Raw genomic sequence first — 134,217 nt, 5'->3', positions numbered from 1 at the left:
AAACTTGATTTTCAATGTTAATTCAAAATTTTATTTGAATAGAATTTTTCATTGTGTATTGCATACCTGAACTTAACATGAAAGCGATGATTGAACGCACAAGTAAGAATAACATGAAAAATACATAAATTATACTGTTTTCGTAAATTTTGGTATGAACGTTTCATTTTTCGAAAGATTATTAAACTTTCTTTTATTGCTTGATAAGTTTGCAGAAGATAGTTAACATTTATTACATCAATTATTGATGCAAATTACAATGCAAAAAATTTATCATTATCCTAGTGCGGAAGTATTTCACAATCAAAAAGAGGGTCGATGATGCTGTGTGTGGGAGTGACGAATAAAGCAAATTTGGAAAAGGATTTTGCAGTAACAGATTTTCCTTGACATTCCACAGTTTTGGGGGAGGAATTAACCTTCAATTGTTACTGAAAATCCCAGCTTCTTGATATCATTTTCATTCGGAATAAGAACAGCCAAGTGGGGAAGATATATCTTTGTTTTTTCGCCTTATCTGGAAGAAATTGCAACTTCAAGAAAAATTGCATGTGCCACAGCCTCTTTAGATTCTATTGACAAAGTGAGAGGATATGACAATGGAAACACGAGTTTAGTAATCTCTCTGTGTATGTATCTCCTTACCAACCTAGAAGAAATATATGTGAGCAATTCTGAGGCATGCAATCACTCACACTTTGGAATTGTCCAATTTCCCTGAATGATTTTGAAGAAATAACTCACAAAATACACAGGAATAAAGATAATTATTGTGAATGGAATGATTTTGATGAGCGAAGAATTGGAATTTTCTGAAAAGAAACATGAAATCCGAAGAAATGATGAGCAGAGTGGTTGGACAGTCTCCGATGCAAGTTTAACATCCAGTTCAGTGATGATCGCAACAACTGTTAAAACAATCTTTTCAAAATTTATCTTCTCTCTTCAATCTTCTTTCTCTTCACACTCTATTTTCATTTCATCATATTCTTGTTCGACATCATCTCTCCTCCTCTTCTTCTTTTTCTTCTCTGCCAAACACAAACATCTGAACACTGATTAGCGGGCGATTCTCTTGCACACACACCTCTTCCTTCGTCACCGGCCTCTTAACACACTGGCAACATCACCCAATCACGCTCTCAAACACAATCTTCTCCTCCAACCGCCACGATATCATCTGCAGGTCCTCATCTGCTCGGTGCAGGTTCTCCTTCTCCAGAAACTCCAGCGACATTTCTTTCCCGCCTCCTTCGACACATCACACCAATCTCTCCGCTCTGCCTCCATCATCCTCCATTCTGCTTCCACCATCACCCTGTGCCCTCCCTCTCGGCTGCTGCGCACAACAGCCCCGGCATCGCCACGTGCTCAGGATAATGCACAAACTCTCCACTCCTCGAGAAATAAAATGCATTTGGCAGCATCTGCGTTCCACACTCCTCCAGAACAATGCTCTATGTCTTCCTTGCACAACTAGTTTGAAGCGGGACCGAACCTTCAAGAAACTTGCATCCTCACATCCACCAACCTCTGCACTGATATCGTACTCAACAACACCACGTATTACACATGCTCCAGTACTGCATGCATCTTATCTTCCTCCGCATTCTTCCTCGCCTTCTTCCCTTCTTCATTCACTTTTCACACTTCATTTGTATCAAACACAAACTTTTGCACAATCATCTGTTTCATCTCCGCGAGTTTGTCTTGCCCATATAACTCCAACTCTTTCTTCTCTTCTTTTTTTTTTTCCTTCTTCTTCTTCTTTCTTTTCATCGACAATCTCCATCTCCCTCACAAACGGCACGGGTGCTGTGTTCTTGCTTCAAATTGCAGAACTTCCTCATCATCTGATAATCTCAAATTCCTTCTCCATAGAAGCCGGTCACACACTAACATCTTTAAACCCTGCTGAAAACTCCCCAGTCGTAAAATAATCTGCGCATTTTATTGTATTTGCTGACACAAAAGGAAGAACCCTCACACACCCACGAATATCATATGCTATCCCTTCTTCCACTCCCGCAAGCAGATTCTTCGCATAATCTAGATAGAAATGGCTCCGCTCATTAAAAACTGTAATGAAAAACACTGCGTGATGATATTATTTCTCTATCAACTCCTTCGAATGTTTCACCAACTGAAACTTCGCAACATGCGTTATCTCTTCATCATTACCACTTAAAGAAATATTAGCACATGCAGAAGATGAAGCAGTAGAAGAAGAAGAGATAAAGGCATAATGCACTTTCCCCTCCACCATCTTCAACATCATCGGAACACCCATCTGAGCAGCTGCTGAAAAAGCGCGGACAATCTGCAATGGCCCACGAAGTGTCGCAACTTCATTGATCGCCCGGTACATATCATTTGACTGCCTTCTCTGAATGAACTCCTCTTCTGCACCGAGCTTCTTGTCTAATGCGTTGAACGATTCCTGCTTCTTCGCTGTTTGCACCTCTACCTGTCTCCCCTCTTCCAACCCCGTCAGCTGAGTCTCGGTATCAAACACCACGCAAGCACTCGACAAAACACATGCTCACGCTTCATCGCTGTTCTGTTGAACAGAATCTTCTTTTCATTGTCTTCTTCTGCTTTTTGTTTACACTTTTGTGTAACCTCAAATATCTCTTCCGATGTCGTTAAAGTAGTTACAAAATCATTTGCGTTTCTTTCCAACAGATGCTGCCACTTCACGGCACAGCTTCCAAAGATGAAACGGGATATGTGTGTTCGCATAACTCATCAGCTCCTTTCTACCTATTCAGATGCTGCAATCAAAGTCGCACTTCTCTGCTTTTCATCGATCCCTTCGACAAGCGTACAAAACTCATCAGTCAAGTCTCTTTCCTTTGCCTTCTTAATATTTACACCATTCCTTATCACATGCGGAATAAAGATCTCCAAATGCCACAGAGTCAAATATCTCTTCGTTGTTGAGCCTTAGCAAGATCTCCGCCATTTCGCCCGTACAACCAGCTGGCTTCGCAAAAGCTGCATGTCCAGCTAGTCGAGCGCTTTCATCGTCTGCCCATCTACAATTTGCAGCCACTTCGACCACAGGATTTTTTTGGATTAGCGCACAGATCGTCAATCCACACCTTATTGAAATACCACAAACATACCGATTTTCTTCATTTTCTTCTTCTTCTTCATTTTAAACTCAGCTCAAAACCAACAATTTTTTCCCCCAACTTTTCAATCAGATCTTGTCTTTTTCCTCATTTTTTGTAAAATCATTGGCTGATATATGCAATATCTCCACGTCTCTAATTATTTCAATGAAACTTTCCATTGTTTTAAAAACCCAAACACTTATCTGCGTCTCCTGCTATACTATTCATATCCCTTTAAGTATTCCAGTGTGACGGAGCAGGCACGCAAAGCTTGTCAAGAATGAAGCATCTGTAATAGGAGACACTCCAAGGAAATCGCTGTCCAGGTCTCCGCCTTCACAAACCTCAGCCCACTCAACCCAAGCGCCTCCACAATCAGCAGCTCCATCGCTTCTTCCAGCTTCCCCTGGTTCTCTTTGATTCTCTCCACAAACTCTCTGTGCGCTGTCGGATGCCAGCCTTTCTCCTCATTCCCATCTCCTTCCTCTGCCTCTTCGAGCTCCTCCAGCACCGCTTGTGCAATCGCTGCTTGTGACAGAATCACATCTTCCATCCTCAGCCCAGCCACATCCAACTCTTTCTCCACAATCTCCCCCACTTCACACATTGCAACCCCTCGCCCCATCACTTCACCACCACACGCCTCGACTGTTGCGATCGCCATATTTGCAGCGACTGGTCAAACAGATCATAGATCGACGGGAAAGCATTCACGTCTGGCGCTGCAAAGATCCGCTTGCTCCCCGACTTCGTGCCCACCGACGCTGCAAGCGACGGAAGCGGACCCACCAGCGGAACCGAAAGCATCGCCGAAAGCGCCACATCGTGTGCACACACAACACCCCCATACAGCACCGCCCGCCGAGCCACAACATATCCCCACAGTGCCCGCTGCGACAGCTGCATGTGCCGAGCATGCACCCAAGCTGCCTCAGTAACCAAAATCAGCAGCTGTCTGTCGATATCGTTCATTGCAACTGCGGAAATATATGACGCAGCCACCACTGTTGACGTGTCCTAAAGATCAATTGCAGGCTACAATGATGGTGATAATAACTGTCCATTTCCTGCTCCCGTCTTCTCTTCGCTCCTCAATCACAGAAATAGCAAAGAATACAGGAGTGCTTGTCTATCTCTCCAAAAAGAAAATGTGATGATGATGAAGAAGATGGATGCAAAGAGCGAAGAGACAACTGATGCACAATCCGGTCCGCAAGAAGATTTGTGTTAAAAAGGCTTTGAAATCGAAGGTTGCTCCAAAAATTGAATAAAAGCAATTAACCCTGTGTGATATGACATGAAAAATTGGAAAAGACTTTAAAATGACAGGCGTGACTATTTTTCTTTGTCATTTTTTTTGTCACACAAATTAAAAAATATATATATATTAACAATTGAAAATTTATATATATTTGAACGTTATTGAATATTTTTATGTCATTGTGTTATATTTTTTTCAACTTTCGACAAAAATCTCAACACTTTCAAATAATTTTTTTCAAGTGACAAAATGATCAAATAAAAATATTGCGGTTTTGTCACTTGTCAGATCTGTCACTGACAAGTTAGATCTTTCATTTTGTCACTATTGAAAACACTTTATGTATTCAAATCAGAGTTTCATGTATGAATCCTTTCATGTCTTTTTTAAATAAAAAAGCATTCTGTCTTAAAAACTCACTATCTTTATCTCCTTTGTCTCATTCCTTCCATGAAGCAGCATGAACAGTGAATCCCTCAGATCCACAATCAATTTCTCATGAGGAGACGAACAGGCCATTGCATCCACCAGATTCGACATCGACGAGGTGGTGGGGCACAGTTCTTCTCCCTGAACAAATGTCGTGTCAGTATCTGAAGTGTCTGTGGTGGAAGTGGATGAAATGGATGGTGAAGGAGATCTCTTTCGGATCTCTTCCTCTTCTTCTTTCTCCAGTGCCCATTCAGGGTTCTTGTCTGAGTCTCTCCCCAAAATATATTCTGTTGAGCCACTCTCACTCAACAAATGCTCTGACGATTCTGAGTGTCCCAAGCTTTTCTCATACACCCTCTTCTTGATTCTTTCATCATTTTTCTTCTCTGCCTCCCTCTCTGTTCTTCGCCTCTGCTCTTCAAATGACATTTCCATCGCAACCGTCTCAAACGCCTTTGGATCGTTCTGCGCTGCGTCAGCCAAGATCCACTTCAAGCTCTTGTTTTCGTTCTTTGCTTTCCACCTCCGCACATCCAAAACAGCTATGAACAGCTGGCTGAAGACAACGAGGAAAAGCACGAGCCAGGACGGGAGTGCCGGTGTGGCAGCCTCGGCTGGGTGGGCAGCGCTGGCAGGCTCTGGCCTGTTTTTGAGGACGAAGTGCGATGTTGCACACAGCACGCCATCAACCGCGTCAAACATAAACGTTACAGCGAGATCATTGGAAAGGAGTGTGCTGAGGCAAATATGGCCAGTGGGGACGCGCTCCCGAGTTTTATTCTCCAACTTTCACATATCATCTGCGAACTCGTGTCTTTCAATCACATTCGCGCCATCAATGCTTGTGACGAGAAGGAATGCGAAGAAGCTGGGCAGGATGAACGAGAGGAGGATGGTGAGCACCATGTGGCTGCCATCCTCCTGGTCTGCAGCATACAGCAGCACGGAGAAGAAGAATGGAGGGTTGAGGTTGCAGATGATTCAGGCCAGGATGCACTCCTCGTTGTGGATCCACTAAAAAAAGATGTTGAAGTGTCGTCACATTTTATCAAACTCACCAGCGTTAGTGATTCCTCATCGGAGCTAATGACATTTCGGAATACAGATGGATAGTCACTGGCTAAAGTGTTGCTGCAAGAAAAGGGCCAGTTGCTTACAAACTTTGCTTCGTCGATGCGTACTGCATCACAAGAGACAGACGACGCACCTTTGACGGGTTTGTCATGGAGTGATTGATGATGGAGGTTGTTAAGTTGAACAAAGAAACAAATAAATGAAATCTCCGTTGTTTCCGTTTGCCACTGATGAACATTCGTTGGGAGCTCTCTTAAATAGCATATCTCGTTATTGATTGGCTGCTTTATTTGAACTTTCAATGCTTCCTTGTTGTGACTGTTCTTATGCTTTGTTGGTGGAAGATGGAATGCATTGCAAGTGTGAGGGAAAGTCGCAGAACATTCAGAAGATCGGAAGTTTGTTCGAGTGAATTTTTTGTCATAAAAAGACGAGCCGGAAGAGAAGCAATGTATCCAGTGGCTGTCGCACGGATTCTGAAGATACTGCACAACAAAAACACCAGATGCTCGGCTTCCACGCTTTGTGCCGAGGATCTCTTGCAGCAGCGTATCTCGGAGGCCTAGCCAAACTGATAGAGGTATTGGAGTGTCATCTTTGAGAGTGCGATGTTTTCGGTAGCGAAGAAGAGGAAAGGCAGGAGAGCAAATGAAAGATGCAGGATGGAACCATTATCGATTCTCAAGTGGCTATTCTTGACAGCGATCAATGAGGAGTTGAGGAGCACTTTGCGTGAAGCTGGAGAGGTGGCTGATGAGGAAGCTGAAGAAGCAAACTGAACAAAGAAGATTTATTGGTATTCATCCGCGTTGAGCATAACACCACTGTTTAAATGCGAAAAAGACTGGCAAATGAGAAAGAAGAAACTCTCGATCTTTATGTTTGAAGAGATTGCGAGGATGGTGTGTCTGCACTTGATGGTGGAGCAGAGGCGATCGAGAGCAAATGAAGGAGGCTCGAGCAAGTGGATACTCATACAGGATGTACCTCGCATTTTTGTAATATTTTGGAAAACTTCTTGGATTAGCTCAACTCAATAACAATAATCTGTCCAACTTCACTGATCCATATTTTTCCATCAGCTGTACTCTTCGCTATGTGCAATTTGAACTCCTTCCAGCTGAATATTCTTCATTGTCACGTTTTTCAAATTCAATATTGTTGATAACTGTGCAGAAACAATATCATTTGATAATGATAGCGATTGCATAGTCACAAATTCTAATTGAGCTGTGCCTCCATCTGCTTTAATAAGCCCAAAGTTTATAATTTCTTCTTTATCGTCCCCTTTTTAGTGAATGAGCATTCTTTAAAAGTCAACGATCCTTCGCTTGATCCAATATGCAGCAATGTACTGACTCCGCAAGTGGATGACGAAGGAACAACAATAAAGTTAAATATCTCAAATGTTGCAATAATTTGAATCATTATTGTCGCTTTCTGCTTCTTTGATTGAAGCGTGACGTTCCAAAGAAAAGAGCTCTTCGCTTTTGTCCGATTTCACAAAAATTCCATTGAGATCATTGCTTTTTTGGAGAATTCCTTTTCAAATGATGTTAACATCCCTTTCGTTTCCTTCAGGCAATCACGTAAGAAAATGAACTATGACAGGCAAGGATGACCAGAAAATCCACAGGCGCCTGTATCTTTTCCTTCACATCCAACAAATATATCCGATCCCAGTTTGAGCCAAAAATAGATCAATGGAATGCATTTTCTGTATCGCTTCTATCATATCCTTTCATGGAAATGTGTGAAACATCTGCTAGATTTCCAGTCACAAATGTGAGATCGGCGTTTGCGATATTCTTCGTCAAGTCGGATGATTTAATAAACAGTTCGTTTTCATATCTCGCAGCACTTAGTTCATCTGCTTCGAAAATAGGTGATTTGTTAACAAATGAAGAACTGCAATCAACAAGCTTCAAGGTCATCTCTTCTCAAAAGCCAATTTTCGAGTTTTCTGCTGACTGAACATCCTTTCATCTTATTAAAATAACAGCCTATTGAATATTTCTATCGCTTATGTCATGTGACTTTTTGCATTTGTTTGGCTCAAAATTGAATAGTGTCAACTTTTTAATGGGACTTTTTTACTTATTGGCACTTTTTATGTTTGAAGCTGCAAATCAATAAAAAGTCCCCAATGAATTTCAACACATACACCACACTTTTTAACTAGTTTCAGCAGATACTTTTGCAGTTTGTTTTTATATTTTTATTCATTAGTCATTGAGAAATTTCGTTTTTTTGTTAAATTTGAATGGACATTTACCAGCCAACCAGGCAACGCCCATGAAATCGGGGACATGCTTTGAGTAGCTTTTACTAGGATCAATCTATTTTTATATTCTTTTTTTTAACAAACACTATTTTCTTGATTTTTTCGCATTTCAAATTTTCATCAACATGATAACATTAAACTGTTTATTTCTTTATTAATATTATGAAATGATAAAAATAAAAATATGATATGAAAAACAAACACTTTAATAATGATATACATTCAAATATGAATATAAAAAATTTTTTATTATGAAGAAATCATCAAAACAACAATAGTTTTATTAAAGATCAAAAGCAGTTGGGACCATTTTGCTGTTCTAGACATAAATAAATAAACTATGTTCTATTTTTACAACACTTTATTAAAAGAGTATTTGTTTTTCATATCATATTTTTATTTTTATCATTTCATAATATTAATAAAGAAATAAACAGTTTAATGTTATCATGTTGATGAAAATTTGAAATGCGAAAAAATCAAGAAAATAGTGTTTGTTAAAAAAAAGAATATAAAAATAGATTGATCCTAGTAAAAGCTACTCAAAGCATGTCCCCGATTTCATGGGCGTTGCCTGGTTGGCTGGTAAATGTCCATTCAAATTTAACAAAAAAACGAAATTTCTCAATGACTAATGAATAAAAATATAAAAACAAACTGCAAAAGTATCTGCTGAAACTAGTTAAAAAGTGTGGTGTATGTGTTGAAATTCATTGGGGACTTTTTATTGATTTGCAGCTTCAAACATAAAAAGTGCCAATAAGTAAAAAAGTCCCATTAAAAAGTTGACACTATTCGAAAAGTGTGCTGAATGGAACCTCAACTTCATCTACTGCAAAACAGAAAATATTTTATTGATTTTCAGAGGCGACATTGCAGTTAAAAAGATTTATTGCTTTTTGAACTTGCATTGAATCAGCAATAAAGAGTTATTAAAAATATTTGTAGATAGTTTTTTTTAAAAATGGTTTCTTAAACAAATTCAAAAATTGAAAAAGAAATATTTTGGAATTGCCAAAGATAATTATGTTGTTTCCATTTTTTATTTATCAATAAAATTAATATATAAAATTAATAATGGGTTTTGTTGATCAGAAATGACTGACAAAATATTATCGATTTGTCATGTCAAATAGGCTTCGATCTGACTCCAGGGTTCCGATTTCTTTTTGACAAAAAAAACATTGCTTCTGAATTTGACCTGATTCACAGAACTCAATCTGATTATGCATGAATCCAGTTGCTCCTTCATCACACATCTGCAAGCTATACGCTGTTCTTCGCTCATTCGCTTTGCTCCATCTTCCCTCGATCTTTCTTCAAATCTTTATAATGCTCTTTTGTCCTTCCAGCAAGCATGCGCTCCAAAGTCTGATTAATCTTCCTCCCTTTATCTTGTCCCATTCCTGTGATTGCATTGCAGTTCGGCCTTTAATTATTTTGCGTGCTCATTAATATTTCTTTCGGCATAAGTGAAAGAAAATACCTTCTCCAATTTCATGATTTCATTCATGATAATAAGTGATAATAAATAACATAAAAAAACAACACTTTTGGGTGGAACAGTTTTTTTAGATATCAACATAAAATATCAAGAATAAATATTTGTGATCTGTCCCATTATTAAATTTTTATTTCAATATTTTTTGCACAAAACTTTAATGCCTGCAAATTGAAAGTTTATCTTTGGATTTAATAACGCAGCACTTAAATACTTCACAAATGAGGTGTGAAATTTACACTTTATTGCTATTTTTAAGTGCAATGCTAAAAACTTTTTAATAACCTTCTTTATTGTAACATCCACATATTCGTTCAATTTATTTTCGAAAATGTTAACTCTTTTTAAGCTTTAGAAGTTGTTGTAAACGTATATAATTAATCTTTAGTTTTTATAGTGAAAACTTTGTTTATCTGGAGTTTATTTTTTGTTAATAAGAAAGATTATTAGTGAAATGAAGATAATCATTTATGTTCCATTTGATTAAGTATTTATGTATATTTTATTAATATGATTAATGGCTCATTTCACTCGCATGTAATCGTCTTTGTAAGTGATAAATAATTTCGGAATTTAAATAAGAAAGAAAAGTCAAGATATTTTTTTAATGTTGCATAAAGTTTAAATGTTTTAAATGAAAAACTTTTGAAAATACGAAAATATTTCACGTTCACAAACAGAAAATAATGATGCAATTTTTGTTTTATTGATGTAATGCAAGAATGTTTGCTTTTTTTAAAACCTCAAGAAAACTACTAAAATGAGTTATTTGCAACACCTATTGACACATTTCCATTAATGAAAACAGAGAAACAAACCACAACATAAACTGTCTCATTTCTTCCATCTTTTTCAAATTTTCATCTTTTCTGATAGCATCTTTAAGATTTCCTTGCTTATGGTTCAACGTTTTTGTCTCCTTATCAATCTCTTTTTCTGATCTAACAGATGATATAATAAAAATAGACAATTTTTGTTTTATGAAATGTGGAGAATATTAACATGAAGCGAACTTGTATATGTTTGTTTGAATAAAACAGCTGCTCAGAAGAGAAAGTTGTTAAAGTGCGAATAAGGAAGGAGGTTCAGGTCGTTAACGAGCCATTACGAATGCTCTGCACATTGCAATCTCGCGAGGAAGCGACACGGCGACGAGGAGAGTGTGGATGAGTCTTGTCGAATGGTGGAAGTTACAGACGCAGAAAAGTCACCACCCATTGATGTCTCTATTCACAAAGTCGGTTCCTCACAAGGAGAATCTGAGGATGTGCTCGAAGATTGTGAAGTGTGGGAGGGGATTCTTTCTGATGTTGAAGTCAATAACTCACAGACGCATGGCTTCATTTAGCAGGAAGAACTTGTGCGAATGATGAACTTCGCTCTGAAGGAAGGGTTTTCGATGGAGAGGACAGAGTTAATACTCATGTGAGTGGACATTGGAGAAGAGAAAGATTACAGGGAAAACAGAAGATCACGAATAAGTCGAAGAAGGAGTATTTAAGATCTGAATGAGAGCGATTAAAAGGAGAAGGTAGAGAAGAATTCGATGAAGAAGAAGAAGAAGAAGAAGAAGAAGAAGAAGAAGAAGAAGATGATGATGATGATGATGATGATGAAGTTAATGCTGAATGATCAGAGTTCAACACAATGACTGCTTTCGCAAACAAAATTCTCGCATCAGCAGATATGAAAAAGAAAACGAAAGAAGAAAAAGAAGAAGGGGCATCTGAGAGAGAAATGGAATGAAATGAGCTCGATGATGCTCTTTGAACGAGCTAGGCGACAAAGGTGAGAAAGACTCATTTGAAGAAAATGTAGGCATGATGAACAGATTTGAATTTCATAACAGACAACTGCAGCAAGAGAAGGAAGATTTATTTTATGTTGCAACATTAGAATTTTATGGTTATTCAAACAACAAATTCTCAAATACGAAGAAGGCGTTCTTTCCATCAGTCAAATTAAAAAAATATCGTCAATGAAGAGATCGAAGGAGAAGGAGAAGAAAACTCACTGCCCACAAAAATGCTGCTTGAAATGGATTGTCCCCGGGAATCACACTCAATAAAAAAAATGCTGTTGGCTGGAATGGAAAAAAGATTTATAAAATAAAAATGAAATTGGTTTTGCATTGATTACAAAATTCCTCAAAAGAACACACCTGCCATCTTTTTCGCAAATGCAGAGGATTGTTTAATTACTGATGATGAAAATCTCATTTTCCATTGTTTCCATGTGCTTCTTTCTCCATCATCCTTTATTCCCACACAAATATTCTGCTTTTGATGTTATCATCAACTTTTTTATTAGAATAAAACATTTCTGATTTATTTTTTTCCAATAACCGTCCAATTGTTGTCATTCCATTTCGCTCTCATCAAAATGCTTTGAAATTGAATTTATTTTCATCCCCTCTTTTTTCTGAATATTAAAATATGCGATTCACATTAGCTGATTGTACTCAGAATCCAGTTCTCTTTTGAAATTCTCCTCAGAAAAGCAAAGGCATAACCATTTATATTATTTATCAGATTCTTGCGCTCTGAGAAGGCCACAGAGGGAAGAATCTTTAAAATGAACAAAAATAATAAAAAACGCATATATCATTATTTTCATCCATTATTTTGGAATATGAATTTCCTTCAAAGATGCTTTTCATAAAATTATCTTGCCCAATTCCATCATTGCCTGCTGCACCACACGTAACAATATCGCCTGCTCTGCATAAAATATCCGCTCATCTATCTCTCATTTCAACAAGGAATATTTTTATTCTTTCAAATCTGATGATCATAAATCCATAATAACAAACCAGAAAAATATTTATCGTTTTTTCTTTCTTTCTTTTTTTGTAACGCCTTGTCAAATAACACTAACAACGCAGAATGGTATAACGACTTATGCTTTCATGGTTGCTTTGAGTTTTTGTTTTGCGCCGATTTCTTTTATCCAATGATATCTGAATTCAATTCGAATGACGAATTTTCGTTGTTTTTTGTTCGCAATGCATTTTCAAAAATGCAGACAACGAGTGGAACTGAAAGGTTTAATGGTTTGTGTTTATTGTTGGATTTGAGTTCTCGATGAATGGATTTATTTTTGTTTTTCTTTGTTTTTTTGAAGAATTGTTTTCTGAGCTTGAAGATTGTGATGAGAACGGGCAGAAACGGATAATCGAAGAGATGAATAAAATTGTTTATGAAATGAATGAAGAGGAATTCAAGTCTGTTTTCACGAAAGAACTGTTTTACAAAATGAACAAAATGATTGAAGATAAGAAACTGTCAATGGGAAATGTGCTTTTATTGTTGAAGCGTGTTGGATATTGCAAAGTTCTAAAAAATGCATGGACACGTAGCTTTAAAGAATCTTCGTTGAACAAAAGATTTGAACAGATGATAATTGCGGAGAACAAAAAAATAGATGAAAAGGATGAAAAACTTCTTGTTGATCTTTGCGAATGCTTTTTTTCTCTGAGCTTTATTTTCAACCATGAATTATTGTCGATTTGCGTGCCTTGCCTCGTGAAAGCTGCGTTGAAGAAAGAGGAAAGCGTGGAAGCTCGTAATGAAGTGGAAATAGCTTTTCTGGCTTTGCATAACATTGGAATTTGTGTATGAACAATGTTATTTTCTTTTTAATTTAATCAATTTTTTCTTATTTTTTCATCAGCCAATCGAACAAGAACTTTATATGAATGAAATCAAAGAGATTATCAAATATCATCAGGAACATCGAAATCTTTCACATCTTGCCTATCGGTGTGCTTGGAAGTTTTTGATAGACAGATTATATTTCGATGAGAATTTAGAAGAAGTGATTGTGAATGATCTGCATTTTGCGAGAGAGGCAGCAAGAGAAATCGAAGAGCTGACAAGAAATGTGGATTGGAAGAGAGAGAAAGAAGAAGAAAGTGAAGAAGAGCTTGCTTTATTGAGATGGATCGAATCTTTGAATTTTTTCTTCGAAATGTGTAAATTGCAGAGAGAAGAATTTTCTGGGCTTATTGGAAGCATTGTTCAAGTATTTCAAGCCACAAAGGAGAAATGCAATGGAATTCATTATCATTGTGTTTATTTATTGGAAACTGCAGCAGGAAACAAAGCTATAAAAGTTGAAGCTTTTGTGAAGGGAGGAGCTGTAGATGCTGTTTTTCAAGGGATACAACTGCCAGCGTTGAATGAAAAAATGGCATATGAAAGCTTAGTACTTTTTTTGAAAGTTTCAAGAAGATTGAAAGAAGAGGAAGATGATGAAATGGAAGAAGCGAAAAGAAAAGCTTCAAAAAGGAAAGTGACTGAAAAGATGGAAGAAGAAGGATACGAAGACATCATCACAAGCTTTCATGAAAAATTTGATTTTCTTAACAGACGATATTATCATGGACTATCGTTGAATATTTCTGACTATTTTATAAGTGTTTAAGGAAACAAAATGCATCACACTTTTAAATTCGATAACTGAATTTTTTCTTTTTTTTTTCGTTTCACACAAAATATTCATATGAATATTTTAAATTGATTATTTTTCCCAATTTCAAAAAAGAAAAAGAAAAAAATAAATTACATTCATTTGTTCATTTAACTTGAAAAGTCTCTTTTCTTATCCTTTTTGGAGTTAATAATCCTTCGGATTCTTCCCTGGCTTTTCTTTGTTTCATATGATCTCATTGAAACTGAAGATGAGAAATTAAAACCCTGCAGCCAAATAAGGAGTTTCAAAGATGAATGCAAATGGAAAGATGAAGATGTTTTCTTTTGGCTATTGAAGAGTTGATTGCATTTTCTCATACAAAAATGTTCACTTTCTTTTTCCCATTTTCTCTTTCTGTTTCGTATTTCAATGTGCCTTGGCAAACAGTGATTAAGAATATACAATTCACAGTCAATTCCATATGGGTGAGAGAAAGGAAGACTTCTCAAAGAATGAAGAAGTGGAAGAAGAAGATATGCAATGGAAATGATCAAAGTGTTGAAGAAAGATGATGAAGGATTTGAAGGAAAAGAAGGAGAAGGAGAAGAAGAAGAGGAGGACGAAGAGGAAGAAGAGGAAAAAGAAAGAAAGAGAAGGAGGAGGAGGAGGAGGAGGAGGAGGAGGAGGAGGAGGAGGAAAAGTAATTTGTTGTTATTCGCTTGTTGATGCAGATGAAATATTAGATGAAAATTCAATATGTCTGGAAGACTTCTTATTGTTGTTTTGAACGATAGACAAATCGAGATCATTTGAAGAGTTCAATTTCATTCGTAGAAATTGTGATTGAACAACCTTTTCCGAATGTTTATCCGCTGCGGGGTGGAATGCACAAATGGAGGCATGCTCAGCGAAGACAAAGCAGAAGAAGAAACATTCTGTGAGTTGCATCGCAAACAAACGAAAGAAAGAGGCACTTCTTCTGAATGTCACTTCTTAAGCACAAAAAAGAGGAAATATTACAAAACATTCGATCAGATGAACTTTTGTTCTCATGTGCCATTCCATGTGATGATGGATGTCAAAATGCGAAATCGTCTCTTTATCATTCAATGAAGATCATTTTGGTGATAAATGATCATCAAAATATGGATCAAAATGATTGTATTTCTCGTCGCTCTGTTCAGGGAAAACGGATTTTAACAGGTGATTTCTTTCTATTTGAAACGCATTCAAATTTTCATGAGCAAAAAAAAAAAAAAAAAAAAAAAAAAAAAAAACAAACCTTTCCTGTATTCTTTCTGCATTCACTTCGGTGCAGAGTTGTCTCCGCATAATTCCTTGTCAAATTTCCTTTCCTCCAAAATCCAATGGCTTTGGTCATCTAAGGTTTTTGAAAAATCACATGTAAAACGAAAGGTTATGTATATCTTACGCAACAATGTAGAACATTCAATTTTGTAATAGCGTTGTTTGGACAAATCTTTGAATATTTTGTATTTTAATTCTTATTTCCAAATTATTTTTTCCTTTCTTGCGGTTGAAGCATTTGGTCTTTGCCTCATCAATTAAATGATTTTTTAACTTTCAGTGTTTTGAATATTTCTTCTTCAACAGTCAATCCTGTTCTTCATGCTTGCTCAAAAAAACACTCTTTATACATTAATTCCATAAAATGAAAGCAACTTGTTCTTTTGATGTTTATGGTCCGATTCATTCAATTAATTAAATAGAAAGAACTTTCTCTTCATGAATCATTATTTCTTGTTTTTCCACCTCTATTTCAAAATGTTGCCACCTTATTTGAAAAGGAAAATGTTTATATAAGATGGGGATTGATCGAAAAAGGATTTCAAAAGTACAAAAAAAAATCTTTCTGAATTTATTGAATTAAAGTTGGTTCGATCAAAAAAGAACAAAAGATTTTCATTCCTGGACTTAGTCAACTGAGCACAGTAATTTCATAGCACTTTCTTTGTGCATCTTGTTGTAAAGCAAATACAAAATAGTTTGTTGCGTTCTTTCATGTTTGCTTGGTTATAATCGATGTTTGTATTTATCTTTTATTTTGTCGGGCAAGTAACAATTTTAAACGAATAGGAAAATATAAGTTATAAATAAAATGAGCTCGTATAATGATGAGGATGAAGATGAAGTTCAAAACAGCTTTTATGTTGAACAGTTTTTGAGTTTGTGAGCAATGTTGTTTTTGAATTTATGATGGTTGAATTTCTGACTTTTATTTCTTTTCTTTCTTGTTTTTTGAAGCGTTGTTCGACGAACTGGGGCATTGTTCGGAAATTGAACAGAAAAAGAAAGTTGAAGAAATGAATGAAGCAATGAAGGAAATGAACGAAGAAGAATTTGGGACAATGGACAGAAAAAATCTGTTCGAAGAAGTTAATAAAATGATTGAAGAAAAGAAAATGACAATGAAAAATTCATTATTGTTGTTGAAGTACATCGGATGTTTTGTTAATATGAAAATGATTAGAAGTGGCTGTTTTATCAATTCTTTGTTGTGTCAAAGGTTAACAAAGACGGCTTTAAAGGAAGAGAAGAAAAAAAAGAATAGAGATGAAAAGCTTCAAATCGACATCATCGAATGCTATTTTCTTCTTCTTGATAATTACGATAGAATACCAAAAGAATTGCTAACAATCTATGTGAAGTGTATTCTCAAATATGCTGCAAACAAGGAAGAAAATGAGGAGGTTCAGAAAGATGTGGAAATGGCGTTGCTTGCTTTGGGCAATATTGGGGCAAATCAAGTATGTGAGTTGTAATTTTATTTTATTTTATTTCTGAATAATTATTTCTTTCTTTTTTCGAAAAAAAATAGAAAATAGAGAAAGGATTGTATCTGAATGAGATCAAAGAAATCATCAAATATCACCAGGAACATCACAATCTCACTCAACTTGCTTGTCAGTCTGCTTGGCAGTTTTTGATTTATCGATTTCAAGTTGATAGAAATTTGGAGGATGCCATTGTGAATGAGCTGCATTTTGTGAAGGAAGCAACAAGAGAATTGGAAGAGCTGGTTAGGAGTTTGGAATGGAAGAGAGAGGAAGAAGAAAAGGAAGAAAAGAAAGAAAAGAAAGAAAAGAAAGAAAGAAGTGCAGAGAGTGAAATCATGATTATTGAGAGGTGGCTCCGCTCATTGGATGTTTACTTCTTTGTGTGCAAATATCAGACGAAAGAGCACGAAGGGCTGGTTGAATGCGTTGTGCGAGTGTTTTGGGCCACAAGGGCATGCCAAGGAAGCATCGCCAGACTCTGTTTTCAGCTGTTCCATGCGATGATCAAAAGCCAAGCCTCACAAATTGACTGCTTGCTGGACAAAGGAGCGATTGGCGTTGCTTTGAGCGAGGTTGTTCGGTCAGAAGTGGCAAAAGAAGAAGCCAGTGGCTGTTTGTATGTGTTCAGGGGCCTTGCAAAAAGGCTGAGTGTGAAGAGCGAAAAAGAGAGAGAGGAAGCCAAACGGAAAGAGCTGAAAAGGAAAGTGATTGAAATGATGGAGGAAGAAGGATACGAAGATTGGCTGGTGAGCTTGTGTTTCATTGCTTTCTTCAACTCCTATGTGTTTAGAAATAACAGAAGAATAATCAAATATCTTGTTTTCGTGTAGCTCACATAAGAAGTTATGAAATTTGATGATGGTTTTTTGATTTTTTTGATTTTTTTTGAATTTTTTGAATTTTTTTGAATTTTTTTGAATTTTTTAATTTTTTTGGATTACTGTGAGAAATTAGGAGTTGAATATTTTTTCACAATCATTATTTCCTCATCTTTTCTTGCATCTCCAACGTTTATTTATTTTTTTGCAATTTTCGAAGGATTCGTTTAATTTCTCTTCATTTTTTTAATGTTTATACTCTTTATTTATATGTTACAATTTGTATTGATTTTTAAATGGAAGAATAAATTTTTTTGAAGTTTTTCGTTTCTTCATAATTTGAAAATTTTTTCTTTTAAAAATTCATTTCATTTTAAATCTTTTCTTTTTAATAATATGTATGTATTGATATTTTCATTGAATTTTCATATTTTTTAAAAGTATTTGATAAGAATAAATATGTTAATAAAGGGCATCTCACTTCAAATTACTCTTGGTTGTAATGCCGGTATGCGGAGTTTATATTTGTTAGGAGTTTCTTAACATTGTTTTCATATGCATTTGCTTTGTTTCTTTGATGGTAATTTTATTTTCAACATTTTGCATTTGATTAATTTGATGATTTATGAATAATTAAAGCAAAAAAAGAACGCAGCCTTTCCAACAAATAAAACTTCGAATCAAGAAACTTGCGCTTTTTCAGATGTGCAATGAGTCGCACAAATTCAAGATCCTGCATCTTTATTAAAGGAAAAAGAAGATGAGATTGCTAAATTGAGAAAGCTTCTTGCTGACGTTCAAAAGGAGAAAGAAGCAACTTCAAAAGAACGAACAGAAAATGAAATGGTGGAGACTTCCGTTCAAACATCTCCTTTTCCTGTTCGTCAAGAAGCTGCATCAGCGCAAACTTCAACTATTCCTCAAGCACCACCTCTTCCTCCAGTTACACAAGTTTCTTCAATACCTGTAGCTCCTCCATTACCTGTGGCGCATAATCCAAAACCGAAAGTTTGTTTGTTTTTCATCATTTATTGATAATTGTGCTTGTTTTGCGTTTTTAGCATCAGAGAGCTTTAACAATGTTAAATACACCAGTTAATCAAAACAGAACAAACCCATCGACGCTGAATACTCTTTCAATAAAAATGCAAGATCTTATTGCTGGTTCACAAAAGCTAAGATCAACAACTATTAAACGGTTTGTACATCTTTTAATCTTTGAAGTAAAATTAACGATAAAAATTATTTTTGCATTGTTCAAAATATAAATTCATGTATATATGTTAAAACTGCATCGTTCTTGTTTCGCAAACACTCCCTGTCTCGTTTCAGTTCACCTGGTGGCACTCCGCTGAAGTCGGTTGACGAGATTGAAAAGAAATCGACAGCACATTCTTCTCTGCTGCTCTCTTCACTTCAATCGACGCTGAAGCGCATGCGGCCTGGAATTGCTGGAGAGGACGAATTGGACAGCACAGCGGACTCAGACGACGAAGAGAATGAAGAGCGAGAAAAAGAGATAAACAGGCAAAGCCCGATGCGAACGATGCATACGAGTGACGACCGGTTTGAGGAAGACGACGAAGACTTGTTCCAGAAAGGCACTGAAGATGAAGGAGAAGAAGAGGAAAGGGAAAGGAAAATAGAGGGAGAAGGAGAAGGAGAAGGAGAAGGGACAAGAATGCACTCGCTGAGCGAGCGAGAGAAGATGTATGTGATGGGAGACGATCTGAACAAAGACTCAGCAATTCAGGAAGCGAATGGGGCGAGCAGTGGCACAAGCGCAAACCAGAATGGAGATGAAGGCGAAGGGCTATTGGAAGAGAGCGGGCTTTTGGAAGAGAGCGACCCGGAAATGTGAGAAACAAAGAGAGAGGGGGGAAAAAAACAAAAAGAGAGAGTTGAAAAAGCACTGGATTGGATGGGTGTTTGATTTGAGAAGGGAAGAGGGGGAAAGGTTGAAGCAAGAGTTCTAAGCGAATTACTTGGAATTTTATTGGTTACAAGCTGTAAACACACTTCATTTCTGATTGGTTATTTTTTATTTTCAAACATTTTTTTATTAATTAATTAACTTAGTCTTCTTCTACTTCTTCTATTTCCTCCCACCACCCCTTCTGGTGTATCTTCAGCCGCTTTATCTGCATCATTTTTTGAGCCACGATCTGCTCACGTTGTACCAAACCCAGGTGGTTTGGAAGGATTATGCTCAGATGAGGGAATAGGAACAATTGTATCGGAGGGAAATTTGGAAATAAAACAGGCAGGTTATGCATTTTTACGAACGACTGCTCAAAAATGCTTGCTCCAATTGGTTTGCAACTTTTGTTCAATTGAATTTCACAAAATTATCTGTATTTTATTGCAATTGAAAAATTTTTCATGCTTTTTTTACTCATATTTATCTGTTTTTATTTATTGCAATTATTTTGTTTATTATTACTTTATCTCAACGATTTTTTCCCCCAGATTGTGCAAATGGATGCCACACGCAAGTGGAGTACAACAGGGCAATCAACCAGATTGCATACGGTTACAGCGACGGTCGTGCACATGTCGTTTACAATCTCAGCGCATCGAGATTTGTTGCCCTGAGATGTGTTGATAAGGCTTATCGTGTCAAAGCAGCAGATCCGTCATTTTGCGTGGAAGCAGTGAATCCGCTGTCCAGGAAGTCGGAGAAAGACCAATTCAGGGAACAGAAGATGTGGTGTGAAAACCCGCATTTCGACGTATTCAAGAGCAGCTAAAAGAAGGAGATGGAAGCGGAGGGAAACTTGGGGCTAGGACGTTGAAGGAATCGATGCTGCAAAAGATGATTACAACGAACGAGGACGATCTCTTAGCGGATCCGAGAGAACAGCTGCTGAAGCAGGCGAAGATAGCTGAAAGTTTGCTTTTCAAATATGATTGCATTGAAATTTCAAATGTTTTTCATTTTTTCCCTTTTTTTTTATGACTTTTAAAAAATACGTTTTCATGTTTATCAAAACTTATTCTTCAATTTGTCAATTGTTTTGTTGTTAAAACAGCACACAAGCTGATGAACCCCTTGAAAGAGACAGAGAAACGCTTGAGAACAAACGACTGGCCTGAAGATACAAAATAAGAATGAGCTAATTTTTTTGGCATCCTTTGGAATGTGCCATTCACATCGAAAGAAACTTCCACTTCGCACAAACTATCTCATTTCAAACATTTTTTTAATGGAATTATTTGTTTTGTGTGTTATAATTTGTGAATTTTCAATGTTTTGTTTTGAATATGACAAATCTTATAGCTAACGAGACTTTTCTCAGGATAATGATAGTGGAAAAACATCTTCATATTGAACAGAAAATATTGACATATTTTTAAAAACAGATAATTCAAAATTCCATGCGCATGTATTTATTTATGGAAAAACGAAAAACATCGTTTATGCAATAAAAATGGTAACAATTCAATTCATGCAAAAAAACTTACGCTAAAGAACATAATTTCAAACATGATAATTGAAAACATAAAAAAGACCAAAAAGTTCGAATGAAAATGGAAAAAACTTTAAACAGATCAAATGAAATTTTCAGAGGAATTGCAGTGTCAATGCGCACCTAGTTTTTTAAACCAGCCTTTGCCATATCTCCTTTCTCTCGTGCAATTTTCACAAGTCCACTCCCAAGCCCAGCCAGCCTCCCCAGCTCCGTCCATCTTGCCGCAGCCCAATTCTCTACATTCACCAGCTTTTCCATCCTTTTCTTCTCTTCCCAGCTCAGCGCAGAAACAAACGCACAGTGCAGCATCTGCACTGCCACCGTCTCCAGCGCTCGCGCTGCTGTCCGCGCCGCAAGCTCCACCGACCGCTCGCACGCAACAAACCCCACAACCCCTGCAATGAGATGCAACTCCAGCTGGAACAGAACACCGCACTTCCCCTCAAAGTCAAACGTGATGTTGTGCTCCTGGCAGTTCGAAAAGAACTGCCCGTGCGGCACACGCGACAGCTCCGGCTGGTAGAACGGCTGCACAATCACAAAGCTGCGTGTCGCTGCTGGAGAGAGGCAGGCACACGCCCGTGCAGAGGCGCTGGCTGAGCCACACGCCGCCTGAGGAGACACTCTCTGCGCACATGCCACCTGGCGCGGCTAGTCCGACCTGTGTGCTCCGCTCGAATAGCCCTGAGGCCGAGTAGAGGTGGAATGCGCAGAATCAGAGGACGGAGCACGCACATGCAAAGCGGCTGTGCTGCCGCGACGCGGAAGGAGGGAGTTTCCAGACGCGATCTCGATGCCCCCCTGCAGCAGATACGACATCCACCGGAACGCCGACGACGCTGCCAGCGGGCCCACCGAAAGATCCACCGCACACATCCGCAGAGACTCCCACTCGTCCACAAACACACAATACGAAATACTAAACACCCCAATCATCCCTTTCCCGTGGCACACTTGCCCAATCGCATACGTCGCATCCCGCAGAGCAATCGACGGCACACTTTCCTGCGGCACAACCGCCCCTATCGCAACAAACTCGTCCATCCTCTCTCTCTGCTTGTCCAAGCTCAAATGCAACGACATTCCATCCCATACTATACGCCCACCCCCACCCACACCCATACCCCCTTCTCTTCTCTCCTTTTCTCTTCTCTTCTCTCTCCTACCAAACAGCCTCTCCCCAATAAACATGATGCTCATCGTCCTGTCCGGCTGTATCATCCCTTCCACAACCGGCTTCCCAATAATCCGCTCCCGCTCCGCACACAGCTCCACCAGCACCCCTGTCACCGTCATCGTCACCAGATAGTCCCGCCAGCTCCCATACGCACTCTCGTCAACCAGCGTCATACACTCCGGGTGCGCGGGAACACTCAGCAGCGATTACACATCCAGAATCTGTCTCTCTTCTTTTTCTTCTTCCTCTTCCTTCTCCAAATCAATTGAACCACCCTCTCTCCCTGTTTCCTCATTCGTTGCCAAACCTTTCTTCGACATTTCCACCTGTTCCTCATCTTTCCCCATATTTTCTTCTCTTCCATCTGAAGTTATGCCCGAAGACCCGTCTACTGCTTCTTCTTCTGCTCTTGATATCTCCTGTTGAATGCCATCAGATGTAGAAGATCTGCACACTTTAGTCTCAATTGAATGCTGCTTGTTTGTACCAGCCTCAGCCTCCGCCTCTGTCCCCACCTCTGCCTTCACAAACCTCAGCTCACTCAATCCAAGTGCCTCCACAACCAGCGGCACCTTCGCTTCTTCCAGCTTCACCTGGTTCTCTATTATTCTTTCACAAACTCTCTGTGCGCTGTCAGAAACCCGCCTTTCTCCTCATACCCATCACCTCCATCTCTCCTTCCATCTTCTCCCTCTTCTTCTCCCTTTTCTTCTCCCTCTTTGCCTCCCTTTTCTCCTTCCTCCGCCTCTTCTCGCTCATCAAACACTGCCAGCACAATCGCCGCATAAGATTGAACCATATCCTCCATCCTCTGTGCCGCTTCCTTCAGCTCCTTCTCCACTATCTTTCTCGCACCACCCACATCATCCGCTCGCCCTATCACTTCACCACCACACTTCTCGACTGTTGCGATCGCCATATTTGCAGCGACTGGTCAAACAGATCATAGATCGACGGGAAAGCATTCACGTCTGGCGCTGCAAAGATCCGCTTGCTCCCCGACTTCGTGCCCACCGACGCTGCAAGCGACGGAAGCTGTGCCACCGGAGGAACCGAAAGCATCTCCGAAAACGCCACATCGAACACACACACATCACCCCCATACTGCAGAACCAGCTGCGTCACGCCACAATATATCCCCGCATTTAAAGTTGCTACCTCAACAACGACTTCTTGTGATTTTCATACACTTCAGCCGCCTCTCGACGTAGTCCATCGCAGCTGCTGATACGTATGACGCTGCAACCACCGACGCATCCGAAGGGTCAATCGCAGGTGATGACAATGGCTTATCATATCCTGCTGCCTTCTTCTCTTCGCTTTTCCGCTTCCGGAATGGCAAAGTTGATCGGCGTGCTGCTCCAGTTGAAGAAGACGAAGAAGATAAAGGTGTTGAGCGAAGAGACGACTGCCGTGCTGCTCCGGCCACAAGAAGCTTTTTCAGAAACCCCACCACATCTGCCGGCAGCTCCACCGGTGACACAAACACAACATCCACATTCGGATCAGAAAGATCAACCAGCCGCGAAAGCTCTCCGTCCTCGAGCGATGAGAACAGATGGTTCCGGGATTTTATTTTTCATTATTTTTCGTGCGAGGAGATGTTAAAAAAAAATTTTTTTTTAATTTTTGTTCATGATGCAATTTCATCAACAAATTCAATGCCATAACATTTGAGAAAAAATGGCTTTTGCAAAATTCAACGAGATTACTAATAAAAATTTATCAGACTCATTTCAATTGTTATTTCGGGGGCAAAAATAATAATTCGTTTGCAAAATTCTCATTTTTAAAAATTTTTGGTGTATTATCATTGATGGAAAGGGGAAAAAATGCTTTCTCATGAAACTGGTTCAAACGTTTTTTTAACGAAATGGAAAAAGTTTTTCATGAATTCAATTTTATTGCATCAAAGAAAATCAAGTCATCTGTTTCTCAATTTTATTATCAAAGACATTGAAATGAATGATTTGTAAATTATTTTGTCAGGACTTTGACAGATGGAAACATAAAAAACAGAATAATAAATAATAATATGTTGCAACAATTGAAATGGAAGTTGCTGATAGAAAAAAGAAATGAGAAAAACAAATAACTGAATAACAATAATTCTGGTGAGGTGCATGAATATATACAAATAAGATAAACAAAAAAATACACAAAAAGATTTTCTAATCAAAATAGAAAACCAAAGATTGAACAAAGAGTGATGATAATAAAGATAATGTCTATTTCTACACAAAAATTAAATATTTCAAACAAAAACTCTGATTGTGAAAAATGATGAATATGACAATATTTGTTTCTGCACAAAGCAGTTGAAAATTCAAAAGTCGGAGTTACAATAAAAAAAACAAAATCACAGAAAATGAGCTGACCCTGAGTGTGCATTTCCCATTTGCTCAAACACTCGCTAAGTTAGCAAGTCGCTCCTCATGCAAAAATAAAGGGTCAGTCATTTTCCCTGAATCAATTAATATTTTCCAAATTAATGAAAGATCGTCTTTCTGGAAGTATTGTCTCTATTTGGCTTTTTGTTTTTTTGATTATTTTGTCCAATGCTGAACCTGCCTTTGTCTTTTCTAGCTGTTCATTATTCATGTTCCTTCCAATAATTCTCTTTGAAACACTTTTTTTTTGCAAACTCCTTAACCTTTCAGTCAATTTCAATTTCCACTTCCTTTGTCCTTCTTTCTGCTTCACTCCTCATCTCCCAATTGTCATTCAATTCATTCATTATTCTCTTCCCTTTTTTGTTTTTCCATTGTTTTTATTCAAATTTCATATTTTCAGACTCGTCTTCTGTTCCAATTTCCTTGGATTCTCTTTCGTTGTCTTCGCTCTCTTGAATCAGCCCCAATGCATCTGTAACTGTGAGCATCGCTGCTCCTGGAGGAAAGTTTCCAATCAGCTCTCTCTTCACATCTCCCAGAGATATGCGATCCACACTTTCTGTCCGAGTGCACGCAATGATCAATCCACCCAGATTGCTCCCTTCAGTCTTCAAAAAGTCTGGTCGCTCCCCATTCACTATCTTCTGCCCTGCCACCACTCCCTCATACTCCTCAAACGGGATCTCCAGCGTCACACACTCCCACACCATCATCCCGATCGAGAACACAACCGACTCCTTCGTCGCCCCCATCTTCTTGTTCATCTGCAGCTCTGGTGCCTTCCATCTCAGGCACTCCTTTCTGAAGGCATCCTCATCCTCTTCAAATGCAGATGAGGGAAGGGAGTCACTTTCATCATCATCATCATAACTGGCAGATGTCACAACTGCTGATGAAGAGATGGATGATGAATCTGAATCATCATCTGACAATAAGTCAGAGTGCATCACAATACAAATCACCATGTGTTCTGAGAACAGAACAATGTGTGGGCTCAGATTGGCCAATGACTGAAGTGGGTTTTCCATCTCGTCAAACGAGTGGAGTGCTCCATTCGCCACCCAGAACAACACCTGTGCAGCTGTTTGCTCCCTCTCCTTCAACGAGCCAATCGCCATCTCCTTCTTCGCATTCCTTCCATGCAATAGCATGAACAGTGAATCCCTCAAATCCACAATCAGCTTCTCATGAGGAGATGAGCATGCCATTGCATCCACCAAGTTTGACATCGATGAAGTGGTCGGGCACAAATCCTCACCACGAACAAATGTTGAATCTGAGTCAGTTGTTGAAGTGGATGAAATGGAAGGCGATGGTGATCTCTTTCGAATCTCTTCTTCCTCAACTTTCTCCAATGCCCACTCAGGAATCTTATCAGAGTCTTTCCCCAAGATGTATTCTGTGGAACCACTCTCACTCAAAAGATGTTCTGATGACTCTGAGTGCCCCAAGCTTTTCTCATACACTCTCTTCTTTATCCTCTCTTCATTCTTCTTCTCTGCCTCCCTTTCTGCTCTCCTCCACTGTTCCTCAGGTGACATCTCCATCGTCACCATCTCAATCAGTTTCGGATCCTTTTTCACTGTGTCTTCCACAATCACCTCCAGCTCTTTTGTTCTTCTCTTTTGTTTTCTCCATCTGACAGCCAATATCACTGCCACAATCAGAATGATTAGAAGAACAAATGTCATGATAATCACAATAACAATTAACAACCAATACGATTTCCCTTCTTTTCCTCCTTCAGCAAGCTTTCCTTCTCCATATGTTTTTGATTCGCTCTTGTTCTTCAGAATGAAAGAATCTGTTGATGATGGATTATTTCCATCTCCAAACAGAATGCACACACTCACCTCCACCCCTTCTCCTGCTTCCGTTATCATCTCTTTTGGCAGTCTCCCTTCAACTTCGGTCTCTGACACATATCCACTTTCACCAAACTCATGCTGCTCAATCTGCTTTTCTTCTCCAATCTGCTTTACAACCATGAATGACAAATCGCATGGCAGCAGCTCCTCCCCTTTGAACACAATCTCCACTTCTTCTCCCACTTCCTTTGCTTCAACACTCTCCAACACTGGAATGAAGAATGGGGATGCTCTTTCAGATACAATCCCTTCTAAATTGCATCCTTCATTCAGAATCCAAAGTGATGAATTTTCTTTCACTCCATCACCACCTTTCAAACTGGAGATTGTCAGTGAGGCAGAATTTGAGCAAATAATGTTTCTTCTCACTGATTGGTAATTCTCAATCGAAGGACTGTTGTTGCTGAAATTTCCTGCCTCAATTAACACAGATCCTCCACTCACACTCATCCCTCCCTTCGATGAGTTACAAATCGTGGTGTCTCTCACAACTGCTTCACTCTTCGACAAGTCAACAACTGACCCATTCCATTTGCACACTTCATCAGAAATCTCATTCCCTTCACTTCCTGAAACAAGATTCCCCTCAAACACACACGACTCAATCAATATCTTCTCCCCCAATGCTATCGCCACCTGGCTCCCCTTTGATGACTCTGATGTGCACTCATGAAACAAGCAGTTGCACATCTCAAATCCACTCATCGGCTGACTTGTGCAAACAATGCTTGATCCAGAAGTTGATCGGCTGATGTTTGTGAATGATGATAATATCAATGACAAAACGAGTGATGAGTGGCTGTTTCCAAGTGAGATCAGACTCTTTTCTTCCAACTCAATGTTTGTGGCTGCAAACTTCGAAATGCTCACTTTCTCACTTTTCCCACATTCAATCAACGAACCCTTGCATTCCACATCATCCACTCCCACATCCTCAAATGTTGCCCTTTCTGAATGCAATATCTCAAATACACTCTTTGAGAATTTCAAGTGGCCAACACTGCACTTTTCTGCCTCAAACAACCCATCTTCAACAACAATCAGAGAAAAGTCAAAAATAATCTGTGAATTCTCTGCTGTTCTGCTCTCTGACAAGAATGAAACAGATTCCAGAATGAGAGATCCATTCAGCTGGTGTATCAAGCATGAGCAGACAATATTCCCCATTCCACCAAAAACAAATGATACCTTCTCAAATCGAACAGACTCCGAGGTTCTCACAACACCCTCACTCCCAAGTTCAATCTCTTTCACTTTTATCTCCCCATTCCTGCTCGCCTCCATCGACTTGATCGTCACCTTCTCAGCTGAACACGAACCAGTCAATTCTGTCTCATTCCATATCAGCAGCTGCGAATAATCTGATGGGATGATGTGGCTCACACCAACATTCAGTGACCAGCATGTGCTCTTCATCTCCCCACACTGCTTGCTGTCGCTGCTGTTCCCCACAATCGATGACACAAATATGAATTCGCTCCTGAACACAAACACCCTCCTCAGCAGATCCTCTTCATCCCCATAATTGTCTGCTGTGCACCCCCATATCGCCAGCTCCCTCACAAATGGCTCCCCAAAATTTATCAGGAACTGTGACTCACTTATCTGCGAGTCAAGGTCTGTGCACTTCACAAACACATCTCTCCCCTTCGATGCAACATTCTCCTTGAATGTGATGTTCGACAGCACAAATGGCAATGCCTTCTGTGAGACACTCTGCGATTTCAAAAACAGTCCTCCGCCTCTCCCGATGTTCGAGCAGAAACAGTCTGTCACATTTGTGTGATTCACTTCCAGTTTCCCCCTCTCGTTGAGAAGGAAAAACATCCCTCCTCCTTCATTCGAGCTTGTCGATCCACACCCATCAATTGTCGAATTCTCCATTTTCAATCTCACTTCATTTGAAATATCACAACAAAGCAACGAAGGGTTGCTTGACCCATTGTGCTTCACATTCACAAATGTGCATTGTTCAAACAGAATATTCCGCATTTCTTCTGCATTATCATTTCCACTTCCAGGAATCACACTTTCACTCATCGCAATTGCACTTTTCCCGCTCAACGAAATATCTTCAAATGTCACATTGTTCATGGTTGTCACACAATCAGCTGATATGCTCATTATCTCATGCATCGTTGAGAATCCAGCTATTTCTGTCTTTTCAATCGAAACAATTCCTTTCAATGCACTGATCAGAACAAATGACACCTTATCTTCCACGTTGTTACTCCTATTAATTGAACAGCTCACAACACTCGTTTTGATTGCTTCTGAACCTGTCTGGATGAGGATATTTGCTCCGTTGTCAAAGGAACTGGGAATCAGAATCCCCAATTCACCGAACTGAACAACCCCTTTGCATTCAACAACAGCATCCCCATTCCCTTCAATTGTTTGAGCAAATCGGATTTTGTCTGACTCACCATTTGTTCCTTCCAGTTTCATTCCATTCATCCCAATCACATTTCTCACATCACAAATCCCCTGAACTGCAATTAATTCAATCCCCAAGTCACTCCCTCGCTTCACTCCATAATCAACAGATCGGCATGGATACTCCAACAACCCACACACAACCACATTGTTTCCTTCCTCTGCAATATAAACACTCGATCCAATAGATTTCCAGAAATAGATCAGAGGGATTGCACACTCTTTGTTTTCTCCATCATACCCCCTCATCGAGTCTTCTGTCAGCATCTCCAGTCTGTCTTTCACAAATGGAAGTGTTTCGTTCTTAATGCTCTTGGCAAGCGATGGAGATGAAATGAACAGATCCTTCCCATATTTCGCATTGTTTGGCTTCTCAGATGAAAAAACAAGTGAGGATATCACATATATTGCTTCTTCTTTCAGTATCTTCAGCATTATTCCTCCTCCATATCCAACGCTTCCCTCTTCATATGGTGCTCTGCAACAATAAAACTTACACATATTTATCAAAAGATTCGTTTTTGAAGATGCCTCACAAAAGAATGCACCTCCTCCAATCTCAGTTCCCTCCTCTCCAGTTATAGCACACCCTTCAAATGTGCAGTCATTTATTTCCACTTTGTAATCTCTTCCATCATCATTATCATCATCATTGTTCACAATGCTGATGCATCCTCCACTTCCCTTCGAACGAGTGATCGATGAAAATGTGCATCCTGACATCTCTTCAATAATCCCCTCGTGGCACTCAACAGCACACCCATCACCAAATGTGATTTCGGAAAAATCACAATGAGTCATATTCATCGAAGGCACACTTTCTGCATTCCCCTCAACAACAAATATCGATGAATCTCCAATTTTCATATTCTCTGATCCGAACTCACTCACCTCCACAACCCCTCCAACAGCCTTCACAAACACTGTCGAAATAGGCTCAGTGCCTCCTTCCATCCCACATCCATTCAGTGCGAGCTTCCCTGAATGACACTCAAACACACTTTCATGAAATGTCAGCGATTTCTTCAAAGAAAATACAATGCCAGTCACAGATACGGGCATCGAGTTTTCAATCAATCCTCTTTGAGCTCCCTCTTTCTGATCAGAAACATCGCACTTCATCTCATTCTCTTTGGATGCAATGCTCCATTCATTCGAAATCAACTCCAATTCTTCCTCAAAGGAAAATGGCTCAAGAAGAGCAACATCCTTTTTCTTCCCTTCAAAATGGAGCGACACTGCCTTCAAAATGGATGAACACGAAAACTCTTCAAATCCACACTTCGAGAAATCATGGCTCAATGATCCTCCTCCCACAAACGCTGGTGTAGAAAAGTTGTTCCACAAATAGACACACAGTGGAATTGGAAACGATTCATCCCCATTTTCATATCCCTGCATCTTGCTCTTTGTTTCCAATGAAGCAGTCAATGAAGCAATCTTCCCACTTGTTGCAGTTGACTCAAGATCAATAGAATCCACAAAAATGTCACTTCCCCATTTGGCTTTGTTTCCTTCAAATCCTGATGAAATCAGAAACTCTGCACTTGTGTCTCTCACTTTCAGCCCAATCCCTCCTCCTCTCCCTTGAGTGGCTGAGGCATAACAGTTCTTCACAATGCCTCCTTTCACATTCAATGAACCAATATTCCCCATTTCAGCCATGATTCCCCCTCCAAACTCACAGTCTTCATTCCCACACCCATCAATCGTGCATCCATCAAGTGTTATCGAATATGACCCTTCACTCACACTTATCAGCGATGATCCTGCTGTTGTTCTCACAATGTTGCTGAACACACAATTATCCAGAGACAATGTCACAGATGATTCTTGAGAAAGTGAAATCATGCTTGTGATGCTGAATGTTTGTTCCCATTTCACATCTTGCATCTTCAACTCTCCCCCTTCCAGTATCACAAGTGAGTTCTGAATGCTCCTCTCTTCCGAATGAGCTGAATCCATCGAAATACTCATTCGCTTCACATCCATCAACCCACTTCCCTCAACCTCAAACAGAATGCATTGTCGGTTATTTTCAAACAATGTGTTGTGAACCACAGACAAATCACTCACAGTCAATTCCCCTGCTCCAACACAAAACAGACTCAGCCCACTTGCTTCAAATTGTGTTTCAATAGCTGAACCAGATGATGAAACTCCATTCACAGAGATTGTTTTCTCCCCAACATCAATTCCTTTGCCTTCCGCAACTGTTCCACTCAACACCTTTATTTCCTCCACAAAACCCTCAATCATTTGAGACAGGCAATGGCTGATGGTGAGGCATGCACAACTTTCATTCAACCCACAGCTGAATGTGTCTTTTGAATTTGTCTGATTCTCTCGTGAAGCAACAAATCTGCTTCTTCCTCCTTCATTTGGAAGCCAATAGCTTTTATCTCCACCTGCATAATATCTATTTCCATTTATGCTTGTTGAGAAGCACCAAATGACTTGGGAATGTGTGCTGTTGTCTTCAATATAAATATCATTTCCATATATGGCAGTGTTATTGTGGAAAAAGCAAAATAATAAAAGATTTCCACCATATCCATCCGTCCTGATACTTACGGCTCCTCCTCTCCAAACTGTATGGCATCCTTGAAAAAGGCAATTATGAGCAACAATTTTATCTGTTGCAGTCCAACTGATATAACCTCCTCCATCGCCGTTTCCTGAATTATGTCCGCTGCAATTTTTGAAAAAACAATTCAACACGCAATCTTTTGTTTTGTTTGTTTTTGAACTCCAAATTCCAAGTCCTCCAGCATCATTTCCGGACCATCCATCTTTGAACAAACAGTTTTCAACAAATACCTGGATTATCATTCCTTCTATTTCTGCCCCAGCTCCTCCATTATCATTTGATGACACACAATAGCACTCAACAAATGTGGAATGTTTCACTGTGCATTCTGCAATTTTCAAAGCAAATATTCCACCTCCTCTTGTGGATGTCGCATTGCACTTCACAAATGATGAATTCTCAACTGTCAGTGTTGCACTCGAATTGTCATGCACATACAGCGCTCCACCGCTTGAAGCATTGCACCCAATCCATTCAGCATTCGTAAATGTCTGTGTTTGAGTTGTTGTATTTCTATCCGTATTTCTCACTTTCCGATCTATTCTTTCATTCTGAACAAATGTGCAATTGTTGCATAAAAATGCAACGGATCCTTCTGTACCACTCACAATCCCTCCTTCAAGCACATTCATCGATCGTTTAACATCACAATCCTCCATTGAACTCCTCTTCATCATCCTCTCTTTTCCAGTTTGTATTTCCTCTGTCTCATCATATTTCTTTGAGATGTTCGCAAATATGCAATTTTGGATTCCTTCAAAACTTCCTGAACCATCTCTCAAAATACTGCATCCACTCTCACAAAACACAATATCCTCAAACTCACTGTTTTTCACAAACAACGAAGACAAATCACTCCCTTCCATCTTCACCAAACTCCCCATCATTCCACATTTATGACCATTCCCAATTCCCAAAGTCGCGTTTATCAGCCAGCATGCCCCTCCATTCCTCACATAATTCCCATTCAACTCGTTTTTTCTCACAAACACACTTCCCTCAACCTGCAGCAATGATCCTGCTCTTATTTCGAATATCACACGATCATCTGGCTTTTCAAGCAACATCTCTTTCAATTCAACTGACGAGTTGTGTATTTCGCAGAACATCCGAACAACGCTTCTCCTCTCCAAAATACCACTCTTTTCCATTCCACGAACATGGAAAGCATCATATTCTTTTCTCACCTTGTCGTTTCTTTCTTTGCCACAAATGGCTGACAACAAACACACAAGATAAACAGAAAGAAACATTGTTCCGATGATGATTATGGGTTTTTGATCCCATATTTCTGAAAACAACCCATTATCTTTCCAAATATCTAAAAACATTTTTTCCTGCACCATTTTCATTTTCTAAATTCATTTCACTGCTTTTATTTCCATTTTTCTGAATCATTAAATTTCAATATTTATTCCAAAAAACTGCCTTCTTCAATTGATTTTTTCTTTTTTCTTCAATATTTTTGAAACTCATCTTTCCTCGCATGTTCCGTTTGAATGAAATTCCTCGTCCCTTCAGCTCTTTTTCCGTAAAATTGATGTCTTTTTTCTGATATCTTCATATTTTCTTCACCTAATATCAAATATTCCTGAAAATACAAAAAGAGAAAAAAAATATCAAAAAATGATGAAAATAAAAATACCAATAAAAAATTCTGAATGTTTCAAAACGCCATTTAATTGCTTTTGCTTCATTGAATAATATTGTTTCAATTCTTTACTAAGTCTTCAAAACTATGTTTTCCTGCAATTCTTTTCTGTGAATTTCTTTTTTCCTTTTTTCAGAAAGAAATCGATTTTTGATTCATTATCCTCTGTTCTTTCTCTTTTCTGATTTTTCTTCATTTTCTACCTCTTTTGATCCTCTTTTTGCTCTCTTCTGTTACATATCTTCCCTTTTTCAAGTCTTCTTCTTTGTTGCAGTTTATGTTTTCCATCAGAACTGTGTTCACCTTTGTTTTTCCTCTTTCCAATTTGTTTTTAAATCAATCTCGCTTCAGTTATTCTTGACCAGTAATCCAATGAAATTCTGCCTTTTTCAGATATTTTCCAGTTCCTTCAAAAATTCCTCAATCCAGCCTTTTCTCACATTTATTGAACATTGAAAATTGTTTTTTTGATGAATACGAGGAGATTTGGAGATTGCTCAATCATGATGACTGCTTTTTCCAAAAAATAATTTCCATATTCCCATTTTCGCTATTGAACCTTTATGCCATTCACAGCTTTGTGCAATCTGGAAGGATTGAATGTCTCTGTGATTAATAATCTAAATAATCCTTTTTTCTGATGATCGAATAAAACGTTCCTAAAATATACTTATAAAAAATTCTTTTGATAAAAGAAAATCTCAAACCTTCAATTCATTTGGCACTTCCGTTGTTTTTGTTCTTGGTCTGTTTTCTCTTCAGATTCGAGTCTGGTATTTCAATCATTTCTTTTGCATTTTCGAACCAAATGCAGCCCTTCTGAAACAAATGAAATTAACCAAAAATAAACGAAAATAAAAGCAAACAGTAATTCTAAATATGTCTATTTTGCTCAGGAATCATTTGGAATGGCTTTGAATGAATCATTTTTTGAAAAGCAATCCATTCAATCATTGATATCATAAGGTTTAGGTGTAAAAGCAGTGTTTCTGCAAAAATATTATTTATTGAACAGGAGGGAAAGTAAATAAAAACATTTGTGCAACATCTGTCTTCAAAACGAGTAATTTTCTGTGCATTTAAATAACTGAAGCAAACTGGAAATTCCCGCTTCATGCACATGAAAATGAAAAATAAATAAAAGTTTGTGCAAGTTTCATCTCGAAACAATCTTCAACAAATTCAAAAAACTCCGGAAAACGGAAAATAAAAAGTGCAGGAATTTTAATGTTATTATGGTTTTTTAAATAAATATTTGAACATATCCAATTAATGTTGAATAAATGAAAATGAAAAATATATAAAGCGTACAAAGATATTTCTCATTTAAGTCAAAAAGATTTTGTAATGTGATATTTTATTAAATTTTTTTTTGAAATGTTTTAATTCATTGGGAAAGTTCGAAGGCATGACATTTTTGAAAAATAAAATAAGTTCATGTTATCTTAACAACATTTGTTATTATTCTCAACTGAAGTTGAATTTGTCACACAAAAACCAATATCAGAATAGTATTTTTTGTGATGAAAAAAATTAATTCGAAATAACAAATTTGTTTTTCTTTATAAAGTTGAAAGAATGATGCAAATTCTGTATTGATCAAAATTAAGATGCCAGTTAATTAATGAAATATTTCATGTGGAATATAATTTTTTCTTTTCATAAATAACTGTATTTTGTTTGATATTTTTCTCTTTCGTCTTTCAAAAAGTCCGACATTCTTATTCATAATACTAATGAAAACAAAAGAATTGAGAAAAATGAAAAAGACCGTTGAGTGGAACAAAATTTATATAGTGCAAGAAATTCTGGACAATACAGTTTTCTCAATAACCGAATAATGAATAATTCTGATAGCTTTCTATTTATCAAAACTTCTTATGACAAACTCATATTGCAAACAAGATTTTCATTTTCATATTAGTTGAATAATGCAAAAAATATTATTGAAACCTCGGAGAAATAGGATTATAATTTTCTCCATAATTTCTATAATATTTTATTGCATCATTCAATTTAAATGAAAATGAAAGTCTAGTGTGCAACATAAGTTAGTTCATATAAGAAATATTGGTATTTATTTTTGTATTCAAAACTTATTTCGGATAGTTAATATTTCAAAGGTTGTTAATCGTTTTAAAGAGATTTTGTTGTCAAAGCATCAAAAATTCACAGCTGTTGTAAAAACCAAATGCTTTGAAATGTGTCGAAATTTTTTTGAAAAGTTCATTTTGAAAAATTTTCAAATAAGATAAAAATTTCTTCTTCGATGAAATTTCTGAACTCTCTTATGAAACTACACAAAAAAAAAAAAATAAATAAAAATAAAAATAATAAAACCAATGTCAAGATTTTATTTTCTTGACAGTAAAATCTGTTGACTGGGAATAGAAATTTGATCGAAACATGAAATTTTTATTTTATCTGAATATAAAACAAAAGGAACTTTACAAAAAAATTTCGACATATATTTGGTTATTAATGTGGGTATAGTCACTTTCCTAATAACCGGACAGTAGCTTTTTCTCAGCAACTTATGAACGTAGAATTTTGATTTTTTCCCACATCAATCGTAAGGTGAATATGAGTATATGAAGCATTCTGAAAATCCTTCATTCTTGTTCATTCATTCTTTAAAAACAAATTTAATTTTTCGGAGAAATTCGGAAAAACTAATCACTCCGTGTTTCTCCAAAAAATAAAATTTGTTTTTAAAGAATGAATGAACAAGAATGAAGGATTTTCAGAATGCTTCATATACTCATATTCACCTTACGATTAATGTGGGAAAAAATCAAAATTCTACGTTCATAAGTTGCTGCGAAAAGGCTACTGTCCGGCCATTATAAAAAAGTGTCCGCCTATTAGGAAAGTGACGATAATTGTTTTTAAATCCTTATTTTTTCTGTTTGCTAATATTCGGTCTGAAAATTCATTTTGAATATTAATTTGGAGCAAAATATTTTTATTCAGGCATTTTCATTGAAAATTTTGTCCTTTTCATTGACTTTTTGAAATTGAAATACATAATTAAAATGGATCGATTTTTTAAAATACGTGAAATGACACAATACTTTATGTTTTTATATAAACGATGCCTGTGTTCATATATGAAAATCATATTTATTTTGAATTCTGAGAAAGAAAAATAAAGTCATGAGCGAAGCGATATTAAAATGCCTTGAACAAAAAAGCTTGAAAGTCCGTATTTTTTTTTATTTTTGAATACTGGAATGTTATCACTCCTTTTCAAAAAAATAACTTTTTTTATGAATTGAATCTTGAACTTCGCTATTAAAAACAATTGTTATATTTTTTCCATAAAATAGTAAATTTTAATCCAAATAAATAACACATTTGAAGAATTATCATGAGAAAAAAACTAATAATTATAAAAAAATCACCCATGTCTTGAAAAAATCTTTTCATTAAAAAGTGTTCATTTGTTGATATTCAAATGAAATTTTCGAACCGAAAATATTTATAGAAAAATTATGGATACAAAATTATTCTCCTTTTTTGAATTTTGATCTTGGATTTTCAAATAAAGTTAGATTCTGTTATAATCACCTCAGTTTAATCAAGACTTCAAGAAATCACATTTTTTTTTAATATCAAAAAATTGACATATTTTCATGTGTTATTTCATCAGTTATTATCGAACCAAAATCACAAATTATCACATTTCGTGATAAAAATTAACTGTGTGTATTTGTCGGTCTATTTTCTTTTTTTTCTAAATGAAAGTTGTAATTTTTTGCATCAATACAAACAATAAAGTTCATTGAAACAATGATAATTGATAATTTTAATTTTAAAAAAGTGGATTTTGATAGAAACTGAAATTAAAACACCCATCACGTTACGCTCCAAAATATAACTCTAATTTGCACATTTTATCTTATTAACATTTTCTCGATTATTATGATCAAATGTTGACAATTCGTTGATTTTGTCAAACACCATTTATTATTCAAATTTGGTAAACTTATTATTCGAAATTGGTCAATTAATTATTCAAAATTAATAAACTAATTATTCGATTTTGGAAAACTAATTATTCAAAGTTGTTAAACTAATTATTCAAAATTGTTAAACTTTTTATTCGAAATTAATAAACTTATTATTTGAAATTGGTAAACTTCTTATTCAAAATTAATAAAATTGAGTATTTTTTTAAAAAGTTTTTTTGTGAAAAATTGGGTTTTGGCTGAATATCAGAAAATATTGAAAATATTATATTCACTCTATATTCGAAATATAGATGAGAATTTGAACCCAGATTTTTATAATTTGTGAATAAACAGAAATTTTCTGATTTTTCAGAAAAAAAATCATCATCATGGAAATAAAATAATTTTTGAATTATTTCACCTCACATCGATAAATAATAAATAATTCAATCATGAAATGTTATTTGCTTCTATTTTGTAAATTGGAAACAAAAATTTTTTCTATAGAAAAAATCCATTAATGTACTTTCAGGATTCTTCATTTGTTTTTTATTGTTCTTATAAATATTTCGTAGTGTAAATAACATTTCATGATTGAATTATTTATTATTTATCGATGTGAGGTGAAATAATTCAAAAATTATTTTATTTCCATGATGATGATTTTTTTCTGAAAAATCAGAAAATTTCTGTTTATTCACAAATTATAAAAATCTGGGTTCAAATTCTCATCTATATTTCGAATATAGAGTGAATATAATATTTTCAATATTTTCTGATATTCAGCCAAAACCCAATTTTTCACAAAAAAACTTTTTAAAAAAATACTCAATTTTATTAATTTTGAATAAGAAGTTTACCAATTTCAAATAATAAGTTTATTAATTTCGAATAAAAAGTTTAACAATTTTGAATAATTAGTTTAACAACTTTGAATAATTAGTTTTCCAAAATCGAATAATTAGTTTATTAATTTTGAATAATTAATTGACCAATTTCGAATAATAAGTTTACCAAATTTGAATAATAAATGGTGTATTTCTTCATTTTTTTTTTATTTATTTATAAATAAAAATAAAAAATGTTGAATAAATAAACATTACTTTAGACAATAAAAACTTCACATTTAATATTCGTTCCATGTGGTTGTGAAAACAATCAGCTTTATTCGAAAATTTTTTTGAAAAAGTCAGATGAGATCATACCACAATTTATTTTATTTCATATAAAAACTGGCAAGAATAACTTCTCAGGAGCAAATAAATTATCAAATTACTCCTTTAGGAGCTGGCAACGAAGTTGGAAGGAGTTGCATTTTATTGAAATGCTGCGGAAAACGAGTTTTGGTTTGATTAAAGCAAGAATATATTAAAGAAATTTTTTATTTGGATCTAATTTCTTATTGAAAGCTTGATTGCGGTATTCACCCGGCTCACACTGGAGTAGATTCTTTTCCTTTTTGGGAATCAGCAGTTGATGACTTAGACAAGCTGGATTTAATTGTCGTTTCACATTTTCATTTGGATCATTCTGCTGGTCTCCCTGCTTTTTTGCACAGATATAAATCGTTTAAAGGGAAGATCCTCATGACTCCTGCGACAAAAGCATTTTACCAAATTGTTGTGACTGATTATGTGCGAGTCAGCGAAGATCCAAGATTTACAGAAGAAGATGTTCTTTTTTCGTTGAAAAAAATAGACACTATTAATTACAGAGAAGTGATACAATATCACGGAATTACAGTCACATGCTACAATGCTGGACATGTGCTTGGAGCTGCAATGTTTTGGATTGGGATAAATGGGATTTCACTTTTATACACAGGAGATTTTTCATTAAAAGAAGATCGACTATTAAAAGGAGCAGAAATTCCTCAATCGAGCCCGGACATTTTAATAATGGAGTCCACTTATGGAGTTAGAACACATGAGTCTCAAAAAACCCGAGAAAAGCGGTTTCTGGACTCAGTGAGAAAGATCCTTCTGCGGAACGGGCGCTGCCTGATTCCGATATTTGCACTGGGGCGTGCGCAGGAGCTGCTGCTGATTCTGGACGAGTACTGGGAGCAGCACCGGGAGATGCGGATGTTCCCGATCTTCTACGTGTCGTCTCTTGCGAACAAAGCGCTGCCCATCATGCGCAACTACATCGACCAGCTGTGCGACAGCGTGAACGGTGCAGAGAACGTCGGCGGCCTGCTTGGCGCAGACGACCCGCGGCGCCTGCTTTCAGAGGACGGGGCGCGTAGGAGGGAGAATGCGAGGCGGAGAATGCAGATGCAGATGCAGATGCAGATGATGGCGATGGGGCAAGTGCCGGGAGAACAAGGAGGAGTTGGGAGGAATGCAAAGGAAGGAGGAGGGCAGATTGGAGGGGCAGCTAATATGAGTGCGGGTGCAGGTGCAGGTGCGAACACAACAGCGCTGTCGGCCTCGGCTTATGCGCAGACACAGGCAGCGTTGCCAGGAACTGGCTCTGGTGCTGCTTCAACATCATCATCATCATCATCATCATCATCATCATCTTCTTCTTCTTCCAATTCGACTCAGTTAAATCCACTTAACACTGCTCAAAAACCATCAACAAATACATCATCAACAACAACTTCCTCTTCCTCCTCTTCTTCTTCCCCCTTCTCCGCCACCGCCTCCTCCACTTCCTCCGCCTCCCGCGCCATGTCTGGCCTCCTCTCCTTCAAGCACATCATATCACTCGAGAAAAGCGAATCCTTCATCGACGCTGGCCCTTGTGTCGTGCTTGCGTCGCCCGGGATGATGCAGAACGGGTTTTCTCGCCTGCTTCTGGAGCGCTGGGCTCCTTCTCCCTTGAACGGCGTGGTGCTTCCAGGCTATTCTGTCGAGGGGACACCTGCACACGACTTGAAAATGGAGCTGAAAACGCTCGTGACTCAGGCCGGGGCAGCGATTCCGCGGAGGCTGAGCGCAGAGTTCATCTCCTTCTCGGCACACAGCGATTTCGCACAGACAGTTCAGCTGTTGTCCGCTTTGAGGCCGCAGTTTGTGGTGCTGGTGCATGGAGATAAGACAGTCATGGGCGATCTGCAGAAGAAGCTGAGGCCGATGATGAAGGCGCAGATGATGACAATGATGACGATGGGGGGTGGAGGTGGAAGTAACAATAATAATAATAGTAATAATAATGTGAATGCGAAAGTTGGAGCAGAGAAAGGAGCAAGTGGTTCAACAACAGGTGTGTCTGCTTCTTCTTCTTCTTCTTCTTCTTCTTCTTCTTCTGCTTCTTCAGGAGCATCAGCAGCATCATCAGGAAAGGAGGCGAAAGAAGGACCAAATTTACAAAAAGGGCAGGCGAATAACCAATCGATGCAACAATCGCAGCAACAGCAGTATTCTTCTTCTTCTTCTTCTTCAAATAGAACCTCCTTTGGAATGATAGAGGCGAGGGAAAAGGAACATGGGGGGCTTATTTTGGCACCGGCAAACACGGAAACTTTGAATATTCCGCTTTTCCGGCGCATCCACGCCGTGGCGGTTGGGGGAATTGTGAGTGAGATTATCAGGACTTCTATGAGCATACCAAGAATGAGTCAGCTAAGTTCTTCTTCTTCATCTGCTTCTTCTAATTCTTCTTCTCTTCCTTCTTCTTCTCTTCCTTCTTCTTCTTCTTCCTCCTCCTCCCCCTCAGATCCAATGGCAATGCCAGGAGAAAGAGAAAGCAATGAAATGGATGAAATATCAGAATTTGTGAATGAAATGGAGAACGAAGCGAAAAAAGAGGGGAAAACAGAAAATGTTGCAATTGATAACAATAACAATAACAATAATAATAATTATAATAACAATGAACTTTCAATTGATCCTTCTTCTTCTTCTTCCCTTTCTTCCCTCTCCTCCTCTTCTTCTTCTCTCTCTTCCTCTTCCTCCTTCTTTTCCCTTTCCTCTTCCTCCTCCCTCTCACATCTCCTCCACACCCATCTGGGCACAGGCGAAGGGGTAGGAGCAATTGACTCTGTTTTGGTGGAAGATGTGGTGGGAGTAAAGAAAGTGGTGCTGGCGAAGGAGATTGGGCTGTTTTCGCCGCTGAAAGTGATGAAATGCCCTGTGAGGGTGGAGATGAGGATGAGGGGGAGAAGGAGAAGGAGGAGGGGAGAGAGAAAGGAAAAAGGAGAAAGAGAAGGAGAAGGAAAGATAGAGATAAAGGAGAAGGAGGAGGAGGAGGAGGAGGGGAAGAAGAAGATGATGAAAGAAGAGGAAGTAAAAGGAAAAAGCAAAAATGTGAAAGAAGAAGAAGAAGAAGATGATGATGATGAAGAGGAGGAGGAGGAAGAAGAGGAAGAGGAAGATTACGATGATGAAGATGAAAGTGATGAAGAAGACTTTTTCTTTGCAGAAGAAGAAGAAGAAGAAGAGGAGGAGGAGGAAGAAGAAAAGGAAGAGAAAGAAGAAGAAAATGATGAAATAAAAGTGGAAAAAGAAGAAGAAAACGAAATAAAAGAAGGAAAAGAAAAAAATGAAATTTCTTCACAAAAACATATAAAACCACGAAAATCAAGTAAAAATCTTTATGAAATTCCGTTTGAGATTTTGGATCATGTGTTTATGAAGGCATTTGAAGATAGCATTAGAAGAGAAGATGAAGAAGATGAAGAAGAAGATGGAGAGGAAGAAAGAGAAAAAGAAGGAGAAAGAGAAAAAGGAAGAGAAAGAGAAAGAGAAGGAGAAAGAAAAAGAGGAAGAGGAAGAGGAAGAAGAGAAGGAAGATGGATAATCGATGAGTGTGTTACTGTTAAATATGCGATTTCAAAGAAAAAAGGGTTTTTTTGTCTTCCGCAAAGATTGATTTCTGAAGAGATGAAGAAGAAAGAATGGAAAAGAGAAGAAGAAGAAGAAGAAGAAGAAAAGGAAAGAGAAAGAGAAAGAGAAAGAGAAAAAATGAAAGAATTTATCAAAAATTCTTCTTCAATAACATCATCATCATCATCTTCTTCTTCTTCTTCTTCTTCTTTCGCTTCATCTTTATCTCAAACACATTCACGGTCATCATCATTAAATTCTTCCTCCTCTCCTTCTTCCTCTCCTTCTTCCTCTCCTTCTTCCTCTCCTTCTTCCCTTCCCTTCTTCCTCCTCTCCTCTTTCCCTCTTCTTTCTCTCGTGGTTGAGTGGGAAGCAAACAAAGACGCCGACTGTGTGGCAGATGTGGCGATGGCATTGGTTGTGCAGACATCGAAGACATTGGAGAAGATGAAGGGGAGATGGAGAAGGAGAGGGAGAAGGAGGAAGGAAGAGGAGAAGGAGAAGAAGAAGGAAAAGAAAGAAGAGAAGGAGAAGGGGGAGAAGGAGAAGAAAGAGAAGGAAAATGGAGAAGGAGAAGGAGAAGGAAAAGAAGGCAAAGAAGAGAATGAAGAGAAGATGGAAGAAGAGAAAGACAATGAAGAGAAAGAAACAAATAAAGACATTAAAACAAAAACTAACAAAAATTCTTCTTCTTCCTCTCCTTCTCTCTATTTATCTAAATCTGCTTTTTCTTCCTATCTTTCTTCTTCTTCCTCTTCTTCTTCTTCTTCTCACTCCCCCATCCTTCCTCTCTCTTCCTCAGCAGTTTCTGAAATATGCTCACAAAGAATGCTTTCTTCGTTGATTTCTGTGCTTTTAGAGCGATATTCGTCAGTTGTGGTGGAAGGAAGAGAAGAAAACGAGAAGAGAAAGAAGAAAGAGAAAGGGAAAGAGAAGATGGAGAAGATGAGGGAGAAGATGAGGGAGAAAGAAGAACTGAGGAAGAAGAAGAAAGAAGAGAGGAAGAAGCTGATGAGGTTGTGGGTGGAGTTGAAGGAGATGAAGGAGAAGAGGGAGAAGAAGGAGAGAGAGAAAGAGAAAGAGAAAGAAGGAGGAGAAAGAGAAGGAGAAGAAGGAAAGAAAAATACAAGAAATGTTAATGAAGAAGAAGAGAAGAAGAAGAAGAAGAAGAGAAAGGAGGAAGAAGAAGATAAAGAAGAAGACGAAAGAGAAGAAGAGAGAAAGAGAAAACAATACGCAAAAGAAGAAAAAGACAAAGAAGAAAGAAAAGAAGAAGAAGAGGAGGAGAAAGAAGAAGAAGAAAAAAAAGAATTGTTACAAGCAGAAAAAGCAATAGAGAGCGAAATTTTGGGTGTTGTGAAGGAAATCGAGCAAGTTTCTAAGCAAATTGAGGAAAAAGACGAAGAAAATGAAGAAAATGAAGAGAGAGAGAGAAAGAAAGAGAGAGAGAGAGAGAAAGGAGTTGAAATGATAACAGCGAAGGGGAATGAAGACACGATTATTCGAGTGATAATTGATGATGAGAAGAAGCTGATGGCAGATATTAATTGGACTCAGAAGGTGTGAGGGGTTAAAAAAGAAAAAAAGAAAGAAAGAAAGAAAGAAATAAATAAATTATTTATTTTGTATTTGTATCTATATTTTATTAATTAACATTTTATTTTTGATTTTTGATTTTTTATTTTTTATTTTTCTATCTTTTTTATTCTTCATTTTTCTATCTTTTTTAAAAATTTATCTATTAATATTTGATGAATGCTAACATCATTATTTTTTGTAGATTATCGACTGCCAAGACAAGCAAGAACTTGAATCTTTGCAACAGATACTTCAAATGCTTGAAGACTCAATTGGATGAAAGATACTTTTAACTTATTTCATTTATACTATCAATTATTTTTTATCCATAAAATTCAAAAATGGTGGTTGTATTTATACACTTCAAGAAAATCATTGAAAATTAACGGAATTTAGAGGTTTATTTATTTTTAATAAAATGAAGTTTCTTGATGTAAATGTGATTTTCCCTTTAACTCTGAAAGATTAATTATCTTTTCCAAATAATTGACAGATCATACCCACTAAAGTGATTTTTTGTTCCTTTGAACTTGCTTTTTCAAGGGTACAAAAGAAAAAAAGTTATTATTCTAATTTTTAATTTCATACATTTTTAATTTATCTTGCACTTATAACTTGTATTTCATTTTAATTTTTGTTTAGTGCGAAAAGTTGAAAAAGAGAAAGAATCACAAATAACGATTGATTCTATCGTCAGTGCCTATAACCCATCTGTATTCTTGTTTACAATGTTCAATTCATCTGATTTGTTTGTATTTCTTTGCGTTATATTGCTTTTAACTCAGTTATTCAATATTTTAAAGAATATCTTCTATTTCTTTTTCCGAAGATGGTTCGATGATGCTTCTTTGCAAGACCGATAGCTCAATAGAAATTTTTAATATTTCTTCTTGCTTAACGGATTATGATGATCACAAACCTGTTAAAACTCCAAAATTTCGTGATCCGATGTCAGTTTTGCATTATGAATGTGAAAACATTGAAAAAGAAATGCAATTTCTTTCGAGAATGGAAAGAAAAATGGAAAGAGATTGGAGAAATCTGATTTATCTTCGAGAAAAAGAAAATAGAGAAAGGGAGCAATTCAAACAAATGAAAAGCAATAAACGAGATTCATCATCTCAATCATCTTCTTCAAGTTCATCTTCACTTGAAAAACAGCATAATCCTTCTCCTCCGATTTTCCTAACGCGCAGAAATTTGGAAGAGCAGAGCGCTCTTTTCCCCACTCCTTCCACTTCAAAATCTCCATCTCACTTATCACCCACTTCCCGCGCTTTATCATCCACTTCACTTCTTTCCTCATACAACCACACCATCAGCCGTGCAACTCTGATAGGCCACCGCAGCGAGGTGTGGAAGGCCCACTTTGTAAAAGGCGTTCTGCCAAAAGTGAAGGAAATTCCAACTCCACATCGAGAAATTGAGCAATTTGTGCTTTCGTGTGGAAGAGATGGAACTGGTTTGTTGACCGTTTGATTTTTCATTTGTTAAATTGGAATTTTTATTTATTATCGTTTATTTTAAATGTGAATAAATATTTTATTTTCCATTTTTTCCTCTTTTCATATAAAATCTTAAAAACACATTTTCTCAATTCATATTTAAATATAATTCTTCAGCCCGACTGTTTTCTCTCCACTCACTCCGGTGCGTGTGCATATTCACCCACGCCCAGCTTGCTGTCTACGATGTTCAGATGTCTCCCTGCAGCCGGCTAATTGCCACAGCTGCTTCAGATGGCATAGTGCGTATTTGGGCGAATGTGATCACAAATAATCATCTTTCGCACTATTCGCCGACGCTTGTGGTATCAACTCCAGTGCGATATCTGATGCCTGAAAGGAAAGTTAAACAGGAAGAAGCTCCAAAAGTACAGAGAGGAAGAAGGAAAGCTCCTTATCTTGAGTCTCTTTCCACATCGAGTGAAGGATCAGAAGGCGAACAGGAGAAAACAGAGAAAAGAGTCGAAGTTCTTTCGTGGCAAACGATGAATTCACAGGAAGCACAGCCAATTTCTCAGTTGAGCTCGTCTTCAAGTACATCTTCTGGTGTTTCATTTGCGTCAAGTCCGCCTCCTTTTCTGTGTGGTGGTTGCAGCGATGGCAGTGTCTGTGTGTGGGATGTGATGAAAGGCAGCCTTTTGATTGAATACAAACTGCACGAAGCTCCAGTGACGACACTGAGGTGGATCAAAAACGGAGAAATAATCGTTTCGGCAGGTTTGAATTTGCTTTGCTTTTCTTTTCTTTTTTTGGTTTTTTCCCCCCTTTGAAGAGTGGATGAGAAAAATGAAAGATTAAAAAAGAAAGAAACAGTAATTTTTTAACTTTTTTTGTGTTGAATCTGGTGATTGGCATCTTATCTTATTTCTTTTAAAATTGATTTATTTCCTTTTTGTTATTCACTTTTAAAAATGTATTTTTCTTATTATTTCATTTTCACTTTATTTTTCTATTTAATCAATGAAATCTGAAATATTCCAGATTTCAATGGAGAAATATGTTTTTACGACTTTGCCGGCAAAGCTCCAGTGAAGATATATTCTCTTTGCAGTCATTTTGCGCCTGTGTGGTCGCTATCGACAGACAAAGAGGAAAAAGTGCTGTATTCTGCTGGGTGTGATGCTTGTTCATATTTATTGCAATATATTTTTCATGTTCTTCTTTCAATTTGATTATTTATTTATTTATTTGTGAATAATGTTTCTTAAAAAATTATATGTTAATATTTGATTTGCAATGGTCGAAATTTCTTTTTTCTTTATCTTTTCTTTTTTTTTTTCAGAAGCGATGGAACTATCCGTTTGTGGGATTTAAAATCCATTTTAAGCAAAATAACTACAACTCCAACGGAAAATGAAGCGTCTGAAGAAAATTCAAAAGAAAGCGAAAAGGCAACAAAAAGTGGTGTTCGTTCGGAATTAGCGACACAGATGAAGTGTGACATGATCAATATGTTTCAAATATGATTATTTAGAAAATTGTTTTCATTGCTATTAAATTTAATTGTGACAAAAAAAATATTTCGTTGAATTCTTTGAACGTACTAAATAATTTAACATACATACATACATACATACATACATACATACATATTTATTTATTTATTTATTTATTTATTTATTTATTTATTTATTTATTTATTTATTTATTTATTTATTTATTTATACAGATATTTGTTAAACACTTTTTGGACAAGAAGCACAGATGTTCGAGTTGTGTCACAGACCGTTGCTCCATATTGTTTGGTAGCTGGTGGAGTGTTTCAGAAGAATAGAGAGCAATGATACAAGCCTTCTTTGAAAAATTCTAATAAAAAACAAAAGATTTCGATTTTACTAATATTTCAGTTTTTTTCAGAAACTCTTCTTTCTTTGTTGTTGGTGGAAAATCATTTATTCATTTGTTCATTTTTTTAACATAAAAATTGAGTGTTTTATTGGTGAAAGTCATTGATTTAATGTTGAATCGGAGCAAAATTGTAATTTATATACAAAGAATTTTTCTTTCGATAATTCTCTGAAACAGATAATTTTCAATTTTTAGATTGCAACAATATTTTTTTTTAAATCATTGAATTTTTTCATAAAAAAATACAAAAATGAAAACATCATTATTAATCGTACAAAAATACTGTTTGCTAAAGTTTTCCAAATGAAAAATTTCTCAGAAAACTTTCAAAAAAAATCATTCCATAAACAACAATTGCTAACTATCCTTTTTCATTGTTTCATCTTCTTTTTCTTTTGTTATCACTTTTGCTTCTCTTTCATTATCATCTTTGATACTTCTTGTTCTAATGTAATTTGGAACAAGTTTTTTCGAAACTTTCTTTTGTGCATCAACTTCGTACAAATGTTGTATTTGCTCATATTGGAAAGCATAATAATAAAGCAAATTATCAAACTCGCCTTTGTACTCAGCATTGCATGAAGCTTCATAAAAATCTTTAAAAAAGAAATATATGGCTTCAATTGTAGCTAGAAATTCTGGACCTTTATGCTGATATCTCCAAAAAAGTGTATGATGATCATGAAGTTTGATAGAAGTCAAATGCGAAATGTTTGGATGATCACAAATTTCTTGTGTTTGATGCCACGTGCAGTCAATAAAAACGACTCTTTTGAATTTTGCCAAATCAATTTCTGAAAGAGTTTTTGCATCAGGTGACGGAAATAAACACAAAGTTTCATCAACATTAAAAACAGGAATATCTGGGAAATTCCAAATCGTTGTTTGTGATGGAGCTAATATTTTTGCGTGTAGTGCAGTGCTTTTACGAGGGTTTTCTTTTGGATGCTTTATTATATCCAATTTCAGAGGAAGAATAACTTCAGGCGGAGGATAACAATCATGTGGTCTAACACAAAAAGGACAAAACATAAGAGAACTTCTTTCACATAGAGGACATATTTTTCGTTCTTTAAAAGAAAATGGAGCAATTTTCAATGATGAAAACAAAGAGTATTTCGGAATTGATGAAATTCTTGATTCACATGTTGGAGATGGAACAGTCGTAGCACTTTGCGGTTCGGCTGCTACATTTTTAATCGTTAAGCCACTATCACTTGTTATAAAATCTTTTACTTCATCACAAAACATGAAAATATTATTTAAAATATATTTTTGCAATTAAATTAATTACGGTATGAACACTTTCACAATTATTTATGTTTGATCCGAGAATAATTTTAAACAGAAAAATCCATTCATAATTGTGGTATACATATTATAAATCAAAAAGTTATAATGACTTCCATTTTATTTTTGTTCAAATACACAGAATAATTTTAAAAAAAAATCTTCAATTATTGTTGAGTTATTCATTTTTTAATTGGAATGAATAACACTTATAAAAATTCAATCAGATGAACAAAAAAAAGGCATAAGGCTACCATAGGAATACCTAAAAAAATTAAAAATAAGCTTAATGAAAAGGCTCAATGTTTTTAAGTGAACTTTCATCAACACTCTTTGGTGTTGGCTTTATGTTTTATTTATCATTTTTCTTTTTAAGAGTTTTCGTTCTCAAAAACAATTGTCCCCTAATTGAAATTTAAAATAAAATTTTTGATAAATTCATTAAATAACATTTAAATGTTGTTTTCAGACTTTTGAATTTGAATATTATTGATATTTTCAATTGTTTGGGTTGAAAATAACTCAATTTAAGTATTTTAAAGAAGTTTGAAAAAAGTCTCGTAAAACTTGAGATTTGAATCAAAAACCATTCAATTATTTTCAGTTTTGATCAATTGGATATTATTAACCGAATATATTAATAGTATCTTAATATTGCATTTTTTTAGCTATTTATTCTTGGATTTAACGAAAAAATTGGGTTCCCTTAAAGAAGCATCTTGCCCAAAAAAATAAAAAAATAAAAAAATAAATAAAATAAAAATAAATAAATAAAATAAATAAAAAAATTCCGAAAGTGTGTTTGAAAATTAATTCTATTGTGTAAATGATAAGTTTTCAACTTTGTATCACACAAACAATGTTTTTTGAATGAAAAATGTATTATCAAACAATATGAGATGAATTTGTACCTCAATAATCAGATTTCAATGATGATATTCATAGCATTCTTCTTCCAACCTTCTGAACAATTGCTTTTTCATCTCTTTTCCTTTCGCTTCTTCAACTTTGTCTTTCGTCTTTTTGTTCAATTTTTCTGAGAGATCCAAAAAGAACATCAAACTCTTTCTCACTTGGGTGCAAATTTTATCTTGACCTCAAAATTTTATCTCAACCCTTTTTTTTGAAACTTATTTTTGCTTTTTTGATTTGTTAAAAAGCTTAAAATAAAAACAAAATAAATAGACTTCTTGATATTTTTATTTTTCAGAATTCTGTTGAAAAAAATTTTGAAATTTTATTTTCAAAAAATTATTTTAATTTTTTATAATTTTAGGACCCAGATCAAAGACTTGCTGGCTGTGAAGCTAATATTTCATACGGAACGTTTTAATCCACAGCTTCATAATTCCACATTCCTATATTATTATTTTAACTTGTTTTTATCTTTTTCAATTAAAGTTTTGACCTTTTTTCTCATTTCACTGTTTTTGCTTAAAACACGATTTTTTTAATAAACAAGTGTTTGTGTCAAATTTTTTTTAAATGAAAAAAATACACAAAGTCTTTATTATCGTTTATTTGTATTAAGTTTTGAAATGAAAAGGAACTTTTCAAGAATTTGAACTGAAAAGCAAGTATATATGATTTTTTTGTTATTCAAATGTCAAAATTTTTTTGAAAAGTTCCTTTTGTTTCATTTTCAAAGAAAATAAAAATTTCTTATTTCGATGAAATTTCTGTTTCCACTTGCCAAATTTCGCTGTCGTGATAAAAAAATCTAAACAATGTTATTATTTCCATTCTTGAAAAGTATCGTGAGAAAGAACAGAAATTTAATCGAAATATGAAATTTTTATTTTTTTTGAATATTTGACAAAAGCAAATTTTACAAAAAAATTTAGACAAATCACCAAACATATACAAATAAATTATCGTTTTAACATACAAGAATCGTTTAATTTTTATAATGTTTATTTTTCAATTCAATAAATTTCGAAACAAATTCATATGTGTTTTTAAAATCGTGTTTTTTGAAAATATGTGTGAAATGAGAAAAAGTGTTAAAAAAACAAGTTGAGAAAGTTTAAAACAAGTTCAACTTATAAAAAAAAAACGATGTATTACGATATGAAAGCTTAAAACTTCTGAGAATAAGTATTCGATGGAAAAGCAGCAAGTCAATGATCAACACATAAAATTATTATAATTTTCGATTATTTTGTAAAAAATGAAATATTGAAAAAAATACAGAATAAGGAAATTGAAACATTTCAAACATTTCTGGTAATTTTTTATTTATCACAGGTTTGTGTATTGCTGAAAGCATAACAAAAAAGAAAAAGGTCAAGATAAAGAAAAAAGGTTAAGATAAAATCATTGCCCTATATTTTAATTAAATGTCAATTGATGAATCTCCTCCAAAAATGCATCAATAGTTCCGACTTTGGTAATAGTCGATTTGATCGACACCCTAAAAAATCGATAAATCAACATTATTTTAGTATCAAATGAAATCTATTATTAATATGAACAATGTCACAACGTGAAAATCTTGGATCTATTTCCATTTTTATTATCAAAAATTAACAGAAAAATTTTTAATAAAAGGGACAATGATCATTAAAAACAATTGTTAAATGGAGGAAAAGAAGGAGATCTCATCTTATTTTTCAATGTTTCATAACGAAGAAATTTGTCGGGATTGGTTAATGATGTCTGTGTTATCAGACAAAAGAAGGAGTGTGAGAAGTGCGGATCAATAATGTTTTTTTCAAAGGATTCTGTTCAAGATAGATTTTTAACGTGTCCAAATTGCAAATTCAGAAAAACAGTGTTCGCTGATACACATATGAAAAATTTCAGATTGGTAATTTCAAAATAATTACTTTTGCTGCCTTCATATTCATTCGATTAAAAAAAAGCATATTTGCAAGTGACTTAATGCCAATAAAGAAATAGTTTCATGTTTCATGATTTTATCATCATAAGTTCGAGTTATAAACCTGTGTCAAAATTTTGAACAGCTTGGAAAAGATGGACAGATCGTCGAAATTGATGAAATGCTGCTCAGACAAAGAAAATATCACCATGAAAGAAGAAAAAAGCAAATTTGGCTTTTTGGCATGGTCGAAAAAAAACTGGAGGAGGACAAGGAAATTTCATCATCATAAGAGGAAAGAACAGAAAAAAAGAGCAATTATTACCTTTAATAATGACAAACGTTTCCTCAGGTTCTACAATCTACTCCGACGAATGGAAGACTAATGCATCATTGAAATCATTGGGATTCGATCATCACACCGTATGCCATAAATACAGATATAAAACTGAAAAGGGCGTGTGCACAAATACTATTGAAGCTGTTTGGAGTGAATTTCGGAAATTTCTCCCTTCGTGTGGAATTCAAAATAGATATATGGGTGATTATTTTTGAAATCATAACTTTTTTCGGGATGTAGATTTTTCAAAGATTGTTTTCATTTGGGAAGAAATTTTCCATCCAAGTGCTTTAATAATCACAACTGTTTCAAAAACAAATGCATGATCTGAAATATTAATTAAGAGGTCTTGAATATGCCTGTTCACTTTTCAGTGTTCATTTGTTAACATTTAAAAGAAATTTTCGAACCGAAATTTTCGAAAGAAAAAATATGAGTTCAAAAATTATCACCCATATAGACGATATAATAGCATAATTTATTTCGACAAAAAAAAAAATCTATGGAATTTTCTGAATTTGCAGAGGGCATGTTTTTTTTATAAAGAAGTGGAAAATAAAAAAATGGGAACTCCGATCGAATTTAGTGACCTATAATCTAAAGAATCTGACAGAGATGATGATTCTTCTTTAACAGCAACAGAAGAAATATCATCTGACAGATCTTCTGATAGCGATCATATTGATGAAAAAGATAAGGAATACATTCCCTCACCAGTTTTTTATTTAACTTTTTTTCCCACTTCAAACCCTAATTTCAAAATTCAAATGCCTTAAAACACATTTATTATTACTAATTTGTTATTTCTATCAAAAAGAAATCCAAAATTTTGATTATTTTAGGGTATCGATCTAATCGACTAATGCCCCGCCTTTCAGCAAGCAATCAATTTTTATATCTTTATCACCTATGGCTATGGTCAATACATAAATGCATTGATCGAAAAAACTTCGTGCTTATCCTTTGCTGCTCGAAACACCCGAACAATGCTTTCAATAAGCCCAGCAAATTCTTCATTCCTCATTCTGCATCTGCGAAAAAAAAACTCCAACTTTCGGAGCCATTCCATCAAAAGAATCTCTTCTTTCGTTTCATTCACTCTTTCTTCTTCTTTCTCTTTCATCCAATCCATATTTCTTGCCAGCTCTTCGATTTCTCTTGCTGTCTCTCTCGCAAAATGCAGATCATTCACAATCACTTCTTCAAAATTCTCATCGTAAAATGATCTGTTTATCAAAAATTTCCAAGCAAACTGATATGCAAGATGTGAAAGATTTCGATGTTCCTGATGATATTTGATAATCTCTTTGATCTCATTCAAATATAGTTCTTGCCTCAAATCCTGACAATAATAAAGAATAATTGAAACAACTTCAAAAAGGAAATAACATTGTTCATACACCAATTCCAATGCTATACAAATCCAGAAAAGCTATTTCCACTTCATTACGAGCTTCCTCGCTTTCCTCTTTCCTCAATGCAACTTTCACAAGGTAAGGCACGCAAATCGACAATAATTCATGGTTGAAATTAAAGCTCAGAGAAATAAAGCATTCGCAAAGATCGACAAGGAGACTTTCATCCTTTCCTTTTTTCTACTTCTTTTTGACTTTAATAATCATCTTCTCAAATCTTTTGCTCAACAATGAGTTGTCAAAGTGCAGACTTTGCATATTTTTTAGAACTTTGCAATATCCAACACGCTTCAACAATAAAAGCACATTTCCCATTGACAGTTTCTTATCTTCAATCATTTTGTTCATTTTGTTAAACAGTTCTTTCGTGAAAACAGACTTGAATTCCTCTTCATTCATTTCATAAACAATTTTATTCATCTCTTCGATTATCAGTTTCTGCCCGTCCTCATCACAATCTTCAAGCTCAGAAAACAATTCTTCAAAAAAAACAAAGAAAAACAAAAATAAATCCATTCATCGAGAACTCAAATCCAACAATGTGCACAAACCATTAAACCTTTCGGTTCCACTCGTTGTCTGCATTTTTGAAAATGCATTTCTAACAGAAAACAACGAAAATTCGTCATTTAATTTGAATTCAGATATCATTGGATAAAAGAAATTGGTACAAAATATGAACTCAAAACAACCATGAAAGCATAAGTTGTTATACCATTCTGCGTTGTTAGTGATATTTGGCAAGGCGTCACAAAGAAAGAAAGAAAAAACGATAAATAGTTTTCTGGTTTGTTGTTATGGATATAAGATCATCAGATTTGAAAGATCGAAAATATTCCTTGTTAAAATGAGAGATCGGTGATCGAATATTTTCTGTTAAATAGGCGATTCTTTTTTGTGCGTTGGTACGATACAGCGAAAACGGGTTGTTGATGATGGAGTTGTGCGAGATAATTATTATGAAAAGCATTTTTGAAGGAAATTCATTTTCCAATATAATATATGAAAATTATGATGTATATGTTTTTAATTGGTCTTGTTCATTTTAAAGATGCTTCCCTCTGTGACCTTCTCAGAGTGCAAGAATCTGATAAATTATATAAATTGCTATTCTTTTGTTTTTCTGAGGAGATCATAAGAAGAGAGCTTTGCCGAGAGACAATCAGCTAATGTGAATCGCATATTTTAATATTCAGAAAAAAGAGGGGAAGAAAACAAATTCTATTTCAAAGAATATGGATGAGAGCGAAAAGAAATAACAACAGTTGGACAGTTATTGGAAAGAATAGAATTCGGAGATATTTTTTTCAGGAAAAAAGTGTATGACTACAACTGAAACAGGATATTTATTGGGGAAAAAGGATGATGGAGAAAGGAGCACTGGGAAACAAGGGAAAAGGAGATTGACGGCATCAGTGGTTGGACAATCTTCTGCATTTGCGATAGGGAGAGCATGTGTGTACTTTTGAGGAATTTTCATAATCAATGCAAAACTATTTATTTTTATTTATTCATTAGCAAAATGAAATTATTTTTTGATTATTAAGTTTTTTTGAAATGTTCAATTTAACACTTTTCACGTTTGATATAAAATTTTTTCATAGAAATATATGTACAAAGTGTTGTAAAAATTTTCGTATTAAACATTATATATCATTTTTTGAAATGATTAATTAAAAAAATAAATATCACTCCTTCTAATTTATATAATTGATCAAAAATGAAATTTTTGATTATTCTGGCTTTTATAAGTCTCAAAAGCGTTTGTGAGCTTCCAAAAGATAAAATAATAAAATCAGTGAGTGTATTCCCTCCAACAGGATCACAAATAAACCCTCGCTATTCTCCGTTATTTCAATATTTTGTTTCTGAAAAAGGAAAGCCAAGCATATTCGTTTATGGAGGAACAACTTATAATGATGTGATTCTTTCCGATGCATATGTTATCACACTTGATCATGTATTTGTTACTCCTGCTCAGGTTCCTCTGGAAAGCAAAAAACCTTTGGTTAAGTTTTTTGCTCAATTCAAAGTCAACAACACGTTTTTCATTTGGGGAGGATGGAAAGTCACAGGATTCTCAAATACGCTTTGGTCATTTGATTTTTCGTTACAAGTTTGGAAAGAAGTGGATCAAGGAGATTCAATTCCTGAAGCTCGATATTCGATGGCATATGCATCTGATGACAATAAGCTATATATTTTTGGAGGAATTAGTGCCTCTGGGCTTCTGAATGATCTGTGGGAATTTGATACACAAACGAAAAAATGGAAAGTAATAAAAATTAATTCGAATGAAAATGGTCCAAAGCGATGCAGCGGAGCTGGAATGTTTATTTCAAATGGCTATGCTGTTGTTTTTGGGGGAGATACGGAAGGAGATGATGTTTATGATTTCAACATGTTCAGGATAAAGATCGATGCTGCTCCTCAATCTTGGGAAGAAGTGAAAATCACAGATTTGGATGGAAATAACAAAAATATTCCTTTGTCACGATCAAATTTTGGACACGCTACACGCGTAATTTCAAATGAAACATTTCTATATATATTTGGAGGTTGGCAATCCAATAATTTATTCTTCGGATCAAATTCAATTCTCATTTTTAATTGCAGTCATGTTGGGATCGATGGAAATGGTCAAAAAGAAGTCACATTCAAAGAAATCAAACAAAATGACATTTGTTTTATTTTTGGGGATTGTGGCTGTACGATAGACAATGATGGAAATGTTTTCATTTTGGGAGGAAGAATGGATGAAAAAATAAATTCAAATATTTTATCAATAATGAAAGAGGATTTATCAATCGATATTACAGAAGAAGATATTAATTCTCCAGAAGCAGTGGACCGAAGAGATGCACACAAAAAAGCAGCTTCTTGATAAGGACGATGATTCACATTTTTTTGGAAAGACGAGAAACAAGCAAATGTTCTCATCGTTTCACTCTTCTTCCTCGAATTTCGGAGCGAATGAGAGGACTGAAAAAGTAAGCATCAAAGCAAAAGCGGAAACAATCCTTGGACACAATTTGTTATCAAGAATCAACGGTGATCCGTTTATCAGTTTAATCAAAGCAATGGATTTTGCACCATCTCCTCGAGTTAATCCAATTGTTGGGTTCAGCAATGGAGCGTTTTTTGTTTATGGTGGAAGAGACCCTATTACAGGAGAAATATTGAGCGATCTTCATATCTATGTAATTAAGTTAAATCAATGGTTTATCCAATTACCTGAAATAACATCTGAAACACCTCCTGCAAGAGAATTGGCATCTTACTGTTTTAAAAATGGAAGCATTTTACTATTTGGAGGTTTAGGCCCAAACCCACAAACCGGAAAAGTTGAACCTTCAAATGAGTTGTGGAGATTTTCATTTTCAACTTATTCATGGAATCAGCTTGGTAAAAATTCTTTTGCAAAGCCATATCCAGTGTTTGGAGCAGCTTGCACAATGTACATGGATTATTTTTTTGTTGTTGGTGGTCAGAGAGCAGATGGATACATAAACGACCGTTGTTATGTTTTCAACTTCGCACTGAACATTTGGGAGTTTTCAGCAGAACATATTGAGAATTTTAAATCATCTATTCTAGTAAGAAATATGTGGGCAAGATCAAAAGAATCAGATAATATTTCTGAAAAGGAAGAAAAAAAGAATTATACAGAATCAGCTGATAAGTTAGATTCAACTATTAATGGAACAAAAGGAAAAGATATTACAAAAACTAAACTTCAAAACAGAAAAAAAAATTCATATATTGATAAAGGAAAATCTTCAGATATGAAGCAATCACTGTTGTTATTTGGAGGGAATGTTGGGACAACTCCATTTTATGGAATATTTGTTGAAAATATATATGAAAGGTTTAGCAGAACTAAAAATGGCTCTCAAACAAAGAAAAATAATTCAAGTGAGTCATTCTCAACAAGTGGAAATAATCACTCAAACAATGATGATGTCAAATTTAAAATATTCAACAATTATGATGGAGTTGCCTCACCTCTTGATGATAAAATTGTGATGTTGGGAGGAAGAAATAGAAATAAAGCAAAAGATTCTTTAATGGTGATTGAAGTTTTTGAAAATTGGACTTGTAACGCAACGGAAGATAATGGATCGTTCTTATCAAACGGTATACATCTTGATGTTGTTGAAGCTGGTTGTACAGTTTTTGATAGAAGCGTTGTCTGTTTTGGTGGAAGACAAGTAAGTGAAAACGGAACAGTGTTGCCGAATGCACTTGACACTTTTCGAATGATCAGATTAAATGATAAATATATTCAATGTTCGCCTGGAACTTATGAAGACACGGATGGAGAATGTCAGCTTTGCGAACCTGGACAGTTCTCAGATGAGTATGGAAATAAGAATTGCACACCATGCCCGAAAGGAACATATGGAACAGCTTTTGGATCGCAAAAGTTTGGATGTCTTCCAGTTCCTGCATAAAAATTCTCTGAAAATGAAGGTGCTTATTTTCTCAATGGTGAATACCACAATATTGAAAATTGCACTGATGAACAATATTGTCCAATCGGTTCAGCTTCATCAAATAACAAAAAACCAAATTTTGATTTCGTCAGTCAGCAACCAAGTCCGTTGGAAGCAACAGCGGCTGAAGAGAAATGGCTAACAATTGGACTTTATGGTGGTTCTATTCTTGTTGGTGTTATTATTGCTTTGTCATTTTTATGTTTACCAACAAAAGCGTTTTTGTATAAGCTGGATAGCTATTCTGATAAATATGTTGATCAGCTTGATCCAGACACCCATTCCACAATCAAGCACATAAAAAAAACAACATTTGGCGGATTTGTCACAATAGTTGCCTTTTGCTTCGTTATTGGTGCTGCACTATTGGTTATCATCACATTTTTCTTCTTCAACACAAGTGAAACGAGATCAACCGTCGATATATCTATGGTAGACGATGCAGATATTTCAAAAATTTCTAACAAGAATATAAAAGTGGAGTTGACTTTGATTGATTATACAGGTGAATGCATAGAAAACGGGAGTGATAACACAAATGAATTAACTGGAAAATGCTCTGAGAATTTAGGATTAGGAAAAACAACTTTTGATCTATTCGGTGTGCTCGCAAACTAATATTTTTGTAGCTCATTTTTTTTATATTCATTTTTTTTCTATGTTCATAAATTGTCTTCAAAAGATTGGTATGTTAGTGAAAATGATGATATGTTCCGAAAAATTTCGAGAAGTTGCACTCAAATGCCATCTTCCAATCTTTATTATCCTCCAACAAAAAACTGCCGGTTAACTCTCAAAGCGTCAAAATATGAAAATAATCTTATAAATTCACAAGCAACATTCTTTTCATTGTTCTCGTCCGAAAGTCATGCTTCATGCAGAGCAATAAAGATTCATGCATCTTTTGACTCAGCTGTTCCTGCACAAAAAAAAGCTAAAGATGATCTTGATACTTATCAGTCAATAATGGAAGGTATTTATGTTAGTAATGAAGAATTCGTGCTACATGGATCGAATCCCTTGAATGTCACTTTGGAGATTATTCCTTCGATCTTTAGGAATGAAAAGAACACAAGCAGCAAATATAAATCTGGAGAGGGTCATCTATTAAACCATATTTCATTTAACGCTGGCTCATTGGAAGATGAATCGAATATGTATTTTTCGACTGGATTTGGAATTAATATTTTATTGAAAATGGAAAAAACTGTGGCTATCACAAAACGTTCAAATAAGGTAACTTATGGGATGCTCCTAACTTCACTTGGAGGAACATTCGTATATTTGGGATATTTTGGAATTATATTACCAATATTTGAAAGGATGGTGAATGTCAACTGGCCATGTGGAAGAAAAGTCAAAAAGAAAATCACAACTGTTTTTCATGATTCGTCAAAGAAAGTGAACCGGAGATCGGTGTATCGTGAATATTCAGAGGAAATGAAAACTTCATTGGATGAACATATTGTTTCGAACCTTCGTTAATGTATAAAATGGGAGAATTAGAAATCCTCAATGATCTTTGAAAAGATATAATTTATTGTTATTCTCGGGTTAAAAATTTTTATCTTTTAATTTTGATTGTTGTAATTGTTTGAAAAAGAAATCTTGCTATTATTGTAAAGATAATTTGGTTCTCGATTTATCTCTGATCTATGTTTTTCAACTCCGACCTTTTTTTTATAACTTCAATTGTTATCACCACTTTTTGATAATAAAACATAATTATTTTCATTTAAAAGATTAACATTGAATCTGTTAAATTTATAACATATGAAGCGTATTTTTTCTTATGAAAAGAGGTGATATGCAGGGAGAAAGACTTCTTTCATCAAGCTTCAATAATTTATTTGATTCTGTCAAATTATAAAAAATCACAACGTTCATAAGATAATATACTTTTTGAACAATGCAATTTGGAAAAAGAATGCTCCCCAGCTCTCCACTCAGCACTGGACCCGCGTTGAATTCTGCCACATCAATGATGTCAGATGGACCTCCGGGAGAGATGTTTTCGAGTATGATTTCTCATTCCAGTTCTGAATTTTCCCAACAGATCCCGGGAGCTTCAGAAGCAAAAGAAAGCCATGGCGAGGATAGTTTGCTACTAGAAAATAATTTTAAAACAATATTTCTCAGAGATCCGGATTGCAGCTTATACGATATGGATTTTCCAGAAAGATATTTGGAAGATCTTATTATTAACCTGAAGGAAGATGATTTAAGTCCATTTCTGCCAAAGGCCCCTCCTACTGCTTCGAGAACAGATAATTGGATGAACGACGCATTGGAAAAGGCAGGCGAGATCTCTGAAGCATATCAATATCCAGCTATTAAAATTCTGCTTTATTCACACTCGAAATTAAAAGAAAAAGATGACGAAAAAGGATCAATTTCAGATGCAATTTTATTAGTTTCTAAAGAGCTGAAGGATGCAAGATCTGTAAGAATTCAAGGAAGATTCGGCTTTAGGGCAGCTGCACAGATGAAGGAAAGCTCAGCTTCCAGTCTTCAAACTCAAAGGCAATCAGAAGTTCTGGAAGAATGGAGAAAAACAGAAAAGAGTCAACAATTCAAGCTGCAAACAACGAGCTGGCCTATGAGAAGAAGTTCGTTAAGAGCCAGAACAATTCCAACCAGAAGATCAGTTTGCCACAGATTTTTTCAAGCAGCTCCCCGGTTGTCAAGGCTACAAAACCAAATCCGACTGCGACCAAGAGCTTCAGGTTTCGCTTCAAGAAGACAATCAGAGGTCGTTTCTTTAACTAGAAGAAACGAACAGCATTCAACATCCCACAAAAGTCCGACAAGAGACAATGATTGAAGGAAGAACTTGTTTATTTCGAGAAGAATGGGAAGAAATTGGAGGAGCACGAATTATTAGGAAAGGAGTCATCCCTGCATGGAGGAACAAAGCCGCAAAGGAATCACTCAAAAAACAGGAGTTTTCAACCCTTTGGAGCATTTGAGTCAAAAATCCCAACAAGCCTTTTCAGAGATAATCAAGAAGCAACTGGAAACAAATATCATCGAATTGATTCAGGAGAAGGATATTAAGCATTTGAATACAGTGTTTGCAATAAGAAAGAAAGACGGTGGCTGGAGGCAGATCGTGGATTGCAGAAGACTCAACAATGCAATCAAGACGATTTGTTACAAGCAAAAAGACCACAGAACGGTGGAGAAAATTATGCAAGAAAAAGATTACGCAGTCACATTGGACTTGAGCCAAGCTTATTATCTTATAAAAGTCAGCGAAGAATTATCGCCATTCCTTACGTAAGCTTTAAAAGGAAAATACTACGCTTACCACGGAATGCCTTTTGGATTCAAAGACGCGCATCAAACGTTCACAAAAGAGATGAGAAAAGTTCTAAAATAAATGAGGGAGGAATGGAATGTGAAAAATGTTGCACACCTGGACGATATTGTTCTTCTTCATCAAGATCCACAAGAACTCAATATTATAGTGGAGAAAACCCTCTCGTTTTTCAACAAATTGGGACTATTGGTCAATTCAGAAAAATGTCATTTGGTTCCAAGTCAGCAGCTCAAAATATTAGGCTTCCAATGGGATACCTATCGATTTGTGTTATATGTGAAGTGATCGAAGAAAACCGAACTGATGAAAGAGTGCAAGAAATGGAGGAGGATTGCTCAGTACAACAGAGTTGTTTCGATAAAGAAGTTTACCTCGTTGATAGGGAAACTGAATGCAACCAGATTCGTGTGTCAAGAAGCCTCCCGAATTTGTCACAACTATTCAAACTTCAAAACAAAGCTTTGAGTCTGAGTGGATGGAAAGGAAAAATGCGCGTGAATGCATCGATAACTAATTGCCTCAGGAAGTGGAGCGAAAGGCTGAAAGTGAACCAACCAAGGAGATTGAATCCAGTGTTTCGACCAGAAGCAATTCTTACGACAGATGCATCAGGGTTTGCCATAGGCGCAACACTATAAGTCAACAATCAAATGCTGGACTTTCACAAACCTCTTCCACCTCCAGTCAGAAACCAAAGTTCAAATTACAGAGAGTTATTCGCTATAAATCAAGCCATCGCCCATTTCTCAAATTCCATTCGAAATCAAGAAATAAGAAATCTGTTTATTCGATCAGACAACACAACAGCAGTTTACAATCTGAATCGATGGGGAGCGGGTCCGAATCTCAGAACCCTTCTGAAGAAAATATGGAATCAAACCCAAGTGCTGAAAGTTGTCGTGAGATCTTAACATATTCCTGGAGAGAAAAACCTCAGTTCAGACGGTCAATAGAGATTTACAAAATTAGGAGATTACGAAGTCGAACAAGAAACATTTAAAGAGATCACCAATCAGCTTCAGATGCACATCACACTCGATGCCTTCGCAACAAAAGAAAACACAAAATCAACGAGATGGTGTGGACCAGCAAGCAATTTATGTCAAGACGGGTTTCATATTTCATGGAGAAACGAGACAGTTCTTGCACATCCACAAGTTCCTTTGAGACTAACAGTGATCCCAAATGAAGCGATGGAGAAAGCTCAAGTTCTTTTTCTTCTTCTTCTTCTTCTTCCCGATTGGAAGCATCAGATATGGAAATCTCTTCAGAAAAACACAAATCACGTCTCTTGGACATGGAGGAGATCGGTTGTGATTATCAAGGAACGAATATTGATGAAGTTAATGAATGAAACTCTTCCTCCAGGGAGATTGAAAATATGTTTAATTAATCCATAACTGAAAAGGGAGAATCGTGGTAGAACGAGATTTTAGCATCAAGAAACATGTCACGTGAACTGGCCAAAGAGTGCTTTACAGGCGTTGCAAGTTCAACGTGGATGGGAGACATTTTATATGTTTCAACATTTCAAATTCTTGTGGGGTCGAGTGAACATTCACAATCCAACTTCCAATAAACTATTTCTGAGCTCTTCAACATACGATCCTTTGAAAGCCATAGTAATTCGAAAAGCAGCCAGCGAAATGATGAAAAATGCAAGAATCCCTTCGAACTACAGCCCATACACATTGAAACACGCCTCCATATCAGCCTTAACAATGGCGGGAACTCCAGTCGAACAGGTGGCAAAATTCGCAAGATTATCCCCCAGAAGCAACACGGTGATTAAACATTATTTCAAATCCAACATATCAAACAAGATGGCCTAGATTATATCGTCCAATCAGGAGACAAAGGAAGCAATTCAACAGCCTTCCACGGTTCCTCCATCCACAACTGCACCAGACGAAAAAGATTCCATCATGACAATCAATCAACAATCACGTTTGCCAGAAGGCCATGAAACAGTGAAAGCAAGAGAAGAGATCTCACAACCAGACCATCTCGAAAAGCCATATGACAATGAGTCTTTGTATAATTGCGAAAATCATGAAAATACCACGAACAATGAAAACGAGAAAAACGAAAATGAAATCATAGAACAAAAATGCATCCAGTTTATTGTTCAAACAAGATCACAGAGAAGAAAAGAAATGATGGAAAGAGACAATTCGGAAAGAAATCCATTACGTCCAATTATTACAAACTCTCAGATCGAAGAAAAGAAAGTGAACAAATGTATTCTTTATAAAAAAAAGAAAAAAAACCTTCATTAATTTTCATATTTTTTTTGAAACGAAAAATTTTGGTGAACAACCGAAAAAAGATACATTTAGATTTTTTCCCTCACCTCGTGAAATTCTGATTTTTGAAATACGTAACAGTTTTATAAAATCGAAATCCAACAAAAAATTTAAAGAGTTGCGATCAAAAAAGAAAACTGAACTGAATGTCAACGAACACGCAAACAGTGAAATTTTGCACATTCAAGGAGGGGAACATTTCATTAAATCTGAATAATGATGATTGGATGAAGGGAGTTTTGCGAGGGCTTGCGAACAAATACGATGTTGATGCGCGTGATTTGTATTTCACTCAAATGCAAAAGATTGTATCTGACGATGCAACAGTGCGAGATGTTCTTGAAGTGTGGCCCATTTCTTTTGTTTTCAACTTCTCTTTCTTGTCATTCTTTATCTTATTAACAGAATACTGGAGAAACAATTTATTTAGTGAAGCGAAGATCTTCAGCTGGAGCGGAGGCCACAGCCACTGAAAATGAAGAGCTATTGCCAAGAGTTGAAGAAAATATTTCGCCAGAGCCGCGCAGCTCAAAACCGTTTGCTGTTCGCGTGACTGTTTGCAACAACGAAATGAAAGGAAAAGTGGTTGCGGTGGAAAATGTGAGGCCAGATACAGAGATAAACGAGTTCGTTGCGATGGTGTTTGGGAACTTACATATTCCTGTTGGATGGATTTCTATTGTTTCGGAAACGGGCACGAAGTATTCCGGAACATGGAAAAGAGGGCGTTTCAAACTTTGGGAAAGTTCAGAAGAAAAATATGTATCTAAGCTAACGTACTGCGGGCAATGTGGGTTGTCCTGCTGTATTTATCAGTTGGTTACAGCGAATTGTTTGCAAGAGCAGGCTTCTTCATAGACGCCTTCCTCATCCACTCCATCCTCTAACTCAAACCCATCAAATGTTGGATCAGAGGCTGCTGAGCAAAATGGATCTCAAACGCTTACGCTGCAAATAGATTATGGCAAAGGAAATAAACTGTTCACTGAAGCAGAAAAGGAGATGCTCGTGGAAGAGTTGAAGAAGATATTGGAACCGGAAGTGGGAATTTGTGCAGATAATATGACGCTCATTGGGAGAGGAAGGATAATGGATGATGACAGGAAGATTTCTTCATTCAGCTTTAAAGATAAATATAGGCTTTGTGCACATGAAGAAAGAGAAGGAATGTTTGGAATTTTCATCAAAAAACTTTCAGGAAAAACACGTCTAATCGATGTTAATTCTGAGATGACCATTGAGGAGTTGGAAGAAAGAATATACAATCGTTACAACACATTTTCATCTGAACAGAGGATGATATTTTTTGGAAGGCAGTTGGAAAATGCTCGTACTTTGAAGGACTATAAAATTCAAAAAGAAGCTACTATCAATCTTGTTTTGAGGTTACGCGGAGGAGGGAGCTGTCCGTCGCATGCATTTGTGGATGTGACGAACACGGATGCGTTGGTGGATATGTCGTTCAGCAACACAGCTCCACCGTGGCGTGTTGTGGGAAGTGGTATCAACATCGAAGGAATATGCGAGAACGAGGGATGTCCTGCATTCAAGAAGCAGGTAATTTGCCAATGGGGAATGAAGAAATTTGATTTGCAGGGGAGAAAACCGTTCTGCCCTTGCTGTCTGGAACAGATTGTGCCTCTGAAGCCGGGATTCTATGATTGCAGATGGCGGATTTCATCTGTGAAAGAGGATGGGACAAGGATGCAAATGTCATGGAAGAAGGCGGGGAATGAAAAGTAGACGACACACGACGAGAAGGAAGCCGGAACAGCAAAGTTTCTTTTGCTGCAGATCGAGGCATTGCCCAGTGGGAGAGTTGTGAAGCATCCAACACTGCCATATGATGTGGCTGTGCCGGAGGTGTGTGGAATTTTCCACAAAGGACAGGACAAAAACTCAGTACAAATATACAAATGTGGACACTCGTTCCATCGCAACTGCGGGAGTGACTGGGAAGAGACTGTTGGAGAGTGCCCAATTTGCCGGATGAAAATGAAGGATCAGCCAGCTCAATCTGCCTGATTCGACATCTGAGAATAAATCATGAAAGATTCGAAATTTTGATAAATTGATTTTTTTTTTCTTTTTCCTGGATGGAAAGCATTCAAACATTGTGGTTTTTACTATTTATTACTGAATGATTGCTTTCTTATATTGGCTTAAATATAATTTTATTAAATTTTGTTTTGTAAAAGTTCAGATTGATTTGTTTTGATTTGATTGAAAGAGAAAATAATTGTTTCACTTCTTTCTCTTTCAATAATAGAGAAGGATAAATAATTAAATGATTTCTCGATAAATAAAATGCTTGCGATTTTATTTTTTTTTTATTTTTGATTTTTTTAATTTTTTTGTGAAGTTTTATTGGATGATTTTCTGTTTTGTTTTCTGTTGTGTTATATTTTATAAATCTATTGCGAATTTTTTAATAACATTTGCTCGCTTGAAAAACTGATAAGAATGGAAGAGGAGCTTGTTTCTTTTGAGAGAAAACGAACATACTGAAAACTTCCAAAAAAAAAAAAAAGAAAAAGAAAAAGAAAAAAAAAAAAAAAGGAAAGAAAGGAAAAAAAAATTACTCATTAAATTGATATTTAGCTGAGATATTTGAATTGCATTCAATTTTTTTTCAACCATAACAAATGTTTTGATAACTGAAAAATTTAAATAAAACCTTATTGTGAGGCAGCATCGAAAAAGAAAAGGCAAGAACTACTCCATTCTATTTTGCGATGAAGAAGCAGGAACAAAAGAATTGAAAGTGAAGGCTTGTTCAACTGAAGGAGAATTGTCAAATCCTCATTTTTCCAGTGCAGTTCAACAGCCAGATCAAACAAAAAATTCTGAAGAAAGGCAACACATAAAAGAAGAGTCCGCTAACATCCGTTTTTTGAACAGTAAGAGCAAAACTGCTGTCAACAGCGAAGCAGATGTTGATTCCTTTGACAAAGCACCACAAACACCTTACTCACAAACAGAATATGCCTTTGAGTACTCCATCATTTTTTGCCAACATTATCTTCAATAGTCAATATGTCATATTTACCTTTCCAAGTGAAGCCAAAAAGATTTCATTGATTTCGTCAATTTTCCAAATCCACATTCAATTCCGTTCCGATTTGCATTCTTCTTTGAATGCGTTTCCATTTCCATTGCAACTTTATCAGATTTGTCGAAAGTGCATTGATTGCTTTTTAACATTGAAAAGCAATATTTTGAACATCACTTGAACATCGACCACATAACATTCATTACGAGGTTTAAGTCATTTGTTCGTAAATTCTATTCAATTTGCTTTCACAATTCTCCATCATCTTTTTAGATAATTTAGCACGAGATATTTTGAAGATACACCAATTATTTTTGAAATACACACACTTTTGTCAGAAAAGCGCTGGCTTTGGCAAGAATTTGTAATGATGGGAAAAGCTTGGGAAGAAAAGATGACATTAAAAGGGAGATTGAAAGGAAGTGAAGAAAATGAAGAAGAAGAAAAATTCAAAGAAAAAGGTGGAAAAGAAAGGGAAAGGATGGAAGCAGGGGCAATGCAGAACTGAAAGAGAAGAACAAAAGATTGTGAAGGAAGAAGAGGCGGATGGGGTTATTTGCATTTTTCAATGAAAATATTAAGCTGGCAAAGAAGGGCTAATTGTGTTTGTGCTTATTAACGTATTAAAATCGATTTATTTGAATGATGAAAAATTGAAGAAATGTGAGAAATGAGAAACGATTGAAATTATTTTTATTTTTCATTTATTTTGGAAAATGTATTTTTGAGTTTTAATTACAACATATGAAATTCTTTTATTTGGTTTTTTTAATTTTTTGGAATTTCTTCTTTTCTTTTTTTTAAAGAATATGAGAAGAGAAGGTTCACATTGCATGTTCTCTCAATTGGAACAAAGGATTTCTTGAAAGGCATCTTTTCTCTGAAAAAAAAGCAGATGAGTATTTTTGAATAACAAACATTGGCTGTTTGAATCAATTGGATAAATATGCAAAAATGAGAAGGAGCAAGAAAGCGGGGGACGAAAAAAGGAGAGGAACTCATTCATATGCTTGGAAGGAAGAAGATAGAGAAGCTGAGTGAAAAGATGAAACAGAGGAGCATGTGAAAGGAAGAGTGAAGAGGAAAAACGAAGAAGAAAAAAGTAAAGGGAAACGAGAGAGAGAAGAAAAGGAAATGAAATTGTGGAATAGGATTGAGGAAAAGATTAGAAATCTGTCAAAGGAGAAAGAGAAAATGAAGAGAAGATGAGAAGAAGAGGGAAGAGGAAGAAGAAAGAGAGGGTGGATGAACACTTGCAACAGCAAAAATCGAAAGAACAAGAAAGATGGTCACCTTATATTTTCAACGAAGAGATGAACAATTGGTGAAGAAGGAATCGCTAATTAATTACATTGCGAGAGGAGACATTTGATTATTCGAAACAACACATTGCAAAGGGTGATTGCGAGATCGTTTGAATAGATACAGCGTTTTCAACTTTTTGTGATTTTATTGGATAACAGTTTCTTTTTGAAAAGGTATTTATTTTATTTTTTATTAAGTTTTTTCCTAAAATTAATTTTCTTTTAATCATTATTTTTATTTCCTGATGAAAAATTTTCACCTTCATCAGCAAATACCGATTCATACCCTGCAAGAACTGAAGAAATTGCATTGCTTTGGACGCGCCTCAGATGTTTTCCAAACGCTCTCAAAATGATTGCAGAAAGAAGGATTTTATTTCTTTTTCAAATTGCTTTTTAAACAATTATTAAGGGTCATTTTGATCATCCGGAAAAGAATAAAAGTTATTAATCAAAATTGATTTTCATTCCATACGAGGATGCATTTGTTCCTTTTAGCACATTTGATTCTTGTGAAGACATTTGAAGCACGAGATGTTTCTGAAACAGCCACATTTCAAAACAAAGGTATTCATTCGAATTGTTATTTTTTCAATCTTTTTCTTTATTCGGGTTCAGGTTGTTCAAACGATGCACAATATCTATCAGAGAATGATAACAATTACTTATTTGAGCAGAGTGCATTGCTGGAAGTGAAAAGATTACAGTCAGGACTTTCTATTGTGAAAAACACATTTTTGGAATTCTTCAATTCGACAGTTGGACTCAAGAATTTGGCAATTGAACATTCTTCCTCACAATTTTTGCTGATAACAGAAAAGTCAAGGATTATACTGGATTCCTGCATTTTACACCAAAATTTTGTTTCACCGTTTCATCTTCAAAGTGGGTCAGTCTGTTTCACAAACTTAAGTTTGATCATCCAAAAGAATCATTGCCCTTCAAGCCTCATATTTTCATCTGATGATTCAAATTCTGCCATTTTAAGAAAATCCATGCTCTCAGACCTGATCGTTTCTTCTTCAGATTATTTTCTGCTATCTGGAAAGAGCAAAAGTGAAGAGATTTCTAACTGCGCCTTCAGAAATATATCTGTGAAGCCATTCAAGAACATTGATGATCGAATGGAGCATTCATGTTTTCGAAGTTTAATGGAGAACAGCCTCATTTTTTCGTGTGTGAATGTATTTGAAGGAGGGATTTCGAGCGGATCTTATTCTTCACACGAATTTGTCTGCAGAAACACCTCAACAAACAATGGGAAAAGGGAAAGAAATGTTTTTCAACCAGGAGAACAAATGGACACAACAGAAAGTCAATCCTTTTTATTGTGTGAATGGAAAGATTGCACAGCTGAACAAGGAGGTGCTCTTTATGTTCATGACAATGAAAATGCAATTTTAACAATTGAAAATTCGTCGTTTGTGAAATGCATTGCTTTTTCCACAATTGGAGGCGGAATTTTTGCCTTGGAAGTAGCTGAATGTTCTGTGCTTCATTCAAAATTTGTTCAATGTTCGTGCACTTCAACAAATGTGGACAATGGAGGTGGGGGGATATCGATCGCAAATATTTGCATCCAGCCAATTGTGGATGATTGTTCATTTTTCAACTGTTCGTCTGGAAACGACGGAGGGGCAATTGATCTGCGTGAATCATTGACAGAAAAGCAAAAGAACTGCATTACAAATTCATTTTTTGATAACTGTAAATCCAATGGATCTTTAAATGGAATTGGAGGAGCAATTGAACATTGGTACTGCTCTGATCAAGCAATAATCTCCAATTGTCTATTCTGCAATTGCAATTCAATGTGTGGAGGAGGGGCGTTAGGAATATTAATTAACAATAACAATTATGGAACATTTCTTTATCATTGCTTTTTTCACAATAATTCATGCGTGAAAGGAGGACATGATATTCTTCTTCAAAATTCAACAGCTAACAATATTCATTCAAGCTGTTGCACAACAAGACAAACAGGAAATAGAGTTAGCACAAATTACAATTCAATCATTGACAAAAGTGAATGGCTTCGAAATGAAGGTGGAAGAGTGAGATATGTTTCTTCAACTGAAACAGAACCAAATTCCATTGATACATATGCATGCGGGCTGAATGAAAGCTATCCATGCAGAACAATCAGCCATTGTCTCACTCAACTAATTCCAGACTTTGTGAAGGATATTGAGATTCTCACAGGAACGATAACAGAAACAAAAAATATTGATTGTGATGCAAATTCTTTCACAATATATGGAAAAGATGATTTAAGCACAACGGTGCAGACAGAATTAGAGACACCTGGCTTGTCTCTTTTTTCAACCTCAACAGGCACATTCACAGTGAGGAACCTTGTTCTTGTGCATGATCCAACATACTCAAATAATCGTGGGTCAAGGCTGTTTGAGATAACAGGTGCAGGAGAAATACATATTAGCAGATTGAACATATCCACGGGAAGCACACAATCAACAGAGACAGCATTTTTCACAGAGCTGATCAATGTTCAGAGTGGTGTGCTACAGATGGAAAATCTGAACTGGGCAAAGACGATTTCCACAACTTCATTGTTTTCGCTTTCTTCGACGAATGAAATTTCATTGATACTTTCAGAATCAACTTTTAATGAAATAGAAAGAACAACAAGCGGAGCATCTGTTGTGACATTTTCCGATGAAAAGGCAAACATTGATTTGAATTCGAGCATATTTGATGGATGCGGAAGCACAACATCAGCCAACGGAGGATCAGCAATGCTGAACGTTGGAGAAGCGAATGAAGTGAAAGTGAAAGGTGGTAATTTTGATGGCTGCTTTTGTTCAACAACAGATGGACTTGGTGGAGCAATTCTTCTTCAGCTAACTTCTGAATTTCCTGAGTTCTTGATAACATCATCATTTGACACTAACACAGCTAAGTGGGGGAAAGATATTTTCGTCATTTCACCACATCTGGAAACAGTTGCGCAATTCAGAAAAATATCATCAGTTAATGCATCGTTGGATTCATTTGATAAAGTGAGAGGATATGACAACGGAAATACCAACCTGGCCATTCCTCTGTGCATCTATCTCCTTCCCAATCCAACAGAAATATATGTGAGCAATTCCGAGGCATCAAACCATTCTCACTGTGGAATTGTCCAGTTTCCTTGTTTGACCTTGAAGCATTCTCTTTCAAGGTTATCAGGAACAAAGAAAGTTGTTGTGAATGGAATGATTCAGATAAGCGATGAATTGTCATTTGCTGAACAGAAGCATGAAATCAGAGGAAATGATGAACAGAGTGGTTGGACAGTCTCTGATTCAAGTTCATCGTTAAACTCAGCAATGATAACAACAAGTGTTGAAACAACCTTATCGATTCTTATCTTCTCTCTCCCATCGTCCCTTCCTCTTCACTCAACTTTCATTTCGTCTTCTTCTTCGCTGAAGCTTTCTCAGTGTTCTCTTTCTCTTCAAGATCCTTCATTAGAATTGGAATTGACATTCTTGTCTGAAGAATCTGGGATCTTAACGATTGACACATTCTTGGCTTCATCAGTTGTTTTTGGAGGAAGCCCATTGATCTCGGTATCTGGAGGCAACACAGAAGCGAAATTGAAAAGAGCTCGGCTGAATGAAATTGAAACCAGATGTTCATCGGGATTGTTTGAAGTGAAGAGCAAGGCTTCTCTTCAAATGGGTGATTGTGTTGTTTCATCAATTGCTCCACCTGAAAGAATAGCATCATCACGTTTGATCTCTTCCACAAGTGCCAAGAAAATTGAAATCATTCGAACAGACATTTCAAACTTTGCAGTCAAAGACAAAAACGGAGGAGCTTTTGAATGCACACTTGAGAGTGGTTGTTCTTTTGTGTTTGAAGAAGGAAGCATGAGCTTGTGCAAAAGTGATGGAGGGAGTGGGGGAGGGTTGTGGGTGCAAATGAAAAGTGGATCATCTCTCAGCATTGGCAATGTGACAGAATCCCTTTCAAACAATGAAAATGGAAATGAAGAAGAGAAAAAAGTGTGCTTTTCTCATTGTGAGGCATCATCAAACGTTGATGGGAGGATAGGATTGGGAGGAGGGATATATATGTGTCTGGATGATGGAGCATCAGATTTTGTTTTGAAGAGGGTGCAATTTGAAGGATGTTCGGGAAGGAAAGGAAAAGATGTGTTTATGGAAGCCGATGATTTGAGTGTTGTGACAAACTCAGAGACATTTTGTTTCGATATTGATGTGAATGACTTCCAAAAGTTGAATGGGTTTGAGCGATCAACAACGAATGAAGAGTTTGAAATTCCGCTTGTTGTGTATCTGTGGAACAACTTCACCACTCCTTGCCATGTGGGCGGGCAAGAGACACATGACTTCAGTGGATGCGGGCATGTTCAGATTCCGTGCAAGACAATCACCAAAGCAGTTGGGTTTAGATTTTCAAACAAAAAGAAGTCGATCAAACTGGTTTCGCCGTTTTCATTTGGAGAAGAGTTGAAAATGGAAACAGATGAGTGGAGTGTGATTGGAGATGGAAATGCCACAAATTATGGAGTTGCTGAAGGAATTGCGGGAGCTCAAAGAGGGTTGTTCGAGACGCACATTCAAACCGCATTTAGTGAAGTGGTTTTTTCTCTTGAAGAAAGGATAGGAACATACGAGTGTGTTTTCCATTGTGTTTCTAATAAACTGACAATTCAGGATTGTGGGATTGTTGGATGTGAAAATGAATTGAGTGTTTCGTTTGTAAAAGTGGAAGGAGGTGAGGCTGTGATGAACAATCTGTTTGGGAATGCAATCAGATGGCAGACAAGTGCAATCATTGCAGAAGGAAGAAGCGGAGGTTTCTCTTCAGTTGAAATTGTGGAAAGCAATTTCTCAGGAAGCGGGGAGCAGAATGGATGTTTGGTTGAAAGCAGAAATGCAAAGTGTTTGAACCTGACGAAGTGTAAGGCAACATCATTTGTTCGATCAACTGGAAATGGAGGAAGTATTAGTGTTGACAACAGCAATAATGAAAACGAAAACACACAAATAAATATTGAAGAGTGTGATTTTGATGAGTGCTCAGTGTTGGCTGATGGAAGCAGGGGAGGTGCTGTTTTTGTGCAGATGAAAAAGAATACTCAAGTGAATATTAATTCTTGTTCATTCACAGGATGTGTAGCACCAGCTGGAGAAAACAAGAATGGCTTTGGAGGAGGAATGGCCCTGGAGTTGAATGATGGCGATCCTTCGTTTGCGATTTCATGCCCAATTTTTGATTCGAGCAAGCCAAATGTTGCAAGATATGGAAAAGACCTGTTTGTTGAATCATCCGACTTGACAAAGAGCATCACAAATGCATCTCTTCCGTTTGTGTCTGAGAATATGAATGATATTTCCTTAGATTCATTGAGAGGATTTGATGGGAATGATAAAGAAAATGCAATTCCACTTGTGTATTTCTGGCGAGGATTTGATTCAACGATATTTGTTGGGCGAGAAGGAATAGATGTGTGCATATGTGGGCTTTCAGATTATCCCTGCCTTTCAATCGATCATTCGTTGGACAGGTTGTCCAAAGGAAACGAAAGAATGATCAGCGTCATTGAGAAGGCTGTTCTTCAGAAGAGTGTTGATCTCAATGGAATCTCGATAAAATCTGAAGATACAGGAGAGTGCTCTTTGGAGTGCCTTTCTTCGATTGAAGGGGCTGAGGAAGCAGTGATGAAGATCCGAGGAATCACCAAGTTCGAGCTGATTAACTTTGTTGTTCCATCTTCATTCTCAAATGAAGCCAATGTTTTAATGTATATTGGCTCAAGTGAAGGATTGCTGACTCTGAAAGACTGCTCGTTTGCAAAAAATGAAGACGATGGAGAAGATACGATAAACTTTGGGCTGATCAAGGTAGATGAAGGAAAAATTGTACTGGACTTGGTGTCTGTCCAGTTTTTGTGCTTTTCACAAGACGTTGTTTCAGTTCTATCATCGGCATGTGCAACAATCAAAAACCTGACGATGAAGAATGTTGAGCTGAAAGGAGCAAGTGGATTGAGCATATCAAAGAGTTCAAGCAGAGAAAGCAGAGAGAAAAATGAAGCTGAGCAGAATGTTGTTATTGAGTGGAGCATATTCGAAGAAGTCACTCAGAACACAACAGATGACATCTCGATCATTCGAAATGTGAATGATGAACCATTGAAAATGGTTGTTCAGAACACAACGATGAAGAGATGTGGAGGGTTGAAGTGTGGAAAGGGAGGAGGGACGTTTTGTGTGTTGAATGAGGGAGGAAGCTTTGACTGCTCGTTTTGCACAATTTCTGAGTGCTTTTGCTCGACTGTGGGAAGAGGTGGCTGGTTATTTCTGGAATGCACCTCGACAGCTGAGCAGCCTCTGAACTTTGTGTTGTCAAATATCACATTCAAAGACAACTCTGCATTGAAAGGGAGAGATGTATATGTGAGATGTCACTCAATTGACACACAAATAGCTGACGAGCAATTCTTGTTAGATTTCAGGGCTCCGTTTGTGAAGGAGCTGGCAATATGGGGATGCACAACAGACTCGTTTGAAGGAGAAGAGGACCTTTTATTGCGAGTGAAGATATTTCGGAGTGAGACGGTATTTGTGTCAGCTGTTATTGACAACCATGAAGACAGCAGGGAGTGTGGTGTGTTTGAAGCGCCTTGCAGATCATTGAGTGAAGGGATGCACCACATCATTCCATCACTGTTCTCACAGCTATTGATCTTGAGGCAAACGGAAATTGTTGGAAAATGTGCTGCACACGATGTGATAATCCGCTCCCTGGAAGCTCCTTCAACTGCCTTGGTATTTTTGAACTCAACAATTGTTGATGATAATGATGATGGAAGTCTTATCGCAGCCTCGGAGAATGTTCGGATAGAAAGATTGAAATTCAACTTTTGCCAATCGTTTTCATATTCAGGCAATTCTATCATTCATGAAGCAAATGGACAGCTTTCTCTTTCATTTGTTGATTTCTCTTTTGTTGGAGAATCAGAAAACATTGAAGCTATTGTTCTCAATTCAACATTGTTGAGCATTGAAAGGGGGATTCTGCATGTTGATAACTGCACGATAACAATGCTTTCGTTCAAGAAGCCTTCCTTTCTGTTGGGAGGAAATGAGATAAATATCAATAATGTGAGACTGGAAAAAGTTGAGGCAATTTCAAATGTGTTTGATACTGGCAATTGTGGAAGAATTGTATTGAATGGAATTGATGCTGATGGAGTGAAGCTTTCTGAAGGTTGCATCATTTCAATAAACAGTTCAACTTCAGGAACACTATCTGTTGGAAGCTCCTCATTCAATAATTGTTCAAGAAAATCTGAAGGGCCTTCTATTTTCTCTGCTTTTGCAACTTCGACAAAAATTATTCTTTCCAATTGCTCTTGCTCAAACTGCTATTCTCAGTCTGACAAAGGAAGTTTTATGGATGTGAACAATGCTACGAATGTTCTCATGAACTTATGTGAATTTGAAGGAACATTTTTGAAAGGAAGCGAAGATGATAATATGAATTCAATAAAGGATATCTGTCTGTGGAATGGATCGCTTGTCCACTCAGAAAATGCTTCATTGATGATGAAGGATGTTTCAATTTCGAATTCTTCGTCAGGAGGATTATCAGTATCTTCCAGCAATGTGACTATCGAAAAAGGAGAATTCCTTCACAACAATCCATTTATTGATAAATATCCCTCTCTTCGTCGAAATATTATTTGTTCTGATTCTGGAGCATTGAATGTGATGAGTTTGAAAGGAGGAGATGGGGTGAAAGATAATTCTTCACTTTGGATTCTGAATGAGGGATGCAATTTTGAAGGAATTATTTCCGAGAGGTCATCCCCATTCTTCGTTCCAGTGTTGGATGGTGTTGAAGCAAAGGAAGTGGGAGAAGAAATGGAGATTGTGTTCAAAGGGAAGGAGCTGCTTCCATGCGACTTGTCATTCATGGTTGTGAGGCAGATGGGAGAAGAAAAGCAGATTGAAAAATATGAGTTTGATGAAAGTGGATATGTGTCAGAGACCGAAGTTGAAGGGAGACTGCCAAAAGAGATGATAACAGAAGCAGAAGAAGGGGTGGAGGTGAGTGTGTGCATTCAGTTTGGAGATGGAAATAATCCATCATCAACAGATTCTTTCATTCTGAAGAACAAGAGCGAATCAAAAACAAATGGAGAAGGAAAGCTTGCTGAAGGAGGAAAAGAAGGGAAATCGTATTTGTTGTTGATTGTGATTATCATGGGATTTGTTCTTCTAATCATTCTTATTGTGGCAGTGATATTCATTGTTCGATGGAGAAAAGCAAAGAACGAGAACAAAGATCTGAGAGAGATTGTGAATGACAACATCAGAAAAGATCCAAAGGCATTTGAGATGGTGACGATGGAGATGTCACCTGAGGAACAGTGGAGAAGAGCGGAGAGGGAGGCAGAGAAGAAGAATGAAGAGAGGATGAAGAAGAGAGTTTATGAGAAAAGCTTGGGACACTCAGAGTCATCTGAGCATTTATTGAGTGAGAGTGGTTTAACTGAATACATTCTGGGAAGAGATTCAGACAAGATTCCCGATTGGGCTCTTGAGAAGGTTGAAGAAGAAGAGATTCGAAAGAGATCACCATCGCCTTCCATTTCATCCACCTCAACAACGGATACAACTGATTCAGATTCAACATTTGTCCGAGGGGAGGATTTGTGTCCAACCACTTCATCGATGTCAAATCTGGTGGATGCGATGGCATGCTCATCTCCTCATGAGAAGCTGATCGTGGATCTGAGGGATTCGCTGTTCATGCTATTGCATGGAAGGAACGAGAAGAAGGAGATGGCGATTGGCTCGTTGAAGGAGAGGGAGCAAACAACTGCACAGGTGTTGTTCTGGGTGGCGAATGGAGCACTCCACTCATTTGACGAGATGGAAAACCCTCTTCAGTCATTGGCCAATCTGAGTCCCCACATTGTGTTGTTCTCTGAGCACATGGTGATTTGTATTGTGATGCACTCTGACTTATTGTCAGATGATGATTCAGATTCATCCTCCATCTCATCATCAACAGTTGTAACATCTGCCAGTGACGATGATGGTGATGATGATGATGACTCCCTTCCCTCATCAGCATTTGAAGAGGATGAGGATGCGTTCAGAAAGGAGTGCCTGAGGTGGAAGGCGCCAGAGCTGCAGATGAACAAGAAGATGGGGGCGACGAAGGAATCGGTTGTGTTTTCGATTGGGATGATGGTGTGGGAGTGCCTGACGCTGGAGATCCCGTTTGGGGAGTATGAGGGAGTGGTGGCAGGGCAGAAGATAGTAAATGGGGAGCGGCCGAATGTGGAGAAGATGGGAGGGAGCAGTCTTCGGGAGTTGGAGGAGAAGTGTGTGGTGCAGGGGTGGGATGAGCGGGTGACATTGGGGAATGTGAAGCGGGAGCTGTTCATGAAGATGCCGATGGGGTCGATGTTTGTGACTGCATCAGACGCGTTGGATATTGGAGATGGATCGAGATGTGAAGAGGCAGACAGCGAAGACACAGATGGGAGCTTCAGTCGGATGGAATGAAATGATGATTTTATTTATTTATTTATTTTTTTTTTTTCATTTGAGAAATGCATTTGAGAAGCATGAGGAATTGAAAAGTGGAGCTGGGAGAATGTTGGATGAGAAGAATTGAATGCTTGCTTGAAAGCAATTGCTTCCTTTGTTTGTGTCTCGTTGGGAAGAAAAGTGCATTGCCAATCGGATTCATGCTTTCGGGAGTGGATTGTCATTCGCTGCATTCTTCGTCCCGAGCCATGATGAGGCTTTCACTTTCTTCCTTTGGACAACCGGAGTTTTCCCAATCGGCACACACCTGGTGATTTCTGTTTCAAATTCAGTATTATTGGGATATTCTTTTTTCGTTCACATTTGCCATTTCCAACAATTCATTTTTCTTTCACACAGTGAGAATGCAGAATGGGAGGATGGCGGTCATCTCTGTTATCTGTTAGAAATTGAGTTTGACAAAGGATAAGAGGATAATGCATCATTCTCTTGTTTTATGTTTGTGGAATCGTTTTGATAATCCTTTTTAACAATGATTATAAGTTGTTTTTCTATTTATATGTATATTTGTTTGTATTTTTTAAAAGATATATGTTTTTTAATCTCTTTATTTTTCCCAATTTTTCAACAATAAAAATTCATATTCATCTCAGTTTTTTTTTTTTTTTTCTTGCAAAATTAGAAAATTCAAATAATAAAATAGTCTTCTGTATATGTTTTATAGATTCGCTATTAATCAGTCAGTCATTTCGAACACATTTCTTGTATCGTTTCACTTTAAAATCAAATCTTCAATCAAAATAAGCACCTCCGACTTTCTATGTTTCATCTTCAACTTTTCAGAATTGTTTTCGTTTTTCTCATCCTTTATCTTTGTGTCAAAAATATCATAAAATGATTTCTTCTAATTATTCATGAACCAAAATTCATCCTTTTCTTCTTTCAAAAGCGCTTCAACTGTGTTGCAATCATATTAATTCACCTTTTATGCAAACGATGTTTTAGCGAACAATATGATCATGCGAAATTTTTCATTTTTTCATCACAAAGGCAATTCTCACTAATAATACTGTTGTTGTGTGGTATTTTTTTCAACGGAAATTGTTTGTTTCATTATTAATATTTTTTGATATATCTCTCATATTCAAATATTTAAGGATTTGATCAAAAATAAAAAAATGGAACTTGTTCCTGTTCATTTTGGAACAGAAAGCATTTCTGATCAAAATAAGGTGTTCTTTAATGAGTATTCAACGTGGACTTGGGTTCTCACTCATATTCTGGAAAATAAAGTCCCTATATGCCCAAAACATCGAATCCAAAAGAATTGTTATAAGACAGTATCTAACTACAGATTTTGGAAGTTCCCGAAATACACGGAAAAAACATCAGTCAACAACAATACTATTTTTGAGGATATGAAGACTCCATTAGGAACAATATTCTTAACTTGTTTGCATTACTGGCAAAAAATTCCAATTACAAAGATTTCAACAGTTCTTAGCGTTGGTGAAAAAATGGTGAGATTTGGGGTGAGAGTCATTCGTGTGTGCTGCACAAAATTAAGGAATTCGACACAGCGAGTTGTTGGTGGAAAAGGAAAGATAGTTGAAATCGACGAGGCGATATGGAGAAATCGAAAATATGGAAGAGGAAGAAAGAAGAATCAGATATGGATTTTTGGCTGCGTCGAAAGGCTCGAAGGCGGAGGGGTAGGATTTCGCTTTATTCAATTGCACAGAAAAGGAAAAAACACATTGATCCCTATAATCCAAAAATACATTCTGTTGAAAACAATGATCATTTCTGACGAATGGAGAGCGTATTCATGATATGAATAGATTGGATATGGGCATCAAACCATCTGTCATAAGAAAGAATATGAGAACAAAGAGACTTATGCCTGCACAAATGCGATTGAAGGCCGATGGTCACATTTAAGAGCGTCTTTTCCACGTTTTGGAACAAGAAAAAAGTATATTTTTGATCATATCGAAATTGATCTGGTGAAATCCTTTATGAAATTGAGCTATTTGATTCTAATGAAGCATATTTTAAAGTACAAACCAGAAAAAGAAACAGAAAAAAAGGAATATGACGAAATTGAATAAGATGTGCCTTTTGTTGAAGATATATAGGGATATGATGAGAATGAAACTGATAAAAAATTAGAAGATGATGATTCAGATGGTGCTGGAGATGGAGATAGAACTTCGGAATATTCTCCATAATGAAAAATATATTTATCTTTTCATAAAAGTTTCGAACAAATTATTTTTCATAAAAAAAAACTTCATAGTCCTAATAAAAATTTTGAGAAAATATTTTTTTGTTTTTCTGTTCATAAATAAGTTTCCGTTCGGAATAAACAACAAGCTCATGCTTTATTTGATATTTCCAATCCATAAATAAAAAAATATGTCAAAAACTTTCATGACAATGTTGAACGTATATGCTGCAAACAAATCTCATATCCTGACACATTGAAAATGTTTTGGTTTAACTGAACAAAAAATCTTCTGAAAAAAATTTAATTCTTTAATAGGAGTTTGCACAAACATAAATAATTTTTTTCCAATAGTCCACAGACACATTTTTGAATAATTTTCTTTGAATACGAACAATTCTTTCGTTGTGGAAATTGAATTTTCATAATTATGAGAGAACCCTAATTTGAAGTATTTGAAACTTTGAACCTTTTTATCAATTTAAATGAAGGTTCATTCGGTGCAGACACTTCAAAAAAGACGAGCAATACATAGAATTGATATTCTACTTGTGGTTATTGCATATGCCACGTTGTCGAATCTCATTTATAATAATAATTTAAAAGGAAATCCTTTTTTATGGTCCATTCCTTTCTGGATTGCGATAGGTATTTTTGTTGCAACATCGTTACATTTTCTTATGCAATCTTGGGTTATTTCATATGGAATTTTCATCAAATATAAAAAGGTTTAAGCATATAATTCAGGATTTGATTTTTTTAATTTTTTTGAAAATGGATTAGGCTCCGCCAATGCTGGCATCTCATGCATACGTTGTACCGTTACCACACTCAGGAGATAAAGAGATCGTTGCCATCGAAAAAATTGAAATTCCTGGAAACCTTTATGGTACTTTGCTTCCGGAAATATATGGAGATGTTTTGCCTGATTTTTTGAATGAACTAAAAAGCGGAAAATCTCTTCCTCCTTTGCCTTCATTTACGTATCAGCGCCGTTTGTTCATTTGGAGCGAAAAACGTCAGAATTTCTTTTGTATTCCATTTCCTGATCAATCTCGTTTTTCTGATTACTTTGATCATGCAAAGAATGGCGGACTATCTATTCCTGCTTCACAGACTGTTCCTGAAGGAGCTTTTTACACTCCGTTGCAAAGGCCCCCGTCTCTAGGAGTGTGGCACTCCAATTCGCTTACGGTTCCTCTTCCTTCTTTTGGATCGCTGCTGAAAGAACGAATAATTTCTCCGATGTTTATATTCCAGATTCTGTGCATATTCCTGTGGATGTTTGATGAGTTTTGGCGGTTTTCGCTGATGTCGCTGTTTATGCTCCTTGTGTTTGAGTGCATCGGGGTGCAGCAGCAGATCAGCAACATGAAGACGATCCGCTCGATGAGCGGCGACCACCGGCCGATTTACGTCCTGCGGAACAACACGTGGATGGTCGTGATGAGCGATTCGCTCGTCCCTGGCGACGTCATCTCCGTCTCGTCGACTGCGCCGCAGATCCCGCGCACGCTGAAGGAGGCGCTTGAGAACGAGAAGGCTGCGAAGGAGAAAGCGGAGAAAAGGAGGTGGAAGAATCCGATCGACAAAATCATGGGCTTCTTCCAGACAGCCCAGCTGAAGCAGGAAAGGGCGCTGGAGCAGCTGAAGGAGATGACTGAGCCTGAGAAGATGCGGAAGAAGCGCGAGAGAGCTGCCGAGCGGAGGCGGAAGAGGGCGATAAAGGAGGCAGGGATGACCGGGCTGGCTGTGCCTGTAGACGCTGTGCTGTTGGAAGGAAGAGTTGTGGTGAATGAGGCGCTGCTGACGGGGGAGTCGATGCCTGTGGTGAAGGAAGGGCTGAGAAATGTGGTTGGGGAAGACTCGCTCAAACTGCACATGGCAAGGAAAAGCGGAAATGTAATGAAGTTTTTGGGAGAAGAACAAAATGAGAAGAAAGGGGCAAATTCTTCTTCTTCTTCTTCTTCTGTTTCTTCAAAGGATAAAGAACGTCTGATTGCAAGAGAGAAAGAGAAGAGTGAGGCATTTGCACAGGGAAAAGCATCGATGCTGCTGGCAGGCACAGGAGTCATCCAAAGTGTTCGCTCTGATTCTTCTTCTTCTTCTTCTTCTTCTTCTTCTTCAAAGAAAGAAGAGAAAGAAGACATCAACAGCGAAAATGATTCATCCGAAGACGAAAACAAAGAACAACAGCAACAACAACAGAAAAATCGCATCAATGCAACAACAGGCAGGCTTACCAAACTTCCTCCACCAGATGGCGGGTGCATAGCTGTTGTGCTCCGCACAGGTTTCTCCACCACACAGGGCAAGCTGATGCGAGCAATCATTTTCACAGCATCGCAGAAGACGTCTGGAACGTTAGAGTCATTCGTGTTTCTTCTCGTCTTGCTGGTTGTGGCGTGTGTGACAGGAGTTTATGTCTATTTGAACACCGACAAGAAGAAAACAACGCCCTTTAAGCTGTTTCTGAAGATTTCTGAGATTGTGACGTCGATTATACCGACAGACCTGCCCATCCAGCTGAACATGGCCATCAACACATCGCTGGCCGAGCTGATGAAGTCGAATGTGTTCTGCACTGAGCCGTATCGGATGACTGATGCGGGCAAAGTTGACATCTGCTGCTTTGACAAGACAGGGACGCTGACGGAAGACGCGCTTGTGGTGGAAGGAGTGGCAGGGGTGGGGCTGTGGCAGAAGTGGATGAAAGGGAAAGGGATTGGGAATGGGAAGGGGAAGGGGAAGGAAGATAAAGAAGGAAATGAAAAGAATGAGAAAAATGAGAAAAATGAAAAGAAAGAAGATAAAGAGACAGCTAAACAGAACAATAAACCAGTTCAATTTTCAAGAGCTGATCTTTCGCTCACTCTGAAGCAGGCCAATGAAATTCCCGAAGAAACCTTGTTTGTTCTGTCTGGATGTCATACGCTGACTCTGCTAAACAAACAGTCAATCCTTTCAGCTCATTCACCTTCTCCTTCACCTTCACCTTCTCCTTCTCCATCATCAAGATCATCATCATCATCATCTTCTTCTTCTTCTTCTCTTTCTCTTCTCTCTTCTTCGTCTGTTGGTATTCCTGTTGGCGATCCGCTCGACAAAGCAGCGTTCGAATGGACAAAATGGGCGATGTTTAAAGGCGGAAACGAATGCAGAGGGAAAATATGGAGCGAATGTGGAAGTCAGACAAGGAAAATGAATGGGCAAGGAACGAAAAATGAAGGAGAGAAGCAGAAAAAAGGAGAAAATTCAAATAATTTCAATTCTTCTTCTTCATTTTCTTCCCATTCAAAGAAAGAGCAACAGGTTTCACTGCATATTTTGCGTCGCTATGTGTTTGATGCAACGCTTTCGATGTCTTCGACTGTGGTTGAGGTGACACGAGGAACAAACAGACAGAGCCAGATGAGTCAAGAACGCAATTACATGGTGCTGTCGAAGGGATCACCGGAGGCAGTGAGAAAGAGATTGGCAGTGGGGAATGATAGAGGTGTGGAGGAGAGAAAGAGAAAAAGAGAGAAAAAGATAGAGAAAGAGAAAGAGAAAGGGGACAAAATGGATGCTATTTTGAATGTGGCATGCGAATGATTTAAATATTTATTAATATTTATTTATTAATTATATTTTCTCATATTTTTTATTAATATTTATTACCTTTTCTTTCAATAAATTTTCATTCGATCATTTCTCATGTTATCTTCAGCCTCTGCTGACTTCCTTGCCAACTACGATGCCCTCCATCGCCAGCTGTCCCACCAAGGCGCCCGTGTCATAGCATTGGCATACAAACCATTTTCTCCTTCTCCTTCTTCTTCTTCTGAACATTCCTTCTTCTCTTCCCTTCCTCGCCGTGCTGTTGAAAGCGATCTGATCTTTTGTGGCTTTATTTGTGTGGCGTGTCCGTTGAAGAAGGATTCCATCAGAACGATTGGCGTTTTGAGGGAGAGCGGGCACAAGTGTGTGATGATCACTGGAGATGCGCCATTGACAGCAATACACGTGGCGAGGGAGATTGGGATGGTGGGGGAGGACTTGCTGATTGTGGGAGGAGGGAAAGGAGGAGAAGGAAAAGGAGAAGGGAAAGGGAAAGAGAAGAAAGGAGGGAATAAATTAGGAGGAATATTGAAAGGAGGAGAAAGAAGCGGAAATGGAGAAGACAGATTTATTTCGCCTGATTGTGTGTGTGAGTGTGGCTGTGTGGAATGTGCAGAGAACGAAAGAAGCGAATGCGACTGCAATTGCTGCAAACACAAGAAGATTCAATGGAAGAAGGAGAAGAAGGAGAGCTGGAGGGTGAAAAACAGCAAAGGGAAGAAGCTGAAGGATGAGGAGAACGAAGAAGACGATGAAGAAAGCAATGAAGAAAGGAGGTTTTTGATTGAAAGAGAGAAAAAAAGAATAGAAAGGCACAGAGTATGGCTGTTGAATCCAGAGAAGGAAGAATGGGAAGCTGTTGATCCATTTATTTCTAATGGAAACTCTTCTTCTTCTTCTTCTTCTTCTTCCTCCTCCTCCTCTTCTTCTTCTTCATTAACAAGCAAATCCTCAATCAATGCTGCTGCCTTTGACAGCCTGCCTTCCACCCGGCCGCTTCTTGCGCAGCCACCAACATCCAGTGTGCTTCCAACACCTGCTGAGTTGTGCATCACAGGCGATGGACTGGAATTGCTGAAAGCCAAAAATTATTCCTTGACTCCGTTCATCAACCAGACTAAAGTGTTTGCGAGGATGAGGCCGTCGCAGAAGGAAGAGGTTGTAGATGAGCTGAGAAAGGAGTGGAAAGGGAAGAAGAATGTGGTGTTGATGTGTGGAGACGGGAGCAACGATACAAGGGCTATTAAGACAGCACACGTTGGAGTGGCGATTGTGACGAAGAAGAGCGATGAAGATGATGACTGGGATGATGATGAGGAAGAGGAAGAGGAAGAAGAGAGGAAGGAGAAAGAGAAAGAGAAGGAAGAGAAAGAAGGAGAAGGAGAGAATGGAGAAGCAGGAACGAATAAGAGGAAAGGAGGTAGCAGAGCAAAAGTGGTGCCAAAGAAGAACAAAGAGAAAGAGATTGAAGCAGTTGCAGAGTTGGATGAAGAGGAGAAAGAAATGAGGCAAAAAAGGAAAAGAGACGAAGAAGATTACTGGGAAGGGTATTTTGATGAAACAGAAGCTGAACGAAAGGCAAGAGCAAAGAGACAAAAGAAAGAAGCAAAGGAAGCGAAAGAGCGGAAGAAGAAGAGAGATGCGGAGAAAAGGCAAAAGCAGATGGAAGCAATTGCAAATGGAACAGCAACTTCTTCTTCTTCCACTTCTTCTTTTGGACAACTTCCTGCTCTGAATCCACAAATGGCAGCATATCAAGCACAGTTGCAGCAGACGCCGATGGGAAGGTGGATGCTCCAGAAGCAGCAGGAGGCGATGATCAAGCAGAAGACAAGACTCGAAAATGCCATGCAGATGCAGCGCGAAAACCCGATTTTGGGCACGTTTTTCGCGTCTCTTCACGACGAGGCAGCGTCGGCGAGGGAGAATGGTAATCAAAATGGAGGAGGAGGAAGTGAAGGAGATGGAGATGGGATTGTGGTGAAGATGGGGGATGCATCGTCCGCAGCACCTTTCACAGCGAGAAACGGGACGTTGCGTTCAGTTCTTGACTTGCTGCGGTTTGGAAGGTCGACATTAGCATCAGTGCAGATGAACTACAAAATTCTTGCTTTGTCTTCTCTGATTACAGCGTATGAGCTGTCTGTGCTGGCTTTGAGGAACATCAGGGCGTCTGAGGCGCAGATGACAGTGTCTTCAATTGCAGTGTCTGTGTTTGTGATGTTCATGGCAAGGACACAGCCTCTGAAAAGAATAGCGACTGTACACCCGCCTTCGAGTGTGTTCTGCTTGTACCACATGACGTCGTTGATTGGGCAGAGTGTTATTCATTTGCTGACGATTTCGGCGGCGACGAAGCTGGCGGAGAGCGTGGAGGGGCCAACGAAGATTGGAGGGGATGTGGGAGATGGTTTGTTTAAAAGAATTTAAAATTTATTTTTATTTTTATTTTTTTTTTTCATTTTTTTGGAAATGAAACAAATTATTTGTGGAAAATTGTTTTATTTGAATATGGATTTTGCAAATCTTTTTTTTTTTTTTTGTAACTTTCTCTCTTTTTTTATAAATTATTTCTCTCTCTTTTTTTAAAAAAAAATTTTATTTATTTCTCATTTTCTATTATCTTTTTTTTTTTTTCAGTTGTCAAACTTGCAGTCAACACCACCATTTCTGCTGCATCCGCCGTCGCTTCTTCTTCTTCTTCTCTCTTCTCCAACTCAACTGCCAATGCCACAAATACAGTAAATTCTATTAATTCCACATTGTCTTCTTCTTCTTCTTCTTCTTCAAACAGCTCTTTGCTGTCAAATGTCACAAATGCCATTCCAACTCTCATAGCCACTGCAATCAACGTCACTCAACTGGCTGTGAATGCCACTTCAAATAAAACCGCCGGAAATTCCGCAACTCATCCGCCAGCGGCCGGCGCTAGCGCCACCAGCGGAATAAACGCGACGTTAAAAGCGGTTGGGAAGAATGTGACGAGCTCAGTTAAGAGGAAGATGAGGAAGATGAGTGAAACGGAGGCAAAAGCACTCAACATCACAGAAAAATTGAAGCCAGACCAGTCACAGCCAGCCATTCCCAATCCTTTGTCTATTGTAAGCTCCATATTATTCCCCGATCCGCCCGCCGATGCAAATGCTGTTGAGCAATTTACACCATCACTTGTCAAAACAGTTGTGTTTCTTGTTGACAGCGCCCAAACTTTGTCTGTTTACGTGTCAAATTATGCCGGAAAGCCGTTTATGGAAGGCATCGGGGAGCACAAGATGCTCACGTTTGCGACTGTCTTTGGGATCGGAGTGGTTTTGTTCCTCGGCTCGCAAAGTGTTCCTGTTCTGAACAAGAAACTGGAACTGACTCTGTTTCCGAACAGAGCATTTCATGTTAAAGTGATGCTGCTGATCCTGTCGGGGGTGTTTGGGCCCTGGATCTGGGAGTCCCTCATGAAGTGGCTGTTCTTCAGAGAGAAGAAGAGGAAGAGGAAGGTCATTAGAGCGAAAAGGGAGAGCGTAAATGCGTAGATTTTAATATTCAGCATCAATTTTTTTGTGCTTTTGGATAAAGATAAATTTAAAGTAATTTTATTTTTTTTCAAATATCATTCGTCATCTCACTTTTTAAGATCAATCACTACGATGTTAATTTATTAAAAGTCTATGAGGATATTCATTGAGTATTTGTATCTTTTATATAAAATTTCAATTTCATATAACCTTAATTTAGATTAGTCTTTTTTGACAAATTTAATTTTGCTGAAACTGAAAGTTAACTATAGAAGTTAAACTTAATGAGTGAACTGTTTGCAACATTTATATTATGCTTTTGCTTTGAAATGAAGATTTTGCGTTTCTTAATTTGAAATTTGTATCATTTAAAAAAAGTCGTCCAGAAACGCCAGCTGCGGTTTGGTTGCATTCACATTATTATTTATTTGTTAACTTTTTTATTTTGTATGCTTTTATTTAATTTTAATATCTTTATTGTTTTCAAATAAATGAAAATTAGCCAACTGCAACTCCACCTGTTGATGATCAAAATGCAATAAAATTGGCGAGAATGAAAACACTCATGGAGAAGGCTAATAAAGCCTTATTGGAAAATAAAAGTAAAATTCAATTATTGGAAAAGGAAAAGGCAGATCTTAACAATGAATTGAAGATCAAGCAGGAACAATATTCGAAACAACTTTCAGAATCGCAGGAAGAAAAAAATCGAATTGAAAATTCACTACAACAGGAATTAGAAAATCTTAAAAAGGATGTCGAACAACTGAAAGATCAGAACAAATCAATTACAGAAGCCAATCTGAAACTTGTTGATGATATCAATGCAACAAAACGAGAAAGTGAATCGACAATTTCCCAGTTGAAAATGAAAAATGATTCTTTATCGGATGAAGTTGAACATCTTAAATCTATTCAAGCGAATGAAGGAGAAAAGCAAGAAGCTGAAAGCAAAAGAGAAGAAGAATGGAAGAATAGAGAGATGAAATGGGAAGAGAAATTGAAGAAAAAGATTGATGAAACGCTTTTATTGAAAGAAGAAATGGACTCGAAAGACAGAAGGATCACAGAGCTAGAAGGAAAATTACAAGAAGAAAAAGAGCAAAACAAGAAAAATGAGCAAGAAGCAATGAAAAAGCTTGAAGAAGAGAAAGAAAAAAGCAAAAATTTGGAAGTTTCTTTGAAAAACAAACAAGCTGAATTTCAGCAAAAAGAAGAAGAAATTTCAAAGTTAATCCAAAACAATACAAATGAAAAGGAAGAGATGAAAAAACAGAGTTTGGTAAAGGATGCGAAGATTAAACGATTGGAAGAGGAGAAAAAATTACTTTTAGAAGGGCAGAAGAAGGAGAGCAATGAAAGAAAGGCAGAGGCAGAAGAATTTCAAAGGAAAGAGAAAGCGTGGAAAAAGAAAGAGGAGGAAATGAATAAAAATGCAGAGGATTTGAAAGGGAAAAACGAAGAATTGCATGCGAATTTGAAGGAAATGAAAGGGAAAATAGCAGAAAATGAAAGGAAAACCAGCAAACTTCAAACAGAAATCGAAATTGGAGAAGAAGAACGAGAGATTCTGAGGAAATCAGTCGAGAATGAAAGAGAAGAAAGAAGGAAGCAAGAAAAAGAAGCCGAAAAATTGCAAAGGAAAATCGATGCATCTGAACAAGAAGCAGAGAAAGTGTATCGAAGATTGGAAGCAATGAACAAAGAGAAAGAAGAGGCGAAGAAGGAAAACAAAGAGAATGCAAAAGTGTTTGAGAAGAGGCTGAAGGAGAAAGAGGAGAAGATAAAAGCGATTGAAGCAGAGCTTTTGTCGCATCATGCGAAAGTTGGGGAGATTGAAGGGGGTTTGAAGAAGGAAGTGGAAGAAGAGAGGCAGAAGAGGAAAGCAGCAGAGGAAGGAATGAAGAAGGAGAAGGAGGAGAAGGAAGGGATGTTGAAGGAAAAGGAAGGGTTGTTGGCAGAAAAAGAGGTTTTGATTGAGAAAACAATGAAAGAAGTGGAAGAATTGAAGAAAGAAATGGAAAGTGAGAGGAAAGAAAGAGAAGAAGAGAAGGAGAAGATGGAGAAGGAGAAAGAAGAATCAGTAGCGAGAGAGAAAGAAGAGAAAGAGAAGATAATTTCTCAAATGAAAAAAGAGGAAAGCGAAAGAGAAAGGATGAGGAAGAAGAAGATGGAAGAAGTGGAGAAGCAAAATAAAGAGGAAATGAACAAACTGGAAGCGATTTTGAGGAAGACAGAAGACGAAAGAGATTCAGCGGAAGAAGCGAAGAGGGCGAAGGAGATGGAAGCAGAAGAAGAGAAAGAGAAGATGAAGAAGGAGATGAGAGAGAAAGAGGAGAAAATGGAGGAAATTGAAAAGGCAAGAAAGGATGTGGAAGAAGAGTTGAGCTTGTTGAAAGAACAAAGCGAGAAGAAGAAGAATCGATGGGAAGAAACGAAAAAGGAGTTGACTGCAAATTTGGAGGAAGAAAGAAAAGAGAAAGAGAATTTGAAAAATGAGCTGGAAAATGAAAGAAACGAAGTGAAATTGGCAAAAGAAAATCTTGAACAGAAACTGGAGGAGAAGGAGAAAGAGATGCAAGCTGTTCAAAAACGCCTTGATGAAGCTGAAAAGCTGATTGAGTCGCTTTATTCACAGTACTCAAGCAAGTTCAATGCGAACTCCACAAATTGCTTGGAGCCTTCTTCTCTGTTGAAGTCTTCTTCTTCTTCTTCTTCTTCTTCTTCCTTTTCCATTTCACCTTCTTTCAGCTCATCAAAACAGAACTCATTTCATTCCACTGCTCTGATGTCCCCAATGCATTCCACTTCAGCCACAAACATAAACACACCAAAGACTCCACATCAGCAAAATTCTTCTTCTTCCTCTTCCTCTTCAACTTCCTCTTCTTCTCTCTCTTCTTCTTCTTCAACGCCTCTCTTATCTTCTCTATCTTCTGTCTTCCCTTCTATTTCTGCCTCTTCTCCTATCGTTCCATCGCCTCTTGCTTTGAAAGCAACTCAAAAAATCACTTCAATTTCTACTGCATCTTCATCAAGCTCTTCATCCACATCATTGGTTTCTTCTTCTTCTGGACAACTCCCTTCTCAGGCTTCATTACATTCACCTTCGCCTTCTCCTTCTCCTTCCGCTTCCATTTCTCCTTCTCCTTCTCCTTCTTCTTCTTCACATGAAACCACAACAGCCTCTTCTTCTGCATTGTTAACTCCACTTTCTTCTCAGCATTTCTCTTCATCTTCCGAAGAGGAGGACATTTCACCAGAGGAAAAGCTGAACGCACTGGTTATGCGCCTCAAAGCAGCAGAAGATGAGATAAGCGAGCTGAGAAGGATGCAGTCAAGGGAAAGCATCGATTTGACTTATTTGAAGAATATTATACTGAAGCTGATAACGGAAGAGAAGCTGGAGGTATATTACTGTTTCTGATTTTTTTTTTTTAATTAAATGAATGAATGAATGAATGAATGAGCTGAATGGAGAAATTTTCAATTGTGAATTGTGCTTTTTGTGAAAAAGACATTTTTTTTTTAAATAAATTAATGTATTTATTATTCAATTTGTTTTATGAATATTTTTTTTTTTTTCATTTTTATAAATAAATTTTTTGATATTCTTTTGAAAATTTCAGCAACAAATGTTCAAAATTCTTGCAATCATTTTGAAGTTCTCACCAGAAGAAACACAAAGAATTACTGAAATCAAAAGAAAAAAATGGAAATTGGATTCATTTGAAACTTCTGGCACAATGAAGAGAGGAAAGAAATGAAATTCATGATTTCATTCAATTTTGAAATTGCTGCTTTATTATTTCTAATTTATTTTTCAATATTTCAAATGTTTAAAACTCATGAATGGACAATAAAAGTTTTATTTTGGTGGAAAGAAAAGATTTTGATATTTTTTAGATTGAATGTAAAGGTGAATTCAGTGAAAGATGAAAAGCGTTTGAGAAGATTTCTGAATTAAAAGATTCAGAAGTGTATTAAATTATTGTTTGAAAAAATAACTTTCGTGAAAATTTTGAATTAAAAAAAATATTAAATAGTCATATTTTTTCCTTTTTCCTTCAAATTGAACACTTGACGAAACATTTTTTTTCCCGAATCGTTTAATAACTTTTGTGATTTTTTTTTCAGATATGAGTATTTTGGCGATTTTTTAAACATAGTGTTTTTATTCAAAGAAGTTATTCAAAATAATTCTTTGTGCAAATTAAAAGAATATCCGAACTTTCAAATAATGATTATTCTTGTTTATATTGATTTCTTTTGTGTCAATAAAGTGTTGAAATCAGAAAAAAGTTGTCGGAAAACGTTTAAAAAAACTTTCGCTAATTTTTTATTCAAGCTGATCAAATGAAAATTTCTGCTTATTCATCAGAATAATTAGAAGCATCCTCTCCGTCATCAATGCCTTTTGAATCTTCTTCATTTTCAGCATCATAAGGCTCATGTAGAATATCGTCGGTGTCAGGAATTTCTTCATTTTCAGAATAACTTATTTCTTCATCTTCAATAATGGGTTTTTCTTCTGTTAAAAATTGGATCATCTTTTGCAAAATATCAGCACAACTCGGTTTAAGATTCCTTTGAACAAGCCACATGGATAAGCAATCTGCAATGAATGTTTTTCTAACTCCATGCTTTGGAAAAAATGCTCTTAAATGACTCCACAACCCTTCCACGGTATTGGAACATGCACCTGTTTCTGGATCTTTGAAGTTCCTTTTATGACAGACCGTAATATGTTCATAACCAATATCTTTCAAACAATTATAGCTTTTCCATTCATCACTAATAATTGTTGTGCCTGCTGATATCCTTTCTTGAATAATTGGAACCAATGTCTCATCCTTCCTTTTTGAAACAATGATTTCAAAATTGGTTCCAGATCTTCCTCCTTCCTTCCTCTCAACTCCTCCGAAAATCATCAACAAATCCTTCTTTTTTCCTCTTTCAAATTTCCTTTTCTAAAAAATAGCCTCGTCAATATCAACACATTTTCATGGTTCTCCAAATGTGTGATAATTTTTGAAATCATAACATTTTTCTGAGTGTTTATTCCACAAAAGTTTTGCAGTCAAAACCGGATATAATCACGTCGAATATAATCACATTCGCCTATAGTCACATTTTTCGATGCACTGACATTTTTTGCTTGTTTTTCATTCATTTTTCATCGCATATAATCACAGGACTAAATATTTATAATCACATTTTTTATTATTATGGGTGCTTTTTTCAATGAAAAATCGATTTTTTGATCAAAAAATTTAATTTTTCACTTTTTCAAAAATATGCTCAAATAAGTTTAAATAATGTGTATTAATGAAAAAAATTGTTATTTCTATTGAAAAATTCGTTAAAATGAAGAAGTTTCAAAAATAAAAAAATTTGACCCAAAATTAATTATTTAATAAATTAAATTTTATTTTTTTCTGTGTAAAGCAGCATCGTGTATTATCACAATCTGATATAGTCACAAAAAGTTGTGCAAAAACCGATGTGATTATATCCGGTTTAGACTGTATTTCTTTGGAAAAAAATAAGACAACAAAAAGAAAAAAAGCATGAAAATTGTTAAAAATAACGATATCAAAGGTTTTTGTCATGTTGAAATTAACATTAAAATGAGTTATAACTTCACATTATGAATTTATCGATATTCGAAGTGAATTCTCAAACCGAAGTTTTTGAAAATAAATATTTGAATTCATAAATTAACATTCAAATTTTGACAACATTTCATTCTGTGTTTGTGTTCAAACAACTCGTGCAACGCTTGTTCAATAACCAATAGTTGGATATGAAACACATATCAGTTATTGAATTGATTTCAATCCAGTACAAAATCAATAGTGCAATAGAATCTGTAAAACAATATTTATTGGTAGTTTCATTTTTGAAAAAAAAAAGAAATACTAAAATATTGAGGTTTTTTCTCGCATGTTTGACATCAAAAATACTTTTTTCCTTCGACTTCTTTTTCATTATTCCTTGCATTTCTCATTTTGAGTAATTTTTAGCATTGAACACTTGAAACGTTGGAAAAACAAATCCAATGTTTTTTTTTCATGGAAGATCTTTTTCGATTGATATACGGTTTGACTGTTTTTTTCCTTCTTCAAAAATTTCCGTAAAACTCTTTTGATAATAATAAATAGATTATTCTTTTTTTGACTTTGCCAATATTAATAATTCAATTTCAAAGGCTTTTCGATAACTGAAAATTCTTTAAATGTTTCAATATCGAACGGAAATATCTTTTTCAGTTTTTTGTGCATAATTGAGAGTTCTGATATTTTTTCCTTTTACCGTTTTTCTTGTTTCATGAATGTATTTTTGCTTTGAAATTTTGAAAGAATTTCGGCAAAAGGGGATTATACGTCCAGTAATAATTTTTCACTTGTAAACTCCAAAAACTGAATCGAAACTGGGCTTTACGAACTCATTAATTAAGATCAGTTCTGAAATTCTATTCAAAAATAAAATTATCTTCCAATGAAATAAATCTTTAAGAGATTCAAAAATTTGATCAAGCCCATCATATAACTTGATCATGTTTTCTTTTTGGTTTTTTTTTCTCTACAAACTAATTTTAACAACAGAACTCTATGAATTAGGGTTAACCCGAAAAGAAATTTCATTTTTTCTTCATTTATAAAGACATTAGGGCTTCAATACGAAAATAAATTTTTTATCATGATTCAAAAATAGAAAAAATTAAAAGTTTCTTTCTGTGAAAAATTGATGATAAAAATAGACTTTATCTTCATTGTACTAATTATTTTCTGGAAGGAATATGAAAAAGAAATCGTTATGATATAAATTTTTCACTGGTCGTATCATACCCATTTGCCAGAATTTCTTTCATCATGAAAATGATTATTTTCTTTCATGAAAATCTATTTTCTTGACAATAGTTGGAATATAAAAAAATTTATTTTGAATTTTTCAAAGCAAACAAATGATTTTGTGGAATGTCATGAAACGAAAGAATAAAAGAATAATAATACATTCAGCAATTATGCAGTTATCATACTTCCAATAATTTATTCTCGGTCAAATATTGCACAACAACTTTTGTCACAGTATTTGCATGAGAATTCCAGACGAATAATTACAAAACTTCAAAAAAATGACAAAACAAAACATAATAATTTTTCTGAAATAAAAAAAATATGTTCCAAATACATCATTGACCTTTTTATTGAAAAAAGTTCAAACTTGAAATATTCAATTTTTTTTTTGCAGACTATCAGACTGATTTTTTTTGAAACAAGATTAACTTTCATTCCAAACATTCTTCGAAGTATTCAATAACTAATATGAAATGATTCTTTCAATTATTATTTTCAACATCGTATTTTTGAAAGAAATCAATGAGTTTGATGCAAAGTTGTTGTATTTTGGATCAAACAACGCTTTTGATAAATTGTCTTCTGTGAGCATCTTTCCTTCAAAACTGTGCATGACTTTTGACAAATCAATAATAAAAAACTGTGAAAAAACAGGATTGTTCAAACAAAAATCTCAAAGTGTGAAAATCTGTTTGATAGATGCTCAATTTATCAGTTCCAACAGTTCTTTGAAAATTGTTTTGATGACATTTAACTCACATGCATATAACAGCTCATCAATAATGATTAAACATTCAAATTTAACATTATTTTGTTCCTTGATCTTTCAGTATGAGAAATACAATCATCCAATCACATGTTCAGACGGATCTGTCCATATGCACAATGTTTCTGTTATTTCATTCGACAGTAAGTTTTTTCCTCCTATGGTTTTTTCTCAGGATGATAAAACTTCAATAGAACTTGGCTTTTCACAATTTTCATCTTTGACTGTGTCAACAGATTCAAGCATCCTGAGAGCTGGAAGATGCTTTTTTGAAAAGATTGAATTTTGCTCTTTTGTTAATATTAGTAACAATGCGCTCAATCAACAACATGAAACATACAACAAATTATGTGCATTAAGTAACATATGTGATTGTTCTGTTGTTTCCTCTTTAAACACGATGGAAGGAGGAATTTTTTGTGCATCAAAAAGATCTCAATCGTTCACGGGAAACAATTGTTCATTTTTCAAAAACAAGAGATCAGATAGTGTTCTCAAAAACACATCGCATATTGATTCAACGATTTTTTCAGATTTTTCATATTGTGAATGGGTCGAATGTGAAGCTGCATGCGGAGGAGCGATTTATATGCATAGTAACAAAACGACATCACTCATTGTTTCAAAATGTTCATTTTTCAAGTGTAAAGCAAATTCCACATTTGGAGGAGGCATTTATGCTGTTTCAATAGCTGAATGCTATGTTCAAAATTCGAACTTTTCTGAATGTTCATGTGCGATGCTATCCTCTGATGGTGGTGGTGGCGGAGTTCAAGTGATTAATATTTCAACTCAACTTTTTTGTATCAACAACATTTTTCAAGACTGTGTTTCCAACAATGATGGAGGGGGTTTGGGCATTCGAAGATGTTTCTCTCTTATTTCAAATGATAGCGTTCAAAATTGTATTTTCAGTAATTGTTGTTCTGTTGGATATGCATCTGGAGTTGGAGGAGCAGTTGAGCATTGGGAGCCCTCAGATAAAATTTCGTTCAAAAATTGTTTATTCATTTATTGTAGTATCGTAAGAAACACTGGAGGTGGATTGGGAACGATTATTACTTCTAAGAATAATGGAACGTTACTTAGCTTTTGTTTTTTTCACAAAAATAAGACTCCTGAAAGTGGCATCGATTTATTATTATCAGATGCTCAAACCAATCCAATTGATTCAACCTGTTTCACTTCAACAAAAGAAAGAACTGTTGTTGTTGCAAACAATATTGATAAAAGCGAATGGCTTAACAATTCTGAAGGACGAATCAGATTTGTTTCTCCAACACTTACCCAACCTCAGGTTGAAAATTCAGTGTTTTGCGGATTGAATGAAAGTTGTGCATGCTCGACAGTCAGTCATTGCCTGTCTCAAATGATTGAGGGTTTTGTAGAGGAAATCAAAGTGTTGAGTGGAACAGTTGTGGAAGGAAAAGGAGTTGATGTTGGGGAGAAAACAATCACTGTGAATGGGGTTTCTTCAGCTGGTTCATCCATTGAAACAAAATTTGAATCAAATGGACTGAGTCTGTTTTGTGTCGGAACAGGGGAATTGAGTGTGAGCGATCTGTCGATTGTTCACAATACATCGTTTGAAAACAACAGGCAATGCAGACTGTTTGAGGTTGAGGGAAATGGGTTGATGGATGTGAAGCGAATGAACATCTCGATGGATGCAGCTCATTCAGAAGAGAGGAGCATTCAGAACTCACTTGTGAAACTGGAGGGGGGAGAATTGAAGATGCAAGATGTGAGATGGGAACAAACATTCAGCACCACAAGTGTGATATCTCTGCTTCAAGAATCATCTGTGACATTGTCTCTGGATAAATGTGTGCTCAGCAACATTGTGAGAACAACAGCAGGATCATCGCTGATGAGTGTGGGTGAAGGGTCACATTCGATAACTCTTGAAGGATGCACGATTGATGGTTGTGGAAGTGAAGACTGTGAGCTTGGAGGAGGAATGATGGCTGAAATGGGGAATATTGGTTCATTGAATGTGAAAGGAGGCATTGTGAAGAACTGTTATGCATCAGCCACACAAGGGAGAGGAGGAGGGATTGGGCTGAAAGTGAGAGACATAAGTGCAGACTTTCTGATTTCATCAGGATTTGAAGGGAACAGGGCCAGATGGGGAAGTGACATTTTTGTTGACTCAATCGATCTGGAATCAACTGCAACAAGTGAGAAGATCACTTCATTGACAGCTTCATTGGAAACAAAGAGCAAGATGCAAGGATATGAAAATGGGGATGAATCGTTTCCAATTCCACTGTGTATCTATTTGTGGAACAACTTTTCAGCGCCAGCGTTTGTCGGGGGAGGATCATTGAGCCATGATTTCTCGAAGTGTGGATTTGAAGAGTTTCCGTGTTCATCCATTTTGAAGGCAGTGTCACTCCACTTTGAAGGGAAGAAAAAGGATGTTGCTCTTCTTGAGCCATTTGTCTTTGAGGAGGAATTGGGGTTGACTTCGAATGAATGGAGCATTGCATCCAAAGAGAATGAGATGAAGTGTGATGTTTCTGATCAGAAAGAGGGAGCTCAAAGTGGATTGATTGAAAACACAGTTTCTGTGTGTGTGACTGGCATTGTATTTTCTTTGAAGAAATCACTGACATTTCATGAAAGTGTGTTTGAGTGTCATTCAGGGAAGCTTGCACTGAATGGATGTGGGATGGAAGGAGGCACTGAGACTGTTTCGACAGTGTTTGTGAAGGCTGTTGGAGGGGTTGTGGAGGTGAGTGAGTTTGGATCAGAGAATATGAAAATTGGAGATTCATCGATATTTGTTGTTGAAGGGAATGCAGAAAGTGTGCCTTCGATGAATATGACGAAAAGCAATTTTGGAGTGGTCACATTTGGTGATGGGTGTGTTGTTGAGTGCCACGAGGGGATTATTGAAGAGATATCAGGATGCACATTTTCATCGATCGCTCGTTCACAGGGAAGTGGAGGATGCATCAGCATTGTGAACAATAAGGATGATGATGATGATGGAAGAGATTTCAAAGTGAAAATAGATGACTGCACATTTGAAGGGTGTGCTATTACTGGAGAGGAGGGAACTGAGATTGGAGGAGGTGCACTATTTTGTGAAGCATCTTCAGAAACGAATCTGTTGATTAATATGTGTTCGTTTTATTGTTGCAGAGCACCATATGAAGAGGGAAGTGTTGGATATGGAGGAGGAATAATGCTGAAGATACTGAGAGAAGAAGAAGGAAAAGCTGGCTTTGTGATATCCTCACCTGTTTTTTCATCTGACAAACCAAACAACGCAAAATATGGGAAGGATCTGTTCATTTCATCTCCATCACTTGCCAAGAGTATCAAGAACGAAACACTTCCATTTGTGAAAGACAGACTGGAGTTGCTGACAGAAGATTCGATGAAGGGGTATGATGGAGAAGACAAGGAATGTGCAATCCCGCTGATCTATTTCTGGAAATCTGTTGGATCGAGTGTGTATATTGCAGAGGAAGGAAACAATGTTGTTGTGTGTGGGTTGTTGGAGTATCCATGCCGATCTGTTGATTATGGAGTGAAGCGAGGGAGTGACTTGGGGATTGAATCAATCGCAGTTCAGGGGATTTGTGATGTGAGGAGTGTGATTGAGATGAGTGGGATGAAGGTTGAAGGAACAAATGGTGAGTCAGATAAAATCCAATTTGCTCAAACAATTGAAGGGAATGGGGATGCTGTTGTTGAATGCAAAGGGGTTGTTCAGTTCAGTGAATTGGGGATTCTGATTCCCAGTGCCTTTGACAACGGAGCAAATATCCTCATCCAGACAGGTTCAGATGCAATCAAAACGAGTGTTATTGGATGCTCAATTCACGCAATTGGCAATGCTGAAAGTGCGGTGTCATTTGTTCTGATCAGTGCATTGAAAGGAATTGTTTCGATTGAAAATACAGAAATAGCTGGATTCTCAACGATGCATGAGATTATGAGCATATCAGCTGATTGTGTGACAACCATGAGCGATGTGTCCTTTGAAGATATTTCATTGAGTGGGAAAAGTGCTATTGCGATGAGTGAAAGTGTGATTCCTGGAAGGGGGAATGATAATGAAGGGGAAATATGGAATATTCTGTTTGATCAATGCACATTTGCGAATGTGAAGCACAACGTGACAAGCAACCCTTCGTTGCTTTGTTGTGACATTTCAAATGAAGTGAGATTGAAAATATGGAATTCGACAATTGACAATTGTGGATCGACAAGTTCTCATGAAGGAGGAGGGATGTTTTTCCTTCTCGAAGAGAGGGGGAGACTGGAAGTGAATCACACAAATGTGACAGGGTGTTTCTGCTCGAATATTGGGAGAGGCGGAGGGATGTTTTTGAAATCACAAAGTGTCTCACAGAAGGCATTGCCATTTGTGCTGTCGAACATCACATTCCTTCGGAATGTTGCATCGAAGGGGAGGGATGTGTTTGTGAAGTGCACAGACCTTGATTCTCAGATAAGTGAGTCACAGTTCCTGATAAACTTCGGGGAGCCATTTGTGAGGGAGCTGGCGATATGGGGATGCACAGCAGACAATTATGGGGATGAAGAGGATCTGCTGAGGAGAATGTTCGGGTTCAGGAGTGAATTCATATTTGTTTCATCGATTGTGGAGAACAGCAGCGACAGCAAGCAGTGTGGGGAGATGAAGAGCACATGCTCATCGCTGAATGTTGGGGTGAGCCACATCATCCCATCGGATTATTCGCAGCTGTTTGTTTGGAATGAGACAGAATTGACTGGTTCATGCTCAGCTGAGAAGGTGACGATCAAGTCGATGGAGGCGAGCAGGAATGGAGAGATAAAAGTGAAAGAGATTGAACTTGGAAGTGAGGGTGTTGTGAGAACATCAGAGTCTGTTCGATTTGAGAATGTGTCATTTGTTTTTGGTGGAATGGGGAATATTGTCTGCTCGTGCTTGATGCACCAGCTGAATGGATCTCTCATTCTGGAATCTGTTTCATTCTTGTCAGAGAGCAGAACAACAGAAAATACACAGATTATTTTTGACTTTTCTCTGATTGTTGTTGAAGAAGGGTTGTTTGAGGCAGAAAAGTGCATCGTTGGCCACTTGAGCTTCTCGAATCCTGTATTTGAGATATTGAGTTCTGAAAGGGCAACATTTGAGGATGTGGGAGTGGATGATGTGGAATGCAGGAGTTCGTTGATTGAATGTGGGAAAAGTGAGAAAGTGAGCATTTCGAAGCTTGCAGCCACAAACATTGAGTTGGAAGAGAGAAGCCTTATATCACTTGAAAACAGCCACTCATCACTCGTTTTGTCATTGATATTATCATCATTCACAAACATCAGCCGATCGAGTGATGGGTCTTGCATTGTTTGCACAAGTCAGCCGATGATTGGATTTGAGATGTGCAACTGCTCTTTTCACGAGTGCACATCAGAGTCACCAAAGGGGAGCCAGGTAACGATAACAAATGCAAACAAAATGTTAATCGATTTGTGCGTGTTTGAGGGGAATCTGGAAACAGGAACAGAAGTGAATGGAGTTGCTGATGAAGTGTGCAAATGGAATGGGTCAGTTGTTGACTTGTCGATGAGTGAAGCAGTTGTGAGAGACACCACGATTTGCAACTCATCGAAGGGAGGGATGAGTGTGAGTGGAGGATCTGTGACGATTGAGAAAGGGGAGTTTGTGAATAACAATCCTTCGATTGTGAATTACCAATCAGTCAGAAGAAACATTATTTGCTTAAATTCTGCCTCACTGACAATCTCCAGTTTGAAAGGAGGTGATGGAGTGAAAGACAATTCATCACTTTGGATTCTGAATGAAGGATGCAATTTTGAAGGGATTATTTCTGAAAGAGCATCCCCATTCTTCATTCCAGTCCTGGAAAATGTTGAAGCAAAGGAAGTGGGAGAAGAAGTGGAGATTGTGTTCAAAGGGAAGGAGCTGCTGCCATGCAACTTGTCATTCATGGTTGTGAGGCAGATGGGAAAAGAAAAGCAGATTGAGAAGCATGGATTTGATGAAAGTGGATATGTGTCAGAGATAGAAGTTGAAGGGAGACTGTCGAAAGAGATGATTACGGAAGCAGGAGAAGGGGTGGAGGTGAGCGTGTGCATTCTGTTTGGAGATGGAAATAATCCATCATCAACAGATTCTTTCATTGTGAAGAACAAGAGCGAATCAAAAACAAATGGAGAAGGAAAGCTTGTTGAAGGAAGGAAAGAAGGGAAATCATATTGGTTGTTGATTGTGATTGTTCTTGTTGTTATATTATTGATTGTTCTGATTGTATCTGTTGTTTTGGCTATTCGATGGAGGAGGGCGAAGAATGAAGCGAAAGATCTGAGAGAGATTGTGAATGACACAGTGAAAAAGGATCCAAAGGCATTTGAGATGGTGACGATGGAAATGTCACCTGAGGATCAGTGGAGGAGAGCAAAGAGGGAGGCAGAGAAGAAGAATGAGGAGAGGATGAAGAAGAGAGTGTATGAGAAAACATTGGGACACTCCGAGTCATCAGAGCATTTATTGAGTGAGAGTGGATCGACAGAATACATCCTTGGAAGGGACTCAGACAAGATCCCAGAATGGATGTTGGAGAAGGTTGATGAAACAGAAGAAGAGACAAGAAAAAGAACACAATCTCCATCAATATCTTCGACATGTTCAACTGATTCAGATTCAACATTTGTCCGAGGTGAGGATCTGTGTCCAACTACCTCATCGATGTCGAATCTTGTTGATGCAATGGCCTGCTCATCACCTCATGAGAAGCTGATCGTGGATCTGAGGGATTCACTATTCATGCTGCTTCATGGGAGGAATAAGACAAAAGAGATGGCGATTGGGAGCTTGAAAGAAAGAGAACAAACAGCCGCTCAAGTGTTGTTCTGGGTTGCTAACCTCGCACTCCACTCTTTTGAGGAGATGGAAAACCCACTTCAGTCGTTGGCCAATCTGAGCCCACACATTGTTCTGTTCTCAGAACACATGGTGATTTGTATTGTGATGCACTCTGACTTATTGTCAGATGATGATTCAGATTCATCCTCCATCTCATCATCAACAGTTGTGACATCTGCCAGTGATGATGGTGATGACGATGAAAGTGACTCTCTTCCCTCATCAGCATTTGAAGAGGATGAAAATGCTTTCAAAAAAGAGTGTTTGCGATGGAAGGCGCCAGAGCTGCAGATGAGCAAGAAGATGGGGGCGACAAAGGAGTCGGTGGTATTCTCGATTGGGATGATGGTGTGGGAGTGTGTGACGCTGGAGATCCCGTTTGGGGAGTATGAGGGAGTGGTGGCAGGGCAGAAGATAGTGAATGGGGAGCGGCCGAAGGTGGAGAAGATGGGAGGGAGCAGTCTTCGGGAGTTGGAGGAGAAGTGTGTGGCGCAGGGGTGGGATGAGCGGGTGACATTGGGGGATGTGAAGCGGGAGCTGTTCATGAAGATGCCGATGGGGTCGATGTTTGTGACGGCATCAGACGCGTTGGATATTGGAGATGGATCGAGATGTGAAGAGGCAGACAGCGAAGACACAGATGGGAGCTTCAGTCGGATGGAATGAAACGATGATTTTTTTCATTTGAGAAATGCATTTGGGAAGCATGAAGAATTGAAAAGTGGAGCTGGGAGAATGTTGGATGAGAAGAATCGAATGTTTGTTTGAAAGCAATTCCTTCCTTTGTTTGTGTCTCGTTGGGAAGAAAAGTGCATTGCCATATCACATTCATGCTTTCGGGAGTGGATTGTCATTCGCTGCATTCTTCGTCCCGAGCCATGGTGAGGCTTTCACTTTCTTCCTTTGGACAACTGGAGTTTTCCCAATAGGCACACACCTGGTGATTTCTGTTTCAAATTCAGTATTATTGGGATGTTCTTTTTTTCGTTCACATTTGTAATTTTCAACAGTTTATTTTTCTTTCACACAGTGAGAATGCAGAATGGGAGGATGCCAATCATCTCTGTTATCTGTAAGAAATAGAGTTTGATAAAAGGAAGAGTGAACAATGCATTCATTCAAATTGAGTTTTTTTTTTTTTTTTTTTTTTTTTTTTTTTTTTTTTTTTTTATGTTTTGAAAGATTTTTGATTCACTTCTTTTCATTAACCACATCAAAATGTTTTGAAAAATAGAAAATATGACTTTTTGGAATTAAAACTTTGTTCATTTGTTACGGGTAATTTTTTATCAAATTAAAAAAATGAAAATGAAAATATCTCATCTTCAACATTTAGCAATAATTTAAAGTTTTCAAACATTTTCAGTTTGCAGAATGAAAAATCTTTATTAATAGCTTGTTTTTTGTTTTTATCGTTCATATTTTTTTATATAATAACAACAAAATGGCTCAGTAATGATCACATTCATTTTTGTACTAATTTTTATGATTATATTTGAAAGAGAAAATGGTTATTTCACTTCCTTCTCTTGTATTTATGAGAGCGCCACGTTATGGGTTAGTCACCCAGCTGATTAAAATGGCACTTAATGAAATGGTGAACAAAGGAGCAAATGTGAATTTTTAAAAGGGAACTGACACTTGGCAAATTGAAAATTATTACAAATGCAGTGAAAACACATGTTTGAAACAAGAAAGATACAATTTAATTAAATTAAATGTTTTTAAATGCAAACTGTAAAGAGAAGGAATTATAAGTGTTGATTTTTTCCCACATTGTTATTCAGCAATGACGAATTTATAAGGGAATGGGATATCTTAGTTGTGGAGGGAGTAGAGAAGGAAGTGAAATAACCATTTTCTTTCAATCAAAACACAAGCGTTTTGATTACAGAGAAAACATTTATTACACTTCCTTCTCTTGTATTTATGAGAGCATCAATAATTGGGAAGGTTTGATAATGTGAATTAACTTGAACAAACATCCTTTTCTTCGTGTTGTTTCTTTTCCATTTCTTTTCTTCTTTGAGATCTTGTGCGGATAATGAATTCAATCTTAGCCTCGCTGATTACTGTCTGTGAAGCATTGTTTTCTTCTGTGTCCTCTGGTTCTTCAACTTTATCTGTGTATGCAAATACTGTTTGTTGTTTTTGATCTCCGTTTTCACATATTTCCATTGTTGGTATTTGCTCTTCTGAGTTTGAACTGGAATTTGTTTCGGAATCGGATTCCGCCTCAGAATCTGAATCGGACTCTGACGCAGTCCCACTTTCTTCAGGTTGGAGAATAGTTGAATTGCATCTTGCTGTCATGTGGGCCAGCTTGCTTGACACATCTGATTGGACGTAATGCTTTGTGATGGCGTTGCTTCTAGGAGAGAGTCTGGTTAACTTAGCAATTTGGGCTAATGGAATTTCTACCATCGTTAGCGCAGTGATTGACGCATGCTTCAATGAGTAATGCCCGAAAAACTTCGGAATCCCAGCATCCTGAAACATTTCGGCTGCATAATTACGAATCTTTCTCACAGAAAGGGTTTGATGAATTTTCTCATCTATGAATAGTGAAGTTGCATTTGGCTGAGATTCTTTGATTCTGTTCCAATGTTCCTTAACTGAAGCTGCTGGACACACAAGCGGCTGTTCTTTTATGAACGGGATGATAATATCTGGACGTTCTGCTGATGTTTTTAATGATGAATCGAGTTTTATTGAATCGTCTCCAATTGTTGAAATCTGCAGGTTTATCCTTTCCAACTCCGTAAATCGACAGGCGGAGAACAACATCCATGTACATATTGCCTTTTTTTGTCTATTCATGAAAGTCAAGATTCCTGTTCTTTCCTTATGATGTTATTTTCTGCAGCAGGAGTTGGGGGTTCCAGATCTCTGGTTTGTCTCTTTTTTCCTGTTTTCTGATCTTCGGAATGATTTTAATAGTCTTTGCATGAGTGCAGATTCTCCCAGTCCTCGATTGAACAGTAATTCTGAGATGAGCGATAATGCAGCGCATGTTTGTCTGAGCGTCGAAGACTTCGTGCCTTTGTCTTTCAGGCTAATGAAAATGGAAGCACATTTTTCAACCCACTCACTCCATGATTCGGGTGGTTCTCCTTTCCTATTATCTTCCCATATTTCACTAAAACGCACATATCAATATGAATATCCTTTCCATGCGTTTTCGGCAACGCTATTTTTGCTTTCATCGATCACCCTTTCGGAAAATCCCTTTGAAAAGAGCATTCTCCGAAACCATTCTTCTCGGTGTGATTCTCAGGATTGATAAGGACTATTCTCATTCTGCCTCGCGGTAGGCTTGATTCCATCCGTTTCATCCATCTTCCTTCCTTCAAAACCTGGTTCTGTTCTTTCCATCTCCATTCGAAGTGTCTCGATATTTTTATCAGCGGTTCCCATATCTGCCCTCTCCAATCTGGCATCAGAAGAAAAACATGTGCATTTTCCTCTATTGATTTTGCAATCGCTGGGACTATTAGTGGAATCTGCTGATGGGCTAAAATAACACCTCTTTGCCATGATTGCTGGAGTCCGTCTTAGTTGAGTGTGCTTCCAGGAACGCACAATCGGTCCGCTTTCGTGTTCTCGTTCGTTGCGAACGCATCCAACGTTATTTTGAAATTGAGGTTTTCCGTGATCTCGTTTGACTCTTCTTGTTTAATGGAGTAATCTCCCTCTTTCTAGCCTGGATAGAGCATCTGCTCTGACATTCTTCGTCCCTGGCAAGTGTTGGGCTTTTATCTGAATGTGATTGTTCTGAACAAATGTCTATATTTTCATCAGCAACTTCCTGAGGTTTGTTCCTGCATTTCATCGATTGACATTGAAAACCGCTGTTGTATTGTCTGATCTGATTAGCAATCTACAGACTTTGTTCACCTAAAGAAGGTTGTTGAAATGGCTGAGTGCTCGACTGGTTGCATATAATTCCCTGTAATTCGAGCTCTGGCATCTCAATTTCCCTGGAAGCGATTGATGAAAATCGTATTTCTTGTTGTTCATTTGAAGAACCGCTCCCATAGCTCTCTCTGATGCATCTGTCGTTAAGGCTGCTTGTGGCAGGAATAATGGGCAAAGCTGTCTCGGTTTGTTCGCATTCAGCCTCGTTATCCATTTTTGAATACTCGGAAGGATTGATGGGTTGATTCTCATCTTTCCTTTCCACACCACCTTCTGATCATTCTGTTCAGCAGCATGTACATCGATGGAAGAAGGAGTGAAGCTTCCTTGATAACGAAGCGAGTTGCACTTAGCTTGCCAATGAACGATGTGAAATTTCTCACTCTTGTTTGCTTGCATTTCAGTGCTCTGCGCCTCCATCTGTAGCATTCTTTGAGCAATTCTTTCTTTCTGTCTTTCTCTAAAGTTACGGTGAGGTTGGAAGTGTCCCATGAATATCCGAGGAATGAAAAACAATTTGATTGTTCTATGTGGCTCTTTTCCAGATTAACAATTAGTCAAAGTTTCTGAAATAGACTTATAACTTCTTGTGCGATTCTCTTTAGTTCTTGCTTGTCTTGATGGAGCAAGACAATGTCGTCTAAATATGCGACAACTTTCACCTTCCATCTTTCCCGAATGAAAGCAATGACCTTTCTCATTATTTTTGTGAATATTCTTAGAGAGTCCTTGTAACCGAAAGGCATGCTGGTGAAGCAATAAAATTCTTTGTTGAATTCGAATCTTAGAAAAGGAGTGAAATCCTCGGAAACCTTGATGAGATAGTTCACTTGGCTTAAATCCAGTGTGACTGCGAAATCTCCCTTCTTTATTATTCTCTCCATAGATCTATGGTTCTCTTGTTTGAAGTGAATAGTTTTTATCGTATTGTTTAACCTCCTGCAATCCACAATCTGTCTCCAGCACCCGTTCCTTTTCCTGACTTCAAATATTGGATTGACAAATTTCACTTGGTTTTGGTGATTTTCCTAAGAATTCCTGTTTTCACTTGAACTTTTATCAATTCTGCAAAGGCTTCACTTGCTTCTTGTGATTGCTCCGATCTCCTTTTATTTTCCTGAGAATTGATAAGGATTCAACATGCTTTGGCACTCCTCCAAACCGGAACAACTCCTCTTTTGATCATCTTTTTCTCCTCCCACCATTTTCCAAGCCTTGACAAATAACGCTGTTTTTCTACCAATTGTTAAGTCGTGTTTTATTGAGACTTTGTATTGTCACCAGAACTTCCTCTTGAATAACCTCTTGAAGCGCTGTTTGTGATAAATGATCGTCTTGCGCTGGTCGTCCGGGGCCAATCTCGAAAAAACCGATAATTCCTTGTTCCGCTTTGAATTCCCATGGTTTGTTTCTTCCTTGCATATGAATTCGAAATACTTGCCAATCCCCATCTTAATTTTAAGGATGTTTTCTTTGATTCTTCTAGAATATCTTTTTGCCTCTGAGTTAACAGCGATGATGAAAACTCGTCTTTCATTTTTTCTGCTTCAGAAAATCCATGTAGAGCTTGTATTCTCACGTGTCGAGTTTCTTTAAGAGCTTGGGCTAAAAGTTAACATGAATCTGCTATCATTTCTTTTGTTGTGTCTTCTGATTTGGTATTAGAGCATGCCGAGATAAGTAACTTTATTGCTGGATAAAGATATGTTTCCGTCCGTTCCGCCACACGATCGAGTGCGTCTTTCCAAAACACTTTGGATCTTGTAAATGGTGGTGGAGCATTCTGGATTAAAGGACTCAAATCTTTATCTTTCAATAATAATAATGCTTCGTTAATTTTATTCTCTGGTGGATGCATATCGTAAAGTGAAATTTCTGGTGGCTGTCCAAATATTTCCATGAAAGCTTGCTGCAAGGAAGAATCTCCTTCATCTTCTTCAATTCGTGTTGGATCTGTCCGGCCATCAAGCTCCGACTAAACGCTTGATTGGGAAGCGGAATAACTCCCTGCTATTGAGGGAATTGCACTCGGAGGGCAACCAGTCAGCGGAGCTGCGCAAGGTTCGGTTGCGAGTCCGGTTCCCATGAAGATGGTCGATATGTTTCCTTTTGAACAGCGATCGTGACTGACCCATAACGTGGCGCTCTCAAAAATATAAGAGAAGGAAGTGAAATAAATGTTTTCTCTGTAATCAAAACGTTTGTGTTTTGATCATTGAAAAATAAATCAATAAATATCAACGTTCTTTTTACAAAAATAATCAAAACTATTGATTATCGAAATATAATCTTTTTTTTCAGCAAGGAGCAAAAGTGAATAGCAAATGAACGATGATTCTTATATAAATTCTGAAAAAGAAAAAGAAAAACAGAAAAACAACTTATTCTAATATATTCATCAAGGACCGAAAACAGCCTTGATGATGAAAACAGTTAATAGTGTTGTACAATGAAAATATTTAAAAACAAAAAGGAAAAATACTTAATATAGCTCATTTGGCGACAACAAACAAGCATATCAATAAAAATACAAAACATCAGCTTAACTGGTTTAACTTATGAATAAAATCAAAATAGAAAAATAATAAGTATGCAACTTTTCTTTGTCAATATGCATCAACAACAATCACTGAATTCACTCCTCCATTTATTTTTAGTTGTTCCGAGATCTTCTCTTCCTGACAACAACAATTGCAATAATCACAACAACCACCACAACCACCACAACCACAATAGGAACAACAATAGCAACCACAGTTCCTGCACTCATCATCTTCTTCTTTTCTGGTTCTGGTTCATCTTTCGGTTCTTTGTGCTTAAGGTATTTCTCATACACATCTTCAAGATCACCACCTTCTTCTTTTGCCCCCACAATCCATCCTTTATTATCATCGTTGTAATCCTTCGCAAACCCAAATGCATCTTCTTGCTTGCTGTACTCATCAAAGTCTGGCGCAATAATACACAACGATGCAACCGATGAATCTTTCCCTTTGTTGTCACCAAACTCAAGTTTGCCTTCACCCGGAAGTTTCAAATTACCAACCGCATCTTTCACTTCAATGAGAATAGCTCCTGCCTTTCCACTTGCTGCTTCACATGTTTTGAATGAACATTTTTTATCTCTTCCCATTTCCACTTTTGAACCATTATCAACCATCTTGATCATAACACCCGCAGACAATCCCTTCGATGATTTCACTTCATTCATGGTCAACCCTTCTATTTGAACACTCGAAGCTTTATCAGCGGCATCAAGAATGTTGATTGCTGCTCCGTCTGTCATACTCACTTTATTGATCTCAACTGTATCAAATTTGACTGAAGAGGATTCGCTAATAACAAACAACGATTCTTGGAATTTCACTTCATTATTGCCCTTGCATTCAACTCCACTCATTGTAAGTTCTCCTGCTTTCACATAAACAAGATGGATTTTTGCAACTTTTTCATCATTACTGGGTGCAACCGGCTCTGGTTTCACAAATTTGCAGTTCACTAAATTCAACTTAGCATTTTCACAGTCTGCAACGATCAATGAATGTGGATCGGTATTTGATTCCTTTGTCTTATCCAATGACAATGGGAATAAGAAGGAAATTCCTCTGAACTCAACTTCACTCTTGCATGTGAACAAATGACTGTCTGATTCAACATTGCAATCGATCTCCACTTCTGTTTCTGATTCTTCTTCATTAGCTTTGGTTACGCCCACAATCGTTGTCAATGAAAATTTCTCAAGTGTGACAGCTGCAGCTTTGAATGATTCATTCGTTTTGATGATGTTGATCTTGAAGTTTTCTCCTCCAACACCCACTCCAAACAATTTGTATGCTGAATCCAGTTTTTCTTTGGGTTGTCATAGCTCAATCCATCTTTGGAATCATCTGTTGCTCCTTCACTGACATACACATTTGTTATCGGATCAAAATACACTTCTGTGAAATCAACTTCATTTTCATTATCAGTTCCTTTTGCAACAACAAAGCATTTATTTGTTCCTTTTTTGTATCCAGATGCAAAGCTTTGCTTCATCGCTTTTGCAATGTCTCTGTGAAGGCTGACTGGCACATCCAAATATAATCCTGTGTTCTTTTCAGCATTCGAAGTTGCATCTGAATCTGAAACCTTGCATCCAGTAAATTCTAAATTGGTTCCTGTTTCTGGCCATGTCAGTTCATCTGCATTTGTTACGTTTTTCAACTCCAGATATATTGCTCCTGATTTCCCCTTTGTACATGTGCAATTTTCAAATTTTGTTTTTCCGTTATCTTCAACTGAAATGTGCTTCCTGCGTGTTCGCTCTTAACAAATAATGCTCCAGTTGTTGCAGTTGTCTCATTTTCCGATTTGCATTCTGTGAATGTGCATGTGTCCAATTTCACTGAAATAGCTGCGTCTGTATTTCCAACAATTTTCACCACAGCACTATCTTTTGATGTGATCTTCTTCAGATTCAATGATGTCAATGAAACAGTTGTTATTGTTCCATCAACTAAAAATGGTGTTGTTGAAAATTTCACTTCGTTATCCGATGTGCATTCGACTTTATTCATTGTCAGTGTTCTGCACTCACTTTCACAAGATGGATTTCAACTGTTTCATCACCAGTATTTGTTATCCCATCTGAATTGGCAGCTGGCGTTGGTCTCTTAAACTCGCAAGACTCAATTGTTAGAGAAACTGATTCTGGTTCTGCATTTAATTCATTTTCTGCACTTGCAACTGCGTGAATCAATGCAAATGGTCCTGTTCCATTTGAATCAGATCCATCATCATCTTCTTGTTTTGCTGAAAGTCAAAAATCAAATTCATGAATGTCACTGTTTTAGTGCATGTGAACAGATCTACCGCAGTCAATCTCTTCGATAGTAATTCCTGTCTTTTGAAAACGTCACAGCTTCGCTTATGGGCTGCTTGGTTTGAGTTTTCATTTTCTTTTAATATTTTGATGGAAAATTTCCTGGCCCTTGATTTCTCTAATAATTATGTTGAAAATGGTTTTCCTTTGTTCCATCAGCGTCATTCGCTCCACTTTGAACATATGCCCATGTGGATCAAATATACTGAAGTGAAACAATATCTTCATCTTCATCAGCTCCTTAGCTGCAACAAACCAGTCATTGTTTCCACTTTTTTCATATTTCGGTTTCTCTTGAACTTTCATCTACTTCCAAAAACAAAATGAACCAGTTTTTGCACTCAACTGTCAATTTTCTTCCTCAGACCGATTTGCATTTGTTATTTTTGGCATCTATCAGATTACATTTCACAGAAGTAATGTTGTTGCTGCATTTAAAAATGTTTGCTTTCCTATTAAATTTGCCATTGATTGATCACTTTCAACATACAATGCCCACTTGTAGCATTAGATGCTTCTTCTGTTGATTTACACAGGTACAACATTCACTTCAATACTCACTTGCTTTTCCCATACTTCACACTGACTTATGTTATTAATGTCGATGCATCATGTACTTGTTGTTTTGTCAACAAACGGAGTGGTTGAAACTTAGCAGGCATATCACTGAAGATATTAACTTCACCTTCATCCACCACCAGATGAATATTGGCTGTTTCTGCTGTTGACTAACACAAGGCAGATTAGGTGACAGTTTGTTATGGAAGAGACTGAATGAAGCTTCGAATTTGCAATCAAAGAATGTTACCCAAGCTCATCAGCCAGATACATTTCAGTGATAACGATATATAAACAGATATTGAATGTCACATTTTGCCTAGTTAACAGCACCTTTTCACAGTAAGATATGTACAGTTTATTTTTAACCAGTCTTGTTTTCGCCAGACCCGATCATTAATGAAACGTTTTCAATTCGCAGATGAATTATCATCTGCTTTATATGTGATGATTCATCCATTTCATCATTATTATATGCATCTTTTCAAAAGATCAGTTCATTTTCTTGAACAAACACTTGAAGATCTGCATATATGGAGACAACTGCAAAATACAAAGTCAGAAACATTTTCACTGATGTTCTTTTTTCAGCAATCAAAGATCTACGGACACATTGCACAATTCTTATATTTTCGAGTTTGCACAGTCTTTTTGAAATCATTTATTTTGGACGCAATATTTGTAAATACGCGTTCTCGAATTTATTTCAAAAAGACTGTGCAAACTCGAAAATACCAAAAGATACGAAGTATGTGATAGACCATAAATAGCAATAATGATTGTGCAATTAATGTGTCCGTAGATCTTTGATTGCTTTGAGAAAAGAACATCAATTGAAAATGTTTCTGACATTTGTATTTTTGCAAGTTGTGCTTTCCATATATGCAGATAACGAAGAAGGTGTCGTTAAAGAAGTGTTTGTTCAAAGCGGGAAAAATGGAACAAATGGAACGCCTGAAGATCCTTTTGGAAAGATTGGTGATGCATATAATAAGCTTAATGATGCAAATGAAAATGGATACATCATCACAATTATAAAGCAAGATGATAATTCATCTGCATTAATTGCAGGAATGAATGCATTTGATAAAAACGTTTCATTAATGATCAGGGGAAAACAAACAGAAAACAAGACTATTGAGTTAGTGGAAATAAACTGTACATATCTTACTGATGTAAATAATGAAAAGGAAAACAAGGATCTGTTCACTTGTAAGCAAAATGTGACATTCAAGTATCTGAAGTTTATATATCCGTTATCACTTGGAAATGTATCTAATGATGGAAGCACATTGGCTATTATTCATTTGGTTGCAAATTCAGAAGCTTCAATTCCAGTGTTGTCTGATCTTTCTTCCATGACAACAGATACAAACAAACTGTCACCTAATCTGACAATTAGCACTTGCCAATTTGTTCGTCCAACAGAAACAGAAACAGCCAATATTCATCTGGTGAAAGTGGATGAAGGTGAATTCAACATGGAGGCAGTATCTTTCAGTGATGATAACAACACTGCTAAGTTTTCAACCACTCCGTTTTTGTTTGACAAAGCAACAAAAGTCACATTGATTGCATCGACATTGAATAACATAGAGTCGAGTGCAAGTGCAGTGGTGAAGATTGTGGGAAAAACAAGTGAGAATATTGAAGTGAATGTCCATGGGTGTACATTTACCAATTGTAAATCAACAGAAGAAGCATCTAATGCTACAAGTGGAGCATTGTATGTTGAAAGTGATCAATCAGATAGCAAATTTAATATAGGAGAAAGCAAACGATTTTTAAATGCAGCAACAACATTTACTTCGTGTGAATGTGCCAATGGGAAATCAGGTGGGATATATCTGAAGATGCCAAAAATAACAAATGCAAATCAATTGACATGGTCTGAGGAAGAAAAATTGACAGTTAGTGGGTGCAAAGCTGGTTCAGATAAACAGACGTTTTTGTTTTTGGAAGTAGACAGTGGAAAGTTCAAGGAAATTGCCGAAGAGATGAAAAAGAAATTCGCCAAAAACTATGTGGAAGGAACAAATGACTGGTTTGTTGCAGCTAAGGGAGCTGATGAAAGTGAAGATGAAGATATTGATTTCACTTCAGTATATTTTGATCCACATGAGGCATATGTTCAAAGTGGAGCGAATGACGAAAAGAAAGCTGATGGAACAAAAGGAAAACCATTTTCAACAATAAAAAAAGCTTATGAATTATTAGAGAAATCAAAAGGGCCAGGAGAATTTTCCATCAAAATATTAAAAGAAAATGAAAACTCAAACCAAGCAGCCCTTAAAGCAGAAGCTGTGACGTTTTCAAAAGAGACAGGAATTACTATCGAAGGAGTGGTGGAAGCAGAGGAAACTGGAAACGAAGCTGACACTAAAGTTGAGATTGACTGCGGTGAAGCTGCCAAGGCAGATCTGTTCACATGCACTAAAACAGTGACATTCATGAATTTGATTTTTGACTTTCCAGCAAAACAAGAAGATGATGATGATGGATCTGATTCAAATGGAACAGGACCATTTGCATTGATTCACGCAGTTGCAAGTGCAGAAAATGAATTAAATGCAGAACCAGAATCAGTTTCTCTAACAATTGAGTCTTGCGAGTTTAAGAGACCAACGCCAGCTGCCAATTCAGATGGGATGCTTTCAAATACTGGTGATGAAACAGTTGAAATCCATCTTGTGAAAGTGAGTGCAGGAACACTGACAATGAATAAAGTCGAATGCACATCGGATAACGAAGTGAAATTTTCAACAACACCATTTTTAGTTGATGGAACAATAACAACTGTTTCATTGACATCATTGAATCTGAAGAAGATCACATCAAAAGATAGTGCTGTGGTGAAAATTGTTGGAAATACAGACGCAGCTATTTCAGTGAAATTGGACACATGCACATTCACAGAATGCAAATCGGAAAATGAGACAACTGCAACAACTGGAGCATTATTTGTTAAGAGCGAACACGCAGGAAGCACATTTTCAGTTGAAGATAACGGAAAAACAAAATTTGAAAATTGCACATGTACAAAGGGGAAATCAGGAGCAATATATCTGGAGTTGAAAAACGTAACAAATGCAGATGAACTGACATGGCCAGAAACAGGAACCAATTTAGAATTTACTGGATGCAAGGTTTCAGATTCAGATGCAACTTCGAATGCTGAAAAGAACACAGGATTATATTTGGATGTGCCAGTCAGCCTTCACAGAGACATTGCAAAAGCGATGAAGCAAAGCTTTGCATCTGGATACAAAAAAGGAACAAATAAATGCTTTGTTGTTGCAAAAGGAACTGATAATGAAAATGAAGTTGATTTCACAGAAGTGTATTTTGATCCGATAACAAATGTGTATGTCAGTGAAGGAGCAACAGATGATTCCAAAGATGGATTGAGCTATGACAACCCAAAGAAAAAACTGGATTCAGCATACAAATTGTTTGGAGTGGGTGTTGGAGGAGAAAACTTCAAGATCAACATCATCAAAACGAATGAATCATTCAAAGCTGCAGCTGTCACACTTGAGAAATTTTCATTGACAACGATTGTGGGCGTAACCAAAGCTAATGAAGAAGAATCAGAAACAGAAGTGGAGATCGATTGCAATGTTGAATCAGACAGTCATTTGTTCACATGCAAGAGTGAAGTTGAGTTCAGAGGAATTTCCTTCTTATTCCCATTGTCATTGGATAAGACAAAGGAATCAAATACCGATCCACATTCATTGATCGTTGCAGACTGTGAAAATGCTAAGTTGAATTTAGTGAACTGCAAATTTGTGAAACCAGAGCCGGTTGCACCCAGTAATGATGAAAAAGTTGCAAAAATCCATCTTGTTTATGTGAAAGCAGGAGAACTTACAATGAGTGGAGTTGAATGCAAGGGCAATAATGAAGTGAAATTCCAAGAATCGTTGTTTGTTATTAGCGAATCCTCTTCAGTCAAATTTGATACAGTTGAGATCAATAAAGTGAGTATGACAGACGGAGCAGCAATCAACATTCTTGATGCCGCTGATAAAGCTTCGAGTGTTCAAATAGAAGGGTTGACCATGAATGAAGTGAAATCATCGAAGGGATTGTCTGCGGGTGTTATGATCAAGATGGTTGATAATGGTTCAAAAGTGGAAATGGGAAGAGATAAAAAATGTTCATTCAAATCATGTGAAGCAGCAAGTGGAAAGGCAGGAGCTATTCTCATTGAAGTGAAAGATGCGGTTGGTAATTTGAAACTTCCGGGTGAAGGCAAACTTGAGTTTGGTGACAACAAAGGGAAAGATTCATCGGTTGCATCGTTGTGTATTATTGCGCCAGACTTTGATGAGTACAGCAAGCAAGAAGATGCATTTGGGTTTGCGAAGGATTACAACGATGATAATAAAGGATGGATTGTGGGGGCAAAAGAAGAAGGTGGTGATCTTGAAGATGTGTATGAGAAATACCTTAAGCACAAAGAACCGAAAGATGAACCAGAACCAGAAAAGAAGAAGATGATGAGTGCAGGAACTGTGGTTGCTATTGTTGTTCCTATTGTGGTTGTGGTGGTTGTGGTGGTTGTTGTGATTATTGCAATTGTTGTTGTCAGGAAGAGAAGATCTCGGAACAACTAAAAAATAAATGGAGGAGTGAATTCAGTGATTGTTGTTGATGCATATTGACAAAGAAAAGTTGCATACTTATTATTTTTTCTATTTTGATTTTATTCATAAGTTAAACCAGTTAAGCTGATGTTTTGTATTTTTATTGATATGCTTGTTTGTTGTCGCCAAATGAGCTATATTAAGTATTTTTCCTTTTTTGTTTTTAAATATTTTCATTGTACAACACTATTAACTGTTTTCATCATCAAGGCTGTTTTCGGTCCTTGATGAATATATTAGAATAAGTTGTTTTTCTGTTTTTCTTTTTTTCTTTTTTCAGAATTTATATAAGAATCATCGTTCATTTGCTATTCACTTTTGCTCCTTGCTGAAAAAAAAAAGATTATATTTCGATAATCAATAGTTTTGATTATTTTTGTAAAAAGAACGTTGATATTTATTGATTTATTTTTTCAATGATCAAAACACAAACGTTTTGATTACAGAGAAAACATTTATTTCACTTCCTTCTCTTATATTTTTGAGAGCGCCACGTTATGGGTCAGTCACGATCGCTGTTCAAAAAGGAAACATATCGACCATCTTCATGGGAACCGGACTCGCAACCGAACCTTGCGCAGCTCCGCTGACTGGTTGCCCTCCGAGTGCAATTCCCTCAATAGCAGGGAGTTATTCCGCTTCCCAATCAAGCGTTTAGTCGGAGCTTGATGGCCGGACAGATCCAACACGAATTGAAGAAGATGAAGGAGATTCTTCCTTGCAGCAAGCTTTCATGGAAATATTTGGACAGCCACCAGAAATTTCACTTTACGATATGCATCCACCAGAGAATAAAATTAACGAAGCATTATTATTATTGAAAGATAAAGATTTGAGTCCTTTAATCCAGAATGCTCCACCACCATTTACAAGATCCAAAGTGTTTTGGAAAGACGCACTCGATCGTGTGGCGGAACGGACGGAAACATATCTTTATCCAGCAATAAAGTTACTTATCTCGGCATGCTCTAATACCAAATCAGAAGACACAACAAAAGAAATGATAGCAGATTCATGTTAACTTTTAGCCCAAGCTCTTAAAGAAACTCGACACGTGAGAATACAAGCTCTACATGGATTTTCTGAAGCAGAAAAAATGAAAGACGAGTTTTCATCATCGCTGTTAACTCAGAGGCAAAAAGATATTCTAGAAGAATCAAAGAAAACATCCTTAAAATTAAGATGGGGATTGGCAAGTATTTCGAATTCATATGCAAGGAAGAAACAAACCATGGGAATTCAAAGCGGAACAAGGAATTATCGGTTTTTTCGAGATTGGCCCCGGACGACCAGCGCAAGACGATCATTTATCACAAACAGCGCTTCAAGAGGTTATTCAAGAGGAAGTTCTGGTGACAATACAAAGTCTCAATAAAACACGACTTAACAATTGGTAGAAAAACAGCGTTATTTGTCAAGGCTTGGAAAATGGTGGGAGGAGAAAAGATGATCAAAAGAGGAGTTGTTCCGGTTTGGAGGAGTGCCAAAGCATGTTGAATCCTTATCAATTCTCAGGAAAATAAAAGGAGATCGGAGCAATCACAAGAAGCAAGTGAAGCCTTTGCAGAATTGATAAAAGTTCAAGTGAAAACAGGAATTCTTAGGAAAATCACCAAAACCAAGTGAAATTTGTCAATCCAATATTTGAAGTCAGGAAAAGGAACGGGTGCTGGAGACAGATTGTGGATTGCAGGAGGTTAAACAATACGATAAAAACTATTCACTTCAAACAAGAGAACCATAGATCTATGGAGAGAATAATAAAGAAGGGAGATTTCGCAGTCACACTGGATTTAAGCCAAGTGAACTATCTCATCAAGGTTTCCGAGGATTTCACTCCTTTTCTAAGATTCGAATTCAACAAAGAATTTTATTGCTTCACCAGCATGCCTTTCGGTTACAAGGACTCTCTAAGAATATTCACAAAAATAATGAGAAAGGTCATTGCTTTCATTCGGGAAAGATGGAAGGTGAAAGTTGTCGCATATTTAGACGACATTGTCTTGCTCCATCAAGACAAGCAAGAACTAAAGAGAATCGCACAAGAAGTTATAAGTCTATTTCAGAAACTTTGACTAATTGTTAATCTGGAAAAGAGCCACATAGAACAATCAAATTGTTTTTCATTCCTCGGATATTCATGGGACACTTCCAACCTCACCGTAACTTTAGAGAAAGACAGAAAGAAAGAATTGCTCAAAGAATGCTACAGATGGAGGCGCAGAGCACTGAAATGCAAGCAAACAAGAGTGAGAAATTTCACATCGTTCATTGGCAAGCTAAGTGCAACTCGCTTCGTTATCAAGGAAGCTTCACTCCTTCTTCCATCGATGTACATGCTGCTGAACAGAATGATCAGAAAGGTGGTGTGGAAAGGAAAGATGAGAATCAACCCATCAATCCTTCCGAGTATTCAAAAATGGATAACGAGGCTGAATGCGAACAAACCGAGACAGCTTTGCCCATTATTCCTGCCACAAGCAGCCTTAACGACAGATGCATCAGAGAGAGCTATGGGAGCGGTTCTTCAAATGAACAACAAGAAATACGATTTTCATCAATCGCTTCCAGGGAAATTGAGATGCCAGAGCTCGAATTACAGGGAATTATATGCAACCAGTCGAGCACTCAGCCATTTCAACAACCTTCTTTAGGTGAACAAAGTCTGTAGATTGCTAATCAGATCAGACAATACAACAGCGGTTTTCAATGTCAATCGATGAAATGCAGGAACAAACCTCAGGAAGTTGCTGATGAAAATATAGACATTTGTTCAGAACAATCACATTCAGATAAAAGCCCAACACTTGCCAGGGACGAAGAATGTCAGAGCAGATGCTCTATCCAGGCTAGAAAGAGGGGGAGATTACTCCATTAAACAAGAAGAGTCAAACGAGATCACGGAAAACCTCAATTTCAAAATAACGTTGGATGCGTTCGCAACGAACGAGAACACGAAAGCGGACCGATTGTGCGTTCCTGGAAGCACACTCAACTAAGACGGACTCCAGCAATCATGGCAAAGAGGTGTTATTTTAGCCCATCAGCAGATTCCACTAATAGTCCCAGCGATTGCAAAATCAATAGAGGAAAATGCACATGTTTTTCTTCTGATGCCAGATTGGAGAGGGCAGATATGGGAACCGCTGATAAAAATATCGAGACACTTCGAATGGAGATGGAAAGAACAGAACCAGGTTTTGAAGGAAGGAAGATGGATGAAACGGATGGAATCAAGCCTACCGCGAGGCAGAATGAGAATAGTCCTTATCAATCCTGAGAATCACACCGAGAAGAATGGTTTCGGAGAATGCTCTTTTCAAAGGGATTTTCCGAAAGGGTGATCGATGAAAGCAAAAATAGCGTTGCCGAAAACGCATGGAAAGGATATTCATATTGATATGTGCGTTTTAGTGAAATATGGGAAGATAATAGGAAAGGAGAACCACCCGAATCATGGAGTGAGTGGGTTGAAAAATGTGCTTCCATTTTCATTAGCCTGAAAGACAAAGGCACGAAGTCTTCGACGCTCAGACAAACATGCGCTGCATTATCGCTCATCTCAGAATTACTGTTCAATCGAGGACTGGGAGAATCTGCACTCATGCAAAGACTATTAAAATCATTCCGAAGATCAGAAAACAGGAAAAAAAGAGACAAACCAGAGATCTGGAACCCCCAACTCCTGCTGCAGAAAATAACATCATAAGGAAAGAACAGGAATCTTGACTTTCATGAATAGACAAAAAAGGCAATATGTACATGGATGTTGTTCTCCGCCTGTCGATTTACGGAGTTGGAAAGGATAAACCTGCAGATTTCAACAATTGGAGACGATTCAATAAAACTCGATTCATCATTAAAAACATCAGCAGAACGTCCAGATATTATCATCCCGTTCATAAAAGAACAGCCGCTTGTGTGTCCAGCAGCTTCAGTTAAGGAACATTGGAACAGAATCAAAGAATCTCAGCCAAATGCAACTTCACTATTCATAGATGAGAAAATTCATCAAACCCTTTCTGTGAGAAAGATTCGTAATTATGCAGCCGAAATGTTTCAGGATGCTGGGATTCCGAAGTTTTTCGGGCATTACTCATTGAAGCATGCGTCAATCACTGCGCTAACGATGGTAGAAATTCCATTAGCCCAAATTGCTAAGTTAACCAGACTCTCTCCTAGAAGCAACGCCATCACAAAGCATTACGTCCAATCAGATGTGTCAAGCAAGCTGGCCCACATGACAGCAAGATGCAATTCAACTATTCTCCAACCTGAAGAAAGTGGGACTGCGTCAGAGTCCGATTCAGATTCTGAGGCGGAATCCGATTCCGAAACAAATTCCAGTTCAAACTCAGAAGAGCAAATACCAACAATGGAAATATGTGAAAACGGAGATCAAAAACAACAAACAGTATTTGCATACACAGATAAAGTTGAAGAACCAGAGGACACAGAAGAAAACAATGCTTCACAGACAGTAATCAGCGAGGCTAAGATTGAATTCATTATCCGCACAAGATCTCAAAGAAGAAAAGAAATGGAAAAGAAACAACACGAAGAAAAGGATGTTTGTTCAAGTTAATTCACATTATCAAACCTTCCCAATTATTGATGCTCTCATAAATACAAGAGAAGGAAGTGTAATAAATGTTTTCTCTGTAATCAAAACGCTTGTGTTTTGATTGAAAGAGAAAATGGTTATTTCACTTCCTTCTCTTACTCCCTCCACAACTAAGATATCCCATTCCCTTATAAATTCGTCATTGCTGAATAACAATGTGGGAAAAAAATCAACACTTATAATTCCTTCTCTTTACAGTTTGCATTTAAAAACATTTAATTTAATTAAATTGTATCTTTCTTGTTTCAAACATGTGTTTTCACTGCATTTGTAATAATTTTCAATTTGCCAAGTGTCAGTTCCCTTTTAAAAATTCACATTTGCTCCTTTGTTCACCATTTCATTAAGTGCCATTTTAATCAGCTGGGTGACTAACCCATAACGTGGCGCTCTCATAAATACAAGAGAAGGAAGTGAAATAACCATTTTCTCTTTCAAATATAATCATAAAAATTAGTACAAAAATGAATGTGATCATTACTGAGCCATTTTGTTGTTATTATATAAAAAAAATATGAACGATAAAAACAAAAAACAAGCTATTAATAAAGATTTTTCATTCTGCAAACTGAAAATGTTTGAAAACTTTAAATTATTGCTAAATGTTGAAGATGAGATATTTTCATTTTCATTTTTTTTAATTTGATAAAAAATTACCCGTAACAAATGAACAAAGTTTTAATTCCAAAAAGTCATATTTTCTATTTTTCAAAACATTTTGATGTGGTTAATGAAAAGAAGTGAATCAAAAATCTTTCAAAACATAAAAAAAAAAAAAAAAAAAAAAAAAAAAAAAAAAAAAAAAAAACTCAATTTGAATGAATGCATTGTTCACTCTTCCTTTTATCAAACTCTATTTCTTACAGATAACAGAGATGATTGGCATCCTCCCATTCTGCATTCTCACTGTGTGAAAGAAAAATAAACTGTTGAAAATTACAAATGTGAACGAAAAAAAGAACATCCCAATAATACTGAATTTGAAACAGAAATCACCAGGTGTGTGCCTATTGGGAAAACTCCAGTTGTCCAAAGGAAGAAAGTGAAAGCCTCACCATGGCTCGGGACGAAGAATGCAGCGAATGACAATCCACTCCCGAAAGCATGAATGTGATATGGCAATGCACTTTTCTTCCCAACGAGACACAAACAAAGGAAGGAATTGCTTTCAAACAAACATTCGATTCTTCTCATCCAACATTCTCCCAGCTCCACTTTTCAATTCTTCATGCTTCCCAAATGCATTTCTCAAATGAAAAAAAAATCATCGTTTCATTCCATCCGACTGAAGCTCCCATCTGTGTCTTCGCTGTCTGCCTCTTCACATCTCGATCCATCTCCAATATCCAACGCGTCTGATGCCGTCACAAACATCGACCCCATCGGCATCTTCATGAACAGCTCCCGCTTCACATCCCCCAATGTCACCCGCTCATCCCACCCCTGCGCCACACACTTCTCCTCCAACTCCCGAAGACTGCTCCCTCCCATCTTCTCCACCTTCGGCCGCTCCCCATTCACTATCTTCTGCCCTGTCACCACTCCCTCATACTCCCCAAACGGGATCTCCAGCGTCACACACTCCCACACCATCATCCCAATCGAGAATACCACCGACTCCTTTGTCGCCCCCATCTTCTTGCTCATCTGCAGCTCTGGCGCCTTCCATCGCAAACACTCTTTTTTGAAAGCATTTTCATCCTCTTCAAATGCTGATGAGGGAAGAGAGTCACTTTCATCGTCATCACCATCATCACTGGCAGATGTCACAACTGTTGATGATGAGATGGAGGATGAATCTGAATCATCATCTGACAATAAGTCAGAGTGCATCACAATACAAATCACCATGTGTTCTGAGAACAGAACAATGTGTGGGCTCAGATTGGCCAACGACTGAAGTGGGTTTTCCATCTCCTCAAAAGAGTGGAGTGCGAGGTTAGCAACCCAGAACAACACTTGAGCGGCTGTTTGTTCTCTTTCTTTCAAGCTCCCAATCGCCATCTCTTTTGTCTTATTCCTCCCATGAAGCAGCATGAATAGTGAATCCCTCAGATCCACGATCAGCTTCTCATGAGGTGATGAGCAGGCCATTGCATCAACAAGATTCGACATCGATGAGGTAGTTGGACACAGATCCTCACCTCGGACAAATGTTGAATCTGAATCAGTTGAACATGTCGAAGATATTGATGGAGATTGTGTTCTTTTTCTTGTCTCTTCTTCTGTTTCATCAACCTTCTCCAACATCCATTCTGGGATCTTGTCTGAGTCCCTTCCAAGGATGTATTCTGTCGATCCACTCTCACTCAATAAATGCTCTGATGACTCGGAGTGTCCCAATGTTTTCTCATACACTCTCTTCTTCATCCTCTCCTCATTCTTCTTCTCTGCCTCCCTCTTTGCTCTCCTCCACTGATCCTCAGGTGACATTTCCATCGTCACCATCTCAAATGCCTTTGGATCCTTTTTCACTGTGTCATTCACAATCTCTCTCAGATCTTTCGCTTCATTCTTCGCCCTCCTCCATCGAATAGCCAAAACAACAGATACAATCAGAACAATCAATAATATAACAACAAGAACAATCACAATCAACAACCAATATGATTTCCCTTCTTTCCTTCCTTCAACAAGCTTTCCTTCTCCATTTGTTTTTGATTCGCTCTTGTTCTTCACAATGAAAGAATCTGTTGATGATGGATTATTTCCATCTCCAAACAGAATGCACACGCTCACCTCCACCCCTTCTCCTGCTTCCGTAATCATCTCTTTCGACAGTCTCCCTTCAACTTCTATCTCTGACACATATCCACTTTCATCAAATCCATGCTTCTCAATCTGCTTTTCTTTTCCCATCTGCCTCACAACCATGAATGACAAGTTGCATGGCAGCAGCTCCTTCCCTTTGAACACAATCTCCACTTCTTCTCCCACTTCCTTTGCTTCAACATTTTCCAGGACTGGAATGAAGAATGGGGATGCTCTTTCAGAAATAATCCCTTCAAAATTGCATCCTTCATTCAGAATCCAAAGTGATGAATTGTCTTTCACTCCATCACCTCCTTTCAAACTGGAGATTGTCAGTGAGGCAGAATTTAAGCAAATAATGTTTCTTCTGACTGATTGGTAATTCACAATCGAAGGATTGTTATTCACAAACTCCCTTTCTCAATCGTCACAGATCCTCCACTCACACTCATCCCTCCCTTCGATGAGTTGCAAATCGTGGTGTCTCTCACAACTGCTTCACTCATCGACAAGTCAACAACTGACCCATTCCATTTGCACACTTCATCAGCAACTCCATTCACTTCTGTTCCTGTTTCCAGATTCCCCTCAAACACGCACAAATCGATTAACATTTTGTTTGCATTTGTTATCGTTACCTGGCTCCCCTTTGGTGACTCTGATGTGCACTCGTGAAAAGAGCAGTTGCACATCTCAAATCCAATCATCGGCTGACTTGTGCAAACAATGCAAGACCCATCACTCGATCGGCTGATGTTTGTGAATGATGATAATATCAATGACAAAACGAGTGATGAGTGGCTGTTTTCAAGTGATATAAGGCTTCTCTCTTCCAACTCAATGTTTGTGGCTGCAAGCTTCGAAATGCTCACTTTCTCACTTTTCCCACATTCAATCAACGAACTCCTGCATTCCACATCATCCACTCCCACATCCTCAAATGTTGCCCTTTCAGAACTCAATATCTCAAATACAGGATTCGAGAAGCTCAAGTGGCCAACGATGCACTTTTCTGCCTCAAACAACCCTTCTTCAACAACAATCAGAGAAAAGTCAAAAATAATCTGTGTATTTTCTGTTGTTCTGCTCTCTGACAAGAATGAAACAGATTCCAGAATGAGAGATCCATTCAGCTGGTGCATCAAGCACGAGCAGACAATATTCCCCATTCCACCAAAAACAAATGACACATTCTCAAATCGAACAGACTCTGATGTTCTCACAACACCCTCACTTCCAAGTTCAATCTCTTTCACTTTTATCTCTCCATTCCTGCTCGCCTCCATCGACTTGATCGTCACCTTCTCAGCTGAGCATGAACCAGTCAATTCTGTCTCATTCCAAACAAACAGCTGCGAATAATCCGATGGGATGATGTGGCTCACCCCAACATTCAGCGATGTGCATGTGCTCTTCATCTCCCCACACTGCTTGCTGTCGCTGCTGTTCCCCACAATCGATGAAACAAATATGAATTCACTCCTGAACCCGAACATTCTCCTCAGCAGATCCTCTTCATCCCCATAATTGTCTGCTGTGCATCCCCATATCGCCAGCTCCCTCACAAATGGCTCCCCGAAGTTTATCAGGAACTGTGACTCACTTATCTGAGAATCAAGGTCTGTGCACTTCACAAACACATCCCTCCCCTTCGATGCAACATTCCGAAGGAATGTGATGTTCGACAGCACAAATGGCAATGCCTTCTGTGAGACACTTTGTGATTTCAAAAACATCCCTCCGCCTCTCCCAATATTCGAGCAGAAACACCCTGTCACATTTGTGTGATTCACTTCCAGTCTCCCCCTCTCTTCGAGAAGGAAAAACATCCCTCCTCCTTCATGAGAACTTGTCGATCCACAATTGTCAATTGTCGAATTCCATATTTTCAATCTCACTTCATTTGAAATGTCACAACAAAGCAACGAAGGGTTGCTTGTCACGTTGTGCTTCACATTCGCAAATGTGCATTGATCAAACAGAATATTCCATATTTCCCCTTCATTATCATTCCCCCTTCCAGGAATCACACTTTCACTCATCGCAATAGCACTTTTCCCACTCAATGAAATATCTTCAAAGGACACATCGCTCATGGTTGTCACACAATCAGCTGATATGCTCATAATCTCATGCATCGTTGAGAATCCAGCTATTTCTGTATTTTCAATCGAAACAATTCCTTTCAATGCACTGATCAGAACAAATGACACCGCACTTTCAGCATTGCCAATTGCGTGAATTGAGCATCCAATAACACTCGTTTTGATTGCATCTGAACCTGTCTGGATGAGGATATTTGCTCCGTTGTCAAAGGCACTGGGAATCAGAATCCCCAATTCACTGAACTGAACAACCCCTTTGCACTCAACAACAGCATCTCCATCCCCTTCAATTGTTTGAGCAAATTGGATTTTATCTGACTCACCATTTGTTCCTTCAACCTTCATCCCACTCATCTCAATCACACTCCTCACATCACAAATCCCCTGAACTGCGATTGATTCAATCCCCAAGTCACTCCCTCGCTTCACTCCATAATCAACAGATCGGCATGGATACTCCAACAACCCACACACAACAACATTGTTTCCTTCCTCTGCAATATACACACTCGATCCAACAGATTTCCAGAAATAGATCAGCGGGATTGCACATTCCTTGTCTTCTCCATCATACCCCTTCATCGAATCTTCTGTCAGCAACTCCAGTCTGTCTTTCACAAATGGAAGTGTTTCGTTCTTGATGCTCTTGGCAAGCGATGCAGATGAAATGAACAGATCCTTCCCATATTTTGCGTTGTTTGGTTTGTCAGATGAAAAAACTGGTGAGGATATCACAAAGCCAGCTTTTCCTTCTTCTTCTCTCAGTATCTTCAGCATTATTCCTCCTCCATATCCAACACTTCCCTCTTCATATGGTGCTGCGCAACAATAAAACGAACACAAATTTATCAAAAGATTCGTTTTTGAAGATGCTTCACAAAATAGTGCACCTCCTCCAATCTCATATCCCTCCTCTCCAGTAATAGCACACCCTTCAAATGTGCAGTCATCTATTTCCACTTTGAAATCTCTTCCATCATCATTATCATCCTTATTGTTCACAATGCTGATGCATCCTCCACTTCCCTGTGAACGAGCGATCGATGAAAATGTGCATCCTGATATCTCTTCAATAATCCCCTCGTGGCACTCAACAACACACCCATCACCAAATGTGACCACTCCAAAATTGCTTTTCGTCATATTCATCGAAGGCACACTTTCTGCATTCCCTTCAACAACAAATATCGATGAATCTCCAATTTTCATATTCTCTGATCCAAACTCACTCACCTCCACAACCCCTCCAACAGCCTTCACAAACACTGTCGAAACAGTCTCAGTGCCTCCTTCCATCCCACATCCATTCAGTGCAAGCTTCCCTGAATGACACTCAAACACACTTTCATGAAATGTCAGTGATTTCTTCAAAGAAAATACAATGCCAGTCACACACACAGAAACTGTGTTTTCAATCAATCCACTTTGAGCTCCCTCTTTCTGATCAGAAACATCACACTTCATCTCATTCTCTTTGGATGCAATGCTCCATTCATTCGAAGTCAACCCCAATTCCTCCTCAAAGACAAATGGCTCAAGAAGAGCAACATCCTTTTTCTTCCCTTCAAAGTGGAGTGACACTGCCTTCAAAATGGATGAACACGGAAACTCTTCAAATCCACACTTCGAGAAATCATGGCTCAATGATCCTCCCCCGACAAACGCTGGCGCTGAAAAGTTGTTCCACAAATAGATACACAGTGGAATTGGAAACGATTCATCCCCATTTTCATATCCTTGCATCTTGCTCTTTGTTTCCAATGAAGCTGTCAATGAAGTGATCTTCTCACTTGTTGCAGTTGATTCCAGATCGATTGAGTCAACAAAAATGTCACTTCCCCATCTGGCCCTGTTCCCTTCAAATCCTGATGAAATCAGAAAGTCTGCACTTATGTCTCTCACTTTCAGCCCAATCCCTCCTCCTCTCCCTTGTGTGGCTGATGCATAACAGTTCTTCACAATGCCTCCTTTCACATTCAATGAACCAATATTCCCCATTTCAGCCATCATTCCTCCTCCAAGCTCACAGTCTTCACTTCCACAACCATCAATCGTGCATCCTTCAAGAGTTATCGAATGTGACCCTTCACCCACACTCATCAGCGATGATCCTGCTGTTGTTCTCACAATGTTGCTGAGCACACATTTATCCAGAGACAATGTCACAGATGATTCTTGAAGCAGAGATATCACACTTGTGGTGCTGAATGTTTGTTCCCATCTCACATCTTGCATCTTCAATTCTCCCCCCTCCAGTTTCACAAGTGAGTTCTGAATGCTCCTCTCTTCTGAATGAGCTGCATCCATCGAGATGTTCATTCGCTTCACATCCATCAACCCATTTCCCTCAACCTCAAACAGTCTGCATTGCCTGTTGTTTTCAAACGATGTATTGTGAACAATCGACAGATCGCTCACACTCAATTCCCCTGTTCCGACACAAAACAGACTCAGTCCATTTGATTCAAATTTTGTTTCAATGGATGAACCAGCTGAAGAAACCCCATTCACAGTGATTGTTTTCTCCCCAACATCAACTCCTTTTCCTTCCACAACTGTTCCACTCAACACCTTGATTTCCTCCACAAAACCCTCAATCATTTGGGATAGACAATGACTAATGGTCAAACATGCACAACTTTCATTCAATCCGCAACTGAATGTGTCTTTGGCATTTGTCTGATTTTCTCTTGAAGCAACAAATCTGCTTCTTCCTCCTTCATTTGGAAGCCAATCACTTTTATCTCCACCTGCATAATATCTATTTCCATTTATGCTTGTTGAGAAGCACCAAATGACTTGGGAATGTGTGCTGTTGTCTTCAACAAAAATATCATTTCCATATATGGCAGTGTTATTGTGGAAAAAGCAAAATCGCAAAAGATTTCCGTGATTTCCATTTGTTTGGATGCTGACACCTCCTCCCTGAAAATCTGAATAACATCCTTGAAAAAGGCAATTATGTGCAACAACTTTATCAACAACATTCCAATTATTCAAACCTCCTCCATCAGTACTTGTTGAACAATGCCCACTGCAATTCTGGAAAAAGCAATTTATTATACAATCTTTTGTTTTGTTTGTTTTTGAACCACAAATACTGAGTCCACCAGCATCATTTCCAGACCATCCATCTTTGAACAAACAGTTTTCAAAAAAAAATTGAACTGTCATATCATTAATTTCTGCTCCAGCACCTCCTCTATCATTTGATGACACACAATAGCACTCAACAAATGTGGAATGTTTCACTGTGCATTCACCAATTTTCAAAGCAAATATTCCACCTCCTCTTGTGGATGTCGCATTGCACTTCACAAATGACGAATTCTCCACTGTCAGTGTTGCACTCGAATTGTCATGCACATACAGCGCTCCTCCGCATGAAGCATTACACCCAATCCATTCAGCATTCTTATATGTCTGTGTCACAGTGGCTTCAACCCTTTCTGTATTTCTCATTTTCCGATCCATTCTTTCATTCTGAACAAATGTGCAATTGTTGCAGGTGAATGAACCAGATCCTTCTGTTCCACTCACAATCCCTCCTTCAAGCACATTCATCGACCGTTCAACATCACAATCTTCCATAAAACTCATCCTCATTATCCTCTCTTTTTCAGTTTGTATTTCCTCTGTTTCACAATATTTCTGTGTTATATTCGCAAATTTGCAGTTTTGGACGAATTCAAAACTTCCTGAACCATCCCTCAGAATACTTCCTCCACTCCCACAAAACACAACATCCTCAAACTCACTATTTCTCACAAACAACGAAGGCAAATCACCCCCTTCCATCTTCACCACACTCCCCATCATTCCACATTCCTGACCATTCCCAACTCTCAAAGTCGTGTTTATCAGCCAGCATGTCCCTCCGTTCCTCACATAATTCCCATTCCACTCGTTTTTTCTCACAAACACACTTCCCTCAACCTGCAGCAACGATCCTGCTCTTATTTCAATCATCACACAATTATCTGGCTTTTCAAGCAACATCCCTTTCATTTCAACTGATGAGTTGTGCATTTCGCAGAACATTCGAGCAACACTTCCCCTCTCCAAAATACCACTCTTCTCCATTCCACGAACATGGAAAGCATCATATTCATTTCTCAATCTATCATTTCTGTCTTTGCTACAAATTACTGAGGACAAACACACAAGGAAAATAGAAAGAAACATTGTTTCAATGATGATTATGGGTTCATGATCCCATATTTTTGATGATATCCCATTTACTTAGCAAACATCAAAAATCATTATTTCCTGCACAGATTCCATTTTCTAAACCATTCAATTTGAATATTAATTCCAATAAACTGCCATCTTCAATTGATTTCCTTCTTTTTTCTTTTAAATTTTTGAATCTCATCTTTCCTCGTATAATCCGTTTGAATGAAATGTTTCAAATTCTTATCTCCTTTTCGTAATCTCCTTTCTCGTTAAATTATTTTCATTCATTTGATATCACCCTATTTTCTTCACCTAATATCAAATATTCCTGAAAATACAAAAAGAGAAAAAAAAATATCAAAAAATGATGAAAATAAAAATACCAATAAAAAATTCTGAATGTTCAAAAGCAGCATATTATTGTTTTGCTTCATTGAATAATATTGTTTCAATTCTTCACCGTGCCTCCAAACTCTCCTTTTCTGATACGTCTTTCCATGGAATTCCTTTTTTCCTTTTTGCAGAAAGAGTAATTGACTTTTGATTCATTATCCTCTGTTCCTTCTCTTTTCTGGTTTTTCTTCATTTGTTCTTTCAAATGATTCTCCTTTTGCTCTCTTCTATTGCATATCTTCCCTTTTTCAAATCTTTCTTCTTCTTTGAGGCATTCAATATTTTCTGTCAATTTTTGAATTCACCTTTATTTTTCTAATTTCCAGTTTATTTTTGAATAAATCTCATTTCAGGTCATTCTCGATCAGCAATCCAAAGAAAAATTTGCCATTTTCATATAATTTCCTGTTCCTTCAAAAACGTCTTAATTAATCCTTTTCTTGTCTTTATTGAGTATTGAAAATTGTTTTTTGATGAATAAGAGGATATTTGGAGATTGTTCAATCATGATTACAACTCTTTCCAAGGGGAAATTTTTTCATATTTCCATTTCTGCTATAGAATTGTTATGTTGTTCACATCTTTGTGCAATCGGAGAAGGATTTGAAGGTCTCTGTGATTGTCAAAATTATCCATTTTTCTGATGATTGAACAAAACTTTCCTTAAATACATTTATCAAAAATAATTTTCATAAAAGAAAACTTCAAACATTCATTTCCTTTTGTGCTTTTGTTGTTGAAGCTCTGAGTCTGTTTTCACTCAGATTTCGTTTCTTTGAAACAAATCATTTCTTTTGCATTTTCGAACCAAATGCAGCATTTCTGAGGCAAATGAAGTTGTCTAAAAAGAAACGAAAATAAATACAAACAGTAACTCAAAATATGTCTATTTTGTTCTGGTATCACGTGGAATGGCCTTGAATGAATCATTGTTTGAAAATCATTCCATTCAGTCATTGATATCAAAAGACTTTTCAATAAAAGTGGAGTTTCTCCAAAAATATAAATAATCGTGCAGGAAGGAAAGTGAATAAAAACATTTGTGCAACATCTGTCTTCAAAACGAGTAATTTTCTGTTTATTTAAAAAACTGAAGCAAACTGGAAATTCCCACTTCATCCTTGTAATAATGAAAAATAATTAATTTTTTATGTTAGATTCATCTTGAAACAATCTTCAACAAATTCAAAAAACTCCGGAAAACGGAAAAATAAAAGTGCAGGAATTCTAATGTTATTATGGTATTAAAAAATAAAATTTGAACATTTCCAAAAATTGTTGAATAAGCAAAAATATTAAATATATAAAGCACACATAGATTTTAAACATTAAAAATCAAGAGATATTATTGTGCGAAATTTTTTATTTTTGAAAAATACACTCTCAACTTTTTGAAAAATGAAAAAAGCATACTCATAATATTTCACTATTTTCTAATTATTTTTTCTTTCTCATTGATTTTTTTGTTTTTTAAAACGTTTTTGCAAGAAATTTTATTCTGATTTAAACTTTCATAGAATTTTTATGGGTCAAATTCTCCATTCAGTTGTTTCAAACTTGCGTCTAAAAGGAACTATTGAAGAAATAGAATGGAATAAATTGCAACTTTCTATATGCCAGGCTTTCCCCTGATATTTCGAGAAGAAAGCAATCATGCATTTAAAGAAATTCAAAATATTATTTCAAAGAGAAACAGTAAGGATTAGTGAATATTTTTTTCTTTTGAGGTATGTGCATCCTTTTATTTTGTAATTTTTTTATAATGTCCTTCTTTTATATGCTTGAAAATTGAGATGAAAAACTGAAATTGATTTTGAAAAAAGAAAGATATTTCTTTTAATTTTGCATTTTATATTTGCAATCTTTTTATTTATTTCATTCATTTGTTTGTTTTATCACATTTTTTCGTTTGACATATCAAGGAATCTTTCAAAGATTGAATGGAGGCAAAAGAATTAAATGAAAAACATAAAACTATTATTGAACTGTTTGATCTTTCAGAATTTCTTGCGCTTCTTAAAGAATTTGCATCCTTTGTGAAATTGCTTAATCAAAATGGTGCTTTATATCATCGAAATTTACATATCCACTGATGAGAGCGAGTTGCTTTCGGACTTATCAGCTCTTATGTTTGTTGCATTCATCGATGTATTGGCAAATAAACAGCACCTGTCCATTCGCTGTTGGTCGCTTTCATCGATGTTTTCGTGTTCAAATGAGATAATTGTGACACACTTCTATTTCTGCTGGAGACTACAGCAGAATAAGCAATGAAATAAGATGAAAAAGCAGAGTTTGTGACGAAAAGAGCAGAGAAACGATTTTCTTCGGAGCAGCTGGAGCTTATGCAGAGCTTAAGAAATGCTTAATTCGACTTTGTGTGGATTAACTTTAATTCGAAGCTTCCATATGTAGAATTAAATATACACTCTTTGAAGAGCCGGCAGAAGATGAGAGCATGACAGACGATGAATGAGCAGATGACGAAAGCCGATGAGCAAGCAGTTCAATTGCAAAATCTGGTTGGACAGGAGGAGCCGCAGAAAAGTGGGCAAGCGAAAGCGGTGAAGAGAGAAAAGGCGAGAAGACAAGCCTATTTGCGGAGAACAGATGAATTAAGAAAAAAAAAACGATAAGCAAATTGTGTCGTTGTTTCATTGTAATCCGCTCCAAAAGGGGGAGCTTTAAACATTCTTTTTCGGTTGAAGAAATGCCATTTCTGCAGTTCATAAACGAGCGTTGCGGAATTCTTGACAACTGAACTGAGGAATTTTCAAGAAAGAAGACAAATTATCTTTTCTTCTGAACTTGTTGTCTTATCTCTCTCATTTTATTGCAGTAACCAAAGTGGAAGATAAAATGAAGCGACCCAATCAATACACCGAAGTTGGTTAAAGCTTCGGAGATATTTGAAATTCAGCCAAACAACCTACAGCTGGTATCTTCTTCCAAGCGCAGATAAATAATCCAAACATATTCTGCTTCCATCAGAGGCAAATGTGGATGAAGGGAAAGAGGAGTACTCGGAAGTCATTTCTGAGCCAAGTATGAAGAATCACAGATACAGCAAAATTGGATTACACAAAGGAAGCGCTGAAGGCATTTTAAGTGTTTGCAGTGAATTTGAATTGCAAAATGAGTGTTTTTGGATGAATAATTACAAATGGACCGTTCCCTTTTCATTCAGCGCACTTCATCCAATTTTTCATTTCTCGCTTGAATACTCTTTTGTAGACAAGCCGATTTCAGCAGATGAATATGTTCATTCAAATGGAGCAGAATGTGAATATGTTGAGGCAAACTACAAAGACGCTGCTGATTCTCTTTAAAAAAAGCAATCAGATCGAGATGCAGCGCAACTGTCATGAGGAGAGAAGGAAAGAGCAGATGGTGCAGACAATGAGCTCAATGCAAATTGTGAAGCAGAAGGAGCATTGCTTGTGATATCTTCGGGTCAGATATTTCTATTCTGCTACAACCAAAGTCAAAGTCAAAGTTAAAGCCAAAGCCAAAGCTAAAGACGTAGTCAAAATCACTTCAATCATCGAGAAGCAGACACGATGCATGCGCTGATAACGCCAAGCGAGTCATTGAACATGAAGCCGCTGCTGCTTCTGAAACTTCGGATGCTGCATTTTACTTCAAGTTGTGTTTCTGTTCTTGTTCTTATTCATCGCACAGACAAATCTGAACCTGCTCAAAGTTGTACAAGTCATTCTGATTGCAGTTCAATCCTGTTCTTAAAAGAAATTGACAAGCTGATTGACTATGGGACTGCCTCTGATAGAGCAGCTGGAGGTGAACATTTTGATCTTCGTATTGTGTATCTCTCTCTCTCTTTCTTTCTCTTTCTCTTTCTCTTTCTCTTTCTCTTTCTCTCCTGCATCGATATCATCTTTCTTCATCTGATTTCCTCATTCATCTTTTTTTTGCTTGCCAAAGAAGTCTCAACAGCAGTTCTAGTTCATTCACAAGAATCGTATGGCTGAAGCAGACAAACAGATTATGCACAAGGCGAAGTTTCTGTTGTTTGCAAAGATTATCTTTCTACTTAAGAAACAGTTTTCTTTTCAACTGCAGATGATGAGGATTCAAAGGTTGTTCATGGAAAATGAATTTGTATGACTCTTCGTTCAGTTTCTTCGTTTTTATCTTCTCCTTCTCCTTCTCCTTCTCCTTCTCCTTCTCATTCTTCTTCTTCCTCTTCTTCCTCTTCTTCTTCTTCTTCTCTTTCATTTCCTTCTTCTTCTTCTTCTTCTTCTTCTTCTCTTTCATCATCATCATCTTCTTCTTCTTCTTCTTTATCTTCAAAATCAATTTCTTTCTCTATTTTTGATGAATTTTCTTCTTCTTATTTCATTTCAATTGCTTCTTCTTCAAAAATCTCATGAGAAAAATATGAATGAAGAGTTTTATTCCCACTTTCAGTGCAGTTGTTTTCCGTCATAAATTCCGCGACTCAGTTGAAAACAGACATGGAAAATGGAAATGTCATGAAACATATCAAAAAGGCAAAAAACAGCACAAATAAAGGAACTAAATGAAATGAAGAAAGGATTAAAGAGAAGAATGAAGGAGAGGAAAGAATTGGAGGAGATGATCAGTTGGGAAGAAGAAAAAGAAAAAAGAGAGAAGAAGAAGAAGAAGAAGTCGAAGAAGATGAATAAGAAGAAGTCGCTGAAGAAAAAGAAGAAAAAGAAGAAAAAGAAATCTCTCCATTTCTGTTTGCACTGAGCAACGGCTGAAACAGAAACACCCACAAAAGAGAAGAATCCCTGTACCATTCAAATTCTCTGTTTATTGAGCTGTTTTTGACTGACACTCTCAAAAATATCTTCTGGTCCAACTCCCTCCAACGGTGACTCCATTCTCATTCTTCGTCTTCCTCACCCAGAAAACCTATCGTCCCTCCGTTCAAATCGTCTCCATCCAAATCCTTCAGCCCATTCAACCCACCAAGCTTCTCTTTCTTCGAAGACATCCTCCCTTCATGTGCTTTTCCTCTTTCGTTTGGGTCTTGTATTCCCAAAGCTAACAGACGAACTGCAACTCTTTGATTGTTCATTGCTCCTGTTGGAATAAGTCATTGAATGTATTTTATCTCCTGTTATTGCACAACACCTGTTATACCAATCCCTGTTGAGAACGCAATGGAACGGAAACAGAAACCGAATCGGAACCAGAAAATGAGCTGAAAGAAGAATTCAACAAGGATGGAAGCGATCTAATTACTCCACTTATGTAGTTTCCGTGAGCCATCCTTTTTCCTCCTGTGACGCTCCTTCATCACCCCCTCAGTTGCCCCGCATCGTTATTGTTCCATCTTGATGTTCCTTTCGTAGCGGACTTCATTGGAATGAGATTGTCCATCCTAAACACTTCTCTGTCCTTCTCCTTCAACTTCACTTTTGCCTGCGCTGCTATCTCCAGCACCTGCTTCGTGGCTTCATTGAGCTGAATGCAACTGGTCAATGTTCGTGACTGCATCATCTG

The 134,217-nt window shown here is 37.1% G+C and overlaps 26 protein-coding genes across 26 annotated transcripts; 16 read left to right on the top strand and 10 right to left on the bottom strand.

Annotated features, from left to right (window-relative positions):
- Positions 1 to 2,863: 2,863 nt before the first annotated feature.
- Positions 2,864 to 4,091, bottom strand: MONOS_13549 (uncharacterized protein; the record flags this gene model as incomplete). The annotated part of the gene is made up of 3 exons (XM_067866261.1): positions 2,864 to 3,104; positions 3,464 to 3,794; positions 3,905 to 4,091. The coding sequence occupies 3 exons, from the start codon at positions 4,089 to 4,091 to the stop codon at positions 2,864 to 2,866; spliced, it is 759 nt and encodes a 252-aa protein (XP_067724975.1).
- Positions 4,092 to 4,788: 697 nt separating this feature from the next.
- Positions 4,789 to 5,514, bottom strand: MONOS_13550 (uncharacterized protein; the record flags this gene model as incomplete). Its single annotated transcript, XM_067866263.1, has 1 exon — positions 4,789 to 5,514. One exon carries the CDS (start codon positions 5,512 to 5,514, stop codon positions 4,789 to 4,791), a length of 726 nt encoding a protein of 241 aa, XP_067724974.1.
- A 133-nt stretch (positions 5,515 to 5,647) lies between these two features.
- On the bottom strand, positions 5,648 to 6,037 carry MONOS_13551 (uncharacterized protein; the record flags this gene model as incomplete). Its single annotated transcript, XM_067866264.1, has 2 exons — positions 5,648 to 5,826; positions 5,974 to 6,037. The coding sequence occupies 2 exons, from the start codon at positions 6,035 to 6,037 to the stop codon at positions 5,648 to 5,650; spliced, it is 243 nt and encodes an 80-aa protein (XP_067724973.1).
- Positions 6,038 to 12,487: 6,450 nt separating this feature from the next.
- On the top strand, positions 12,488 to 14,238 carry MONOS_13732 (uncharacterized protein). The gene is made up of 4 exons (XM_067866462.1): positions 12,488 to 12,559; positions 12,696 to 12,723; positions 12,795 to 13,285; positions 13,344 to 14,238. The coding sequence occupies exons 1-4, from the start codon at positions 12,557 to 12,559 to the stop codon at positions 14,094 to 14,096; spliced, it is 1,275 nt and encodes a 424-aa protein (XP_067724972.1). The 5' UTR covers positions 12,488 to 12,556; the 3' UTR covers positions 14,097 to 14,238.
- Positions 14,239 to 15,984: 1,746 nt separating this feature from the next.
- Positions 15,985 to 18,117, top strand: MONOS_13731 (uncharacterized protein). Its single transcript, XM_067866461.1, has 4 exons — positions 15,985 to 16,089; positions 16,162 to 16,270; positions 16,350 to 16,852; positions 16,924 to 18,117. The coding sequence occupies exons 2-4, from the start codon at positions 16,204 to 16,206 to the stop codon at positions 17,710 to 17,712; spliced, it is 1,359 nt and encodes a 452-aa protein (XP_067724971.1). The 5' UTR covers positions 15,985 to 16,089; positions 16,162 to 16,203; the 3' UTR covers positions 17,713 to 18,117.
- Positions 18,118 to 18,159: 42 nt separating this feature from the next.
- MONOS_13730 (uncharacterized protein) lies at positions 18,160 to 20,809 on the top strand (the record flags this gene model as incomplete). Its single annotated transcript, XM_067866460.1, has 8 exons — positions 18,160 to 18,208; positions 18,431 to 18,708; positions 18,762 to 18,898; positions 19,033 to 19,557; positions 19,780 to 19,892; positions 20,170 to 20,316; positions 20,442 to 20,591; positions 20,733 to 20,809. 8 exons carry the CDS (start codon positions 18,160 to 18,162, stop codon positions 20,807 to 20,809), a joined length of 1,476 nt encoding a protein of 491 aa, XP_067724970.1.
- A 484-nt stretch (positions 20,810 to 21,293) lies between these two features.
- On the bottom strand, positions 21,294 to 22,523 carry MONOS_13729 (uncharacterized protein; the record flags this gene model as incomplete). Its single annotated transcript, XM_067866458.1, has 2 exons — positions 21,294 to 21,824; positions 21,909 to 22,523. 2 exons carry the CDS (start codon positions 22,521 to 22,523, stop codon positions 21,294 to 21,296), a joined length of 1,146 nt encoding a protein of 381 aa, XP_067724969.1.
- A 33-nt stretch (positions 22,524 to 22,556) lies between these two features.
- On the bottom strand, positions 22,557 to 23,933 carry MONOS_13728 (uncharacterized protein; the record flags this gene model as incomplete). Its single annotated transcript, XM_067866457.1, has 4 exons — positions 22,557 to 22,959; positions 23,010 to 23,280; positions 23,539 to 23,808; positions 23,870 to 23,933. 4 exons carry the CDS (start codon positions 23,931 to 23,933, stop codon positions 22,557 to 22,559), a joined length of 1,008 nt encoding a protein of 335 aa, XP_067724968.1.
- A 1,187-nt stretch (positions 23,934 to 25,120) lies between these two features.
- Positions 25,121 to 32,968, bottom strand: MONOS_13727 (uncharacterized protein; the record flags this gene model as incomplete). The annotated part of the gene is made up of 1 exon (XM_067866456.1): positions 25,121 to 32,968. One exon carries the CDS (start codon positions 32,966 to 32,968, stop codon positions 25,121 to 25,123), a length of 7,848 nt encoding a protein of 2,615 aa, XP_067724967.1.
- A 5,859-nt stretch (positions 32,969 to 38,827) lies between these two features.
- MONOS_15559 (putative Cleavage and polyadenylation specificity factor subunit 3) lies at positions 38,828 to 44,009 on the top strand (the record flags this gene model as incomplete). The annotated part of the gene is made up of 2 exons (XM_067868444.1): positions 38,828 to 43,573; positions 43,794 to 44,009. 2 exons carry the CDS (start codon positions 38,828 to 38,830, stop codon positions 43,869 to 43,871), a joined length of 4,824 nt encoding a protein of 1,607 aa, XP_067724966.1. The 3' UTR covers positions 43,872 to 44,009.
- An 84-nt stretch (positions 44,010 to 44,093) lies between these two features.
- Positions 44,094 to 47,138, top strand: MONOS_15558 (uncharacterized protein). Its single transcript, XM_067868443.1, has 7 exons — positions 44,094 to 44,151; positions 44,234 to 44,339; positions 44,395 to 45,053; positions 45,214 to 45,813; positions 46,078 to 46,210; positions 46,379 to 46,531; positions 46,766 to 47,138. Coding segments are annotated over exons 1-7 (1,767 nt in total). The 5' UTR covers positions 44,094 to 44,150; the 3' UTR covers positions 46,881 to 47,138.
- A 4,765-nt stretch (positions 47,139 to 51,903) lies between these two features.
- MONOS_11186 (uncharacterized protein) lies at positions 51,904 to 53,395 on the bottom strand (the record flags this gene model as incomplete). Its single annotated transcript, XM_067863693.1, has 4 exons — positions 51,904 to 52,737; positions 52,796 to 52,878; positions 53,062 to 53,289; positions 53,362 to 53,395. The coding sequence occupies 4 exons, from the start codon at positions 53,393 to 53,395 to the stop codon at positions 52,315 to 52,317; spliced, it is 768 nt and encodes a 255-aa protein (XP_067724964.1). The 3' UTR covers positions 51,904 to 52,314.
- Positions 53,396 to 54,420: 1,025 nt separating this feature from the next.
- On the top strand, positions 54,421 to 57,924 carry MONOS_11185 (uncharacterized protein; the record flags this gene model as incomplete). The annotated part of the gene is made up of 6 exons (XM_067863692.1): positions 54,421 to 54,429; positions 54,563 to 54,572; positions 54,610 to 55,368; positions 55,427 to 55,494; positions 55,606 to 57,236; positions 57,399 to 57,924. 6 exons carry the CDS (start codon positions 54,421 to 54,423, stop codon positions 57,922 to 57,924), a joined length of 3,003 nt encoding a protein of 1,000 aa, XP_067724963.1.
- Positions 57,925 to 59,215: 1,291 nt separating this feature from the next.
- On the top strand, positions 59,216 to 60,130 carry MONOS_11184 (uncharacterized protein; the record flags this gene model as incomplete). The annotated part of the gene is made up of 1 exon (XM_067863691.1): positions 59,216 to 60,130. The coding sequence occupies one exon, from the start codon at positions 59,216 to 59,218 to the stop codon at positions 60,128 to 60,130; it is 915 nt and encodes a 304-aa protein (XP_067724962.1).
- A 3,031-nt stretch (positions 60,131 to 63,161) lies between these two features.
- Positions 63,162 to 64,677, top strand: MONOS_11183 (putative ubiquitin domain containing protein; the record flags this gene model as incomplete). The annotated part of the gene is made up of 3 exons (XM_067863690.1): positions 63,162 to 63,278; positions 63,340 to 63,753; positions 63,793 to 64,677. 3 exons carry the CDS (start codon positions 63,162 to 63,164, stop codon positions 64,675 to 64,677), a joined length of 1,416 nt encoding a protein of 471 aa, XP_067724961.1.
- Positions 64,678 to 67,769: 3,092 nt separating this feature from the next.
- Positions 67,770 to 77,487, top strand: MONOS_11182 (uncharacterized protein; the record flags this gene model as incomplete). The annotated part of the gene is made up of 2 exons (XM_067863689.1): positions 67,770 to 67,857; positions 67,909 to 77,487. 2 exons carry the CDS (start codon positions 67,770 to 67,772, stop codon positions 76,848 to 76,850), a joined length of 9,030 nt encoding a protein of 3,009 aa, XP_067724960.1. The 3' UTR covers positions 76,851 to 77,487.
- A 2,017-nt stretch (positions 77,488 to 79,504) lies between these two features.
- On the top strand, positions 79,505 to 86,341 carry MONOS_11181 (putative manganese-transporting ATPase 13A1). Its single transcript, XM_067863688.1, has 4 exons — positions 79,505 to 79,790; positions 79,846 to 82,558; positions 82,772 to 85,072; positions 85,303 to 86,341. The coding sequence occupies exons 1-4, from the start codon at positions 79,548 to 79,550 to the stop codon at positions 86,187 to 86,189; spliced, it is 6,144 nt and encodes a 2,047-aa protein (XP_067724959.1). The 5' UTR covers positions 79,505 to 79,547; the 3' UTR covers positions 86,190 to 86,341.
- A 114-nt stretch (positions 86,342 to 86,455) lies between these two features.
- Positions 86,456 to 90,035, top strand: MONOS_11180 (uncharacterized protein; the record flags this gene model as incomplete). The annotated part of the gene is made up of 4 exons (XM_067863687.1): positions 86,456 to 86,466; positions 86,550 to 86,571; positions 86,674 to 89,580; positions 89,801 to 90,035. The coding sequence occupies 4 exons, from the start codon at positions 86,456 to 86,458 to the stop codon at positions 89,936 to 89,938; spliced, it is 3,078 nt and encodes a 1,025-aa protein (XP_067724958.1). The 3' UTR covers positions 89,939 to 90,035.
- A 4,601-nt stretch (positions 90,036 to 94,636) lies between these two features.
- MONOS_17787 (uncharacterized protein) lies at positions 94,637 to 101,352 on the top strand (the record flags this gene model as incomplete). The annotated part of the gene is made up of 2 exons (XM_067870740.1): positions 94,637 to 94,648; positions 94,912 to 101,352. 2 exons carry the CDS (start codon positions 94,637 to 94,639, stop codon positions 101,350 to 101,352), a joined length of 6,453 nt encoding a protein of 2,150 aa, XP_067724957.1.
- A 1,302-nt stretch (positions 101,353 to 102,654) lies between these two features.
- MONOS_12003c2 (uncharacterized protein) lies at positions 102,655 to 103,473 on the bottom strand (the record flags this gene model as incomplete). Its single annotated transcript, XM_067864584.1, has 1 exon — positions 102,655 to 103,473. One exon carries the CDS (start codon positions 103,471 to 103,473, stop codon positions 102,655 to 102,657), a length of 819 nt encoding a protein of 272 aa, XP_067724956.1.
- Positions 103,474 to 107,257: 3,784 nt separating this feature from the next.
- MONOS_17786 (uncharacterized protein) lies at positions 107,258 to 109,771 on the bottom strand (the record flags this gene model as incomplete). The annotated part of the gene is made up of 5 exons (XM_067870739.1): positions 107,258 to 108,360; positions 108,429 to 108,834; positions 108,915 to 109,099; positions 109,213 to 109,395; positions 109,672 to 109,771. 5 exons carry the CDS (start codon positions 109,769 to 109,771, stop codon positions 107,258 to 107,260), a joined length of 1,977 nt encoding a protein of 658 aa, XP_067724955.1.
- A 1,091-nt stretch (positions 109,772 to 110,862) lies between these two features.
- MONOS_12005 (uncharacterized protein) lies at positions 110,863 to 114,645 on the top strand (the record flags this gene model as incomplete). Its single annotated transcript, XM_067864586.1, has 1 exon — positions 110,863 to 114,645. The coding sequence occupies one exon, from the start codon at positions 110,863 to 110,865 to the stop codon at positions 114,643 to 114,645; it is 3,783 nt and encodes a 1,260-aa protein (XP_067724954.1).
- Positions 114,646 to 116,815: 2,170 nt separating this feature from the next.
- MONOS_12004 (uncharacterized protein) lies at positions 116,816 to 117,346 on the top strand (the record flags this gene model as incomplete). Its single annotated transcript, XM_067864585.1, has 1 exon — positions 116,816 to 117,346. The coding sequence occupies one exon, from the start codon at positions 116,816 to 116,818 to the stop codon at positions 117,344 to 117,346; it is 531 nt and encodes a 176-aa protein (XP_067724953.1).
- Positions 117,347 to 118,441: 1,095 nt separating this feature from the next.
- On the top strand, positions 118,442 to 119,260 carry MONOS_12003c1 (uncharacterized protein; the record flags this gene model as incomplete). Its single annotated transcript, XM_067864583.1, has 1 exon — positions 118,442 to 119,260. One exon carries the CDS (start codon positions 118,442 to 118,444, stop codon positions 119,258 to 119,260), a length of 819 nt encoding a protein of 272 aa, XP_067724952.1.
- Positions 119,261 to 120,571: 1,311 nt separating this feature from the next.
- On the bottom strand, positions 120,572 to 128,340 carry MONOS_12002 (uncharacterized protein; the record flags this gene model as incomplete). The annotated part of the gene is made up of 2 exons (XM_067864582.1): positions 120,572 to 122,262; positions 122,463 to 128,340. The coding sequence occupies 2 exons, from the start codon at positions 128,338 to 128,340 to the stop codon at positions 120,572 to 120,574; spliced, it is 7,569 nt and encodes a 2,522-aa protein (XP_067724951.1).
- A 4,505-nt stretch (positions 128,341 to 132,845) lies between these two features.
- On the top strand, positions 132,846 to 133,115 carry MONOS_12001 (uncharacterized protein; the record flags this gene model as incomplete). Its single annotated transcript, XM_067864581.1, has 1 exon — positions 132,846 to 133,115. The coding sequence occupies one exon, from the start codon at positions 132,846 to 132,848 to the stop codon at positions 133,113 to 133,115; it is 270 nt and encodes an 89-aa protein (XP_067724950.1).
- Between the last annotated feature and the right edge of the window lie 1,102 nt (positions 133,116 to 134,217).

This window comes from Monocercomonoides exilis, assembly GCF_001643675.1.
Source record: "Monocercomonoides exilis strain PA203 chromosome Unknown scaffold31-1199392, whole genome shotgun sequence".
Taxonomy (NCBI): Eukaryota; Preaxostyla; order Oxymonadida; family Polymastigidae; genus Monocercomonoides; species Monocercomonoides exilis.
The sequence above is the reverse complement of the archived record's forward strand: the minus strand, read 5'-3'. Positions and strand labels throughout refer to the sequence as shown.

Bases quoted from the DNA above. Each gene is read 5' to 3' on its own strand.
- MONOS_13732 (XM_067866462.1), top strand. The intron at 12,724-12,794 runs GTTTGTGTTTAT...GTTTTTTTGAAG, and splicing joins TGGAACTGAAAGGTTTAATG to AATTGTTTTCTGAGCTTGAA. The intron at 13,286-13,343 runs GTATGAACAATG...TTTTTTCATCAG, and splicing joins TGCATAACATTGGAATTTGT to CCAATCGAACAAGAACTTTA.
- MONOS_13731 (XM_067866461.1), top strand. From the start codon at position 16,204: ATGAGCTCGTATAATGATGAGGATGAAGATGAAGTTCAAAACAGCTTT. The intron at 16,271-16,349 runs GTTTGTGAGCAA...TGTTTTTTGAAG, and splicing joins TTATGTTGAACAGTTTTTGA to CGTTGTTCGACGAACTGGGG. The intron at 16,853-16,923 runs GTATGTGAGTTG...GAAAAAAAATAG, and splicing joins GCAATATTGGGGCAAATCAA to AAAATAGAGAAAGGATTGTA.
- MONOS_15558 (XM_067868443.1), top strand. The intron at 45,814-46,077 runs GTTTGAATTTGC...GAAATATTCCAG, and splicing joins AGAAATAATCGTTTCGGCAG to ATTTCAATGGAGAAATATGT. The intron at 46,211-46,378 runs GTGTGATGCTTG...TTTTTTTTTCAG, and splicing joins AAAGTGCTGTATTCTGCTGG to AAGCGATGGAACTATCCGTT.
- MONOS_11181 (XM_067863688.1), top strand. From the start codon at position 79,548: ATGAAGGTTCATTCGGTGCAGACACTTCAAAAAAGACGAGCAATACAT. The intron at 79,791-79,845 runs GTTTAAGCATAT...AAAATGGATTAG, and splicing joins TTTTCATCAAATATAAAAAG to GCTCCGCCAATGCTGGCATC. The intron at 85,073-85,302 runs GTTTGTTTAAAA...TTTTTTTTTCAG, and splicing joins TGGAGGGGATGTGGGAGATG to TTGTCAAACTTGCAGTCAAC.